This window comes from Helianthus annuus, chromosome 9 (genome assembly GCF_002127325.2).
Source record: "Helianthus annuus cultivar XRQ/B chromosome 9, HanXRQr2.0-SUNRISE, whole genome shotgun sequence".
NCBI classification, from domain to species: Eukaryota; Viridiplantae; Streptophyta; class Magnoliopsida; order Asterales; family Asteraceae; genus Helianthus; species Helianthus annuus.
In genome coordinates this window covers 171,183,789-171,327,967 of record NC_035441.2, presented here as the reverse complement: position 1 = coordinate 171,327,967, position 144,179 = coordinate 171,183,789, and the positions used below count along the sequence as shown (strand labels likewise).

Genomic DNA, 144,179 nt, shown 5'->3' with positions numbered 1-144,179 from the left:
ATATTTAGAAACAAATAAGTTTTATTTATGTTTTAATATTAAAAATACATACATATAAAGCCTAAAAAGCTAAATATTACAACATGTGACAAATAATTAGATCTTCTTTGCTGGCAATTCGAACAGACATATTTCTTATCAAAAGACCCATCTGTTTGAACAGATGTATCATTCATGTTTTTAGCCAAGTGATCAAAAGATGATGCAACCAGTAAAATAATTTCGCTATCGTTTAATAATGACATGTAAAGGTCAGAACCAAAACAGGTTGGGCCGACCCGTAACTACCACCCTATTGTTTAATAATGACACGTGTAGGTCAGAACCAAAACGGTCTGTGGCTCTATGAAATCTGAACCAAGTCAGGGGCAGATAAGTCGAACAGGTTAACGGGTCAGAACCATAATCAGTTGGGTTGACCAGTTACATTTTCACCTCCTTTTTTAATAAGAAAATGAGTAACCAGAGTAGTTTAAAAAGTACATGTGCAGCTGCTGCTTCCTCAGTTTCTCTCAACCTAACAAGAACTTCACCAGCTGCATGAACAACTTCAGCAGTATCCCTGAGTTGACTTTTCAAACTTCAATTCTCCTTCTTCAACAACTCTCTTTCCTTCTCTCTCTCAACTCGCAACACCGACAGCTCAGCAGCCAACGACTTCGAAAACCGCTTCTCGTGACCTTTCGCTCCGGCTTTAGCCGTAGCCTGTTTCACCTCCGCTATCCCTTCAAGAATCAACCGGTGTTTCTCCACCAGTTCATTATACTTCTCCTGCAAATCAGCATAATGTTCCACCATTTTCAAAATCCTCCAATGCCACATATCTGTAATAAAACATAAAAACCATACGCAGATTACCAAATGAGAAATTTAATACTCAAGTACAAAGAATTGCGATGAAATTCATACTCGTGACCACAATGCACAAACCGATTATTTTCTTTAACTGGTTCAGTTAACCTAACCGCTGGTTGTTTTCACATTTTTGCTAGTTGGATATTGCTTTAATCGGATATTACTTTAACTGGTTTGTTTATTCACTTCAACCTGTTCGGTTAATAATCGGTTATTTTCAAAAAAATATTCGCGATTAACCAGTCCATCAGTTAAAAACCAGTTAAAAATAACTGGTTAGTTCTAAAAGATCCCTAACCAATTACTAACCTACGGTTGAAAACATCCACTAATCAGTTACTCCTCGATCAACTATTAACCAGTTACGGTTTTAGTTAATAACCAGTTTTGCAACTTTCGAGTTTCGTCTAAGGGTTTGTTTTTTTCGCATAGGGATCCAAAAGGTTTGAAATCTTGCCATTTTCATCTGACTCATTAACCCCATCCATTTTCCCCGTTAAGTCAGGGGAATTTCCGTCTTTTTTGTTAACTTAAAGGGCAACTTTTTCAAGGGTATTCAGTCTTTTTACATAAATTGAAAAAGACCGTATTGCCCTTTAAATTATGAAAAAAGACGGAAATAGCCCTGACTTAACGGAGGAAAATGGATAGACGATAGAGTTAATAAGCCGGATGAAGATGGTAAGATTTCAAACCTTTTGGATCCAGATGCAAATAAAACATCCCTTTGGACAAAATTTGCAAAACTGGCTAAACCTCAGGGATGAAAATGGCATTTTACTCAAAATAAAACTAAAAAAAAAATAATGAAGTTGAGAAAATGAATCTTACCTCCAAAGTTAAATTCGTTACCACTTCGATATCTGAATTTAGCAGCTTCATTGACAATCTACAAGAACTAATGAGCTAAATGCCAGTCGTGGATACTGAATATATGATAAATTAGCACGGTGGAGCTACATACCTGATCAAAAGCAGGAAAAAAGTAATCTGCAAATTGAATTTCCGCTATAGCGTGATTCCCCTGTTACAAAAGTAACAACAATAAGCCATCACTACAACTATATTTAAAACATGGTATAATATCTTTAAACACTTACCATTGGTGCAAGACCAATAGCAAATCCAACAGAACCATGTAGTAAACCAACATAAAAAGTCAACTTTGTAGCTTAAAACAAGTCAAAATTGTCAAGAAACCTAAAACTTCATGTTAAGCTCTTCCTGCATCAAATTAAATGGTATGAAATCAATAAAAAAAACTAACTGAAACTCTAAACTGAAGATTATGTTATCATGTTAACTTCCTCCTGCATAAAATTTTAGTGAAATGAGTTCGATCCAAAAAGTAACAGAAACCCTAAACTAAAGAGTAAAACTAAAGAGTAAGTTATCATGGATTTATGTTAAGCTTTAATGGGGTGAGGTCTATCAAAAAGAAATAGAAACCCTAAGCTGAAGAGAATGTTATCATGTTCAGCTCTTCCTAGATCAAATTTAATGGAATAAAATAAATCACAAAGCAACTAAAACCCTAAAGTCCTAAACTAAAAAAGCATATTATCATGTTAAACTCTTCCTGCATGAAAAAAATATGGTATGGAATCAATGAAAAACTAACAGAAACCCTAAATTTATGTTAAGCTCTTCCAGCATAATAAAATCAACCAAAAAGTAACAGAAACTGTAACAGAAACCCTAAACCGAATCGATACCAAATTAACATAATATGTAAATTAGGTAATACCTCGTTATCGAGAGTGCAATCCATACCAACAGAAGTTCGAATATCCCACTCCTCATTGCTGTGATCTTCCGGTTTAGATAGTTGCGACTTCCGGTTCTCATCATCATCTTCTTCGTTGTCATCAAGCTCTTGAATATCAGACTCCAGGTCTCGATTGGAAGCGTGGGGTTCGGAAACAAGGCCTTGGAGAAAGGGGGAATATGGTTTAGGGTTGTGGAGACGGTGAATGAGTTCATCGGTGTCTTTTTGGAGATGGTTGTGAGGTTTGTGTTTTAGGGTTTCTCTGGGAAGAAGAAACGATAGGAACAGATCTTCTGGCGTATAATAAAAGTGTCTTGGGATGGGGATGAGTAAAGGGATTCAAAAATTGAATCCAGATCTGGCCGCCCAAAGTTTGTTTTGCCGCCCAGTGATTTTTTGTGCTTTAGATGCTTGCCGTGTGTTAAAGAAATTTTTTTCAACACCTTTACGTTTTAAAGGTTGTATAATGTGCTTAAAATGGTTGTACAATGGCAAATGACCATTCTTGCCCTTCCTATATGCTTATTAAAGTAGTATAGATAATAAAAGAAAAACAATATTAAAATTAAAATTAAAACAAAATCTATGGATAAAGAAATGATGAAAAAATAATTAAAAATGAGAGAGAGAAATAGAGAGAGAGAGAGAGTTAAGAGATGAGAAAATTAAAGGATTTTAATTAAAAATACTTGGCTGCCAATCTTACCCTTTTAATCTAAAAAATGATCAAGGGGTAAGATTAGTTCACCCTCAAGAAGTTGTTCACTCTTGAATCTAATCCTGAGCTCTAATATAATAACAATATTAATAATTATTATCATCCTTCATCTCCTCGTAGTTATCCTGTAAGATTTATACTTTTCACATTAACCGTTTGGGTTCTTCATATAAGTAATGTACCAAGTTTCATAAGTAATGTACCAAGTTTCACATTATCGACCATATGTATCTATCTAATGTAGGTTGGTTGAATTACCTCCAACCTTACTTTGAAAGATTTTAGGCATAAATTACATTTTAATATTAACCTTATAAAGAAATATTGCACATGTTTTGCTATTTTCTAAACAAATAACGTTTTTGTTTAGGGTTCAACTAAAAAATATGTATGTCATGATGCCTTTAGAATGCTCGTCCACTGAAAAAACAAATTATTGCTTAAAGCCTAAGTTTTCTTTTTGTAGTTTATTTGTTTTCTTATGTTGCGTTTTTAGATTAAACATAAGTAAACGTACTTTGTATATTAGCGAAAAAGAATGGTGTCAATCATCACAGACCATTTTTCACTCGGTGCTGTTTTTCGTTTACTCATTTTCAAGTTAAGAATTTCCAATATCAAGAGTACCCAAAGTACAAAAACTACAAATTAATTTGTCACGAGTTAAAGATTCTTATAAAGGAAGACACTTGCTTCATCTACTAGCGAGATATTAAAACAACTGTTGTTATACCTATTGGTACCTCCCATTAACATTCGTATGCACGATAAGAAGTCTCAAAATAATATTATTGGTACATAAATATTTATTATTTTGTGAGATCTTCTATCTATAGTATGAAATATATAGATAATAAATTATAAAATGTTGTTATCTCTATTGTAGATGTTAATCAGCAACCAATAAAGTACGTGTCTACTTTTAAAGTAACCCGTCTACTAGACGGGTATTAAACTAGTTGTAATGGTATAAAATAAGTATCCTTTTTTGTAACTTGTACTTTTTATGCTCTTATGCTGTGTTTTCTTTTGGTTCTTGTTTCACAATCATGGCTTGATGTATCAACCAATATTTTTCTTTTTACACTTGTTTTCATGCATAACAAATCCATGCTCCTCAATTTTGACCTCAACATTACATCACTATCACATATAATAACATATTAGATAAAAAAAAATTACTTACGCTTCTTACAAATCTTGTCTGAATGCTCCATAATTTTCCTAATGCTTCTTCAAAAAAGGTGATTATCTAAACTCAAAACCCTTTTTTTGTCTTGCAGTCTGAATATGCAAGAGAAGGCTTCGAGTCTGAATATGCAAGAGAAGGCTTCGACTCTCCTTTAAAGGTGAATGTCTAAACCAGTTACCAAATCGAAACTGAAAAAAAAACCCGAAACTGATACCCGAACCAGTTTGTAAAAAACCGATTCGGTTAGGAAGAATCGTGGAATTTAAATAGGTTAGAGGTTTGTGATTCAGGAACAGATTTATTTTTAACCAAAAACCGGCTTGAAACCAACCTTAGCCGGTTCCAATAGGTTGCGGTTTTCTGCCAAGCCCACTTGTAGCCCATATAATAAGGGCTGCGTGTTTGGTAATATACATTTGGAGCCCATCTAAACATATTTTGAGTTGATACCTAAATACTTGTTAGAACTTAAATGCAAAATTCTTTCCATTTTATTTTTTTATATGATTTTATTACCAAATAAATTAAAAAAAATAAACAAAATTCAATGAATTAGTAGATTTCTTAATTATTAAAAAAATAGAAATAAAAAAATAATCTTTACATGTATGACTCGGGTAAACGGACATGTATGTTTCAGGTAATGTGGTCGGATATCACTTAATACCATGCATGTCCCAAACCGCGATACTTTTTAAAATGAATCTCATATCAGTATCATTCTTGGATATCCGTCCCATTACCTGCCCATCACAAACGTTTTGAACTTGGAGTTTTGCAGTGGAATTCGAATCCATTTACTGTCCCCAACAAAGGATGCCAGCTACATGGCTCGTTTAAATAATAGACAATCAAATGGAAGATGCTAACGAATATTTGGTGGGCTAGAGCTCAAAACTATATGAGAGACTAGGCTCAATCTCTTCACCTAATTTAATATTGATCTTAAATTTGGTTTGTATAAAATTCGATCATCCAACTCGATTACAATTAACTTTGTTTATTTGATTTTTTTTTTTTTTGCCGGCAAAATGGAATGATATATTGAAAACAAAGAACCAAAAACCCTTAACAAGATGCTAAGGGCGATGTACAATGATCAAACAGACAACCCCCAATATTACAAACTAATCACAGACTTTGAACTTGCACCAATTCTCCCACGTTACACCCTAAAGATTAGACCTATTTTTAATCCAACTTTGTTTATTTGATAAATATATTACCATGATGATAACCCTCAAACTCAAAATATCAAAACACTACTGTAAAATCCACAACATAACTATACTGAGGTTCGTAGGGACAATTAGTATAGAGAACACTCAATTACTTTAGCATTAGTGTTGGAAAATAGATGTATAATGAAACAACATATAGGATTATTAATACTTTTAGACTATAATCAAATAACCCTTTGTTCATAATGTTAACAGTAAACACAATATTTCCATTTCGTTTAGTTTGAAAATTATTATAGAGCATATATACGTATGGTCACACTATGTGTGTATATACGATGGGAATATATACCTTGAGCAATATACATCACGAATGGAGAATCTTAAGTGTCCACTTTTGACATTTTGTTATTCTCTTTCAATTCAATAATGCTATCTATATCTATATCTATATATATTCAAAAGTTTAGTTATATGTTCTATTTTAAAACCAAAATTTATGGTTGTTTTAAATGCACCAATACTATATTATAAAGCATTTCCTCAATGACTTCTTAAAAATTAAGAGGTACAAGAAGAAATGCTTAGTATACAACATACAAATGCATATATTAATTACATTTTGGGGGTGAATTTGTCTTTCTAACACCATCATGAATTAAATACACTTTAATATTAAAAATAAAAATGAAATAATATTAAAAAAATAATTAAATGAGAATATAATCACAATTAATTATAATAATGAAATAATAAGTTCGGTACTTAAAAGAAATTGAAAACTTGAAATGCAATTAATAAAAGAAACCTACTGGAATAAACCACAAAAGCACTCCAAAGGTCCGATTTCAATCAATATGTAATAAATTTGATCGATTAAGGAATCTCCCATCATTACTATAAATTCACCATTTCACTCAACATCAACTCCTTTGTCTGCTATTGTGCGACTTAGAACCGAAAAGAAAGAGATAAGTTGATATGAAATTGATTTATCTTGGTGGAGAGACACTTCATACTTCAGCAAGGTACCCTCGCATGACTATAGTATCTGGAACCATTTACCAATGTATTGTTTAATTGTTCATAAATTTATAGTATTTTTCCTTTTTGCAGCTTCATGTATATGGAGGTGTAAAGGGGTGGGTACGAGAAAAGTTATCCATTTGGAGATAAGTCTTTATTTGGCCTATTGGTATTTCCTTTTTTAATTTCTAATTGAATATTTTTTAACATATGATGCTTTTGTGTGATTTAATTGATACTAGGAAATATTTGAGGATGTATTGTTTGACAGGATTTGGCAGCAAACTTTAAGGGCTCCGATGTTTTCAACACGCACAAGAGATTTAAATTGATTGCGTTTATCTATACAATCATATAAAACATTTCACAAGGGTTCCAACCAAATTTAAATAATTGCAACATTTTATGTTTATAGTACAACAACTCAATGAAGTTAGTAAAGGGACAAATTAGTCTTTCTACATGAGTATAAATTGATAAATACAATTAAATTGATAACTTTATAAATTAAGTATTGTTAAATACTTGATAAAGAATTAAATCATTTGACTTAATCAAACATCATCACCTTCCTCATATTTACATTGCTTTTCCGTTTCAACTTTTCCGTAACCGATGAGTTGATTGAATTTTATAATTAAACTAAATAATAAGGGTACATCAAAATATTGGGTTGTAAACGAATATGTGCTTTACTTATAAATTACTAACGGCATATGTGTGTGTATATATGGTGGATCCCAAATTTAAAATTAATATAACTCTTGAAATGAGAATTATAGGAAACGTTGATAACAAAAATAAAATAAGTAAATCAAGATAATTTGTGCTAAACATCATACAAATAAGGTTACAACCTTTTTGCAATTTTATCACATAGTTGATGAACATCATATGAAATAATAATAATAATAATAATAATAATAATAATAATAATAATAATAATAATAATCAAAATATAAACAAAGTTAATCAACGTTATTATGAATTTAATTATAACTATAAATGGTTTTAAAACTTTAAAGATGCTAATCAATTTGAAACGACAATTACTAAAAGGTAATGGTTTTAAAACTCAAAAGATGCTAACCAATTTGAAACGAAAATTACTAAAAGGTAATTTCATATGGTATTATCTATAATACCTAATAATTGCAACAATAATGATTAAATAATGAACTTAGTTAGAGATGGTTTAAAACTCAAAAAAATCTTCCTGCATCTTACCCCAAGTCTCATGGATTAAGGTTAAAATGATAACCATTGCATAATTAGGAACCACTTTTTAGCCCTTGGATCATATTTTGATGGTTGAGATTTTCTTGGCTTATGGTGTGGATTGAGAAGGGAATGTTGACCCGAAACACTTTCTTATCCCAACATTTTAATCTTTTATGTAGATGATTAGCGTAAAATACAATTACAAAAGGTATTTAACTTCTATAATCATCTAATTCTTAAATTAAATAATTGAAGATGCACGTTGGAAAAATTTTGACCCGTTTCCTATTTAATCTACCTCTTTTTTTAGTTGCAAGCGTTCATTTTGAGTATCCCGAGGCGTAAAATAATGGACGAGACACAAGAAACCATGAGAACATCCGCCTTCCCGAGTACCCACGTGAAGGTAGAACCGTAATAGTAAAACCCATAATGGCTGGGATTTTTTTTTTACTGTTTTTATGAAGAATTTTGTTTGTATGTTCATTCTGCATGAAAAATGGTCAAAGAACCTTTATATTGCATCCATGTGTTATGGTCGAACCGTATGCAGACTCATGCTGGTAACAGATGCTACATTTTACTGAAAACCCCCACTAACAACTATGTTTTTGTATTCATATGTAACGGGTCAAATCAAATAATTTAAGATAAAAGCGAATTGGTTATTAAAAGTTAGCTAAAGTGTAATTTAAAAGTGTTTAAAGTCCTACATTGTTTATTTGTAAAAGGTAGCTTATTAATGTATTCATATTTGTTACAATGGGTACAAATGTTTGTCGGTCAACCTGACCCGACCCGTTTCAACCAGTTCTAAAACAACACAACTGTGCTTTCCAATGACTGTTAAAGATTTTACGGGCTGTCAGAATTTGATGGGAAGAAGTGGAGCTGTCGCCAGAGGCTTTCTGACCACAATGCCCGTCGCCGAAAGCCACAAAAAGAAAAAGAAACTATCCACTTTAACTCAAGAAGTCAATCTTCATCATTTTATGGTATTCAAATTATTCAGGAGCCAATTTCTTATCATAACTTATTCTCAGTTCTTTTATAACTTATTATGCTTTTGTATTTGCAGATGGGCAACATCAAATACGTTTTGTGCCTAACAATGTTCCTGATCTGGTTCAAACCGAACCTGCTTTGAACTCTATTTGGGAAACCACACGCAATTCCCAGCACACAGCCGGTGTTTTTCATCAAGGTTTGTTTTCCTAATTACTCTACAAACAGTAGTTTTGATAAATTATCGTACAGTTAGTTAAAACCTTAAAACCGAGGAGTTTCAAGGCCACAAGGAATGGCTGGTACGAATTTTTTCCATTTTTAGTAATTTTTTTATTCGGGATTGGCTAAACGTACCCTGTAGACGATGTGACTAAAAAGGCCACAAGCTTTTACTTCGCCTTAGGCCACCAAAATGGTTGAGCTGGCCCTGACCACCGCGGTGGCGGCCACAGGCTTCACTATTCCCTTCAAGAAATCCCCCAGCCACTCCTAATCCATAGTTAAGTTCGGTCCAGTTATACCCGCACATAAATAAAAGGTTCTGTCTCACATGTCATTCTCACATATATAATGAGAGAAATGATAAGTTATAAGGAGCCGTGTATATCAATAAGTAAACAAATGCCAATCATTAAAGTATATTAGATAACTAAAAAAGCCGATGGCGTCTTAGGTTAGTGGTATCACGTGTTTTTATTCTTTTTAAAGTGGTACGGGTTCAAGTCTAACAAAAAAGGCAATAGTGCCCGTCTTATTGAGTCATTTTGATTTTAAATTTCAATGTTCATATGATTTCAATGGTTTGGTTTCATATAGTTACTGCTATTGAAATTTCCAATAATTAATGTTCATGGACTGATTATTCTCAGTGATCCATATGAGACTTTGGTCCCTACATATTTATACAACGTAATTTCTTTTTGTTTCTCTCACCGGCTTATTGGTTTTCTTATGCTTTATATGGGATTGGAATTCATGAGCTTTACATGAATGTTTTTTTAAAATCAATTATAAAAGTTGGTGTTTGCAGCTGTGTATTTTTCTGATAGATCTGAAGTCCAATGTCTGCATCGCTGGAAAAAAGTTCTTAATTCAGAACTTATTAAAGGTCCATAGACTCATGAGGTTTTCACCACATCCCCTCCTACTCTTTGACACGTTTGATCAAAACAGCTTTTATGGTCTCTTTTTATTATTATTATTATTATTATTATTATTATTATTATTATTATTATTATTATTATTATTATTATTATTATTATTTTCGCTGTAGGAGGATGAAAAAGTCCTTGAGCTGGTGAAAACATATGGATGGGCCCACAAAATGGTCTCCATTAACACAGTCTCTTCTCAGTCGTATTGGTAAGCAGTGTCGTGAAAGGTACACGATTTGTGTATAAATCTAAAATCTTGCGAGATGTGGATTAACTATTAAAGGGATTAATGGTTTGTCTAGCAAACTTCTTCAATTGGACAAAAACAAACATTCTACATTAGTAATGCAATATGAGCGATCTAAATGTGTGATTATCTAGGAGTTGGAGAGCTTAAAGAAGGTGTTATGATAGAGCGAGTTAAACGGTTCTCCTACTCTATTAGTTATTTTATATATGTATTAACAAATAAAAATAAAGGAACTTTCTATCAAAAGGTTCACCAACGGTTTGTTGGATGTTTGATTTGTACATAGATATACTCACTATTATTGTTTATAGATGTACTCACGGTTTGTTGGATGTTTGGTTTGTTTACAACGGCTTTGATGTTTTAGCGACACATGTTAGGATCAAGACCAATGCACGAAGATGGCCTTCACATGTCCGGACATGTAAAACAAGTCGTTCTTGCAAGAACTTAAAACATATACAAAAGCTGTTGTTCGATCCTTCTTTTTGTATGTGTGGATCTCTATTCAGACATCTGAATAACATGCACATGTGTTTTGGGATAGAAAAGAGTACAACTTTTGTAGTAGTTTTGATTATCAATATAAAAGAACTGGAAAATGGAACAATTATAGCATCAACTATATTAGTTTCTACATTTGAAAGGGGAAGTTTGACACGAAAAGTCGTAACTATTTTTCAAATTTAGGTTAGTGAAGAGTGTAGAATAAAACGATTGATGAACTAACACTAACAGAGAACGAGCAGAATGGTGTAAATTGTCGACTCCGACGTAATGCTCTGCTACAAATAAACATCGTCTACAAAGAAACTTTTAACAACCTGAACCCAGCGGGTCACCCGGAGTAAACGGTTCATAGGTTAAATTATATTCTTCCCCTGTACAGAAACTTTTAGGACAAGCTGGCGATAGATGTTTCAAGTCGGATCGTTATACTTACGCATGGAATACTCTGTTTACTAATATAATTAAATAACGCGCTGCTCAGGTTAGTAGTCATCTCGCAGGTTAGTTTGTCAAGCACTGTCAAACGTCTTATCACGAACAAACAATAGCTATTATGCATGCCGTGCATCGCACGGGCTTTTTCCCTAGTTCATTTAAAAAAATTAGTATGAATTAGGGACAGAGTTACCCGTATGTTTCCTTTTAACGGAGGGTAATTATGTCATATTTATTTTCTCTTTCTTGTAAATGATTTCCCTTTATTTTTTCACGTAACATGAGATGACTTTCATTAAAACTATGATGATGGGCCAATAGTTACGAGTTTAGGTTTGTGTTTTTTATCTAGTTTTTTACTACGATGGTGATGAGTTTTGTAAATTTTGTCCTTGTAACGAGTCATTATTTTTATTAATGTTTATCGGTGATCATCGATGTAAGCTAGAAGGGATTTGTGTGAACCATTGATTAAAAATAACCTCTCGCTTGCGGAGCGATGTTCATATGGTGATGTAGACATCCAATGTAAATGTGAATGTGTAAAAGAAGATTAATGGTGTATAATATTGAGTTTTGTGTGCTTGTTCTTGTGTTTATCGATGTTAGAGTTGTATAAATAAGTTCCAGATAGGGTAACAGAAGGGGGGTTCTCGTTGTATGCATTGGCAACAAGTTATGGTTGGAGGCGACAAGAGGACATATAACATGGGTACAGAATTAGTTTTTTTAGATGAGCTAACTCGTACACTCTTTAATCCAATTCGAATACATTTGTTCATAATGGACTAGATTTCTCAACTACGTGAGGAAGAACACCATTATGTGCACACCTAGCTATGTTTTGTTTGCTGATGTCTGAATTTATTGAAATAACCTGTTTGTTTAGGTTAATTAGTTATCTATGAGACTACTGTAATGATAAATAAAGCAACTTATATCAAATCCAAAACATTCCATAACCAGAATAATGATGACAGATTAAAACTAAAGATTAATCACCATAATATGTAGCTTCATATAAATTCAAACTCATCTTTTAGCAACCAATAAATATGGCAAAATATAAAACATAACCATCTGATGTGTATTTCCATTGTGTGAGATTTTAGCATGTTATATGTCTTTCTTATCGTTAATATCAGTTGGAAACAAATCACCTTGCCAAGTTTGTTTATGCAGTATCTAGGTGAAGATTGGATACTTATTTGATTAATATGGCATCATGGAACGAGTCAGGGATGTACGGGATGAAATTTGGAAGCGAAACGGAGAATTCAGACGTCCTGGGTTGTATAAGGGCCCGTAAACAATAGAGGGACCGTATTTTGGGTCTTATTTTACAACCCCAAAGTGGTTTTGAACGGTTTTTATTAGTTATTGGCCGAACAAACATGTTTTTCCAAGGGGGTTTCGACCATTCTTCACTATTGGAGTCTATGAGACATCAAGGGACAAAGAATACTCAGTGACAAAGTGTTCTAGCATCAAGATTGCTTCATTTGCTATCGAAATTGCAACATTTCATCATCAAGCATGATCATTTGTGGCTAAACCCCTTGTGATCACAACCAAGGGGATTGGGTTTGTATGCCATTTAGTTCAATTTGAGTTATCTATCTATGTTGGACATGAATTCATGGTATGTGTTAGACATCTATGACATTTACTAAGTTTTCATGTGTTTTGTTGGTTGTTTCTAAACATTTTTTTGCTAGGATTACTTCATGTATTTTAAGTTAATCAGTGTCTAATCGTTGAATGTTATACGATTGAAGGTTATGTTAACATGTTTGTATATGATGGTGATCATTTTGTGATAGTCTAATTACATCGTTTAATCGTTGTAAGCTTAGGTACATAAGTATAGGTCTTTTAACTGAGCCTCAGTTGACATATGATTAACAAGGTTATTTCTATATAATCTTCCAAAACTGGTTCACAAACTCAAATTACTAATTGTGCTAACAAATCTGATACTTGGTTGTGCTCATTGTTCAATTTATTGAATGTACAACTTTAGTTTAATCTGAATTTCTCAAATCAAACACAAATCCAATTTCAAGTTTTATTATGATTTGCAATCGATTAAGCTCTCACACCAAGAACTAGCTCTATCGTGGTTCAACACCCGATTTGCCACTTTTAATCTAGGGTATTTAGAAACACTAATATTTCTAACTTTGATCGGTACTTCGATACTGATCACCATGGTTAATTATTAGTCCCTAGGGTTTATGTCACTTTTGTTATAAAGGAAAATAATTATAAAAGGTTATTTATCTAGTTTTAATTGATCCGATTCAATTTGTTAGCCTGCATATATAAGGAAATGGGAAGTGGATCAAGAAGGGGCAAGAGTGGTTTTTGTTATATGGTTTATATTGTGTTGAAAAACATATTTACCCTCATTTAGTTGTACATCCACTTAGCATCAAATTTAATTGATCATGCTGATAAATTTTCATTGGTGTTATACATTTCAAAACAAGGTCATTACCATATTATTAATCTGTAAGTTGTATGTGCATAAGGTTGTTATACTTTATGTTGTATTTGTTTATTTTGCATTATGTTATTGTGCTATTTGGTTTAAGCTTTCTACATTATTGTTGGTGTCTTTTTCTAGACTTGTGTCCCTTCATTTTTTGGGTGTTATTTAAGGGTTTAAAAACCCTTTGTTTTCCCCAATGATTTTCTCTCTTCTCTCTCTTTGGTTGTGCCAGTTCCGTTGTTATATGTCGTTTCGGTAAGTAGTGTGCGAGTTTGTTCTTGATGTGTTGGTAACGTTGTTGTTGTTTGGCTTCAGCTGTGGGATTTTGTTTGTCATTGTATTGTTGATGGTGGTGGTGGTGCGCCGTCGAATTTCAGTGGTATTTGTACCGCCTGTGACGGTGGCGGTGATGTTCTGCCTAGACGTTTCTGGTGGCTAATGTTGTAAGTGTTGTATGCATAAGGGTGTTTTAATCTATGTTAGATTTGTTTATCTTGCATTAGGTTGTTGTGCTCTTCGTTTTAAGGTTTGTACTTTGTTGTTGGTGTCTATTTTTGACGCATGTTCCTTCACTTTCTTTGGTCCTGAAGTTGTTACATGTTATCCAATTTCTTTTTTTTATTGTGACGATCGATGATGGTTTTGACCTGATGTTTTATATTGTTGGGTTTTACGGCCTTTTATTAGACGTTGTCATATATGTTTTTTTTTGTGGGGGTCAATGATGGTTTTTACCCGAGGCTGTAAGATTGCTAGGTTTTATGGCCGATGGTGGTTTTGACCTCATCCTTTGGCTACTTTCTGTAACAAAACCGGTGTTTTTGTGATGGCTGATGATGGTTTTGACATGGGTTTCATTTGATGGTGGCCGATGGAGGTTCTAACTTGAGGTTGTTTGGGTTTTTTGTTTTGTGTATACCAGAGCCTTATTGGCTGTGATGGTTGATTGGCAGAGGAAGTGTGATGTTGTTTTTTGTTGATTACTGATGGTGGTTCTCACCTACGCCTATTGTTAGAAATTTGTGCCTTTCATATAACGGTGGCCGATGAAGGTTCTAACCCGAGGCTATTCGAGTCTCATTTATACATGAGCCTTATCGATTATGGTGGTTGATCTAGGGACAAAATGATGTAACAGTTACGTTAAATCGAGTTGTGTTTATCGGATTGATGATTATTAACTCTTGGTGTGTAACATTGTTTATGGCACACAACCATGAGTTACTCTAAGCCTATATAGAAGTAGTGTTGTTGTAGGTGTTTGGTTTCATATAAATGACATAAAGGTTGTGATGATTGTTAATTGTGGTGGATTTGTTTGTTTCATGCACGAATCGAGGCCTAATATTGTGCGTTAACTTTTGGATTCTCATAGCGTGACAATGGATGTCGCTTCTTTTGGCGATGTGTCGTAACTGAGGTGGCAACTCAGGTGGCTTTAGATAAGAAACCAGTTGCAACCATTATTCTCTGAGCCTCTAAATCAATAATGCAAGTGAACTTCATTATTTAAATTTGTGTATTGCTGATTTGTAAGTTTGTTGTACTTTTGGCTTGGTGGTTTTGTGGGTTTTTTGCATGACATGTATTTGTCTATTTGTCCAACTCGTGAGGTATGGTGTTCTGACGGTTTTAATTGATAATGAATTTTTTTGTTACTCTTAGCGTGGCAGCCTGCATGACTTGAATTAAGCAGTCGGTTGTAGTCATAACTCTGAGCCTCTTAAACGTTTTTTTACGTTTTTCAACTTTAGGTTTCCTTAAGGAAATTTATGTTTTTTATATAAATTTATGTGTCTAAAGTTTAATCTTGTTTTTACAACAAATTTATTTCAACATATCGTATTCATGTGAGGAACCGAATGTTTTCATGCGACTCCAACATATGTTGGAAGATATTCTCACCTCCGATCGTCCGTCGGGTGACTAAAAAAATTAATGGATTAACCAAGCGTGTGAGTAACATACGTAAAACACAATTAGAGTTACAAGTAGTGATCGACGCGCTATATGCGCGTTACGAATCACGCAAATATGTTAAAGACTAGATTAGACTTAAATATGTTATGTTTTAAAATTTTGGTTGTAAATTTTGTTATATACACAATCAACAGTGTTATTTAAAATGACTAATTATGAATTTTGGTGAACAATGATGCATGATCAGTCGCGTTAGTATTTACGTCCTGTTGATACACTACATACCCGGGGAACAACGCCAAAATACCAGTTACCTATAGTTTCAAAAGTTGCACGAAAACATCATATCAATCATATAACTTTGTCATAAAGTACATATGTTGTTCAATGCGATTTATAATATTTTCACAATACAGTTTCAATACACACCATCTAAAAAAGGTATTGAATGGCTTAAAATATTGAATCAGTAATTTAAATAGTTATCTGACACTTCATATATTTTTATATATTTAAGAGAGTTATTATTTAGGCTATTCATTATTGCATAAGACAACAATATCGAATTACATAAGAGCAACAATATATGTTTTATTTATTATTCAGGCTACTCATTTATTACATAAGAGTTAAGGCACTAACCTAGTTGGTTGATATTAATTTATACTTTTATATACACTTTTTTTAATGGTAACTTTCTTAAGGTATTTACATCCCCAAGTCGGGGACCCTAACCAAGTCTGTCTCAGACTTATGTTGTCTTAACCGGATCCGCGTTGGGAGAGGTCAGACTTGGCTAACGGCGTTCGCCCGGAAACCGTACCGCCTCCACACGAGACACCTCGCTGGAGTACCGGCTGGATTAAAACCGGGGCGGCTCAGGCTCGAACTTGCGCAACATTGGCTAACAAGCACTTACCATCATTGCCTGGTCCCCACACCTTTGCTATACCCGGGAGTCGAACCGGAGTCTCCAAGGAAACAAACCGGCCCAACTCCCAACTGAGCTGGGGTGGGGGATATACTTTTATATACACTTGATTAAACTTAAATACACCTTGATGTTATTAGATCAAACTAGTGGGAATGCCCGCACGTTGCCGCGGGTAGTTATGTTTTCTAGCGCACGTTGTATGACGGATTTAACGTAATTTACTTTTATTACCAATTTGCTAAGACAACTAATATATCACAAAGAGTGATTTACTTTTACTACATGTCAAGGTAGGTTGAGCCTATATATTTAACTAAAATTGACAAATCTTTGTAAATATGGATGTAAGAATTAGTATTTTTTAATTCCTTAGAAATGCACTATTTCCTTTTAGGCTACTTCCTTTCATATTACCCATTTGACGGATTATAAAAAAATAACCTTAGAATAAGTAAACCTACCTTTCTTCCATCTCTTTCTTCTTATTACAGCCAACTTTGTTTTCACTCATTTTGGTTACATTATCATATAGTTTTTCACTTAAAACTTGAGTATACACTCAATGTACTCAGAAAAAATAACCTTACATAGAATGACAGTAAAATAAAATTAATATCAACTCGTCATTATTCTAATAGTTGAGAGCCTTGGTGAAAGCTTTTATATACTTTGGTGGTATAAGAATACATTATCCTATAAATAAATAAATTAATATCGACTCGTCAATTAGTTAACATGCCAAAATTACCACATCTAACATGCTCATATGAATCAAAGCGTGGTTTACCTGAACTTTAACATAATGATCAAGGAGTTTATTTTGGCAATCCATTTCAAGCTGGATGCTACTGGTGAGTGAACAAGTGACAGGGCGGAGACCTTTTTAGTTTTCATTAATAGATCTGATAGAAGAGCTGCGTTCATCTTCCCCATACGATAACTTCAGGCGAGCTGATACATGATGAAACCGCCCACTTTTCAAATTCGATAAATGACATAAACTACATACAAATTTTTGCTAAATTTTGGCATGACCCATTCGTAAAGTAGACGATTTCCTGCTTTTTAACAAAATCATTCGAAATACATTCTACGACACTTTTCAAAAGATGCTAAAATTAAAACCATACACATTTCACCAAAACCTTATATCCAAATTACAAAATGAAGTTTAAACTTCAAACTACTACGATCATCCTAGATACTAGTTTAACATTATAATATGTCATACGAAATTTGGGGTGTTACAAGTCTACCCCCCTTAAGGAAGGTTTCGTCCCCGAAACCTGAATACGTACCAAATAATTCTGGGTAGTGCTTTCGCATTTCATCCTCCGCTTCCCACGTATGATCCGATCCTTTTCGATGTTGCCATTGAACCAACACTTGTCGAACGGATTTGTTGCGGAATTGCTTTACTTTAAAATCTTTTATAGCGACGGGCTTTTCAACATAATTTAACTTCTCATCCACTTCAATATCATCCAAAGGCACGTATGCCGACTCATCCGCAAGGCACTTTCGCAGTTGCGACACATGAAAAGTGTTATGAATTCCATCCAACGCGGGAGGTAATTCTAACTGGTACGCTACCTAACTTCCCGCGTTTATGAAAACGAATTATCCCTTTCCATGGAGAGACTTTTAGTAACACGTAATCACCCACTTGAAACTCAATTGGTCGTCTACGCCGATCCGCATAGGACTTTTGTCTGTCTTGCGCCGCCTTTATCCTTGATCTAACCATATCAATCTTTTCATTCGTCTCGGTTACTACATCTTTTGACGCGAGTTATCGTTGACCCACTTCCCCCCAACAAATCGGGGTTCTACATTTCCTCCCATAGAGCATTTCGTAGGGGGCCATTTTTATACTATTATGATAACTATTGTTATATGAAAATTCTACCAAGGGTAGATGATCATCCCAGTTTCCCCCAAAATCCATAACACACGCCCTTAGCATGTCAACTAGTGTTTGGATAGTTCTTTCTTATTGACCATCAGATTGTGGATGGTAGGCGGTGCTTATATGTAACTGGGTTCCCTATTCTTCGTGAAACTTTCTCCAATAATGAGATGTGAAATGGGTATCCCGGTCGGACACTATAGATACCGGAACCCCATGTCGAGATATAATCTCATTCATATAAACTTCTGCCATCTTTTCTGAATTATAGGTTTCCCGAATGGGTAAGAAATGTGCACTCTTGGTTAGTCGATCAACGACTACCCAGATAGCATCGTGTCCTTTCTTTGTCTTGGGAAGTTTAGTTCCCAAGTCCATTGTTATATGTTCCCACTTCCAGACCGGTATCTCCAAAGGTTGCAACTTTCCATGCGGTTTTTAGTGTTCGGCTTTTACTTGAGAACACGTCAAACATTTAGCAACATACTTGACAATGTCTCTTTTCATCCCCGGGCACCAACAATTCATCCTCAAGTATCGATACATCTTTGTAGCTCCCGGATGTACCGAGTATCGAGACTTGTGAGCCTCGTTCAAAAGTAATTCCTTCACATCACATTCCTGAGGTATACAAATTCGGTCATACCTCGTTTTCATACCATTCACATTTTCTTTCAAGTCGTGAATAAATCCTTTCGTTCTTTCCTTCTTTGAGTCATCGGCATTCAAGGATTTAATTTGAGCTTCCCGTATCTCTTCAAGGAGTTTAGAAGTAATTACCATTCTCATCGATTTTACCCGAAACGGAGGCGGGTACTCTTTTCGGCTTAGAGCACCCGCCACTACATTAGCCTTCTTGGGGTGATAGTGAATATCACAATCGTAATCCTTGATGAGTTCTAACCATCTTCGTTGCCTCATATTATGATTTTTAAGCTCGAAAAAGTATTTGACGCTTTTGTGATCCGAGTAAATTGTACATTTCACCCCATATAGGTAGTGTCTCCATTTCTTCAAGGCGAATACGACCGCCGCCAACTCTAGATCATGAGTTGGGTAATTGTTTTCATGCTGCTTGAGTTGTCTTGAAGCATAAGCAACGACTTTACCCCTTTGCATTAATACACATCCTAAACCTTGGCGGGAGGCGTCAGTATACACTACAAAATCATCCGTTCCATCTGGTAATGTCAACACCGGAGAATTTGAGAGCTTTTCCTTCAATGTCTGAAACGCTTTTTCTTGTTCTTCGCCCCATATAAACTTTTCACTCTTCTTTGTTAACTTCGTGATGGGCGAGGCTATCTTGGAGAAATCCTGGATAAATATTCTGTAATACCCAGCCAAACCCAGAAAACTTCTTATTTCACTTGGATTCTTCGGGGGTACCCAATTCATCATTGCATCTACTTTGGAGGGGTCCACATGGACACCATCCGCATCAATTACGTGGCCCAAAAATTGTACCTCTCTAAGCCAAAAGGGACACTTCGAGAACTTTGCATATAACTTTTCCTTGCGAAGCGTTTCCAATACATTACGTAAGTGTGAGGCATGCTCTGCTTCACTTCGGGAGTATACTAGTATATCATCAATGAAAACGATTACATACTTATCAAGCGTAGGCCGGCACACCCGATTCATTAGATCCATAAATGCAGCTGGTGCGTTCGTTAACCCAAAGGACATCACTAAAAACTCGTAATATCCGTACCGCGTTCGAAACGCCGTCTTCGGCACATCTTCTTCTCGTACACGCAGTTGGTGATAACCCGATCATAGATCGATCTTCGAAAACCAGCTAGCCCCTTGAAGCTGGTCAAATAGATCATCAATTCTAAGCAAAGGGTAACGATTCTTCACCGTTAACTTATTCAACTCCCAACAGTCGATGCACATTCGCATCGAACCATCTTTCTTCCTCACGAATAATACGGATGCTCCCCATGGCGAAACACTCGGTCGAATAAAACCTTTATCGAGCAACTCTTGGAGTTGCGTCATCAATTCTTTCATTTCGATCGGGGCCAACCGATAAGGGGCTTTAGCTACTGGCTTTGCACCCGGGCTAAGCTCTATTTTAAATTCAACTTCCCACTCAGGCGGAAGCCCCGGTAAATCTTCCGGAAACACATCCGGATATTCATTCACTACATTCACGTCTTCAAGCTTTGGAACACTTCGGTTGGTATCTATCACGTAAGATAGATATGCCCTACCCCCGTTTCTTACATGTTTGACGGCTTTGACTATAGAACAAAGTTCTGACTCGACGACCCTATCCCCTCGAATACTTACCCGTTTTCCCTCCGAAGTTACTACATGAATGACTTTCTTTTCGCATTGTATTTCAACATGATTTTGGGCTAGCCAATCCATTCCTACTACTACTTTAAACTCCCCCATACACATCGGAATAAGATCTATACTAAACTCCTCATCTTCAATTAAGATTTTACAGTTTCTACATACATCATGCAGTAAATAACTCTTACTATCGGCTACTTCCACTTCTAAGGGCATGGACATCTTTTCAAGCTTAAACGATGGATGACATAATAACTCATTTGAAACGAATGACCTACTAGCCCCGGAATCAAATAAAACATTAACAGGCATGGAATTTACTAAAAAATATACCTGAAACAACCTTCGGGTGAGTTTTTGCTTCTTCCGATGTTATCTGAAACATCCTTCCACTAGCCCTAGATGGCTCCTCTTTCTTTCCTTCTTTCCTTGATGCTTGTTGGAGTTTTGGACATTCCGCCTTAACATGCCCCGTCTGATATCAATTGTAACACGTCTTTGGATTATTGGGACACTTGTAGTATGGGTGTCCCTCTTGCCCACATTTGTAGCATCTTTTCTTTCTGAGTAAGCACTCACCCGAGTGGTGTTTCCCACATGTCTTGCAAGTCGGGATTCCACTACTTGTTTTCCCTTTCTTAGTCTGATCTTGAAATCTTGATTTCTTTGATGGGTTCGGGCTTGAAGACTTCTCCGCCACCCTTTTCTCTCCCCGTTCGACCTGCCTCTTTAGTTCAATTTCCCTATCTCTTGCCCAGTTAATTAATTCATCTAGCGTCTCACACTTGGAGGGATTTATGAACTCAAAATATTCAGCCTTTAACATATCATGATAACGTATAATCTTCTTCCTCTCAGTCCCTACTATCTCCCCACAAAACTTCAGCTTGTCGACGAACGTATTCGTTATCTCATCTATCATCTCATCCTTTTGTCAAAGACGTAAGAACTCTTCTTGAATCCGATCAATCGCTGATTCTGGGCAATGATATTTCAGAAATGGTTCCTTGAACTCCTGCCACGTTAACGTTTGTACTTTATCATCCCCTAATACCTTAGAATACGCATCCCACCAATCCTTTGCTCGAAGTTGGAGAAGATCCGTAGCAAACATTACTTGATCCTCCACTTCGCATCTACTTCTTACAAACACCGCCTCGGTACTTGAAATTCATCTTTGACAGGCTATTGGGTCAATTTCCCCTTTATATGGCAAGGGGTTACATGCCATAAATTTCTTATACGTGCATCTTCGAGTGCTTTTCTTCGTTCGTAGTTCATTGATCATTTCTTTCAATTCTTCAACCTTGGACATCACTAAGTTATCCACTACCCCCAATACTTGCCCTTCAGCCTCTTGAGCTAGTCGAGGAATACTAGCCTCAATTGCCTTCTTAACTTCTTCCACAATTCTTTCGTTTATCATATCTTGTTGTGCCGCTTCGGTATCATTCAAATTTACGTTGTCCGCCATCTACATAAAACATTCATTTCATTCATTAAATTTCTTTTTTATACTTTTCTTCATCACATTTGATCTCATGCTAGCATACTACATTCAATTTACAATACATACTTTATATGTTATCGTCATTGACGATCATGTCATATCGTGTAGATCATAATCCTTGATCGTAACGATTTTCATTCTTATCATTCACATATACTTTTTTTCATTATTCTTAACATGAAAATTACCTTAAACGTTGCTTACGAGGCCTTAGAAATCATTTAAAACAAGTCCCGTATTCAAAACAATCAAATTAAAAAAAATCGCCAGCAATTGAAGCCCTCGCGACCCGCGACAACTAGAAGGTTATCCTTCGCGGCCCGCGACCGCTGTCGCGTGACGCGACGGTGATTCTAGGTTGGTGTCGCGCAGCGCGACGCCCCCTTTTTCTCAGAATGTTCAGTTCTGTGTTGCTGCAATTGCCCAGCTCTAACTTTTTCTAAAATACTAACTTTAAAACCTCATATCTATAGTTCTACTAGTCCATTTTACTCGATTCTTTTTCCTACGTGTCCGTAATTTAAACACGATGCCGTTTAACATCATCATTTACCTTAAAACTCGGTTTATAAACAAAGAACCTATAAATTCCTTTTCATTTCAAACTACAAACATAATCAACTTTACTACTTACTTACTTGCATAGCGCTTCGGAACGAGCACACCTTCATACGAGCTTTCGGTTTGAGTTCAAGCATTTTTGCTCTAATACTTGAATCCCTCAAACCTCGGCTCTGATACCAATTAGAAACGCCCACTTTTCAAATTCGATAAATGACATAAACTTCATACAAATTTTTGCAAAATTTTGGCATGACCCATTCGTAAAGTAGACAATTTCCTACTTTTTAACAAAATCATTCGAAATACATTCTATGACACTTTTCAAAAGATGCTAAAATTAAAACCATACACATTTCACCAAAACATTCTATCCAAATTATCCAAAATAAAGTTTAAACTTCAAACTACTACGATCATCCTAGATACTAGTTTAACATTGTAATATGTCATACGAAATTTGGGGTGTTACACTTGATCTAGATTCATGGTGATTCTAGCAAGGCCTGTGTCATCTTGACTTAATTTGTTTAAAGATCTATGAACTTTTTGCTATGTGAACCCAGGTCCAACCTCATGGGCTCTCTTGATAGGCCGACTTAAAGCCGTTGCGCGTTGTTTATTTCCCACAATATGCATTTCATGATATACAAATGTACGAAGAGCTAACCTTAATCTCAGACCTAAAGTACTTGACTGAATCCAAATAAAAAGATAAGCACGACAATGATCTGGCTGTTCACACTCTTCTCCGAATTCTTCAACACCTTCACTTTGTAGAAACAACAAACCTACTTAAAACAAGCAATCTGAAGTTGTTTACATATTAGCATAATGATGATGTCATAAAAAGAAATTATGTGATCATAAGAAACTATTAAAGCTGGAAATACTACTATTTTTAATACCGTACTATTTTTTTTTGAAAAGCTTTTAATACCGTACTTATACCCAAATTCAACAGGGTAACTTTCATCTTCAAGGATGTCAAGAAATTGTTGTTTCACCTCCAATTAGTTGTCCACAGACAATGCAACTCTAACAACAAGTGATTCCGCTCTAGGAACCTGATATATTCAAAATTTAACAAGTAATAGGAACTCTAACCTTCTATATGTAAACTAAATAAACCAGAAGAGTTATGACAATTGACATCACTTCATCATAACTTTTATAATGGACCTTCTGTTACACCCCGACCGCGTTGAAACAACAAACCGCGACGGAAACGTCGGGGAGTGTCGTAACAGAATCATTGTTTTCACAACAGATGGATTGAAGTTTCGTTTTATTGAATTAAGTTTATTACATTGTATTGGAATCAGAAACAAAATATGAACAATTGTCTTTCTTTGTTATTAAGTCACTAAGGCCTCGTCCATCCTATGTGAGCAGGCATCATAATCATCATCCAACATCATTAAACTATGGTACCTGAAACATGTGTGAAAATACGTCAGCATAAAAATGCCGGCGAGTACATAGGTTTTGTGAGAGTATCGGATTTATGGCTTGTTTACATGTTGCAATAACTCGTTAGACTACAAAAGTTGATAGTTAAAAACCTTGTTTGAAAAGTGTTTGGTATTTGTAACAACTCTCACTAAAATCAATACTTAGTATGGTAACTTTCTATTAAGGAAACCCTAATTGAGAAACCCAAGTAATTCTACATAAACCCTAAAAATTTTCAGAACGATCGGAATCAGGATCAGGGCCCCTAAAACTCAGGGGGGTAAAACCTAGTTGACGATTATCCTTGGAATTCGTTGTCTAAGTAGAATTTATCGAAACTGTCGACTCAGCAAGGCTAGGCAGGTGACTAACCTACCCTACCCTACTTTGTCACCCCAGGCGATACGCGGCACAGGCCACGTATTCTTCCGCGACACGCGGGAGGTGCAAAAATCCAGTATAAATAGGGGGTTTGGGACTTGAAATTTGGCGTTAATTCGACGAGAAAATTCACTTCGTAGACGAAGTTATACATCGTTTACTACAAATCACACACCGCACGAATCGCTGCCGCAATCAGGGTAATAACTCGATCGCTATTACGATTCAACGTCCGATTGATTGAAACTATCCAACGATTGTTTGAGTGCTGCTCAAATTGAGCTTATACTTTGTTATTCGTCGTGATTTCAACTTGAATATTTGAGTGCTGTTCGAATTCGGACTATGCTCTGTTATTCGTTGTGAATCCGTTGAATTATTAAGTATTGCACTTTGTTAATCGTTGTGAGGGTTTGATCTCGTGAATTGACGTAACTGCTGTATTAGTTACTAACCCCAATTGTGTGTATTGTGAATTAAATTAGATTAATCAAGGCTAATCAGTAGGCTTATACATTGCTCGTTAAATCTGCAATGTGAGTCATTCTCTTTTTATCAACTGTTTTACAATACTCCAAATTATTTTCAAAAGTTATAATTACAGGGACTAAGTCGTGGATATCTTGAATCACTGACTATTGGGGTATTGTGCACATTACTAATTTTCTCCCAGTTAGGTTCATTGACCTACTAGGGATAATCATCACTATTTGGGTTCATTGACCTAATAGTGGTATGACCATCGTCACCATTGTGACATGTCACCATTGTGACATGGCGCCAGATAAACATAAGATATAAACCATTGTAATCGCTCTTATGCTGTAATTTATAACTAAGGTTCATTTCATAAAAATGAATGAACTCACTCAGTATTTCCCGCTGACAAAACCTTTTTCAAACATGTTTCAGGTGATCTGTTGTGATCCAAGAAAAGTGCCGTGAAGCACTTCAAGCTTAGAAAAGTGGCTCAATGTAAATAAATAAAGAAACATGTTTTTGTAAAATAAAGATTTCCCAGTGAAATCATCTTATTGTAAATTATTGGGTTTTATCCCTAGATTATATAAACAGGCAATTTTAAATATTGAAAGATTCTGTTTTAAAAAGATTCCGCTATCGCCTAAATTAAATACCACGGGATTTCTGTCCCGCGGCTCCTGAAACGGGTCAAACCGGGTCGGGGGCCGTGACAGAAAAAGGTGGTATCAGAGCCACTGATCGAGCCACTGATTTAAGCCAATTAAGTATTTAGGAAATACTTAATTTTTATTAATTGCTATTCTGTGATTATGTGTTCTATTATCTGATTAATTGTGTACAGTATGGGCAGATCTTTATATGCTAGCCAACGTAGCGATTAATGCAAATCCTTAAATAATTTGACCCAAGTTTTAGTACCTTTATTATCTACAGTCTAGAAGCCTTATTCAGTAAATAAATAAATTTACAAATAAAACCAAGTGTGTTTTAAATTTCCGTTGTTTTGATAGTTGCCCAGTATGAAATAATATTTATTTCTATAAAGATTTTGTTATAAATTTTAACTTAGTAATTATGTGTATTTTGCTAAACAGCATGAGTGACTTGTCTGACGCCCTTCAGAATTTAAATCTCTATCCAGTAAGAATAGAGGTTTCCAGAGATTTCAATAGGTATATACCAAACATAGAAGAACCTATAGAATTCAACGCTTTACCTCTCGAGAAACCCAAGCCTAAGAAAATGGAAATTGGGGAAAGTTCTAGGCAAATTGAAAGTTTACCATCTCAGGAAGAGCTAGATTTTATATTGGCAAGCCATAATACTATTAAGCCTGTTAATGAAAATATTTTTATTCACTCTCTTGAAACACAACTACCAATGAACTTAGAACCAATTATTCCAAATCCTTCAATCCACTTGCAACCTTTCGGAATAGACGAATGGTTGACTAATGAAATACAGTTACAAAACAATCCCTATAAGCTTTTTCCTCAGTTCAATCTAGAACCTTTACCAAATCCACCAATGAGTAACGAGAATATGGCTGAACTCCGCCACCTTGGCAAAGAACTAATGGATAATGGGGATAGAATCCAAGAGATTGGGGGACAGATCTCCTGGAAATACGATGAGAGGGAACGCCATTACTAGAATATCATCTAACAAAGGATAGGGGATTTATGGAACTGTGGTTGTGTAATAGTAATTGTCAAAATCAGTCTGTAAAATAACTACAAATAAAACTTTGTAAGATAAAAATATGTATTGATGCCTATTATAAAATATAAAAATAGGAATCGAGAAATCGATAGTTTTGGCTATATGTATATTGTGAAATTTGTATGATGATTTTGTGTATAGTTGTTATTTATTTGATACTAATAAAATTATATATATATATATATATATATATATATATACACATTAATTATCAGATGGAGAACGCGAATAATGAACCAGTTAATGAGGTTACTCAATCTGAGCAACAACCGAGGGATCAATATATGACTAGGCAGGATATAGAAAATATCGTCGCTCAAGGGATAGCCAACACTATTCCAACAATAATTGCTCAAGGGATAGCCAATGCTATTCCAGCAATTGTTGCTGCTGTTAAAAATCCAATAGAACCTCAACAAATCGTTCCTAGCAAACGTATTTCTGAAGATAACTTCAGTAATAGCGTAAACGGAGGCAATGATCATGTTAATCATGATAATGAACCAAGACAAGCTCCGCTCCCTAAGAAAATGAAAGTTGCAACGCCTGGTTGCACTTACAAAGAATTTCTTGCTTGTAAACCATCTGAGTTTGCAGGCAATGAAGGAGCAACTGCGGCACTGCGTTGGTTAGAGAAAACCGAGGCAGTAATTGCCATAAGTAAATGTGCTCAGGATGATCAGGTCATGTACGCGTCAAACCTTTTCAAAGAAGGGGCGCTAGAATGGTGGAATATGGTGTTACAAGCAAAAGGAAGAAGGATGGTCCGATAAGAATGTGTATTGATTATAGAGAATTGAATAAGGTTACAATTAAGAATCAATACCCATTACCTAGGATTGATGATCTTTTCGATCAACTTCAAGGAGCTAGATATTTTTCTAAGATATACCTACGTTCCGGATATCATCAATTAAAAGTACAAGAGAAAGACATACCTAAAACTGCTTTCAGAACTAGGTATGGTCATTACAAGTTTACAGTCATGCCCTTCGGATTAACAAATGCACTTGCAGCATTCATGGACAAGATGAATAGGATCTGTAAACCATATTTGGATAAATTTGTAATTATCTTCATCGACGATATACTTATTTATGCCAAAAGTCAGGAAAAACATTATCAGCACTTGCATGCACTCTTAACTTTGTTAAGAAAAGAGAAGCTTTTCGCCAAATTCTCGAAGTGTGAATTTTGGCTGCCAGAAGTACAATTTCTAGGTCATATGGTGAATCATGAAGGTATTCACATAGATCCTGATAAGATAGCAGCAATTACCAAATGGCAGGTTCCGCAATCCGCAATGGAAATTAGGAGTTTTGTAGGTTTAGCCAGATACTATAAATGGTTTATTAAGGATTTTTCCAAGATAGTTATATCATTAAATAAGCTAACATGTAAAACAGTTAAGTTTGAATGAGGAACTAAACAAAAAGAAGCCTTTAGGATCTTAAAGCATAAATTAACAAATGCCCCAATCCTAGCCTTACCAGAAGGAACAGAAGATTTTAAAGTATATGGTAATGCATCAAAGCTAGGATTTAGATGTGTGTTAATGCAACACAAAAAGGTAATTGCGTATGCATCATGACAATTGAAAAAAAAACACGAAGAAAACTATACCACTCAGGACTTAGAATTAGGAACCATAATTTTGCCCTTAAGATTTGGAGACATTATCTGTATGGTATTTTTGCATTCCAATCACTAAAATAAAATATTTTAATGATTACAAAATTTTTGGATGTCCGGATATATTCAGAACGTACGATATGCGCGTAAATGCAAACTTATGCACTTTTTAACGCTTTTAGTCCCTGTTGATCAATTAAGTTTATTTTCGCATACCAAACCCCTCAAAGCCTATAACTAAGATATGTAAAGGATATTTAAGGTATGTTTAACTTATGATCAAGTTCCGAAATGTTCCTTACTATACAAATCAGCATAGTTTCGCAGTTTGACGCAAATAGTCCCTTCGATTGAACAAACTTGTTTTCGACACACCAAACCCTCCAAAACTTATTTCTAAGTTATGTAAAGGTTATTTAAGTTATGTTAAGCCTATGTCACTATTCCGTAGTGTTTGTCGCGTCAAACTGATTACGTTTACGCATCGGTTCGCATATAACTTTCTAGAAAGTGATTTAAAGCTCGAAATTGAACAAGAATTGATATGTGCAAATGATACACATATTTATACAAATCCCAAGTATGAAACACAATATTTAATTGATTTTGTATTCGTATGATGGTCGTAGAGACACAAATGTCACACCTTCGCCCACTCTAGTCTCTCCTGCTTAATCTTCCAAACAGCCTGCTTTCTATGTGATCACTTAGTATAGTTCTAGGTAATTTTTTTTGCTCTAAGTACAACACTATGGGCTAATGATCGCATTAAGATTCATGATAATAAAAATTGAAATTGTTTTAGCTTTCATAAGTACAGGAATACCAAAAACTGAGAATTGATAATAAATCCACTGACCACATTTTAAGGAGAATGTATACCAAGAAAAAGAACAATAACTACTTGCCCTTTAGCTTAACCCATTTGATCCATTACATATAAAACATACCCCAACCGACCCATTTGGCGGTACACCCTCTGATGTATCATCCGAAGATAATGAAAAAAATGGATAGGTGAAAGGTGTCATACCTAGCTTAACAATTTGTTTGGTCATGATATACAACGAAGCCCAGAACAACAGCACCTGAAATGGATCCACTGGAGTAGCAGCGACGAAATTAACATAAGTTAACATAGCTAGATCTCCATAAACTCCTTCTTCAATGCCTAAATCATCAGCATACAGTGTTTCTACTAAATAAGTAAGGCACCTTGAGGCATTTACAATTAATCAAGCTATCAACAACATTGAGAGTGAATTAAGAGAAAAAAAATTCACCCAAATTCAAGGTTTAAACCCTAATTCAATTATAAGTTAACATCTAAATCAACAAAGCTAGTAAACTAAACTAAAATGAAACCTTACCTTTCCCAACAAAAGGCATAATGATGAATAAAAGTAACACAAATAAAGCTTAACTGATAACCAGAAACTCAAATCAAACCCTAAAAATCAATTAATAGAATACCTGTTTTGTCATCGTAGATCTGGCCTTTGATTGCCATAAGAAGAGGCTTTTGGGGATCGATTCCGTCGTAGGCTATCAAGTCCTCCTCGTAGATATCGTTGAGCTGGAGTGGTGGCGGGAGAGGTTGCACGTCGTCTTCGAAAGACCGGCTCCGGTGTTGTTGATGGTGATAGGATAATGCACCAAACAGAATGGAGACGATGTTGTAGACGGTGATACCAGCCACGGCTACGGTGAAGAAGGTGTTGAGAGAGAGACCAGTGTATGCGGTTATCGATTGTTATAGAGCCTTCAAGAACTCAAAAGCCATTGTTGACAGTGAGCAACATCCAATCACCTTCAGTCGGCCACCAAGGGTTTTGTACTCCACGCCTTCGCATTTTTCAACTTCTTCAGTCGTATATTAGAACCTATGTCGGTATTTAATGTTGTATTTAAGGTGGTCATTGATCATGGAGGTGAAGAGATGCATTTGAAACGGAAAATGAAAGGCGTCGGTTGAATTCTCCGGTGCTGATCTCCGTTACATTAAAGGAGGGATATATTCCATGGATGAAATCCCTAAAATGACCCTAAAGTGTCCTAAATCTTTGGACAGCAAGTTTACCCCCTCTAAAACAGCTTGTACTCTCTTGTACGTAATGCTATAAAATTTATACGTGTGTAAAAAAAAGGGTAGAAAACCCAGTTTCTTTAATATAGTAGTATAGATAAATATTGGTAACTATTAGACTATATGTAATGGGGCTTTATAAGGGTATGAAAGATTTTGATAATGCCCTTATACCATTCCTTATAGGGGCATGAAGAAAGAGAGGCATTTATAGAATAGTGCCCAATAAGGAGGAAAAAAAAAGAAACTAATAAATGAAAGGGCATTATGAAGCCTTAACCATTACATGAACCATTATGATGATGATGTGTCAAAAAATGCCCCTTAAGCGGCATTAACCATTACCGATGGTCTTAAGGAAGATGCTAAACATGATAAACAATAGTTTTCGATCTTTAAATTATAGGAGGGCAAGTAATTTCTGAATAGTCATAAACTATGATTAAACTATATCTAGTTTAAATATACATGATGAAACTTACCTTTTAGAATTAGTAAAAGATGGCATGTTTAGCAAAATCCTAATATTAACTTTTGTTTACTTATTATAGAAGATCATTCCTAATGCTAACTTTTGTTTACTTATTATAGATGATCATGCTAGATAATTAAATTACAAGTTTGACTAAACTGTACAATAAATAAGATTATAAATTATAGAAGAGTAAACTGTCATTTTGGTCTCTGAGGTTTGGCCAGTTTTGCCACTTTAGTTCAAATCACAAAGTTTTTGTATTTGGGTCCCTGTGGTTTCAATTTTGTTGCCATTTTGATCCAAAAATGAAATCTGACCAGATTTATCTTGTAAAATACTGCTATTTTAACCTTTTACTCAAAAGCAAAATGGTCATTTTTAACAAAATAGAAAAAATAGTTTAAGTAAAACAAATCACCACTCTCACTTCTTCTTCCCTAAATCACCAACATCACTACCACGTCTCTCTCTTCTCAAACAATCACCACCACCACTAAAGATCCACCACCACCACCACACCTCCACCACAAAACACCCACTACCACCACTACAAGCACCACACTTTTTCTCTCTCTCTCTGTGAAACCTCTGCCCAAGCCTCTGCCAGACACCATAAAAGTACAGAATCTTTTTCATCTTCCCTCAAATCCCAAACCCTAGTTCTCCTGCTCAGCCGCCAGACACCACGTGAAAGCAACTCGGTGCCACCACCGTCACCTTCGAAGATCGAATCTTCAACTCAAACACGTGTTAAACTACCACCTTCGTCACCACCACCACCGTCGCCCTCACCGCATCCACAATCACCATCACCGTCGCCACCCCCGACACCCTTACCTCCTCCACCTTCACCTCCTCCTGAATCGGATTTATTGTTCCTGTGAATCACCTCCTCCTGAATCGGATTTATCATTCTGATGATTGTGAAGTAGATCGGAACCTGAATCGGATTTATTGTTCTTGTGAAGCAGATCGGAACTTGTTTCCCTCTCTAAGTCGACTCTCACACACTCAACTGTGTGTACGATGAACATAGACGAAGAACACCAATGATTCGATGAAGATGAACTGGAAAAGATTAGAAACTGAAGCTGAGCTCTTGAATCTGATATGCCACTTGTTTATTAGATTATGCTTTTATATGGCCAAACCTCTGGGTCTTAATTTAATTATTTTAATTCATAACGTGTTATAATAAAAATAAACTGATCAGTTTGCCCCTGAGGAAAATGACAAAATAGTAGGATTTTATAAGACAAATTTGGTCAGATTTCACTTTTGGACCAAAATGGCAACAAAACTAAAACCACAGGGACCCAGATACAAAAAACTTTGAGATTTGAACTAAATTAGCAAAATTTGCCAAATCTCAGAGACCAAAATGGCAATTTACTCATTATAGAATTTGTAAGTCATCTTGTATTTGTGTATGGACCACTATGAACGTGGTACGTCTCTATGGATTTGTTCTAGAACCAAACGTGTAAATTTAGATGGTTGGATGCTAAAATGAGTTCACACGTATCAAAAACATCTATTCGATTTGTATTTTCATTTCTTATTCATAATATCCGTTCAACAACTATGACCAGATTTTTAACTTGAAGATATACAATTAAAATAAATATTAGCGAAGAAAATCTTTAAAGTGTACAGTACTTGAATCTATACTATATAATAAAAGAAACCATTTTTAGGACACTTGTCATCATATTAAGCCATGTATCTTATAGATAATTATTATTTACTTTAATCTTTTCTAATTAATTATAGATAACCCTCCTATTAAATATTATTTAGTTTAATTTTAATTTAATCACTTCTAGAAAAAAATCATAATTATTTATTAACAAAACATTCGATAACTTTTAAAATTTCGTTTATTAAATCCTTTGAAAAAACTTACAAACCACATCCACGTCCATTGATTAATACTAGCAAAAAACAGAAAAAATCTAAAATAACTTTTATGCTACTAACAAAAAACAGAAAAATTCTAAAATACCTTTTATGTTAATTTTATTATTAAATCAGAAAGATGCAAAATGACAAACATGAAATAAAACTTACAAAACAATCGTTTCGTTAAAAACAGCTTCTAATCACAAACAAATTCAACTATATTAGCATGATTTGCTCAATGACGTTAATCGGCTAATTCACTCCTAAACCGATAAAAAAACCCCAAATCGATCAATTGCATGACGTTGATCGGCTAATTCACTCCTAAACCGATAAAAACCCCCAAATATATCAATTGCATGACGTTAATCGGCTAATTCACTCCTAAACCCCGTGTATTACACTAAATATCTCATTTATTTATTATGGAGATTTTAATTATTGTATATTAGTTTATTTTAAGAAATTGTGTATATAGTTAGGTTCTATATTTGTTTTGTCATAATTATTGTATATTAGTTTATTTTAAGAAATTTTGTATATAGTTAGGTTCTATATTTGTTTTGTCATATTATTAAATTAAGTTAAATATATAACTTGATTTATCGTACTTAGGTCCTCAATTTGTTTGTCATATTATTATAACTAAATATATAACTTGATTGTTATTACTAACAACCTATAGTGTTCATTTATTTTTGAAACATTAGGGATTAAATTCAAAATTTTGATAAATCACAGAGATCATCCATATATTTTACTCAACATATTATTTTCATAATTTATTACTATTGAACTTTAAATATATATAAAACAAAATGTTGCAATACGTCGCTAAAATCAAGCTAAAAATCTAAAATAATTATGTGAATATTTTTTGGATTCAAATTATTTTCGGTAATGTGCGAATTATAATTGTAACTTTCTATTCCTCATTAAATATAATGTAATACGTAAATACAACAATAAGTATTATATAATATAATATATTTATTTTTGTATTATTCTCAACGACAATTTAATTACATGTTTATTTGATGAATTTTATAATAGTAACATACATTCTCTTTATATTAACTCATTTATGTCAATTTCGTATATAAATGTCTTCATCTTTGGTTTGCATTTACAAGAAATATTTATTATATAATTTAAATTGTTCAACCCGTGTAACACACGGGGAACTAACCTAGTTTAAGTATAGAAAAGAATTAATGAGAAATAGAAAAGGAAAAAAAAAGCATAAACAAGCGAGATATCTATTATTGAGACATATCTTTGAAAATATCAAACCTAACAACATGAAAATAAATAATACACAAATCAATGTAACAAACATCTGCCCTAATAATGGTTTAGACGAAACCAATATAATTTCTAAACCCAAGTTAGCCCAGACGAAAAACACCTAACTGTTTGGATCGTTTGCCTTTAAAAAAATTTCCTATTATTATCCAAATCAATGTTAGATCCACTCCAATCTCCTTCTTTAGGTGACTCAACTCCAACGACCTTCATTCCATTCGGTATTTGGTTTCTTTTTGGAAACTTCATAAACGCCAGCTTATGCATTTAAAATATATATGAACACACGCTCAACACACGCCAAACGAGTATTATAAACTACAATGAATTTTAGATTCGTTCGGTTAGGATTTTTGTTTTAAAACGCCAAAACACATTCGGATCATAGTAAGAAATTGATACGATCTTCCAAATTTACAATAAAAAACAAATCTAGGTAGTGATGAATTTGATGAAACTTCTAATGTAACTTCATTATATAAAACATATGTTATCAACTAGTTACGTCATTGCTATCATATACAACAAACTAATTACGTCATTGCTGTCATATACAACAATATAAGAGTTTGTCGTATTAAAAAAATAACAAAAACCTACTTTTCTCTAATTATATTTGTTTATCCTCAAATATTTATCGTTTTGAAAGCAATCAAAATAAGCAAAAAAGTTGACTTTGTTTTTGAGTAAATTGCCAAAATTGTCCCTGAAGTTTGGGTTTTTTTGTTATTTTCATCCAAACGTCTAATTGGGATTACTGAGTATGATGATGATGATGATCTAAACGTATAATTTGCTTTATTTTTTCAATCAAACATTTGGATGAAAATGACAAAAAATCACAAATTACATAGACGATTTTGGCAAAAAAAAAAGTCAGACGTTTGAATAAAAATGACAAAAAATCCAAAAAATAAAGAACTATATGATACAAAAATATTGATTTGGATTAAAATGACAAACATGCATAAACCACGGGACAATTTTGGCAATTTACTCGTTTATTTTTTAAACCAAAAAAGCACAAAGCATCGTATTTTGATGAAAAGATAATCTAGAATAATCCTTCGTTTCACATTTGCAGGTCATTTCCGTAATTATAAACACGCTTAGGGGCATTTACGTAATATCATCCACCGATGAAAGAGCATAGCCCTATAAATTGAGGGGTTGGGTGCAGGACAATCTTCATACTCAAGAAATTAAATTTGCAAGCTAAAAAATTCAAATTAGGGTTTTCTGAAAGATCAATTTGGGGGAAATGGCTGAAGAAGGAATTGTTGTCGGTTGCCACAACGCTGATCAATGGAAAGAGCATTTTGATAAGCACAAGGCTTCTCAGAAATTGGTATTCTTTTTTCTTGAATTCTAGGGTTTCCGATTTGAATTTTCAAAATTCGCATTCAATTTCGTAAAATTTTCGTTAATTCAATGTTGTTTATTGCTCGTACGGTTTTCCGACTGTTTAATTCGTTAATTTTACGGTTTGGAGGGCCCGATAGCTCAATTAGGGTTTGTTTTTTTTTTTTTGTTTTTGAAATTATACGTCGTATGATTGACAGGTTGTTGTGGATTTCACTGCTTCATGGTGCGGTCCTTGCCGTGTAATTGCACCGATCTTGGCTGATTATGCTAAAAAGTTTCCTCATGTCGCCTTCTTGAAGGTCGATGTCGATGAAGTTGAGGTAAATATTTGCATTTGAATGATGGTGATGATGATGTGCTTCTTTATTACTATTTAAAATTCGCTTTACATATGGAAAATGTTACTGTTCATTTCATCTTTATGAAAGCGGTTGATAATGATAAAGGTATTTAATTGAAACTAGAAAAACTATGTATTGATTTTTATGTAATTATAAGATTGAGGCCAGGAAAAGGGATGTAAAATAATAAAAAAAAAACTTTAGTTGTATGTTTCATAATTGTATGTATGGTAATATGGATCTTTGAACTTGGAGTTGATGAATTGATTGGTGTTTGTATGCAGAGTGTTGCTCAGGAGTATTCAGTGGAAGCGATGCCGACGTTCTTGTTCTTCAAGAACGGTGTGAAGGTGGACACAGTTGTTGGTGCTAAGAAGGATGAACTTCTTGCCTGCATTGTGAAGCATGCTGGAGAGGCTGCTGCAACTGTATCTGCTTAGATATGTTATGATGATGATGATGTATCAGCAACTTGTTTGAATCTTTTGTTAAGGAATATTGGCTGTGTAATCTTGGTTTTATGACTTTGTGGTTTTATCTATTATGCATAAATTAAAGTTGCTGTAGTTTGGTTGGTTGGTTTGTTTTCTGTTCATATTTTGATTTATTTGGCATTTGGATAGGATTAGTTTTACTATGCTATGAATAGGAATATTAGACCATCAAGTGGGTCACATAATATAAAGGAATTGACATAAAAAGATATCACTTATACTGTTTGATGTCTCTATTTGATGTCGCTATGTACAATTACTTAACTCGTTATATTGATGCTTCTTTAGTAAGTAAAAAGGAAGATAATTATGGAACAAAGTTTTCCAAAATATATTTTATACCCCAAAAGTATCTAATTCTTATCAAGCAACCAATAATTGTGCACTTTTGTTATGACATTCCATTAAGAGCATCTCCACACGTCGTGTCTCCATCCGACATGAGGAGAGAGTGGTGAGAGACAAAGGAAACAAAGAGATGAGTTGGTGGTGTTCGTTTTTGCCTTTTTGGTACCACTGAAGATGCTTTAATAGAGTTGAAACGTCGATATTTGGCTACATGTTTATCTAACACTTTTTTAACACGTTTTGGGTTGTTTCATGACGTTCTAAAATGAATGTATTTTAGATATTCAAAGATGATTGTAATAATGTATTGTAATTACATACATGTATATATAATAGCACAACCCTGTAACGAAAACAAACTAACGGCAGGGTCTCTTCTTTTATTCATTTAGTATCCAATTTTTTAAATGATACAATGTTGATAGCATAACGACGTTCAAATGTATTGTGAGGTTTACTTGAAGAAAGAGGCATTAGAGAGAAGAAGACCACATGCAGGCCTTTTACTAGATGTCCTTATTAGCTTTAATTTTGTGAATGCTTCCGGTATGCTTTCAACTTCATTCTCTATCAGAAAAACAATTATTAGCTTAATTTTGTGATTACTTCCAGTATGTTAACATTGATAAAAACATTATTGACGATACACGATGAAAAGGTGATACACGAGTGTAGTTTTACGTATGATGTAATTGTAGGAATACGATGCCTTCAAACCAACCCCCCCCCCCCCCCAACCAATCAATATTGTTTGCTTTGCTAGTTATGAGCTTACAACTTTTCTTTTTGTTAACCAGATGGGCCTTGGTTTAAAGGTCACCAATCACCACACCTTCCTTACGAGCCCCATCTTCCTCATGTCCATAACCAATATGAGATTTACCTAAAATGTTATTACAAACGCCCCTCCCCGCTTATGGACTAATCGTTCTCAACGAGGTTTGCCCCGCCATTCTGACTACACATGTGTGATTCATCTATAGTGTTTCAAGCACTCCATGAACTTATCGTCTTTAACGAGGTTTGCCCCACCATCTTGAACCCAAAGAAGTGGCTCTAATACCATTTGTAATATCCAACCCCTCATACCAACCAATATTGTACCTTCTTTTTTCTAACTAGGAGCTCACAATTTTGTCATTTGTTACTAGGGTGGAGACTTCCCACAAGGTTACCAATCATTTGATTATGCCACACAAGCACGGTTCAGTCTCAAGCTATTCTTTCATCCATTGCCAATGCCGATGGTGATATTTTGAGGCCGGACATTTTTATGAGCCAATAAGCTCTCATGTTCACGATTGAATATGTGAGATTTTCTACGGTGTTAAAGGTTTCATGTTATATAAATATAAATACATGAACAAAAGTGGATATGCGACAATATCGTAACGGGTATAATTAATGACATGGCTATACAAATTTATTACTCCAAAAACTGTTTCGTGTAATCATATACCAATCATATGCCTAACACATGACGAAGTTGATGTTACATAGTTCATGACAGGAAATGTAATTAAGGAAGATTAGGGAGCTGATACAATATTTGTATGTACCACATGACTATTTTTATGATATGAAACAAACGGAAACGTTTTATCCTTCTAATTTTATTACTTTACTAACATGTCAACAAAGGTAATTTCGGGTCACAGAATCATTTATATACTGTTTAATTATTTGTTTAGTATGTAGTTTCTATATAAACTCTTACTAAGCATGAAAATAAACAGTTTAAAAAATATTAAAATATTTGCCCTTCAAAAAAAAGAAACTAATAATAAGACTATGTTGTTTGGATGGACTTGGGTTGGATTTGGGAGCATTGCTCGACACGTAACAGGTGTGGGCTCCACCAGTCCACACTCAAAAAAAGTGGCTGTGGAAGGGGCGTGGCCAGGCTGGCGTTGGGGATTTTTTTTTTGTTTTTTATATTAATCATAGAATTTAGTAAAGTAATTTGAAAAACAAATTTTATTTATATTAAATAACTACAATAAAAAAATACATTACATTACCAAAAAAAATTCAATCATTTTCATCTTTATCTTCATCTTCATCTTCATTGGAGTCGAATCTAGGAAGTGTTGAAACATGTTCTACCAAATCAGCTCGAAGGTTTGAATTTATTTGTCTTAACTCGATTAGATATTGGTTTTACGTTCTCTTTTCGTCACTAAATTCTTCATTATTTAATTCGGACTCCTCGCCATAGTATTCAACGATTGCACGCCATTCGTCCTCTAAAATCATGTTGTGTAGAATGATGCACGCGTACATCACGTTTCTTATTTGATCTTTTTCATACACTCGACAAGGCATGCTCAAAATGTAACAACTCTCACCAAAATTATTATTTATTAAATCATTTTATCCAATAGGAAACCCTAATTGAGACCCCCCAAGTGATTCTGCGCAAACCCTAAAATTTTCAGAACAATCAGAATCAGGATCAGGGCCCCTAAAATTCAGGGGGGGATATTCCCTATTGACGATTATCTTCATATCTCGCTGTCTAAATCGAATTTCTTCGTTCCGTCGACTCAGCTAGGCTACAAACACACGTGGCAACCCTATGATGAGATGTGACCCGTCGCGCCACGCGACGCCCCCTATGGGACCCCTCGCGTCACGAGACACCCTCAAATTCTCAGTATAAATAGAGGAGTTTGGGACTTAGATTTCTGCGTTGGAACGACGATATAACTCAATTCATACGCTGAGATATCGTTCAAATACTACCAAACACACATATAAGCTCGAATTCTGCTACGATACAGGGTATTAACTCGATCGCTGCTAGGATTCGATGTCCGATCGATTGAAACTATCCGATGAATGTTTAAGTGCTGCTCAAACACGGGTTATACTTTGTCATTCGTCATGATTCCGACAGGATGTTTGAGTGTCGCCCGAACTCGGGCTATACTCTGTCATTCGTTGCGAATCCGCAGGATGTTTAAGTATCGCACTTTGTCATCCGTCGTGAGGATTTTAATCTCGTGAGCTTATCGTAAAAGTTGTATTCAGTTATTTACCTAGTTTCGTGTGCATTATTATTTAAATTAGGTTATTAGGCTTATCAGTAGGCTAAACTTTACCCCATACACTTACAATCAAAGTAGATGCTAATTCTCAGAAGAATTTGAATCAGGAAGCTTGTTAAATCAATACTGCATGCTTATAAAGTGAGTCATTCTCTTTTTATCAAACTCTTTTACAATACCTCAATTTATTTTCATAGGTTATAATTACAGAGGCTAAGTCGTGGTAATCTTAAATCAATGGCTAGTGGGGTATTGTGCACATTACTAATTTCTCACGGAGTTAGGCTAATAAGCCCTAACACAGGTTAGGCTAATAAGCCCTAACAGTGATATATCATCACTAATTGGGTGATAGGACCCAATAGTGGTATGTCCATCGTCACACAGTGTGACACGGCGCCATATAACAATAAGATAGAAACCATTGTAATCGCTCTTATGCTGTAATTTATAACTAATGGTCATTTTATAAAAACCTGAATGAACTCACTCGGTATTTCCTGCTGACAAAACCTTTTAAAAATGCATTTCAGGTAATTACAGTAGATTGAAATAAGAGTTGGATACGGCACCAAAAGGTTTACAGAAGTGGCTTGATTTATTTAAATTAAATTAAGAAAAGTTGTTTTATGTAATCGGGTTTATCCCATATGAAAAGCTACCTTTGTAAAACATGAGTTTTATCCCATCTATTTAATAAAATCCGGTATTTCTAAACTCTGATGTCACGGCCCCCGACCCGGTTTGACCCGTTTCAGGAGCCGCGGGACAGGAATCCCGTGGTATTTAATTTAGGCGACAGCGGAAGTCTTTTTAAAACAGGATCTCTATAATAATTTAAACTGCTCGTTTCATAATTTAGGAATAAATTCCCAAAATTTACAATACTGTGAGGGAAATCTTTATTTTCAAAACATGTTCATTTATTTGTTTACATTGAGCCACTTTTCTAAGCTGGGAGTGCTCCACGGCACTTTTCTTTGCTCATACCAGATCACCTGAAACATGTTTGAAAAATGTTTTGTCAGCGGGGAAATACTGAGTGAATCATTCAGTTTACTAAAAACGACACATTTGTTATAATCTACAGTATTAAGGGGAATTACAATGTTTCTGATATCAAACCAACTACCCACAGTACTTGTCACTCGACTACCCATTGGCTATCTCGTTGTCCAAATGGTGTCTGTGACTGTGGTCAGATCACCCCTTGGCTAACTCGTTGTCTAAGTGTGACGGGAACTAAGTAATGTATACAAAACCCCACATACCGGCTGTACTTTGGTGATTACATAGACTTAATCACTGTAACTATAACTTTGAAAATAACTTTGGAGTTTTGTAAAACGTTTGATAAAAAGAGAATGACTCACAAACTGTGAGAAAAGAGTTTATAAAAGAGGAATGACTCACATTGCAGATTTACGAGCAGAGTATAAGCTTTACTGATTAGCCTTTTAACCTAATTTAAATAACAATGCACACACAAACGGGATTAGTAACTAATTCAGCAGTTACGTCAATTCACGAGATTAAACACTCACAACTATTATCAAGTGCAATACTAAACAATTCAATGGATTCACAACGAATGACAGAGCATAGTCCGAATTCGAACAGCACTCAAACATTCAAGTCGAAATCACAATGAATAACAAAGTACAAGCTTAATTTGAGCAGCACTCGGACAATCGTTGGATAGTTATAATCGATCGGACGTCGAATCGTAATAGCGATCGAGTTATTACCCTGATTGCGGCAGCACCTCGTGATCGTGTGTGTGTGTGGTGAACTGAATTGCTTATAACTCGACGTACACACATAAGTTTTACGTCGTTTTAATACCAGAAACTAAGTGCCAATGTCGGCTATTTATAACCAAAATTTGGCCCTACTTACGGACCGTAAGCCTGATCCCTTACGGTCCGTAAGGGATACCTATAGGTCATAGACTTGCCATGCACGGGAGTAGCTTGCATGAATCAATGGAATTGGCCAATCAGACGTTTCCATCATTTTATTTAAGATAATTATCAACTAGGGTTTACCCCCTTCGAGTTTTAGGGGCCCTGATCCTGATTCCGATCATTCTGAAAATTTTAGGGCTAGTGCAGAATTACTCGGGTGTCTTAATTAGGGTTTTCTTATTGACTAATGATTGTCCTAACTACCGATTTTAGTGGCAGTTGTTACATCCTCCCCACCTTGAGAAAAATCTCGTCCTCGAGATTTACTGAAATAGAAGAGGATACTTTCGCTTCATCTCTGATTCCAGTTCCCAAGTATATTCTGGTTCTCTCTTGGATTCCCATTTGATTTTGACCAACACCAGTCGTTTATGTTTGAGAAACTTAATCTTCCGATCTTCTATTTGTAAAGGTTTCTCTACGAATTTCAGTTTTTCATTTACCTCTATATCTTGAAGAGGTACTACCAGGGATTCGTCTGATAGACATTTCTTGAGATTGGATACATGAAACACATCATGTACTCCAGCTAATTCTTCTGGTAGTTGTAAACGATAAGCTACCGATCCTATTCGTTGGATCACTGGGAATGGTCCAACATATCTGGGACTCAGTTTTCCTTTCTTACCGAATCGTACTACTCCTTTCCAAGGAGATACTTTCAAAAGTACTTTGTCTCCGACTTGGAATTCTAACGGCTTGCGGCGATTGTCTGCATAACTCTTCTGACGATCTCTAGCAGTCTTCAGTCTTTCCTTGATTTGTGATATCTTGTTAGTAGTTTCTTGCACAATCTCTGGACCCGATAATTGACTTTCTCCTATTTCTGCCCAACATACTGGAGTTCTGCACTTGCGTCCATACAGTGCTTCGAATGGAGCAGCTTCGATGCTCGAATGATAACTATTGTTATAGGAGAATTCAATTAATGGTAAATGGCTATCCCAATTACCACCAAAGTCAATTACACATGCTCGGAGCATGTCTTCCAGGGTTTGTATCGTCCTTTCACTTTGTCCGTCCGTTTGAGGATGATATGCGGTACTTAAATTAAGTCGAGTTCCCATTGCTTCTTGGAAACTTGTCCAGAAACGGGAAGTAAAACGACTATCTCTATCTGATACAATGGAGAGTGGGACTCCATGTAAGGATACTACTTCATCTACATACAACTTGGCTAACCTTTCCATGCTAAAGGTTTCCTTTATTGGTAGAAAATGAGCTGATTTGGTTAATCGATCCACAATTACCCAAATAGCATCATTACCTTTTCTGGTTTTGGGTAACTTAGTAACAAAATCCATTGTTATGAGTTCCCATTTCCATACAGGCATTTCTAACTGTTGTAGTAGTCCTGAAGGTTTCTGATGTTCGGCTTTAACTTGTGAACAGGTTAAACACTTAGATACGTATTCAGCTATATCCTTTTTCATTCCTATCCACCAAAAATTATTTCTTAAATCTTGGTACATCTTATTATTTCCTGGATGTACAGTATACCTAGATTTATGAGATTCTTCTAAAATCTTATTTCTTAATTCTCCTTGTCTAGGTACCCAAATTCGTTTCTTGTGGAATCTCCAAATTCCATCTTTTCCTTGTTCTAATTCCTTTAGATAACCTTTCATTCCTTCGGCATCGTCCTGGATTGCCGTTTCCTGAATCTCCTTTATTTGTTCCATTAAATCTAATTGTAGATTTAATCTAAGAGCACGGACTCGCTTTTGCTTTTCATGATATTTACGACTTAAGGCGTCTGCGACTACGTTCGCTTTTCCTTCGTGATACTGAATATCACAGTCGTAATCACTTAAGATTTCCATCCACCTTCTTTGCCTCATATTTAACTCTTTTTGCCCAAATATATATTTTAAACTCTTATGGTCCGTATAGATAGTAAACTTACTTCCATACAGATAATGTCTCCAAATCTTAAGGGCAAAAATTATGGCTCCTAACTCTAGATCATGAGTTGTATAATTTTCTTCGTGCTTTTTCAATTGCCTAGAGGCATACGCAATTACCTTTTTGCGTTGCATCAACACACATCCATATCCTAATTTTGAAGCATCACAGTATACTTCAAAATCCTCAGTTCCTTCGGGTAAAGCTAAAATTGGAGCATTTGTCAATTTGTGCTTTAGAATCCTAAAAGCTTCCTCTTGTCTAGATCCCCATTCAAACTTAGCGACTTTACAGGTTAGCTTAGTTAAAGGTACATCTATCCTAGAAAAATCTTTAATAAATCGTCTATAATATCCAGCTAATCCTAGAAAACTTCTAACTTCCATAGCTGTTCGTGGAGCTTTCCAATTCGTGATTGCTTCTATTTTAGCAGGATCTACGTGAATTCCTTCGTGATTCACCATATGACCTAAAAATTGCACTTCTTGTAGCCAGAATTCGCACTTCGAGAATTTGGCATAAAGCTTTTCTTTTCTTAACAAGGTTAAGAGTACATGCAAGTGCTCACAATGTTCCTCCTGACTTTTGGAATAAATGAGTATATCGTCAATGAACACGATTACAAATTTATCCAAATATGGTTTACAGATCCTATTCATCGTGTCCATAAATGCAGCTGGAGCATTTGTTAATCCAAAAGGCATGACTGTAAACTCATAATGACCATACCTAGTTCTGAAAGCAGTTTTAGGTATGTCCTCCTCTTATACTTTCAACTGATGATATCCAGATCTTAAGTCTATCTTAGAGAAATACCTAGCTCCTTGCAATTGATCAAAAAGATCATCAATCCTAGGTAATGGGTATCGGTTCTTAATTGTAATCTTATTTAATTCCCTATAATAGATACACATTCTCATTGATCCATCTTTCTTTTTCACAAACAACACTGGTGCACCCCAAGGGGATGAACTAGGTTGTATGAATCTTTTGCTTAGTAATTCATCTAATTGCTTTTTCAATTCTAGCATTTCAGTAGGTGCTAATCGATAAGGTGTCTTAGCTATTGGTGCAGTACCTGGAATTAAATGAATTCTAAACTCTACTTCCCTATCAGGTGGTAAACCAGGTAATTCTTCAGGAAAAACATCTGGATATTCTTAAACTATAGGGATGTCCTGGAGTTCCTTACTTTTAGTGTTAATGATTACAGAAATCATATACACCATTTCTTGTTTCCTTGAATAACTGGCCAATTTCATTACTGAAATGAATTTCAGTGGCTTCCGAGGTCTATCTCCTATAATTAGAATTACTTCTCCTATGGGAGTACGGATTTCTACAGAATTCTTATCACACAGGATTCGAGCATGGTTGGCTATCAACCAATCCATTCCTAATACCACATCGAATCCGACTAAATTCATAGGTAACAGGTTTGCAGAAAACTTATGACCTAATAATTCTATTTTTACTTCTTGCAAAACCTTGTCTATGATGACAGAATTTCCATCTGCCGTTTCAACAGAAAAGATCTGCCTAAGGGTATTTAGAGGTAAGTTAAGAGCTTGGCAGAATGCAGTATTAATGAAACTTTGGTTTGCACCAGAATCAAATAATACTTTTGCATAGACGTTATGTACTAAGAACGTACCCGCTATCACGTCTGGAATGAGTTCGGCTTCTTGAGTGGTCAGCTGGAATGCTCGCGCATTTTTCTTAGCAGTTCCATCGGCCGTTTTATTTTATTGTCTACTGGTTAGGCTAACTTAGGACATTCAGGTTTGATATGCCCTGTTTCTCCGCAGTTATAACAGATTCTTGTTTTCCTTCTGCAGTCTTCTTCCCGATGTCCTTTCGCCTTGCAGAAGTTGCAAAATATATTGCACTGTCCATAGTGTTTCTTTTTGCAATTTCTGCAGAAAGGAGGTGACGAGTATTGCTCGGTTCCTCTTTTCTTGAATTTATTGCTATTATTACCCACACGAAATCCTTGGGTAATCTTCTGAGCCAATTCCTTCTTGCGATCTTCTTCTCTGGTGCGGACTAGTTCATCGGTTAAAGTATTAGCTAATTCTACAGCATCGTCAATTGTGCGTGGTCTCGCAGCTTTAACGATGTTACGGATTTCTCCAATTAATCCCCAAATATAACGGGAAATAAGTACCGGTTCTGGCGAAGCCAGGGAAGGTACCACTCTCGCATATTCGAAGAATGTCGAAGTATATCCTCGACAGTCTACACCTATCATACGATGACTCAGGAACTTATTTGCCATTTGTTCCTTCTCGTATTCGGGACAGAATTTTCTTTCGACAAGACGCTTAAATTCTTCCCAATTTATTGCATAGGCCACTCTTCTTCCTTTTGCTTGTAGCACCGTGTTCCACCATTCTAACGCCCCTTCTTTGAACAAGTTTGATGCATACATCACTTGATCTTCTTCAGCACATTTACTTATTGCAATTACTGCCTCGGTTTTCTCTAACCAACGCAGTGTTGCAGTTGCCCCCTCATTGCCTGCAAATTCTACGGGTTTACAGGCAAGAAATTCTTTGTAAGTGCAACCAGGCGTTGCAGCTTTCATTCTTTTAGGGAGTGGAGCCTGTTGCGGATCATGATCGTCATGATTGCCGCCTCCGTTTATGCTGTTACTGCCTTTATCTTCCGGAATACGTTTACTAGGAATTAATTGTGGTTCGGCAGGTTTCTGAACAGCAGCCACAATTTCTGGAATAGCATTGGCTATCCCTTGAGCAATAAAGTATTCAATATCTTGTCTAGTTATATATTGATCTTCCTGATTTTGCTCAGACTGATTTATTTCATTAACTGGTTCATTATTAGCGTTTTCCATCTGCTAATTAGAAATTATTAGTGTCTAATTATTAATATCAAAATTACAGATACATACACAAAAACACATAGATCAGCATAATATGCAAACATAGTCAAAATTGTCGATACTTCGACTTCTGTTTTGTTTTATATATTATACCTGCTTCAATACACACTTTTTATCTTACAGTGTTTTATTGCCCATTTTACAGAATCAGTTTTACTATATTAGTTATAATACAAACAAACTTTTCCAACCCTTCCTATCTTTTGGTCCACTGGCAGTTTCAGTAACGACGTTCCCTCTCGTCGTACTTCCAAGAAATCTGCTCCCCTATTTCCCTGATCCTATTCCCGGTTCCTATCAGTTCTTCACCAAACTGACGTAGCTCAGCTAAATTTTCATAGCTCATTGGCGGATTAGGGACAGGTTCTGGATCAAACTGTGGGAGAAAACTATAGGGACTATTAACTATATTTTGGAATTGCCAGTCATTGGTCCACCATTCCTCCATTTGGCCTAATGGTCGGGTGTGAACTAGTGGGTCTGGAATGGCTGGTCCTAGGTTTATTGGGAATTGGGCTGTAGCAGGATAAGAGAAAAGATTATCGTTGATAGGCTCTAGAACATCACAATTATCCAGTAGGCGATCTATTTCGTCCTGGAATGTGGTTTCCTCAGACTGTTTAGAGCTTTCTCCGATCTCTATTCCCTTTTGCTTTAGGTCTATCCCTAGTTCGGCTGGCTTGGAACTTTCTCCGGTTTCTATTTCTTTTCCCTTGCTCACACTCACAGGATTTTCTATTTTAGGGAGTCTCCTAGGTTTCCTTCTGCGCACTTTTCGCCACCCTACATATCTTCTCTTCTTTTTAGGTTTGGCTTTTTCCAGCGGTGGAGCTTGGAATTCCAGAGGTTCTTCTATGTCAGCAATGTAACCAGTGAAGTTGTGGGAGACTTCAATCGGTACAGGATAGAGGTTAAGATTCTGAAATGCTTTCGACATCTCATTCATGCTGTACGGCATATATGCAAAATGCACAAAATGCTAAGTTAAAACTTTGGAACAAAGCTTAACAAATAAACATTTTTATTGCATACCAGTTTGTACAACATACAGCAAACAGAACACATTCAGATCTTATTTATTTATTTACTAGGAAGTAAATATTTCTAGGTTTAAAGTTTAAAGATTTGCATTTTCTGCTACAGTAGCGAGTAGATACAGATTTGCCCATTTTTCATCTAAGTTATTTTCCCTTGGAGGATTATTATTAATTTCCTGAATCTAAGGATTGAATTCCTTTTCTCCGGTGTAAGTGGGTTTTCATAATTTGCTTTACGGACAAAGATTCCCTCTTCTAAATTGGTGGGAGTTTTGGAGAAAGAGGTTCCCTGTTCTTTAGGTGTACTATCCAATTTGCGATAGATAGCATAAATCTTTTGTTTACCCATACTGTAGTTTTAACAATTAATCAGTTAATAAGCATATATTCACAGAATGCCAAATAAAACCTTTGATAAACTTAAATTAATTAGAACAATGAGCTTAATCAGTAAGCTTAAAACAATGGCTCTGATACCACCTTTTCCTGTCACGGCCCCCGACCCGGTTTGACCCGTTTCAGGAGCCGCGGGACAGGAATCCCGTGGTATTTAATTTAGGCGACAGCGGAAGTCTTTTTAAAACAGGATCTCTATAATAATTTAAACTGCTCGTTTCATAATTTAGGAATAAATTCCCAAAATTTACAATACTGTGATTTCTCAGGGAAATCTTTATTTTCAAAACATGTTCATTTATTTGTTTACATTGAGCCACTTTTCTAAGCTGGGAGTGCTCCACGGCACTTTTCTTTGCTCATACCAGATCACCTGAAACATGTTTGAAAAATGTTTTGTCAGCGGGGAAATACTGAGTGAATCATTCAGTTTACTAAAAACGACACATTTGTTATAATCTACAGTATTAAGGGGAATTACAATGTTTCTGATATCAAACCAACTACCCACAGTACTTGTCACTCGACTACCCATTGGCTATCTCGTTGTCCAAATGGTGTCTGTGACTGTGGTCAGATCACCCCTTGGCTAACTCGTTGTCTAAGTGTGACGGGAACTAAGTAATGTATACAAAACCCCACATACCGGCTGTACTTTGGTGATTACATAGACTTAATCACTGTAACTATAACTTTGAAAATAACTTTGGAGTTTTGTAAAACGTTTGATAAAAAGAGAATGACTCACAAACTGTGAGAAAAGAGTTTATAAAAGAGGAATGACTCACATTGCAGATTTACGAGCAGAGTATAAGCTTTACTGATTAGCCTTTTAACCTAATTTAAATAACAATGCACACACAAACGGGATTAGTAACTAATTCAGCAGTTACGTCAATTCACGAGATTAAACACTCACAACTATTATCAAGTGCAATACTTAACAATTCAATGGATTCACAACGAATGACAGAGCATAGTCCGAATTCGAACAGCACTCAAACATTCAAGTCGAAATCACAATGAATAACAAAGTACAAGCTCAATTTGAGCAGCACTCGGACAATCGTTGGATAGTTATAATCGATCGGACGTTGAATCGTAATAGCGATCGAGTTATTACCCTGATTGCGGCAGCACCTCGTGATCGTGTGTGTGTGTGGTGAACTGAATTGCTTATAACTCGACGTACACACAGAAGTTTTACGTCGTTTTAATACCAGAAACTAAGTGCCAATGTCGGCTATTTATAACCAAAATTTGGCCCTGCTTACGGACCGTAAGCCTGATCCCTTACGGTCCGTAAGGGATACCTATAGGTCATAGACTTGCCATGCACGGGAGTAGCTTGCATGAATCAATGGAATTGGCCAATCAGACGTTTCCATCATTTTATTTAAGATAATTATCAACTAGGGTTTACCCCCTTCGAGTTTTAGGGGCCCTGATCCTGATTCCGATCATTCTGAAAATTTTAGGGCTAGTGCAGAATTACTTGGGTGTCTTAATTAGGGTTTTCTTATTAACTAATTATTGTCCTTACTACCGATTTTAGTGGCAGTTGTTACATCTGATATTTTTCCTAACTCACGGTCTTGATGAAATTTCCGCTGCAATACTTTCTAAATAACCACCGGTACCACTTGGCTGCTCGCGGCTCCCGATTTCGTCCAGGGTGGGTCGGGGGCCGTGACACAAAATGCGCCACCTTTTCTGCAAAACACCAAATGCTCGCTCGATGTCTTTGTGTGCCGCCATTTGAAGTTTGTTAAACTTTATTCTTTTAGGATCTAGGGTTCCATCTCTTGAAAATGATTTCACATAACAGCATACTTAGGGTAAATTCCATGAACAAGATAGTACCCATACTTGTATTTAACCCCATTTACAAAAAAAAATTGTTCCTTTCGGTCCAATACCATTTATTCGATCATTGAAAATGGGCGAGTGGTGTATAATGTGTATATCGTTATATGAACCGGGCATACCAAAGAATGCATGCCAGATCCAAAGATCTTATGGTGCAACCGCTTCAAGCATCATAACCGGCATTCCATGATATCCACTTGTGTGAGAGTCTTGCCATGCAGTTAGACAAAGTTCCCACTCCCATTTAATACAATCTAAACTACCGATCATCCCGGGGAGACCATGATATTTAGCGTGATGTTCCAAAATTTGTTGCATATCACTAAACGCCGGTTTTCTCAAGTATCTTTTCATATATAGTTCAATGATATACGCACAAAAATTGTGAAGACTTTCCCTAGCTACTAGTGCTGACATCTTTAAATAGTCGTCCATTATGTCGGAACTATTGTCCTAAGCCAAGTGTCTTAGGGCGGCCGTAACCTTTTGCCATGTGGTAATTCCTAAATTACCACGTGCATCGGGTCTTTGTCGGAAAAAAAAACATAATTATCCTCTAAATACTTTGATATTCTTAAAAATAAATTTTTACTCATACGAAAACGACGCCTAAACATTCTTTCACCATACGTTGGTTCGGGTGAGAAATAATCGCTTGCCAGCAAATCGTTTGCGGTTTCGCGTTCACGAACAATATATTTCCTCCGTTTGGGTTGGGGTTGGGAAGTCCCTTCATTTGCATCTTCAACAATAGCTTTCACCACCATCGACACTGCTAATAATAATAATTCCGCCCCATCGTCCGATGAGGATGACAAAACAAATTTGTCATACGAATCGCTTGAACTTGAAAGAGCCATCTTATATATTTTTTTGGGAGTTTGATAGTGGTTTTTCAATTTTTGGATGCTAAAAATGAGTAAGAAATGAAAGGTAGAAAAAATTAGAAGAATTTGTTTTTTTTTTTTTTTTTTTGAGTTAAATGTCATTTTAGTCCCTGTGGTTTCGGCCATTTTGTCAGCTTAGTGCAAAGGTTTCATTTTTCGCCTATGGGTCCAAAAAGGTTTCATCGTTGCCATTTTAGTCCACTGGGTTAACTTCATCCATTTTTTCTGTTAAAGAGAAGGGCAATTCGGTCATTTTACATGACCGAATTGCCTTTCTAATTAACAAAATTACATATAAAATGACCGAATTGCTCTTCTCGTTAACAGAAAAATGGATAAAGTTAACCAAGTGAACTAAAATGGCAACGATGAAACCTTTTTGGACCCACATGTGAAAAATGAAACCTTTGGACTAAACTGTAAAAATGGCCCAAACCACAGGGACTAAAATGACATTTAACTCTTTTTTTTAAATAGCCGTTGGTCAACGGCTATGCCTAACGGCTAGCCATAACGGTCATCAAAGAATAACCAACCATGGCAGCCACGTCACCCTAGGCCTACGCCCCACGTCAAGCAACATTGCCACACCAAACAGGTAATGCTAACCAAAACGCTAACCTGAGATGGAGCAGCGGATGTTAAAGGTCCATGACGCCAAGCAGGTCACGCCCACCCCCCACCCACCCATAGTCTAAAGGGGTGTTTGGCCTAACTTTTTTATCTAAACTTATAGCTTTTTTAGCTTATTTTTACAAAATAAGCACTAATGGGTGTTTGGTTTAGCTTTTTAAGCATATGCTTATTAGCTTATATAAGCTAATTCCAAGAAGCTTATGGGAACATGGTTTTTTAGCTTATTTGAATAAGCTTATTTGAAGAAGATGGTTTTTTACTCATTACACACAATGATATTATACTCATTCCCATAATACAAAATAACTTAACAAACAACTAAAGATTGATTATTAATTATCAACTTGTAGAATATAAACTAATCCAAACACTTAAAAATAACTTATCAAATGAAAAAAAAAAAAAAAAAAAAAAAAAAAAAAAAAAAGCTACTTTAAAATATAAACATAAGCCAAGAAAATAAAAGCTAGGCCAAACACCCCCTAATTCAAAGAATAATTCGTTTTCTGGAAGCATTTGAGAATTAAGATATTGGGGGTAACAACTAGATTCTTCTCGAATAAAAGGGGCAAAATGGAACACAGTGTATTCCTTGACAACGACACGTGGCAAACAGTCCTTAGGTAACACCGTAAAATGCACGCAGTCTGGTCGCACCAGATCCACTCCGACCGTCCGATCAAGACCAACTTTTTGACTCCACACTCAATCACGAGTTCCACTTTTAACAAAAGAGATTTGTATTACGGCCCCTAATAAAGTCTAATTTTACATGATACACCCTAAAGTAATTTAGTATTGTAGTTTCACAAGAAAAACTTATGATTTAAAACCAAAGATTCAGTGTTTTTTGTAGTGTTCTTAAAACCAGACCAGATGGTCTAGCTGGTTTGAGTAGAAACCGGCATGGTCACTGGTTTGTTTTCATATCACTTGCTTTACAAAGAACTGGCCAATTTTGTCGTAAACCGAGTTGAGCAAAAAACTAGGTCAAACCATTTTGCTTTATTTGGAACGGATTAGTATATATGAGGATGTTTGCTTTATTTTATAGATATGATGGCCTTTGGAGTTCCTCTACTCGGCTCATGTGGGATAATTTCTAGGATTTGAACATAAATGTGGAAAATTAAAAAATAGTTGTTGGCACCATGAATTGAACTTACGACGGTTGAGAATGGAGGTCACCAGATTTTACAATCTATTCTAGCATCTCGTTAAATTGTTTTATGTCTATAAGATCTTAAGTACATAGTTTATTTATAAAAAAATATTTTGAAACACAAAAGTAAATATAAAAACTTGTACAAATACCCTAGTTTATCTGTTAAATATAAAGTAATACTATTTTAAACCTTACAAGAGTTGGTATTAAAAGTATTTTATGACGAATCAGATTATTAATGCTTTTAAACTTGTTTATATTCAATTATTATCTTTTTTCGTTACTTATTTTCTAAACTTTTATGGTGTTATCTATTTATCCGGTTCGACTAGTGAACCAGTAAGACCATCGGTTCAATGTCATGTCCGATTCTACAAACGCCGTGGAGGTCGAACACAATAAGTTTTAGGAGTAATCTTGTATGCCGGTCATAGTTGTGGGTTTATTTGATATATAGTTATAGTATCTGGGTAGAAAGTAAAAATTTCCCTTTTAGAAGCACTAAAGCCCTCTCGACACAGAAACACACACAGAAAAACACACACTCATCTCTCTCTCTCTCTCTCTCTAGAAGCCATGACTAGCCCCTCGGCTTCTTCTCGCAAGGTATACTACTTCTATCTCTACATCGTTTTCTCTTCTCTTCTCCTTCATATATTATACATATATCACTAATTGTATATATGCATCTACTTTTTCATATCCCTAATTTCGGTAATTTGAACAATTCGACGCAATTTGAGATTCAATTACCGATCCAACGGTTATTATTTGTGTTGATGATCACTCGTTTTTGCTCGAATTGCAGGTGCTAAGCAAGATCGCAACAAATCGTCTCCAGAAAGAGTTAATGGAATGGCAGGTGAATCCACCTGCTGGATTCAAACACAAAGTCACCGATAATCTTCAAAGGTGCGGTGTTAATGTTTGTTTTGGTTTAATTTTGTTTTGAATTAGGGTTTAATGGTTTGAATTTGTGTTATTTTTGGTTTGAAGATGGGTGATTGAAGTCAACGGTGCACCGGGGACCTTGTATGCTAATGAAACTTTTCAGTTGCAAGTTGATTTTCCTGAGCATTACCCTATGGAAGCCCCACAGGTGACATTTATGAATTATGATGATTTAACTTTTTGTGTAAATTGGATATGTGTTTACTGTTTTGACTGTAGTTAATTTTGGATTTTTACTGCTGCCTTTGGGTGTATGTGTGTTGAAGGTATTTCAAATGTGGTAGATTTTAAGTTTCACCTTTTTATAACTGGACTATCATAATCCTTGTGAGGTTGTCTATCATTAAATGTCATGATGTTCTTTAAAAACTCATTTCGCACAAGACACATGTGACGTTCGGCCCCTCATACCAAACGATATAGTCCACTTTGCAGTTTGCTCGCTAGGTCATGCTTAACCTCACCCGATCATGCTTACAGTAGAGCTCTCCGCTCATACACGACCAACACACCCAAAATTCGTAGATGGGATTTGAGGTCAGGTTTTTCTTTATCAGTCCATGTCCGCTGAGGATGTGGGATTGACATATGGTGTATTGGTGTTACAGTATAGATATGGAACTTTTTTAAGGATCACGGTTTATATAACTGATTAATCTTTTGCCTTTTTTGTCGGATGGTATTGGATCTCTATGCTCCATATATGTAGTATATTGTATTACAAGAAAGAGTATGTCAATGTTATATTTTGGTGTGTATCATATTATGTAAGTTGGTTTGACTATGTTATTAGGCTGTTTGATTTTTTGTGGAAGTTTAGGAGTTCTGTAAATTACTGCAGCGAGTTTCTCTTTTTCAGCTCAATGTAATTGCTAAGTGTCTTTTTTTCCTTATGGTTGTTGGTTGTTTACTATGTTGGTTTGGCAGGTTATCTTTGTTCCTCCCGCTCCACTTCATCCACACATTTATAGCAATGGTCATATTTGTTTAGGTATGTCTCATTACATCTTGCATATAGTTTTAAAACCTCTTGCATAGCAGTTAACATTTCACCAAATTGCTGTCGCTTTATGTGCTGTATGAGCTTAACTTCTAGCAGTTAATGTTAAACCAGTTTTATTCAAATATGCGAGCCTCATAGATCTAATAATGGAATCTATACACAATTGAGAGATTTCTTTTTATTGAAGATTTTCTTCTTTTGTTGCAGTTAATGGTTATAGGTTTTGAACATGTGGGTTGTAGAGTTTATTCAACTAAACAGTTTAATTAAAAGGTGTCAAAACGGTGGATGTTTTAGGGTCCATTATGTAGGCTCCGTCCTCATTTCTCATCGCGTCACGTCAATAGGACCTACCATATCATCTTCATTTCTTCTCACGTCTTGCAAACAGGACCCAGAAAATGTTAAAATGGCCTAAATGAATAGACCTTATGTAGTCTTGATTTTCTTAACGTAACATATATTATATTCTAAATGTAGTAATTAAATTGAGAAGCTTGTGTTTACTTGAAAAAAAAAACATTTTTGACGGGTGCCCAAGCTATGCCGTTTTGGGATGAAAGAAATAGAAAAACAGTTTATGATCCGTTTTGGTTTCACAAGATCAATTCTGTTATGAATAATAAACATTTGGGCTACTAGTCATCTACCATTAAAGTCAGATATATGAGTATATTTCTTGATTGATGGGTGTGTTTGGCTACTTGCACAGATATATTGTATGATTCATGGTCCCCTGCCATGACGGTGAGCTCTGTATGCATCAGCATTCTCTCCATGCTATCAAGCTCTACTTCTAAGGTTTGTTTTTTAATCTGTTATCATCACTCAAATTCAAATTCAACAAAGAAAATTTGGACTTTGAATTGAGGTAATTATTATTTAAAAAAGGAATGTAACATGTTTATTTGAAATGTATTGGTGTTACAGCAACGACCAGCAGACGATGAACGCTATGTGAAGAACTGTAGGAACGGGAGATCTCCAAAGGAGACGAGATGGTGGTTTCACGACGATAAAGTATAACATTAAAAAAAACGATACATAAATGAAATCCAGTGTTTGATGTGATTTCCTTTCATATCCTACTCTTCCACCTCTGAAGAAAAGAAAAAGGAATCATGAGATTAAGGTTTACATTATTATAAACTTGTTATTTTGACTCCAGGAAAACTGGTATGTCTGTGAGTCAAAAATGAATGAATGATCGTCCTATGTCGTATGTCTTATGTCTTATGATGTGATGGTGTTCTTGTAAAGTGGTCCCCACAAATGACAAAGTTTGACATTGTTATTATTAATCTACATAATCATATCATCTAATTCAATCCCCATGACCTAGTTTTAGGGTTCAGGTTAACAAGTGTTTTCTGTTGATTGCAAGGATTAAGGTCTGGTTGCATGAAATGTGTTAACTTCACCAACTAATAATTTTCAAGCATCATCATCATGTGTGTTGGTTGTCTTAGGAATTTAAAAGGAAATAAATTTGGGAAATTTCCTTCTTTTATAACTTCAGTATGGCATAAAATCATCTTCTTGTTATAGAATCAAAGTTTTAGTATCTAAAACTCCTTGTATCACTCGCTAGTCTTGTTTGTTATCGCCGTCATTGAATAATAGTCTACATGAGTTGTTTTATCGTATCTTGAGAGCGTGATAAAGTGGAGGGTAGAAAATTGCTTTCACATAGTTCAACAATTTCGTTAATTTTTACCACATTGGATGCAGTACTCTTCAGATGGCGGCAGCTGCTGCCGCCCCAGATGATATCCCCATCTGCGCACCGACACTAACAAATCAAGCAAGCAGGGGAAATGGATTTGTAACAGTGTTTATGTAATATAGCCATATCAGCAAACCTTCTTTCAGTGCAAGAAGCTTAGCAGTTTCAATGGCCTCTGCATTAATCACTAGTTATCTGAAGAGGGTTTGAAAAACATAAAACATTAATTAAGCAAATCTATTATCTTCTATACAAAAGAAACAAAAAATTGCAGCTTCATGCTCACCATTATAACTTCATTAAGAATGTTGACATCCAAAACAACAGGTACAATACAAGCACCAATTCCTTGAATCTTATGATCTCCTTCAGCATCCAGTCCTTGAATCTTATGATCTCCTTCAGCATCCAGTCCATTTAGAAAACCAATTCCTTCCACTCGGCTCAGTACCGCATATCTAACTCAATTTATTCCAAACCAAATTACCTCACCTGGCTAGAAAACTTTAATAATTCAAAATCAAGAACAAATTAAATCACCTTAAGAAACTTTCCCACACCAGTCATGGTGCCACCCATCCTTATCCCACCAACGAAAGCATCAACTTTCCCTTTAGACCCGTTCCATATCTCTGGTCCTGTTGCTTCATAATGGACCTAACAAACAAACAAGCATAGCCATTGCATATCGCTGAGACCCCTAACTGCATATAAAAACTAATAATAACTACTTGACACAGAGATAAAAAGACAGAGCCCACACAATCTAAAACATAAAATCATAATAGATCTACGAGGTTAAAACAATTTTGTTAATCGTTGAGGTTACTGAATGATCAATGATGATTAGAGGGAAGATGTCAAATATAGTAAATGGTATCTTCAGTCACATCTGTTTTCTTCATCAAATACATTTTATCAAAATTTCATTTAATCATTTTGTTTTATGTGAAAATGAAATTTGAAGCTAGGGCAATCAGCAAAGTTGATACAAGCATATTAGTTAATAAGACAGGCAACAAAATCCTAACTTAATTATCATTAATCTCATCATGCTACTTATGTTCCATAAAAGTAGTAATGTTTTTTACTTTAAAGGTCCAAAAACTAGTGCTTTCATACTTGAATTCATAACATCTCTTTATGTGTTGCATCTTTTAGTTAATGCCAGTATTCACTTTCCTTGTATTAATTTAAATCATAAATACTAGCAAATTTGACTACCAAATTGTTGAATTACGGTCCTCGTCCTTTTAGATTTTTCAATTCTTGGCTGGATAGGCCGGTCCTTGTAAATGTCGCCAATAACGCGAATGAGTCTTTCCTTTTTTGTGGGCCCTCCGGATATTTATCTGTCAAGTCTTCTACCTCCGTGTCCTAGGATTAAAAAAACAAACTAATTGTAGATGGTCTAATCTATTTATTTAACTTTTTTTTTTCTCTCAATTGCAAAGTGTGTCATCAAAGAACTATATTGCATTCATCGCTCATGCACGCATGCATGTTCGAATTAGGTTGCTTCGAACTCTTTAGGGTCCCCAGTTGTTCCACACTTATAAGGAAGTTTGTTGGGTCTTGTACATCTGTTTTACAATATTTTGCGCAACGAAAGAGTTGATGACATGTGAACAATCCTTAATCTTATCAAGGATTCCCATCAGGGTCGATTTGCAAGAATTTCATCCATCTAATTTAACTGTCACGATTATGCGGAACAAAAGTGTTATGTGAAATTCATTAACTAATTATCTTAGATTATCATCATGGCCATGTGTTTGTTCATATCATGTAGTCACATACACATAGGAGGGTAAAACCTCTAGACTCTAGTATTAAAGAAGAGGTGAGGGTTCATGTTAGTTAGAAACCAATTCTTGACCAATAATTAAATACTGTAAAACTGTTCAACAAAGTCAAGTACAATTTCTTTAAAATAAAACGAAAGATGTTCTTTCCCAGCCAAATAACACAGAGTCTCACAACCCCGCCTTGTGATCAACGACTCACTCGACTGGCAAGTTTTCTACTTCATTCCTCACAGAATCAAATAGCACCGTTGACAAATAACGCTCCCCAAAGCTTGGAAAAACAACCTGGTACAAACCAGTAAAACGATATGTTAATCAGATAGAGCATGAAAAATTGAAAACTGAATCTAATTAGCTACAACAATATCATGTTTTGATGAATCCTGAAACTGTAAGTTGAGGGAGACTAAGATCATCTTACAACAATGAGCTTTCCTTCGTATTCTGGTCGTTTTGCGATTTTAATGGCGGCAGCAGCAGCCGCTCCGGATGATATCCCCACCTGCACACGACCCATGTTACAGACAAATCGACAAATATGGGGAAAATGGATTTGTAACAATTTTTATGAAACATATATATGATCATACCAGCAATCCTTCTTTCAGTGCAAGAAGCTTAGCAGTTTCGATGGCTTCTTCACTGGTTATCTGAAGAGGTTTTGAAAAACATAAAACATTAAGCAAGTTTATTATCTTTTACACAAAATAAAAATAAATGCAGCTTCATGCTCACCATTATAACTTCATCAAGAATGCCGACGTCCAAAACATCAGGGATAACACCAGCACCAATTCCTTGAATCTTATGACATCCTTCATCATCCAATACAAATCATCGGGAATTCATACGAAATCAACACATATTCAAGACTATGGAAGTGTATTTAAGTTATATACCAGGGTCCCGTCCATTCAGAACAGCACTTTCACTCGGCTCAACACCGTATACCTTAATTCAGATTATGCCAAACGATAATCAAACTAAATTAGCTAACTAAAAACCTTTTTAAGAAAAAAAATTAGTATTTTTGATATCGAGAACAAAATCACCTTAATATTCGCGTTTTTCTCCTTAAGAAACTTCCCCACACCAGTCACGGTGCCACCCGTCCCTATCCCAGAAACAAAAGCATCAACTTTCCCTTCGGATCCGTTCCATATCTCTGGTCCAGTAGTTTCATAATGAATCTATAAGGTTACAACTATAAACATTAACACTTAATGATTCTCATATTCTTTTCAATGAAATAACATATAACAAAGACATACCTGTGGGTTAGCGGGATTTTCGAACTGTTTAAGGAAATAACTATTTGGCGTTTCTTCTAGTATTTCGTCAACTTTTTTGAAAATACCTTCAATGCCCTTGGACGCATCTGCTATACGCAATTCTGCCCCGAAAGATCGCATAACAATCCTTCTTTCCATGCTGTATGTCGATGGCATAACTATTATAAGTTTGTAACCTTTAATTGCTGCAATGAAGGCCAACCCGATTCCAGTATTGCCACTTGTAGCCTCAACAAGCACCGTCTTCACTAAAACGTTTTAGTTAACGATTTTGTAACAAAATTATATATTAAAAGCAAGTTATCTAACCTTCCCAGGAATGATAAGACCCTTATCTTCTGCATCTTTAATCATACTTAACGCAATCCTAGTTGTTCGATTTCAGAAAAAATAAATAAATAAATAAAAAGAAAGAACATACTAACAGTTGGAATTAACATTAAGCAAGAAAATATACCTGTCTTTTACACTGGAGCAGGGTTCCATAGTTTCTAACTTGGCAGCAATACGCGCCCCACAACCGTCTACAATCTTTTTAAGATAAACCATAGGTGTATTTCCTATCAACTGCACATCATGTGGGAAAAGGTATAAGAATATTTAAGAATCTTGAACTCATGGGAAATTAACATGTTCCAAATTCTTAAGGAATGGATTTACTTCGGTCGCGTCTTCTGCTATTCCAACGTTGGATCCCATGTTTCTTTGAGGTTACTGAATGATGATTAAAAGGAAGCTGTCAAATATAGTAAATAGGATCTTCAATCACATCTTTTTCATTAAATACATTTAACGGATTAGTTTTTTTTAGATTTTTTTAGGTTTTTTTTTTTTTGGGTGGGTGGGGGGGGGGGGGGGTTGGGTTTAATTTTAGGTTATTGGACACTTGTCACTCTATAAATCTTCTTGCACTTCTTACAATTAGGAGCATTTGTAGAATAAATTAACACTACATTTAACATATTAAAATTTCATTTGACTTATGTTAGATGAAACAAATGGAAAATCGAAGTTAGGACGAACGGGATAGGCCCACAAGGTGAAAACAAACATATTAAGGCCCTATAAATATGAAATTGACAAGACAACAGTATTGTCAAAATCCTAAATTAATCATCCTTTTAATCTCATCAATGCTATTTGTGTTCAATAAAAAGTAGTAATGTTTTTACTTTTTAAGGTCAAAAGACTAGTGCTTTCATACTTGAAATCAATGCAATTTAAAACAAATCCAATGCTAAAACATCTTAATCTGTTGCTTCTTTTTAGGTATAATGCCAGTATTCACTTCTCTCTAATAATTTAAATCATCAATACTAGCAATTTTAATCTGAAAATCAGTTTGTTTGACCACAATAGTCAAACTGTACATTTTTTTTCCATTTTCCTACAAAAGGAGTATGGTTTCCTCATGAAACAATTTTATGCTCATATGATGAGCTGCAGAAATCCATATAATATTCAACGTTCTAGTGTTCTTCTCATATTCATTTCAGTAGCAAAAAAAAAAAAAAAAAAAAAAAAAAAAAAAAAAAGAAAGTCAAACAGAAAAAGCAAAAAACCAGAAAGTCAAAATCAAGAATCCTGAATCCATAAAACACAAGGATATATTATTCATAACTTACAAAACACAGATGAAAGTGATAAAAGATGAAAACTTGAGCAACAAGTGTCCCCCAAAAATTCATTTTACAGAAAACTGGTTAGCTAAAATCAGAGAGTTATTTTTTTTTTTGAACGGCAAAAAAAAAAAAAAAAAAAAATCAGAGAAGGTTCAAATAGATAACAAACGAATTACAGTGGGAATGTAAGAATCAAAGTAAGTAAAAATAGTGGTACCTTCAAATTTTGTGAGAAATTAATAATCTTGGATAAAGAAGAAGGTTCAGTGGAAGGGGTGGACTTTGCATCGAATGATGTTTGTTAGCACCTTTCTTTTATATTTTGGATGTATTCAGTATAGGACAAATGGAAACGGTTGCCAAGACCGCCCCCGGTCCCCAGACCCGGCTCGAATAAAATACTTCCAACCGGCTGATCACCAACTACCCATTCTTTGAATGTAATTTTTTTATAACTAGGTTTGCGACCCGCCGTAATGCGGCGAGGATTTCTTAGTTATAACTAAGTCAATCTAGGACCCGCACGTTATGTTAAACCTGTCAAACGGGGAAAAACAAACGATGTAAAAACGTTCACCCACACACGCACATTGCGTCGTGTTAACTCGCAAAATTTAGAATGAAACATAAAAACGTTAAACCAAAGACGCACGTTGCGATGTTTTAAGTCACAAAATTTAGAACCAAGCATAAAACAAAAAATTTGCGGAAAATGAAAACTATAAAGGATCAAAGTTGAAAGTACAAAAAGTTATGAGAATAGATTACAAAAAATAAAAAGTTTTGGGTTGAAAGTAAAAAAAAACAAATAGTTTTGGGTTAAAAGTAATTTATGAAATACTTTTGGGTGAAAGTAAAAAAAAAATCAATTTTTTTTGGAAAACCCCCAAAGCCAACGTTACGACAACCATATGCATAACCATTTTTTCTTTGAAAACCCCCCAAAGCACACCGCGCGTTGCGGCGGGGCGTAAAACGGTGTGTCAAGTAGTACTAATGTCACACAACCGTCATCGACGACCAACATTGACTCCACCTATGATATGCGTGTTGCGACGAACCTGTCAACATGAAAAAATAGAGGTAAAAACATTGAACCACACATGCACGTTGCGTCATATTAACTCGAAAATTTTAGAACTATACGTAAAACGAAAATTTGCGAAAGATGAAAAGTATAAGTGACAAAAGTTGCGAAGTTAAATTGCAAATAATTAAAAGTTTTGGGTTAAAGTTAAAAAACAAATTATGTAGGGTTAAAATTGAAAAAGGTAAAAACCTTTTGGTTAAAAGTAAAAAATTCTAACTTTTTTTTGAAAAACTCATAAAACACAATTTACAAGTTGTTATGCACAAGAAAGTTGCAAAGTTATATATGGAATAATGATAAACTAGTCTTAAGCTACCCGTGTTGCGGATCAGTGGGCATAAAACGTGCTATCGACGTTAAGGAGATGGGGACGTAAAACCATGCTAAGTAGCATCGAACGAAGACCAAAACCAGGTAAAGCGTAAAAAAACACGAATTTCCAACACAAAGTGACTTACGTGACGTAAAACGTAGAAGGAGTCGAATTTATAATGATGCGTATTAGAAAGTAGAGGGGTTAAAACAAACTTAAAAGACCAAATGTGACCACCAAATGCGAATGAAAAAAAAAACCTTGAGGGGCCAAATGTAACTATCAAACATTGTGCTAAATAGCAACAAACGACAAACAAATATAAGAAAAACGTAAAACGAAAACTAACAAAAAAACTAAAATTATTTAACCTTTTTGACACAAATTATAAAAACTAAAGTTTTGTTACAAAATGAAAAATCATAATGCCATAAAAAGAAAAAAAAAGAAGACAAAAAGACAAAAAATATAATATTCCTCCGTATGTTATTAAAATTAAAATTGAGAGATTTAATAATAATAATAAGGTAACAAAATATTTTTTATATATAATATTAAAACTGAAATTAAGAGATTTAATAATAATAATAATAATAAGGATAACAAAATACTTTTAAATAAAAATAAAAATATAGTTGTAAAGTTGAAGGAGAAATTACCATGTGGCATTAATTGTAGTCTTTTATTAATATTTAGTTAGATTGATAAGTAGGGGTGAGCAGAAAACCGAAGTAACTGAATCGTAATCGAAATAATCGACAAAATCGAACTGAAAAAATCAACAGTTCGGTTTTCGGATTTTTAATAACCGAAAATTTCGGTTTGGTTTTCGGATAACCATTTTCAATAACTGAACCGAAACGAAAAAAACATAAATTTTTTATGTACTTTAAGTTGTTTAAGTGTTTATCTGATTCTATTAGAAATTATTAAGGGTAAATTACGATTTTCGTCCGTTTTTGTTTGTACCAGATTGCAATGGATGACCTTTAACTTTAATAATTACAATCATAGTCTTTTTTTTTTTTTATCTCATTACACCCTAGGTCCTTTAACACTAACTATGTTAAAATTTTCAATTAAGTCCAGTCACCTACTTATGAAATGATCAATCTGCCCTTATCCATTATAATTATAAATTTAAAATACAATATTATATATAATAGTAACTATCTCTCTTTCTCACCCATCTCTCTCCCAGCCGCCACCACAATCACCACCACCATGGTCACCGTCACCGTTTGTCACCACCTCTTAACTATCTTAACCAACAATCTAAACCAACCATTTTCCTTTTCTATTAAAAACAAAAAAAATACATAAGCAGTTATGATAAGTTCAAAATCTAATCTTTTATCCACTAAACCCTTTAAAACTAGATCTTCCTACTGAACATGAATCTTGATAAACTTTCTTCAAGTTGTTTTCCTAGGAGTGTGCCTATTGGCACACCAAGCCCTAGCAAAATTAGGGTTTATCTACGTTGCGTATAGGTCAATACGCAGCGTATAGGGTTAACCCTATGCGCTGCGTATTGACCTATACGCAGGGTAGATAAACCATAGATCTCAGTGCCTGATAACCAATCATTAACAAGGTGTCTCTACGCTGCGTATAGCTCAATACGCAGCGTAGATAAACCATAGATCTCAGTGCCTGATAACCAATCATTGAAATATGATACGTGGCTCCATGTTTTGAGCAGTTAGCTGCTCCACTAACTTGTATTCTACTTCAGTAAATCTTCGCACAAAAGCGTGGCCCAACAGACTCGTCGTAGGTTCGTGGTTATGGTTCGCGTTGTCCACTTTTAACTCCCACGTGTCTTCGTCACGTCCCAGATGGCGAGTAATGAAAATGGGCAACCGATTTTTTTGCTACCAGCTTTCCTAACTGTTGCTTTACTACGGTGCTCACCACTACGGTCGCACACAAGCCATACCATCCCAGTAGTACCGCCAATATTTTTTGATCAACGGGTAACAATTACATAACCATACTTCTTTCCCATTTCTTGTACCCAATTCTTCAAATCAGTTAGAGACATGAAACGCTAAAAAAAGTTACGTTAATAATAATAACAATAATAATAATAATAATAATAATAATAATAATAATAATAATAATAATAATATTTATGAAACTCATACTTCAGGGACTAATATGGTCATTATTGAAACTATTTTAACTGAATGGTTTAGCCAGGTTAACTTTCATATAAAGATTTCGTCTTTAAACACTAACTCAGTTAGCATACTTAACTGAACAGTACAGGGACCATTTGTGTCAATTTTCGAAACTTCAAGTTCAATAATTAAATTGAAATATAGTTTTTAACAATAATAATAATAATAATAATAATAATAATAATAACAATTATAATTATAGTATTTTAACAATAATAACAATAATAATAATAATAATAATAATAATAATAATAATAATAATAATAATTATAGTTATAATATTTTTAACAATAATAATAATAATTATAATTATAATATTTTTAACAACAATAATAATAATAATTATAATTACAATTATAATATTTTTGACAATAATAATAATTGTTATTTTAATGTGATACCTCATTTATTTGAAACAGATTGCCCGGGGTAGATGGTTCATAAAGTGATGTGTTACGGGGCTCATAACCATATCCACCATGTTCTTCGTATCCACCGTATCCACCTTCACCCCTAGATCTATCGTATCCACTGTATCCACCTTCACCCCGTATCCATTGTAACCACCTTCACCCCCATATCTATCGTATCCACTCTATCCACCTTTACCCCCGTATCCACTGTAACTCCCGTATCCACCTTCACCCCCGTATACCCCGTAATCCGGATACGATTGGTGCGTCGGGTAATATGGTTCATCAACAGGTGCATTCTCAGCACCGTATCCACTTTGTTGCACGTACGGAGATTCATACCCGTATCCGTAATCCGGATACACTTGATGCGCCGGGTAATTTGGTTCATCAACAGGTGGAGTGGGAGTCTTGTTCAAGTCTGGCAACTGTGTTTTTTGATCAACAGGGACTCCAGACACAACCTCCTCCTCCTCATTGGCATCATTTGCTCCCCATGTGTCGTTAGAATAGCGATTACCGAAATAATTCTCGTTCCAAAATGATGACATTTTAACAAGATGGAGCAAAAAACAGAACAAATTATTTTGGTTTGGGGTGTAAATTATTAGTGCAGAAGAAGATGAAAAAGAAAGCACAAGATGAATTCGAAGGAACCAGAGATGCATGGATAAATAGAGTTTCAAATTTACTTCAATAGGCAGCGTATAGCTCTCTACTCCCCGTATTACTTTATTCACGTGCCTGGACAACATCGTATCAGTGTCAAATCAGTCTGACATATGCTGCGTATTGACCAATACGCAACGTATACGGTTACCTCTATACGTTGTGTATTGATCAATACGCACCCTATGTCAGACTGATTTGACATGGTACTAGGTTTGACTGTCTGGTCGTGTACTTGCCCCTTACATACGCTGCGTATTGACCTATACGCAGCGTATTGAGGTAACCCTATACGCTGCATATTGACCAATACGCAGCGTATGTAAACCCTAAGTGTGCAGATAGCCTGCCAAGGTGTGCAAATAGTGAGGGCCTTTCCTAGTGATGCCGTTTGTACGACCAATTGTTGCATCCAACATCAAGTTTTTTCTGGATTATTGCTTTTGGAATATACCTTTTGGCTTTTTGCACAAGATTCTCCTATTTATTCCTCTGTTTTCTAGTGGTATCTATGACTATGAAATTGTGAACTGTGAAGTTTTTGGTGGATGACACGACGAATGAAAGGTTGACCGGCAGAATTGTTTCGGTATGGGGTGAGTTGTCATAGAAGAAAGGTTGACCGGCAGAATCGTTTTGGTGGTGGTTAATGATGGTAAGATGATGGTGTTTTAGGTTGGGGGATTGGGGAAAATGATGTTATATATATTGGTTTTATTTATTAAGAAACAATTTAAATAAAAGCATGAAATGACGATAATACCTTTAAAGGAATAGACTTAACTGAAAATTATAACTTGGTTAGTGCTAAAGGACCTAAGGTGTAATGAGTTTTCCGAAAAAAAAGACTATGACTGTAATTATTGAAGTTAAAGGTCATCTATTGCAATCCGGTACAAACATAAAGGACGAAAAGTGTAATTTACCCAGTTATTAATTTTATTCTTGAATATTAAGTAATTATAATAAAAACATTAACATGTTTATTTATAATTGAGATGATTTGTTTATTGCCTACAACAATTAACAAAATTTAATATAAAACTTAAATAATCTTCAAAATATTATAAAAAGTAAACTGCCATTTTGGTCCCTGTGGTTTGGTCACTTTTGCCACTTATTTAGTCCAAAACTCAAACTTTTTGCATCTGGGTCCCTGTGGTTTCAGTTTTATTGCCATTTTGGTCCAAAATGAAATCAGGTCATATTTGTCTTATAAAATCCTGCTATTTTGTCTTTTTCTGCAGGGGCAAAATGATCATTTCTTTTTTATAAATAAATACAATATTTATAAGACAAATATGACCTGATTTGCCCCTAAGAAAAATGACAAAATTGCAGGATTTTATAAGACAAATATGACCTGATTTCATTTTTGGATCAAAATAACAATAAAACTGAAACCACAGGGACCCAGATGAAAAAGGTTTGAGTTTTGGACTAAAGTAGCAAAAGTGACCAAACCTCAGGGACCAAAATGGCAGTTTACTCTATTATAAAAGAAAATGTCGTAATAAAAACTTTGAAAAAACATAAAAATAGATGAGAAGGTTAGGTTTATGTGAAAATTATTAGTTAAAAAGGTTAAGTATAATAACTTAAATATAAACATATAAGAAAGATTCTTAAATTTAAATTCTACTTTTTATTTTTGAATCTTACATAGTTTTGTTTCAAAAACCAAAATAACCGAAAACCGAACCGAACCGGTGTTGAAACCGAAGAAACCGAAACCGAAAAAACTGAAACCGAACGGTTTTCAAACACCGAAAACTAACATTTTGGTTTCGGTTTTGATTTTGCCCAAAAACCGTGCACACCCCTAATGATAAGAGCAAGAGGATTGGGCAAAAAGGTTACTTATAAATAGATGGCTATTGTATTTTGTGTGTTTTCATTGATTAATAATAATAAAAAGTTGAACAAGTTTGTTCAATCTCGTGTTTGTGTGTTCGATCAAGGGCCTGATTTTCTAACAATTGGTATCAGAGTTTGACGACTTTAAGAGTCATTTTCCAAGAAGGAGAGCAACCCTGCGAGGGGAATCGGCGACAAAAGTGAGTCGGTAAAGTAGGTAGTTTTTGGCTCGGAATTTTGTAGGTTTTTGGTGGATATGATCACAACCAGTTCATGAAGAGAAAGTGTGCAGAGATTTTAGATGGAGGAACCCAATTCTAATAGTGGGTCGGTGATTTTGGGTTGTTTATTAGTCCATAGGTTGGATTGTTTTTTTTTACAAACATGGGTAAAGGTAGGGATAGTGTACATTAATTCAAAAGTGTGAGAAGTGCTTTAAACCATTAGATCTTTGATCTAATGGTTGAGATCAATACGGACCAAATTATAAATTGTGTTTTAATTATTTGGACTGATTTGAAAATTGTTGGGGTAATAGTGTCTTTGTATATGTTTCAATTTAGGTAACCCCTCCTAAATTCTAGCGATTCAATTTTAAACTTATTTTAAAATTCGAACATTCTAAAAAATCCAGAAATATGTAACTGCTACAAGAAATATATAACACTATACATCCATCATACACTATATAACATCGTATAACACCGTGTAACACCATATAACACTATGTAACACTATACATCTATCATAGACATGCTATTAGACAAATATAACACTATAACACTATATACCACTATATAACTCTAAATAACACTACATAACACCATATAATACCATATAACATCATATAACACTATATAACACTATACATCGATCATATAACACTATATAACACCAAAAAACACTATATAACACCATATAACACTATGTAACACTATATAAAAATATATAACACTATACAGTTCTGAACAAGATAACACAAATTCGTAGATTAATTCTTAATTCGTATTCCTATAATTAAGGGTGGTGGTTATGGAAATTTATCAATTAATTAAATCAATAAGAAAATTACTTGTTTACCCTTTTGAATTAATTTAGATTGAGGACACATGTCATCACCACAATATTTCTCACCCTTCTCACACTTTTAGATTAGTGTACAAGATCCTCTACCCATGGGTTAAATTAGGAATATTGGATTTTAATAATCCTAACTATTCGTCAGTGGCCGCCAACAACAGTCCCAACTTTAAAAATAACCACTGGCAGTCGTCACTATTAACATATTGGCCACCAACAGACCCTGACTAACAGAACCCTAACGCCATTAGTTTCCGGTCGTCGGAAAAACGTTTTGGATGGGCATATATATATATATATATATATATATATATATATATATGCCTTGTGTTTTACAACGCTTTTGTGTATTTGGAAAACGAGGAACAAATTGGTCTTTAACCGCTCCAGTGCTCTTTGCCGAAGACCTTAACCGACATCAAGCCTCTTAGCTTTTTATGGATCTAAGGCCCGGTCGAAATAGGTGGGCCTAGAGTTGTATAAAATAGCTTGGTAATTGTCTGTGTTGGTATAGTGTGTTGTTTGGAGAAGTGTGTTTGGGTCTTTCTGATGTACATATTGGATTTATGGTGGGTATGCTAGCAGCCTGGCAGCTGCACCTTTTTTGTTTGAATAAAATGTGTTTTTCAGGAACCATTAATTGATGTATAGACATTATTGTCCAGTGGAAATGGATATGATCGGTTAGTTCTGCTGGTGGCACAATAATACGCCAGATGTCTGTCAGTGATCCAAATTTATGGTTAAAAAAAGGTAGATTTTTGAACTCTCTCTTTAGTCTTTAAAGATAACAACAATGAAAATAAAATGAATGTATCTTTGAGATGACCGATTTACCACGTCAATGTTTTTTAGTATTCATTTAAAATTTTCAGGCTACATATGAAACAAGTTTTAAGGAAACATCATTTTATGGTTGATAATATAGTCGATTGTTAAAACTAAAAATCATATTTATTCTAAGTCTTATTTCAAAAAGGGATGAGATGTGTTAAAGTAGATATTATCTACATATTAATAAGGTTAAACAGATGTATTATTAGAATCAACTAACTAATTAAAATATGTCACAAGTCAATAGAGTCGGGTCATAATAATAAATTTATACACGGGAGCGTGACAACTTTTTTAAATATTTTATTTTTTTATTAATAGTTATAGTTTATTGTTTATTTGACACAACAAAAAAAAAAAAAAAAACATTACAAAATACATTATTTAACATGCATCAATGAACTAATTATTGCGTCCCGTGTTACATGATATATTTATAAAACGCATATTAAAAGGCTTGTAGTCTAATTGTAGTATGGTGTTTGTGTTGGTGTTTTTTTTTTGTGGTAAGGGTTTTAGCCTAACCGAGAACAAATGGTGTAAATTTTAGAAGTAATGTAGTTTGTCCATAGTTATCTTTGTGAACGGTCTTTTAAGTTAAATGAAAATTGCCCCCAAACTTTTTTAGTGCCCCCAATCTCATTTAACAACAGCCTTTAAGTTAAAATAGACTAAAATTTTCTTCTTCAGATTCGGGCTGTGTGGGGTGCCTCTAGAAAATGGGTCATATGCAGTCGTCCCACCTGCGCACCTTCAACGATGCCTCTGAGTTTGCCGTTCAATTTTATTTATAACAGATATTATAACTTTTGATTAACTTTGTGTAATAAACTTCTTTAATTTAGCTAATACCATATAGTCTTGAGTTAAAAATATTTGTCGTTAAACCAAAGGTAAAACATTAATATTTCTACAAGTTTTATATAACTTCTACTCTTTTCCAAGTAATAACAAACTTATATTTCTGATAACTTTGATATAATAAACTTTATTTACAAGTTACAACAATAAAAATGTCTACATGACAATGAGGATAATAAAAAAATTCTCTTATCTAACATTTACATATACCTTTACTAGGCAAGTAACTAAGGTTTACCATCAGTTTTAAAAGTCTGTAAAACTTTTGACATGTTAAAACCATGGTTGTAAAAGTCCCGTCTAGGCTCCGAGTACTCCTCGAGTACTCGCTACAAAGTAGGCTGCTGAGGCACGAGTACTGTTCTCCCAGGCCAATTACTCCCCGAGTAATCTCCGCCTAAGCCGAGTACTTCCCGAGTACTCCCGAATCCGATTAGGGAGCGCCTAACGACTTTTGCAACCATGGTTAAAACCAATGTTTGTAAGAATCATTAGGCGTTAATTGGCCGGTAAGTACGGACAAACGATTAATTGGGATTAGTAGTGATTAATCGGATTGAGATTTTTATATGTAATCTTCAATTTTATATATACACACACATATTTTTATGTGTAATTTTTTAGGAAGATAAGTTTTAACCCCTCATCGACTCATTTTTTAAGTAGACAAGATTAATCACCAAAATTTAAAATGTTTGATTGGAACATGGCTAGAATTTGACCGGTAATTAGCCGGAATTTGTTTGAAAACGTCGATTTATGACCGATTAGGAATGCCTAGGGCGCTGTCGACCGTCTATCGATTAATTGACCGAGTAGAGGGAAATTACTCAGTAAACCTCCGACGACTAATCGAGACTTATACAACTATGGCTAAAACTCAATTGAGAAATTATTAATATAAAATAGAAAATTATATTTCTCTTTTTATACTAACATTTTAAATTATAATGATAAATTTAATTGATAATAGCATACACACCATGTAGGTTATTCTAAAAAGGAAATGACAAAATAAGAAGAAAATAAAAGTATTTAACATATACGGATCCAACTAAGCCTACACCTATATCATTAAATATTTATTTCTTAACAGTTACCTCTCTTTCAAAAGGAAGTTTGTACTTTACTTTTATTTATATAGTTAATTCTTTATATATTTTTCTTAGATAAATGATTTATAATAACTTGATTTTCGTTCATTATAGCCATTTTCTCTAACAGAAAAACACTATACTGATATCGTACCAGTATCGTATGGGTAAAACATATGGCGTGGTATTTAGTTTTAAATTTAGCTCAATTTTGATATTAGTACTATGTGGTATGGTACCGATTCAAGACTTTTAATGGTACCATACCATACCAATACTAACTGGCATTTGGTTTTTGTTTTACCTAAACTTCGATATCGATACTATACGGTACGGTACCAATTCGGTTCAATACTAGTACGATCTTATAACTGATCACCAACCTTTTTTTACTACTCAATATTTATCTCGTTAACACTTTAATATATTTTTAAACAACACCACTTAAGAGTATGCCATTTTAATAACATACATTTTTTCGATAAAAACCGATCTTGACCAGAAATATTCAGGACTGGTATTCGGATATGAAACCAAGTATAAGATATTGGATTAGATGATACTCGTTTGATTAGCCGAATATATTAATATATCATACTGTTTAAATATTATAATAAATAACATGTTTAAGTCGTTAGAAACTTGAAAGTTTAAATTATAAAATTATTAGAATTGTAGTTGAGGATTTTATATATCAAAACAGTCGTTGAGGTAAATGTAAAATCAAGTTTCGGGCGATGAGGTCTCAAAATGCACTTTCATTGTTAAGATCATAATGAGTATATTAATATTTCACGGGTTTCTGTTACTTACTTGATGGGGTTAAAAGTAACAAGTAGAGAGGGTATCCGATTAGTGTAAGACATGACTTTATAATCGATTATGTGATTGATATTAGTAATTTAGTATTTTAGTATTATTACCAAAATCTACTACATGACCGACCGATTACCAACCCCCATATCTAATCAACATTCAAACACACACTTTTTTATTCTAATGTAGTAACAACAACTACTAAAAAAACAAATCGGACGGTGTAGAAAGAATCATAAAGAAAAGTGGTGTTGGTTGCCGGCAATATGAAACGTAATACACGTTGGAGACGTGTATTGATCATTTGACTTCTTTCTTTACTAATTCCATTTTCTTCATCAACAATCACAACTTATTTATTATTATTATTATTATTATTATTATTATTATTATTATTATTATTATTTATATTAAAAATTCAGCAAGAAGAAGATGAAGGTGAGCTCTGTTTAGGTCTACCAACTGGTTGTTACCCTTCACAATCTCCATTTTTCAAGCAATCTCCTTCTTCTTCTTCCACTATTCTCTTTTACACCCAATTCAACCAAACCCCACTTCAATTTCACCTCCAGTTCTCACCCAAATCGTTAAAAATCTCAACTTTTGTCCACACGTGAGAGTCTTGGGCCTCATTGTTCAATTTTGGGTTTCAATTTTATCATTTCTTTGATTAGTTTAGTCAATTGGGTGGGTGTTTGCGCAACTATGTAAACTTTTTGATTAACTATTGTTATTATATATTATATATATGTGTATAATAATGTTTTTGTTTGCTTGTTATCCAATAATTGCGATGTTTAATCTTTGTTTAATTGTGGGTGTTGGTCATTGTTCAATAATAAAGAGGGTTGGGTATGTGGATTTGTTTTTTTGATTACTTTAATCCATTAGTTTATTGTGTGGAGTCTTTATTTTCTTCTTGTTCATATCCAAATTTTGTCTCCCTTTTAGGAAGATTTCCTTTCACCTGCTTTGTTTCTGTCTTTATTTTTCCTCTAGGTCATACCTTCATAGCACCTTCCTTCTTTCACATACACACACAGTGGACTTTGGATTCATACAATTCATCTGCCTTTTTATGCACAGTAAGTGTTTGATGATATGCCACTTTAGTAATTTTCAAGATCATTGTTAGTTTGTGTATGTTGATAAAGTTTACATAACTGATTGTAAAGCATGCCATGTGTTTCTAGTTATGTTGTTTAGATTAGTTAAAACCTAAATTAAGAAACTTTTTTTCCTTTTTTTTAAATGATTTGTCTATTTCTTGTTGAATTAGGTATCATATCTGCTTCTAACAGGATCACTAGCCGGCGGTTCTAAATCCGTTTGATTGTTATTGTTTTTTAGGAATTAAGATGGCTACTTATTATTCTACTTCAAGTAGTCATCAAAGAGACGTGTTTCCGAACTCCTATATTTCAAGCGATTCGTATCAAGAATCGGCTTGTCCTCCGGTTGATATGATGTATCAAAACCAATCATCTACCGACACCTCGTTCTTGGAGCTTTTATCCGGTAATATGCAACCAAACGCCCAAATTCTTCCACGAGTCGAGGATCGTAACGATTTGGATGATGAACATAACTTGAATTATCAAGAATTGTCGCTCAGTTTAGGAATGCAAATACCGACTTCTTCCATGGATTTGCCCGCTTTCCAATACGATTACTTGAATTCACATATTCCGAACTCGAGCGATCATGGTTCGCAACCCAACAAAGTAGAAAACACTCAGTACATATCGTTCAATCTTGTTGGTACTCCGAAAAATGGAGCTATGAACAATGGTCAATGCTCGATTTCAGATACGTATGATGGTTCATACGGGGTTATCGGGAGAATTATGGAATCCAAATATCTCAAACCGTCACAGGAATTACTCGAGGAAGTAGCTAATCTTCGTGAAGCGCTGACTCAGCTAAAGATGAATCGGCATAATAATAATAATCTACATAGGCTTCATGTTGATGAAAAAGATTCCAAATTTACCCCTCGTGAATCTACTACTAGCTCGTCCGGTGAACCTTCGGCTTCTGAGAAACAAGATCTACAGAACAAGATTGCGAAATTGTTTTCGTTGTTAGATGAGGTAAATGCGCATAAACTGTTATCGTATTTCTTAAATATTACATTACGAATTTACGACTATGAAATACTAATTAGGAAATATGATATATAGGTTGACAGAAAATACCGAGAATATTGCCAACAGTTGCAAATCGTTGAAGCAACGTTAGATGTGGTTTCTGGATGTGGGGCTGCAAGACCATACACAGCACTTGCACATCAAACAATTTCCCGCCATTTTCGGTGCTTAAGGGATGCAATTAACGGTCAAGTTCAGTTGACCCGTCAAAGTTTAGGAGAACAAGATGATTCATCCGACCGAGTTTTACCTCGTTTAAGAAACGTGGAAAAACAGCTCAGACAACAAAGAAATCTTCATCACTTTGGTGGGACCCGCCATTCATGGAGGCCACAAAGAGGGTTGCCCGAAGGCTCGGTTTCCATTCTTCGTGCTTGGCTTTTTGAACATTTTCTCAACCCGTATGTTCTTTTTGTTCTTAATTTCTTAACGCGTTTTTTTTTTTTTTTGATTTCTGACGTTATATTGTTGATTTTTTTTTTACAGTTACCCGAAAGATTCAGAGAAAATCATGCTAGCGAAGCAAACAGGTCTCACACGTGGTCAGGTAATTACGGTTTTCGGTCACTGAGTTTATTATTTGTGATGATCTTGAATTTTTATACACGTTTTTTGTTAGATTGCAAATTGGTTCATCAATGCAAGGGTGCGACTATGGAAACCGATGATTGAAGATATGTACAAAGAAGAATTCGGTGAGGCGGAAGGTAATGACGTATTGTCACAAGAACACGCATTTAAATCGTTAAACAACAACTCGTCGTCTTCTGAAGATAAAGAGAAAGAGAAAGACTTGGGTCCAATGGGTGGACATATGGGTCAATCTAGTGACTCGAATCCTGATTTTTTCAACCAGATGGAAGCTAGCAGGTTTGTGGAACCTCAGTTATTGTCTGATTTTGTGGTATAACTAAATAAAAGAAGCGATTTAGTGTTGGAAAACAATAGTTAAGAAGTGTACACGACACACACACCCATGCTGATCTTGGTTTAAATTTGTGAAGTAGTGTATGTATATAGGGATGTGAATATAGGTGGTGTTTTGTTTAGAACTTATTAGTATATATTTTCATTAAAGATATTATGATTATGACTTCATTGGATAAATAAAACTTGTTATTTGTTTTGAACAAGTGTTGTAAGAATCGCTAGTCGGCTAGTGGGGTACCGACTAGCGATTAATCAGGATTGATTAGGGATTAACCGGATTGGATTTTATATGTAATTTTCAGTTTTATATGTAATTTTTCTAAGTAGACATGTTAAAACACCTTCTTTGACCCATATTTTGAAGTAGATAGGATTAATTGCCAAAATTTATAGGTTTTGGCCAGAATCACTAGACGACCACCGACCAGGTTAGACCACTGTTGACCGCCTAGCGATTAATTGGCCGATTAGATGAAAATTACTCGGTGAACCAGAGACTAGCGTTTAATTGGCTGATTAGATGAAAAATACTCGGACAACCCGAGACTAACGATTAATTGGCAACTAATCGGAGGCTAGACAAGATTTTTAACAGGTGCCACATTAAAGTTCCAAATTGTTAAATTCTTTTTTTTTTAATGCAGAATTCATAGGCTATTAGGGGGGGGGGGGGGTCTATTGAAATTGTGTCCTTTTTGGTAATTTCATTTGGGTCATAGGTGAGTGATATAGGTAGAGATGGGTTGCTGCATGTGAGATTGCTAGTTTTAGCTGTTTCTTAGCATGATTGGTTATAGATATAAATCTTGTAGGCATTTATTCAGTTTGGAAGATTATGAAAATGCCTATGAGGGGTCTGAAATGGAGAAGTAAATGACATTTATGACCTCCACTTGTTTTGTGTACCCTTTTTCTTCTTTTAACACCATATGTCTTTCATCATCTTGGAAAGATATGTTCTTTATTTCCTTTACCAAGATCATCCTTTTTTCTTGAAATTTGAACTGCTTTTAAAGACTTCCCTTGACTTCATATTATGTTGCCAAAAATCATTTGACCAAAAAATTCTTCAAATTATTCCAAGTAGCCTTTATATCCCCATGGATGGAGGTAAGATTTGCCTACATCCGACCTATCCTGACCGTACAATTGTTGTTGTCTTGTATGATCGTGAGATTGTTTAGATCTTATGAGACTGAAAATCTCATTATTTTCTAACGTGTTGGTAATTCATACCAAAGATTTGAGTGCATGAACAATCCCTGAATGGTTTCAAATTTAATCATGTGTTCGTGTGTTGAAAATCTGGCTAACGTGCTTTGGATCACTACGGAATACTGGAATTGGCTCTCAAAATACAATGAAGCAATGTAGTAAGTGTCAACCCCGATGAACTAGCTAGTGTTAGATTATATAACTTCGTTTTTTTTTGTGGCAACATTTGAAGTATGTCCAGTGTCAAAACGACTAGATAAGTATCGTGTGAGATTTTATATGGTATATATAGGTCTCATATTGTTACACCGCGCGTGAGGATGTATTGCAATGCCTCATTTTGCGCCTCCACTTGTTCCTCAAGGCACCAATTACCCTTGAAACCTCACATAAATAATCTTTGAAAATTCCAAACAAAACAAAACATGATAACGATAATGTCATAACTATTAGTGATTCACTTAGAATTTTGAGTTATTAAAGCTCGAAATCTTACAATCCTATGATTCATACCATAATCCTATATGATCGATGGTTCCACATCGTTCATAAAGGATAGCCATCGGCGCAATAATGCAATATACATTCGTTCAGAGATCGGATTGAGGATGAAGAAGGATGCATGGTTAAGAAATGGAAAACAATTATTCAGTCGTTCCAAAATCATTTTAAGAAAATAAAGATATATTTTAGTGAGTATTTATTTTGTATAGAAAAAATAATCTAAAATAGCACCGAGTTATTTGATAAAAAGGTTTATGTTAAAGTTGTACGTAAAAAGCGCTATTTTAGATAAAAAAAAATAGCCCAATTTTTTGGTTTGAGGCTACCAAAGTTTTTGCAGGACACCTCAATTTTAAAGATGAATCTAATTTTAAAAAAAAACATAATATCAGAGTTGATACATGATTGACTAATTTATAAAAAAATGTAGCGGGCTTGTTATAGTCCATTGGATCACCGGGCTCTTTTATATTTGACTAATTTATAAAAAAAATTAGTGGACTTGTTAGTTGTTATAGTCCATTGGATCACCGGGCTCTTTTATATTTGACTAATTTATAAAAATTTTTAGTGGGCTTGTTAGTTGTTAGACTTAGAGCACACGGGGTGGTCTGTTATACCACCCCCATTACGCGTGAAACCAAAACGGAACACCGCCGCCGCAATGACTTTAACGCGTTATTTTTGTAACGCGTGGAATGTATAACGTGTTGAAATTGGACGATTTTTGAACGTTGGGTATTTATCCATTGAATAACGGTAACTTAAAAAGAAAAACCTTTAAACCTTTATATATATCTCCATTTAAACCATTTTCTACACACAACAATAACATAAATCCATTTCACACAATTTTTATATCTTTCTCAAATGGAATTCCCTACGGATTCGACGTTTCCGATGTCTAGCGATAGTGATACCGAGTCGTCTTCCGACAACGAGACGCTAAAATATTTTGTGTAGGTGTATAACGAGCTTGATGCCGAGTCGTCCCGCCCAAAGAAGAAGATGGTCGACCGTGATCGTATACGTGCCAACGAAGTTTTGATGAACGATTATTTTGTGGAAAATCCGCTCTACAATGCCGAAACTTTTAGAGATCGGTTTCGTTTACCCAAAGAATTATTTTTAAAGATTGTTGGAGACACCAAAGCAAGCGAGGAATGGTTTCAAGAAGGTTACGATGCGAGGGGCAAACCAAGTTTCACGCCGATACAAAAATGCACGTCCGTCATTCGCCAACTAGCGACAGGTAACCCTCCCGATCAATATGATGAATACCTAGCTATGTCGGAAAGAACTTCATGTGAATGTTTGCAATTTTTTTGCAACGCGGTCATTAAGTTGTATGCTAACGAGTTTTTACGTAAACCGACGAGCCACGACATCTCACGTATTTACGCCGCACACGAGGCTAGATGGCATTTTCCCGGGATGCTCGGTAGCATCGATTGTACACATATCGAGTGGAAAAATTGTCCAAGAGAGTTGCGAGGGGCGTATGTTAGGGAGACATCAAAAGACCAACCATCATACTAGAAGCGGTGGCGTCGAATGATTTATGGATTTGGCATTCGTATTTCGGTGTTCCAGGTTCAAACAACGACATCAATGTGTTGCACACGTCGCCGTTGTTCCAAAGCGTAACGGATGGTATCGCACCTTCCTCTCCTTTCTATGTTAACGGTCGACATTACAGACGAGGCTTTTTTCTTATGGATGGTATATACCCGTCTTGGTCTGTTTTTGTGAAAGCTCCCTCATTTCTTGTCGAGCCTAAAGAAATCGCGTTCAAAAAATTGCAAGAATCAGCAAGAAAAGATGTTGAAAGGGCATTTGGTGTTTTAAAGGGTAGATGGGGTATACTACACCGACCGGTTCGTGCGACGAACAAGAAATCAATACATAGCATAGTGTATGCATGTATCATATTGCACAATATGCTGATCAAAGAAGACGGACGTGCAATATCCCCGGATTGGGTGCCGGATCCTCCTACACAAGTTAAAGTTCCACAAAATATCCATCTAGAATTGCGTAATGAAGAAACTCATTTTCGGTTGAGATACGATTTAATCGAACTAGTAGGTTCTCTAGGTTTGGAGTTTCATGATTCGGACGAGGAGTAGGTTTTTTTTTTTTTTTTTTTTTTTTTTAAATTATATGTTTCTAGTATGTTAAATTGAAGTAGTATGTTTTAAATTTAATGAAATTTTTAATTTTAGTGTTTTATTGTTAATTTCTAATTTAAAATAATATTCAATTTTTTTATTTATTTTATATTTAAAAAAAGAAAATTAAATAAAAAACCTACCACCCAATCAAAAAAACACACCTCAGCACCATCATCTCCACAACGCCGGTCAAATCTTTGTCGCCTCCTCCCCCACGCCATCAACAACGCCGGACTAGGGGTGGTGTAGTGGCATGGTTAAGGCCTCCACACCACCACCACGCATGGTCTTAGCCTCATAACCATTTACTGTATTATTTTTTTTTTTGAAAGACAAAGAAGATATATTAAAATAAAAGCAATTAGCCAGGAATGCTAGATAAAGAGAGAAACACGAACAAAACGAAAACAGTAAAACTACGAAGTTATATGCTCCGGAAATTAAAAGACTATCAATCAGTCTAATCCAAAACTTGAAAATTAGACTTGTATTTTACCCATAAATAGCCAAGTGCCTTCATCTTTTCACACAAGTTTGCTATCGAAATTCTACTTAAAAAGACAACCTCATTCCTCACTGGGTGAGCCTCTTGGTGGCGGCTCGAGGGGGGGGGGGGGGGAGGTGCCTCGGTCCCTTTCGATTTTTCGCTTCTAGTGTTAATTTAACCGAAAATTTTTAAAATTTATTTCCGATAGTGTAAAATATTGGATTTTTAAAAGTTTAGTCCATACTCATTTAAATTTTTTGAAAGTCTAACCCCACTCGTTATTCGTTCAAACTCTGCCAGAAACATTCTCACGAACATGCTAAAAAAATATTGCCGGAGCCATACGTTTCTTTATCTAATTATTTATTGGTAAGGTTTTTCTAGACCCCACCTAATGGCCCACGCCAGCTTCACTCCTAATCAGTAAATCCTACCCCATGTATGAAAAAACAAATATTTTCTCATACGAATTTAATAGGATCATATAACAATACTCTGTATTTAATATGTATTTTCTTCTAAGCATTTAGAGCTTTCCATATTTGACCCAAGCTGTCTTATACCTTACTTTACATTAAGAACACGCGTAATGTATATTATATTATAAGAGCGTTAAAGACAACGCCTCAAACTCAGAGTCTTTTTGGATGTTATAGGGCACGAAGATAGAAAGACGTTTCTAGTATAACGTTAAATAAGGAAAAAAATCGAAAAGTAATGATCGAAAGGCGTTATTGATGTGACAGAAAATACCCCTTAGAGCACATTAACCATTACCAATGGTCTTATCTAGAATGAAAGTGTGAAGATTTTTTCTTTTTTCTTTTTTTTTTTTTTTTTGCGATTTTCATGTAAACCTAAGGAAACCTTGTAAAAAGTATCATAATAATACAAAAAGATAAAAGATAAACTGCTAAGAATATATAACTTTAATTTACAATTTCTTTGGTAATAAATAAACTTTTAAAAATCTCTATTAAAAAATAAACAATCTATTAGCGTCTATGATCAACCCGACCCCATCTAGGTTAGGGATCTTAATCATGTTGGGTTGGTGGGTTGATAAGTTTTGTGTTAAATTTTTCAATATCAATGTGATCCATATATTTATTTGTGTTGTGTTGAATCCACTTAAAATCATGTTATATTGACTTGACTGCTTTGATTAAGCTATTGGGCTTAATAGACTCTTTGAGGAGGAGGAGTGTACAGTGGATACTCCTCCTATTGGGCCTACACATGTTAATTCCACTGGGCAGCCCAAACTAGAAGACGATGGCAATTAATTGTCACCAGATCCGTTTAACCTCAGAGAACTGCTCCAACAAGTTAAAGATAAGGCAAATCCAATAGACCTAAACAATCCTCCTTCCCAACCTACGACGACCTCAAACCATTCATCTCCTTCGGTGACTCGAGCTGGTAACACCAAGAAAACTAAATTCAAGTTCCCTTCCATGAAGATGAAAGATACACTGTGGGCTAATAGAAATGGTGAAAGCTCAAAATACAAGAGCAGATCGACAGACACAAATCCGGCAGCTGATAACCCTTCGTCATCTTCGGGTACAGGCTCGAGGCAAGGTAGTAGAGAGGTGGATCTTGAAGTGAATCTTAATAAGGAAGTCGGTGAATGTCTGGGCTTTATTTTAGATGGCAAGGAAGACGGATTAAGGGAGCAGGTTATGGTGGAACATGGGTCAATTATTCAGGAATGAATTATCTATCAACGAATATTAGAGGGGCTGGAGATCCATTGAAAGCACAACATATAAAGGAACTAAGGAGGCTGAACAACATCCACTTTATCGCAATTCAAGAGACACAGTACATGGAGTCAGCTAAGTTACAGGTAAATTCTTTTTGGGGCAATTCGATTTTTGAATCTGATGCAGTTGACGCCACAGGGAGGTTTGGCGGTCTTTTGAATATTTGGGATCCCTTATTCTTTGTGAAGAATTTTTCGATTTCAAACATATTTTATCTAGCCACGATTGGGGAACTAAAGAATGGGGGAGGGGGGGGGGGTGATCTCAATATAATCAGTATCTATGCTCCACAGGATAATAATCTAAAAAAGGCTGTGGGTGGAATTATCCAATCTCATGAATCTTCATGATGGCTCATGGATCCTCATGGGTGATTTTAATTGTGTCCGTGAACCCAGAGAAAGAAAAAACTCACGATTCAACCCTCAGGCTGCTGAATCTTTCAACCAGTTCATTTGCTCAGTTGACTTATCCGAATTTGCAATGCTTGGTTGTTCTTTCACCCATAGATCAGACGATGGGAAGAGGTTCAGCAAAATAGACAGAATTCTGGTTTGACATTCGTTTATGTCTAAATGGCCGACGGCAAAACTGACGGGGCTACAAAGGTACAGGTCCGATCATCGTCCTTTACTGCTAAAATGTTCTGATGTTAAATTCGGTACCCCTCCGTTCCGATTTTTTAATTCCTGGTTGAACGAAGCATGTCTTCAGAATATTGTAGTAAATGCATACAAGAGTATTCAGCAGCCTCTTCCACCAGACAAACTGGTAATGCAACGGCTGAAAGCGGTTAAAATAGCGATTAAACCCTGGGCTAAAAAGTTAAAAATACGTGACAGCCAAACCATACAGTTGCTAACAAAGAAGATTGAATCATTCGATCTTAAAGCTGAATCAGATTCACTCTCGGAGGAGGAGTCTTTGGAAAGAGAAAGTTATGTTAAAACGTTGGCTGAATTGGAAGAAAGTAACCTAGAAGATCTCCGGCAGCGGGCGAAAGCTAAATGGTTAATGGAAGGAGATGAAAACTCGTCTTTTTTCCATGGGGTAATTAAAAGTCATCAGAAAAACAATAGAATCAACGGTTTATGTTTCAACAACATTTTGGTCTCGGAGCCTGATTCCCTAAAGGTGGAAATAAAAAATTATTTTGAACAATTATTCAAGGAGGAAAATCATAATAGGCCGAGTTTCATTAACAATGGTTTTAAAGTCCTTTCCCCGGAGCATTCGGCCATGTTAGTTAAACGATTCTCCAAAGAGGAGATAAAAGAAGCAGTTTGGGACTGTGGTGGTGACAAGGCCCCGGGCCCGGATGGTTTTTCCTTTAGTTTCATTAAACATTTCTGGAACATACTGGAAGACGACTTTGTCAAGCTCTTTGATTTTTTCTATGTACATGGGAAGTTAAATAGAGGGTGCAATTCTAGTTTTATCACGTTGATACCCAAATCCGCTAATCCTCAACTAATCAGTGAATTCCGGCCCATTAACCTTATCGGTTGCATCTCGAAGCTAATCTCTAAACTGCTGGCTAAGAGACTCAAGAAAGTGATTGGATTTTTGGTGAGCGACACTCAAACGGCTTATATTGAAGGACGAAGCATATTGGAGGGTCCTTTGATAATAAATGAATTAATATCTTGGGGAAAGAAAACAAAGAAAAAGATGATGTTGTTTAAAGTCGATTTCGAAAAGGCTTTCGACTCAATCAGCTGGAAATTCTTAGATTCGACGCTTTCACAAATGGGTTTTCCAGCTCTGTGGCGGAAATGGATCAGCGGTATCCTGTCTTCTTCTAGATCCTCCATACTTGTCAATGGTGCACCCTCTCATGAGTTTAATATTGAACGTGGTGTTCGTCAAGGCGACCGTCTTTCTCCATTATTATTCATTCTAGCGATGGAAGCACTCCATGTAGCTACGGTCACAGCAAATGCACAGGGCATCTTTAAAGGCTGTAAGCTGCCTAACGGTGGGCCCACCATCTCACATTTATTATACGCTGCTGATGTCTTGTTTGTAGGAGAATGGACGGATTCGAATTTTCAGAACGTTTCTAGACTTCTAAGATGTTTTAATCTATCTTCGGGTCTAAAAGTGAATTTCAACAAAAGTAATCTATTCGGGGTGGGTGTTCCTACGGAAAGCGTATCAGAAAAGGCTTCTATTCTTCAATGCAAAACGGGCGTGTTTCCTTTCACTTATCTCGGTCTCCCCATGGGTGCTAACATGGGTCTGGTTAAGAACTGGAAACCAATAATTGATAGATTTGAAGCAAAACTCACATCTTGGAAAGCTCGTACACTTTCTTTCGGCGGCAGGTTGACACTGATAGAAGCGGTTTTAGGTAATCTTCCAACCTATTTCCTTTCACTCTTCTGTGCACAGATACTTGTATTAAAACAACTGGAAAGGATTCGTCGCAAGTTCTTGTGGGGTGGTTGTACAGAAAAAAACAAAGTTAATTGGGTTCCTTGGTTCAAAGTGGTTGCTCCAAAAGAACAAGGAGGCTTGGGTATCGGTAGCCTAGCCGCTACAAATAAAGCCTTAATGATTAAATTGGTATTTCGTTTTAAAAATGAGCCATCTTCATTATAGGCTCGTTTAATTACAACGATTCACGGTGGTGGAAGGTGTCATTCCTACATACCGTTGAAAAGCTCTATAGGTGGGGTTTGGAAGTCCATCGTTAACTTGGGTCGCATATCTCAAAATCAGCCGTTCAACGTCCAAGAAAGGATGGTTCTGAAGCTGGGTAACGGTAGAAAATCATTGTTTTGGTTGGATGTTTGGGCTGGAGACAGACCACTTCGAGAATTATTCCCTAACTTATACGATTTGGAAAGTGAAAAAAGATGTTATGTATCGGACAGGTATACCATTGATCAAGGTTCGATTGTGTGGTTTTGGGGTAGAAGTAACTCTCTTTTAAATGCAAATCAAACTGGAGACTGGGCCGATTGTACTTCACTTTTGCGTAAAGTTGATATTCAGACAAGTCCGGACGTATGGCTTTGGAAGTCAGGTTCTGAAGCTGCCGATTATATGGTCAGTATAGTTAGAGCTGAACTAGATCATATTGACACCATTAACGAAACGAAGGTATTCAAATGGCTTCATTGGATCCCAATAAAAGTAAATTGTTTCTTATGGCGGGTGGTACTAGATAGAATAGCTGCGAGAGAAGCACTTCTTATTCGTCGCATTTCCTTGCCTTCCACTCAATGTATTTTCTGCAATAACACGGTGGAATCAGCGGACCATCTTCTGGTGTCTTGTGAAACGGCTCAACAGGTATGGGTCGTAATCTTTCAATGGCTGAATATACCCCTTCGAGCTATATTTTGAGTGTGGTTCAGTTATTGGAAATCATCAACTCATATAAAGGTCAAAAGAATAAGAAAAGGGCGATTTACGCAGTCGTGGCGGCTACATGCTGGAGTTTATGGATAACGAGGAATGAAATAATTTTCAAACAAAAAGTGTTCTCGTTGACGAAGCTGATCGGGGATATCAAAGCGATTTCGTTCACATGGATAAGGAATCGAGTTGAATTAGCGGAACTTAACTGGGAGAAATGGAGGAGTTTTAGTTTATAATTCGTGTCGATGTAATTTGTAACTTGTTTTCCTGTTTTTGTTTGTTATCTCTCTTTTGTTTGTTTGTATGTTGCTTGAGCGCCTCGCTTAAGTTTTTATAAAAATTTCGCCCTTTCTCAAAAAAAAAAAAAAAAAAAAGTAACAGTTTAAATAATCATTACGTACTCCGACTTAACTGAAGCCCTTTTGGAACTGATGCATTTTACACTACTACAAAAGAGAGCTTTAGACGGGGTGATATGGGTTTTAAGACGGTGTTTTCAACACCGTCTTAAACTACACTGGTTTAAAGTGATGTCTTATTAGACGGTGTTCAATTTGAACACCGGCTTAAACTTGCTGAACACCGTCTTTTAATATCAACACAAAATATTTTTTAACACCGTCTTATAAACATTTGCTAAAAAAAACATTTACAATAAAAAAAGTTTTCCAGAAATACATCAAGCTTATATACACCAATGGAACATTTTCAAATCAAACCAAAACAATACACATTCAATTCCGAAATAAACCTGTAGACATCCAATTCGGAAATAAACCCGTCAAATTACAATCGTTGAATGCATAACAAACTACGTTAAATTGTATAAAAAAAACTACATAAGCTAATCTAACGAAATACCTAACTCTCTAAAAAACTTCGGAAATAAACCCGTCAAATTACAATCATCTGTAGCCTCTCTCTTTTGTCGTGCCACATCTAAATGAAATACCTCAAAATCAGCTGGAAGCCGTGGATATTGTTCATGATACCTAAGTGCCGATATCACAGCCCTAACCTGTGAACCAAAAGAAAACAAAAAAGACCTTATATAAAATGGCCATGCCTAAAGGTGCATCACAGGAATACTTTCAAGTGAACGAAAAACAACTAAGACATAACTACTATTAAAATAGTCAATTAACTTATTAAAATAGTCAATTAACTTACTTCTGGATATAACGCAAAAGCATTACTGCACCAACCACACCAACAGGCTGCAGATTACAATAATCATTAGTCAAGAACTTGATAGTGAGGATAAAGAAACCAGGTTGTTGATACTGCTGTCAGGATCAAACCATTGGGCTGGCCTGGTTCAGTGACTTTTCTAGTCGTTATTCGAACTGTCTCCTCAACTGAATCAGAAAGGGTTGTCCATGATTGCCGACATGAGCCAGTTATGTGAAGGCAAAACATCCGTACCATCCTATGAGCCACATTCATCAAATTTGTTCTTGCTTCTGGTGTTGGTATTGCTATAAACATACATTTATATAAGTATCATGTCATGTTATTAAATGAAGAAATATATGTTTATTGGTACCTCCAATGTCAGATATATTTCAGGCCATAAGACTTGCAAGCCTCTCGCATTGGCGTTGTAAAACAGCTAGCCATCGTCGAGCTCCAAATGCCATTCCACTGCTAACATAATCAGTAAAGATCCCATGGACCAGCTCATTCTCAGCCTCAGCATGCTCAACCCAAGTAACCTGATTCAATAAAATGGTTCATAATTATATAACAAGATCCATATTTAACATTTATTATATGTTCAACACACCAACCTACTTATTTTAGCACCTCTAACTAAGAACATATAAATACTCACTAGCTGCATGGAAGCATTCGGCGTTCCATTAACACCAGAAATGATGACTTGAAGCGTTTTCGCACGCGAGATGATTGAGGGAAACAACTCCATCCATTTATCCTATAAATCCCCAAAAAAATGATAGATTAAAAACCAACAAAATATCTATTTCCAAACAAGAAAAAAAAAACTTAAATCTAACATGAACAAACTAGTGACATACTGCATCAAGAAAAGCATCAACCAGAGTGATACTATTAATAATCACAACTGAGAGCCCGTCATGTCAGCTTGCTAGACCCGCCCCATGCACGGCTTCAAACTCCCGCCCCTTGGGCCACACCCCAACCCAAGCCCACCCTGGGTGGTGGCTTGGGCGTTTTCAGCCAACCCACGCGTCAACCCAAGCCCCATACCCCATAGTCTAATATCTAATCAACTTTTTTATATGTTTTTAAGCGATTGGTATACTTGGAGACTTAAAAAGTACTTTAGTAATAATGTTTTAGACCAATAAAGAATTCGATAAGGTCAAAGGCAGCAGATATGGGTGCAACAGTTTGTGGAATGCTAATAATCTACTTCTAAATCCAAACATGTCAAAGTCAGCCCTAAGAATATACATCATTTCCTACAGCATATCCAACATATCCACAGAGCATTTCCTACAGCTCTATCTATTATCAGCTATTATTTAATATTGCATAACCAGTTCCACAACCAAACACCCCTAAAAATATACATCATTATAGAAAAATTATCAGCAAACCTGGGTTTGAGTGTATCATCTGAACGATGATGTGGATAGCTAGAACTGTTCGTCAATCCCTCAGCGTCTGGCTTCAATTCCGAAGTGGAAGTGGAATCACTTACAAACAACAATACATATACATACAAACCGCGTCGAAGTGGAATCGAAAAAACTAACCAGTCTCGAAGGTGGAATCGAAGGAGAATGCTTCCGTCGTCGAGCAAATCTAAGGGAAAGGGGCTGCGCGTGGTGGTGCGGCTGTAGGGTTTTGGTCGTCGCACGTTGAAGAGGAAGGGAAATTGCTGTAGCCTAACTCATCAGTATGTAAGTTAGGGTTACAAATGGGTTTATGTTTTTTTTTTTTTTTTGTTGTTGTTGTATAAGACAGGGTTTAATGATAACACCGTCTAAAAGGTTCTTGCATTTGTATAAGACGCGGTTTGATTATAAGACGGGGTTGTTCTGAATTTTGTTGAATATTTTAATCAAATATATTATACTTATTGATATTAAGACGGTGTTATTGCTTGAACCCCGTCTAAAGCAAAATTGAACACCGTCTAATGGTTGGTTTTGTAGTAGTGTTAGTTGTTTTTCTTTCTTTATCTCTCATTCAAAATTTACAATATGTATTAGATAAGGTGAACGGAAAGGATACGAGTATATAGTTAAAATTAATCGTGAAGAGTTGGTGAAAGAATTTAAAATGAAAATTTCACTTCTTCATAGTTGGAAGAAAAATTATCAATCAAAATACTTACCATTAAAATTTAATACTTTTCATCTCTAAGATATAAATATAAACTTTTTTGAATGGGTAAACAGATTAACCAAATTATTTAGTGAGTCGTGTTCAGCTTAATATGTTTTAAACGGGTTGATGTGATTTTTTAAACGGACACTAGCCGACCCAATGTTTATTTCGTGTCATGTTCGAGTCAAGAATTGCCATAGCTACCCTCAGTGGCGGAACCAGCCTATTAAATCAGGGGTATCCTAAAAACTTTTTTTTACCGTGCAATCATACAACATGAAAAAAAAGACAATAAATAAATAAAGTAAAACAAATATCTAATAGGTTTTGTCATCTTCTTTTTTTTCATAGCTTAAATCGTTTCATCACGTCGTCCACTTTTACTTTTTGAAAAAAAAATCCTTTTCGACTGCACAAACCATGACATTGTTCAAAAATTTCGGGCCCATTCGATTGCATAAAACAGGCTCATTGCCGCCACCATAATCAACATATAGATGGGACTGTTTTATTATTATTTTGGGTCTTGGGCTAATGGGCTAGCTTAGTAGGCTATTAGCAATTATGTTTAGGCTTGTAAAAAGAATTAGATTTACACTCTTATACTATCATATTTTTATGGTTAGGGGTATTCTCATATTTTTTTAGGGTATTTTTTGTATAAAAACGAAAAAAATAACACTGTGAATACGGGGTTAAGCCGTAGCCAGTGCTACGGCTAATTATATTGTGGTTCCGCCTCTGGCTACCCTTTCTCTCGCCCTTTTTAACCAATTTTAGATACTTCACATTTGACTTGTGTGATAAAGTGTTATTCCCTTTTTACTTGTTACCGAACCTAATGTGATCAATTCTATAACAAAAGTATTACACTAATTATGAAGATCCATCTTTTATCGTGGAGTAGGTAAAACTGAAAGCACAACCACTCGTTAAAAAGTATAACAACGTTATGTACGTTTTCAAATATTTTTGGTTAATAACCTTAACGTTTTCTTTTCGTCCTATTCATTCACTTTTCTTGGTTACTTGGTATACGTACCACACTCTTACCAGTTTTGTTCAACCATTTTCTTCTGAGCTTTAAGCTCTCGTAAGATCTAGTATCGCGTATGGGCCCAAAATCTAGTCACCAATTCATCAAAAACACCTACTCATTGGACATTTCTAAGAGGGTAACATGCAAGTATGTATCTTGAAATGGTCATAGTAACCTACTAGTGGTACTGGTAATTAGCGAGGTTCAGTGAGAATGGTGTGGTAGGTTTTTGATCTTGAGCTCACTCATTATAAGTATCAGTGATTTGCTCTTCATCATGCAATCCTTTTTTTTTCACAAAGTAAACCCTACTAGGTTCATCAATGGGTTCCCTTCTCTACGCTATTTTCATGCTAATGGTTGTGCTCTTGTCCAACAGTATATGTATTGCTTTTCCGGGATTCAACTTTGGACGGATAGGTGGCGGAGGAGGAGATGGGCCTTTTGGTGGCGGCCAAGGGTATCCTGGTCTTTTCCCCGAATTCTATAGTTTCTCATGCCCTCAAGCTAATGGCATTGTCATGTCTGTACTTGAGAGTGTCATTGCTGAAGAGCCAAGAATGGCAGCTTCTCTATTAAGGCTTCATTTTCATGACTGCTTTGTTCAGGTTGTTGGTTAAGTTTATTAACTTTTAGAGTTATTATTATTTTATTTATCGTTTATCTTTAAGTTCGTTTGTTAGTCATAATTATATCTCTAGTTTGAATGTTAGGATAGTTATATTCACGTTTTATCATTGTCATTAGTTGATTAGCTTTATTAGGAGATTTGGTTTTCAGTTATTTAATACACTAGAAAATGTTATTCACCACAGTTCGTTTGATGGGGCGCCCAACCCCCCGAACTTTTCGCTCAGTAGTGTCTGATATGTAGTTTTCGTATAGAATTTTTTAGGTATATATGTTTTCGACCCCCCTGTCGGAAATCTCAAGCTTCGCCACTGATTGCGTAAATACAGTACCTTTTTTAATGATACATTATGTGACATTGATATTGTGAAACTGATAAGTTATGCTTGTTTTGTCTCAGGGATGTGATGCATCTGTCCTGTTGGATGACAGTGAAGTATTTGCAAGCGAAAAGAACTCCGGGCCTAACAGTAATTCGATTAGAGGTTTTGAAGTGATCGACGAGATCAAGTCTAAGCTAGAAGAAGCATGTCCGGAGACCGTTTCTTGTGCAGACATCCTTGCCCTTGCTGCTCGAGGTTCCACTGTTCTAGTATGCACTCAAACGTCATATCTTTCTATTCTAGCTAGTTGTTTTAATTATAAATGGCAAAGTAACGAGTATTTGCTTGTAAATTCATCGTAGAGTGGTGGACCGAACTGGGAACTGCCCTTAGGAAGGAGGGATGCAACACAAGCAAGTCTGGGCGACTCAAACAACAACCTTCCGCCACCAAACTCTACCATTCAAAACCTTATAACACTTTTCCGGCAACAAGGCCTTGATGAAGTTGACCTGGTCTCTCTTTCTGGTTAGGCAAAAACTGACAATCACTACAACATATATGTAAATCTAACAAATTTAAATAATGAATTTTGTCTCATTAATATTATGTGTGTAGATATTATATCAAACAATAAAAAAGATGTTAGTGATGTGAGAGTTATCTTCATTTCAGGAGCTCATACCATAGGAATGGCAAGATGTACTTCATTTAAGCAAAGGCTATACAATCAAGATGGCAACAATCAACCAGATTCAACTTTAGAGGTGACCTACTACAATGACTTAAAAACAGTGTGCCCAGAAAATGGTGGGGACAACAACATTTCTCCTCTAGATTTTGCATCTCCAGCAAGATTCGATAACACATATTTCAAGCTCATTATCTTGGGAAAAGGACTTCTGACTTCTGATCAAGTGCTTCTGTCTGGAAATGTTGAAGAAACCATGTTTCTGGTGAAAGCATTCGCCGAGAATGACGCGCTTTTCTTTGACCAGTTTGCTAGATCAATGGTGAAAATGGGAAACATTAATCCCCTCACTGGTTATAACGGCGAAGTGAGGAAGAACTGTCGAATAGCTAATTAAGTATAACTAGATAATTATATATATGCTTATTATTATTATTATTATTATTATTATTATTATTATTATTATTATTATTATTATTATTTCTCGAGTTTATGTATGTAAGCTCTCTATTTGCTTGTAGTGCTCGAATTCCCCTAGTTCCTAATGAAGGGAAATTTGGAAAACTTCTTCTAATTAAATTGCTAAATTCATATGGCCTCTTTAAAACGGGTCTAAAAACTTCAATACATTAATGGGCTTGATTTAACAGGTTTTGAATGTGGATTTTGTAATCAATTTGTATTTCACCACTTTTGCAATCTTGTAGAACCAAAAAGCACTCACTAACTGAAGTCCCATGCCCACTGCCTTCACACCATCAATATTAACGTCGACTTTCAGTTTTAGAGCATACACATGGTCTAAGATAGAGACACTTTTCAGGAGGTGTATAGTACAACTCATTGAATCATCAATCTTAGAATTCTTCACAAAATGTGTGAAATGATACCTTGATGAGAATAGGATTCTTGGCAGACATTGTAACATAACAGAGATATGGTCCAACACACATTCTTGCAAGTGTGAAAATCACCGCAAATGAAACCTGTAAGTTCATAAAATAGTTGTAACCAAGTTAATGAAATATAACATAATTGTAACGGTGCAAAAGGAGCGAAAATTCTTTAAAGTTGCCATCAATTAAGAGTTGAGAAACTAAAAGGAACTAACATCAGCTGCTAAATTGAGAAGAGTGTTTTTATAACCAAGTTCTTTGAGAAGCTCTCTTAAATGGAGAAATGGACTCGATATCTCGGTGATCAACAATGTAGCCACAATTTCTGATCCACACTACAATTGATTCATGGAAACTTAATAAAAAAGTGGAATTCAAATTGGATTTAATAAAAGAAATCAAAAGTGTACCATTTCATAAGCAAGACCTGCTCCAATTCCAACAATGCTAACTAAATGATGAGCCAAATTATCGATACCTATATTATTGTCGAGCCAACAACATACTAAATCATAGATGAAATAAGCAAGACTGAGTTCTAAAATTCTCATCTGTTTGAACAAAAAAAAAAACAATACTATAAGTTGAAGATTTGGACAAAATTAAAGGAAGTAAATTAACAAGATTTGAAAATTTTATAGATCGAAGTCGAACCTGAAGAGGGGAAGAGTTTGAAGCCAAGGGACATACGGGGCATCTCCAATCTTGAACAGATTTTTTTTTTTTAAACGGCAAATTTGGATCACTGACTGACCACTATCCATCTCCACTAGGCAATAATGCCTATACACCAATTCAGGAGGAAACCCAATAAATTTGGGAAAAACCCCCCTTTATGGGTATCGAACCCATAACCTAATGGTCATAAGCCTTATCCCACCACCAAGATACCACTAGGCTATAATGCCATGGGTATCTTGAACAAATATAGAACACAAGATGACTGCAAAAACAGCATGAATTGTGGAAACCATACGTTTACACAAATTAAATGACCATTTTGGGAACATCTTTCTTGTTAACAAGAAGGCACTTGTCCACAAGATCACTCCACCCACAACGACCAGATAAAAATTGCCATAGTCTTCCATAACTAACTAGTCGGCTGTGGCTAAGTTTGCCTCAAGCTTGCACAGTTGCATTCAATGACTCTCTGTAGTATTTCATCTCTCAAGGTAGTGGATAATGTAAGCAATTAATGTTATAGGTCCTCTAGTCGGCAACTTCTAGGAAAAAATAAATAAATAATTAAACTATGTATATTTTTTCTTTTCCGTGGATAACCGTTTAAACTACTTTTATATGATTAAAATTCAGCAACCTCCGAAAAATTACAAAAGGTGGGGTTGTCAGAAAAAACGTTTTGAAAACTTTTTTATAACATTCAACAAAGTCCGGCCACCCAGGAGCGGAACCATAGTATTATGAGCCGTATAGCACGGGCTACGGCTCAACCCCATATTTGTAGTGTTTTTTTTTCCGGTTTTATATAAAGGATACACCTAAAAAAATACGAGGATACCTTTAACCAAACAATAGGATACTTGGTATTACTAAAATCCCATTTTTTTATAAGTTCAAACATTTTCAACCCAAAAACTTGTAGAATAATTATGCCCGAATGATAAAATAAGTCCAAATCAAAAATAATAAAATTGAAAGGAGTCCCTGAATATAATTAATAAAGGAGTAAATTACAAAAATCGTCCTTTATGTATGTCACTTATTGTAAACTATGTCCTTTGTCTTCAATAATTACAGAAAACGTACTCGATGTTTGCAAACCCTTGCAAATTATGTCCTTAGCCCTAACTTAGTTAATTTTGTGGTTAAATCTGACCAAATGGACCTCACATGAGGGTATTTTGGTCATTTTACTCTCATGTGGGGTCCATTTGGTCATATTTAACCACAAAATTAACTGAGTTAGGGCTAAAGTACATAACTTGGAAGGGTTTGCAAACATCGAGTACATTTTCTGTAATTATTGAAGACAAATGACACAGTTTGCAATAAGTGACGTACATAAAGGACGATTTTTGTAATTTACTCTATAATAAAGTTAACCCAAGACGCAGAACGATTCTGCGATATTATAGTTGAATAAGTGATCTTGCTCGTCTTATGGTAGAAACGGGAACACACAGTTCTTGTCCTTTGGTTTATCGAGTAGTGAAGCTAGCTTTGGTTGTACCGGGCGCAACCGCAACCGTTGAAGTATATTTTTTTTTCTAAATTTAAGCATGTCAAGATGGATTTACGCAATCGAATGGGCCCGTAATATCTGAACAATGCTATGGTTTGTACAGTCGAAAATTAAACTTTTGATAAAGTAAAAGACGACGATGTAATGGAACGATTTCAAGCTATAAAAAAAGAGGACACATCTATTAGGTATTTGTTTTACTTTATTTATTATTGTTTTTTATAATTGCCTGGTTTTTTTTTGGGATACACTTAAATTAATGGGCCAGCTCTGCCACTGCACCCCGGTACTCTCACAGGCAAAAGACCACCCACACTTGTGATCTCAGACAACGCTGGTGACCCGGCCCGTCATCAATTCCTGGAGAAACCCAATGCCGAAGGCCCACTGTGGTAAAACCATGACTTGCGCATGATAGTTTGTCATGAACGAGACTCCAACCGGCAACCTCCCCTAAATAAAAAGTCATCCGGATACCGCTAGGGTAGTGCCTCGTTGGTAACGTTTTGAAAATTTAACTAGACAGCTAAAAATATATAAATTATAATAATGTTTTAGTTACTTATAATTTATTAACCTAATATTGTTATTGTTTAATAAACTAAATTTTTAAGTATATAGTTATATCAAATTATAACCCTTAAAGCACCTCCAACGGGCTCAAACGGATGGATGGCTGCGAGCACTTTGGTAGTCGGGTCATGGGTGGCAAACATGAAATTCAATCCCCCATTGGAGTTCCTCACCAAAAGGGTGTTTGTTTGTGAGTGTCCAAAAATCCAAACTCAATCGATGGAATGGTGGTGGGCCCATCTCACACACAACCAATATTACACACAGAATTTTAATTATAGTTAGGATTAGAGAGAAAATGAGTGTATTTAGGCTGGAGGGGTATAGTTGGAGCTCATTAGAGGGTTTATTGCGTCACGTCAATCATAGGGTTTTATTGTCTAGCATGGTATGGGATATGGAGCACCTTATTCTTGTACTCCATCAATAGTGCCCCCTTTATTAAATGTTTCACACACACTCACACAACTCGCGAATGCTCGTTATTGCAATGGCTGACAATCAATAGCGTCCATGGTATGGTGTGGGGGGCACTATTGATAGAAAATTTGCTAAGGTGGAGGGCAATCAAAGCCCATACCGTGTAGCCTTAAAGGATAGATGGAAATGTGGCACATTTATGAACATTTGCAACCAAATGCATTGGAGATGCTCTTATAAAATAAAGAGTAAACTTCCGTTTTACTCCCTATGGTTTGGTCACTTTAACGGTTTTGCCCCAAACCTTTCAAAATAGCCATTTTACTCCCTGATCTATGAAGGCCTTCATGATTTTGCTCCCCGCCCCTAAACGCCATCCATTTTAACTGTTAAACCCTGTCACGTGCAAAACCTGAGGGCAGTTATGTCTTTTCCCTAACAACCCATTTCCCCATTCCATCTTTTCTTCATTGCTTTCAAAACCTGACGTGATGTCGTAGTCACAATCAAATTTAATCCAATTACAACTAATTAGCTAGCGGTAAGTGGGTATCGAACACAGGGAGTTTGTGGAATATGTGCTATCTCGATGTATGTCTAACTTCACTAAAGTAAACTAAATTGAAAGAAAAATAAATTTCAAGAGTTGATTTGAGTGAATTGGTTTAAGAACTAAATTTAACTAAGGTGCTGTTTGTTTTTTGTCAAAAGCACTTCAGAACCTCTTATGTCTGCCTCACGCAGACCACGCACAGACGTTTAAGTCTGCAGTGTGTTTGTTTTCTTGAAGTGTTTTCATTAAAAAAGGTCTTTAAGACCTCTTCCCCAAACAGATGTGGACTATTGTCTTCAAAGGTCTTCTATCCTCTTCCTTCCTCTCTCTGCCCTTTCAAAACAAAACCCTAGCATCCATCCAGCCAACACCTCAATTGATCTCCACCTCCACACACGGCTGCCATCTTCCTGTCGAATCCAGCACGCCACCGTCGAAGCCACCACATCGATCTCCATCTCCACCTCTGTTCACCTAGCTGTGCTCGGTTCCCCACATCTCCTCCGCCACCCCACATCTCCGTCGTATCTCTTCCTCCGGCGACCCCCCTTCGGTGATAATTGGGTGAAATAATGCTTATACCGAATTGGGTTTTTTGATTTACAGCAGATTTTCTTAATTGGGTATGGAATTGAAGGTTGTGATCGTTAATGGTTAACAAGAACTCGTCATCTTTCAGTGGCTTTTGATAATTTAATTGAAGATTGTGAATTAAAGCATAAAAATTTCATCTTTTTCTGCAAAGGAGGTAGTCTTTTTAGCTTTCTTATTAATTTCCATGATTTTTTAGTAGTATGTGTAGAGATTATTTTGATTCCAAAATTAGTACTTTTCTGGTCAATTGTTGGTATACTTCATATGATCCAATTCAGCACCTTAGTATTTGTTGCTGTTTTGATCTTTTGGGATTGGTTAATGGGTTTGATCTCATTATTTTCTGTTGCAAGTTTGATCTTTTTGTGTTGATGTCTATGACATCACTAGCGAGGTACTTTATCTATCTGCTTAGTTTAGAAAGTGATTGGTGTAACGGTTCATGTGGCCTTTTTGATGAAAATTATGTTTGAGTTTGTGATTAATTTGGGTTAATAAGTTCATCAATTTGATTATTCCTTTTTATACCTAGATCTTAGTAGTTGTTCATGTGGCTGCAGAAGTATCAAGTATATTGACTCTTAGAGCACCCGTAATCGTTTAGATTTGGGCGTTTTTAAGCCCAAGCACGCCCGAAACACGCCCGAGCTCGGCCCCCAGGGGCGTTTTTAACAGAATTAATGATAGTAATATTTTGGTTTAATTATCATCCAACATTAACATGTGCATGATCTATGCTTATTATTTTGATCAACCAGGTGCACGTTAACGTCTGCAACATGCCAAAATCCTCAGCCGATGAGAAGATCTTAAGTTATAACGACGTCGTGCTAAGGCAATCCGATTTAGGGATTCTAAACGGTCCATATTATCTTAACGATCGCATAATCGAATTTTACTTAACGACGTCGTGCTAAGGCAATCCGATTAAGGCAATCGTTTACACCCCTAACTATGGTGTCGTAATGTAAGAAAGGTTGTTGGCTGCTCATGCCTTGTTGTGAAGGTATTTTTGAATGAAAATTTTGTAAAAACGATGGTTTAGTTTAGTTTGCATTTTCTTAAATCTGAGTTTTGTTGAACATTTTGCAGGAATATGGAGAGGAAAGTGAAGGTCTACACATTGTCCAGGAGTATGTCAAGTCTCACTAGTATGTAACAAGTGATCAAAGTATTTCATGTGTTATTGTTTATCAACTCTTTTTACATCGATGAACATTTCTTGTAGCAATTTTTGGATCATTAAAACGGGTTCTCTCTTTATATTTTATTTTGTCAAGTATTCTGTCATCATCTCTTTTTGACCATATATATGGAACAAATTGTGCCGTATGCATTACCTAGAACATCTGTTGATAGGTGTGAAGTGAGTGTGTAGAAACAAATGATTAAAAAAAAATGTTATTGTCTTTTTATGAATATTATTTCAGTATTGTATTACTATTATTTATGTTTGGATGTTAAAAAAACTCTTTTAAGTTAAAGAAAATCAATTTATTTATATTTCAGTTTATTTCAGCAGCTTGCAGAAGTTAAAAAACAAACAGTCTTCTTCTTGCAGACTGCAGAGGTTTGGTCCACCTCTTCAGCTGCAGATGTTTGCAGATGTGGTCCGCTGATGTGACAAAAGTAGTTCAACTAATTAAACTAAAATTACCCTAAATTACGACTCAAGTAATAAAAATCTAGACTCCTAAACCAGACTAAACTACTCACCAGCAAGTGTACCGGTCGACTCTAGCACTAAAAAGTAAGTCCGGATGTCGAACCCACAAGGACTCTACGAATTACGTTAACGACTCAGTTAAGACTAAATACTGACACGACTAACAAATATTGTGTTTGGGGGGGGGGGGGTTTGCTAAAATCCTAAAATTGCTATTAAATTAAAATTAACTAAAGCACGCACGAAGAACTAAGGTTTTGACTCAGATGAGATTAAAGACTACCTAGACATGAATCCGGTTTGACAATGAATGGACTTCTAACGGTTTTATTGTTGTATGGAGCCGGGATCGTTAAATACTAAACCTTAAGGTATTTCAATGCTAAGACTTCCCGACCCTTCTCAGGAAGAAACCTAGGAAACCCTACAAGGCTGTTATGATTACCGACTGTTAGATTTCCTCTCAGTCCTCTAACGATTCTAAAAAGTGCCCTAATATGACTATCTACCTCTCAGCGCGATAATCTAAGGCAGTTCTAGGTTCTGACTTGGCTTACTAGACACAACTGCAATTAGGGAACTAACCTCGACTTCTCTCAAAATCTAATTTAGCTATATATTGCACTGCGACCTAATAACTAACTCGAGCCTCTCAGCGACAAGCTAAGCAGAATACTTACTTCTAATTATATTTTAGTTACTGTTTCTAAGGCTATCGGCCGATTTACCCAAAGATTACCCGAACCCGCAAGGATGCAAATAATCAACACAGACCTATGTTGTGATAAAGACCGTCACTAAGATCTATGTGAAACAGCAAGTAATCCACAATCAAAGGTAAATACGCATGTGCACCAAGTCAAAAATTCTAGAACACGTTACTTTAAAAATCAATCCATAATCAAACAAATGAAAACCATTAAAAGATCCAAAACAATAATCAAACCATCATCTAGTCTAGGCAGTTACGAAGATCTAGCCAAGAAACATCATGTCTAACGAAAACAAATCAGTTTCAAAACAAGAATTCATGGTTAAAGTGACAAAACGTGAAAATAGTGAAAAACGGGAGATAAGACCCGAGTTATCTTCTTTCCTACGCTCCGTGCTTCGATCCTATGATTCTTGTACGCTCGAACGCCTCGAAAACCTTCAAAATCTGCTGAGAAAATCGCCTTAGGGTTCTTGATTCGTGTGTTCTTGTTGTTGATGATAAAATATTCAATTTATATGAAACCCTAGTCGACCAGCATATCAGGCGTGTCAGTTACACCAGTCGCGTAGCGCGACTGGTAAAGGTCATGTGCTCGCGCTACGCGAGTGCTCTCCAGTCAACGAAAAGTCAATTTTAGCAGTGGTGTAGCGCGACTGTCAAAGGGTTCTCTCTCGCGCTACGCGAGTGGGACTTTTTCACAGAATGTTGCTTCCAAAATCTTGTCCCATTCTCCAAAAACCTTGCAATTTATTCTAACACTTTTATGTATTGATCCATGACTTGACATTTGACATTTCAGCTCGGTTTTGCTCCAATTCCAGCATTTTTGTGTATCACGACCTGGAAAACGCAATAAAGATCAATAGCACGCAATTCTAACCTAAACTAAACTAAAAATAACGATAAAATATACAAACTATACACGATAAAAGTATGTATTTTGCAATACATCAAATATCCCCACACTTACTCTTTTTTCGTCCCCGAAAAAGAATTATGCAACGGAATCATAAACAAACAAACACTCGGGCAGAAAATCATAGGTATACTTTAATTAAAACCAAGACTTGCGTTAGCAGCGATTGCAGATATGTTGATCCACTTTAAACCCGAATTTGATCCTAAACCCTTATCATGTACATTTAGTTCAAGTGCGGTCAGTCTACCTAGGGTCTCACACTAGAATCTACAGTCCACCTACTCCCAACTCAAGCTTATAGGGCTAAACGAACGATCATTTGACCAATTCCTAACCGTTTTATACCAAGATAAAGAGAGTTTGACATCAAATCTAATTTTTTTCTTTTTCTCTTTTTTTTTCTTTTTCTAGCTTACTTCAATTTTTTTTTTTCAAGTTCATTTTCGTGAGACTAGACGATGCTTTCCCTAACCCAGCGGTATTCCGACTGTAGAGTCGCTATCCCCAATCACAGATTACATAGGTTTCGGTACTTTTATTCGGCAAGTCGATTTCACACATCCCAGAGGCATTCCGGCTGTAGAGTCGCTATCCCCAACCACAGATTACATAGGCCTGTGTTACTTTCATTTAGTTTCTAGCTCACTTTTATTTATTTTTTTCAGCGAGATATGACAAAAAACTCTAACCATCTTAGCTTATAACGGCACCCCTTATACTATTTTTGCCAGTTTTAGTTTCCCATATTTCCCAGGCGAGAACCCACTAGCAAACCGACAATTAAGGTATATTAACTCAAAGGGATTTAAAACCAAAACCCGGGCCTACCCACATATCCCTAACTAGACGCAAGCTTGATTTATTATGATCTCATATTATTATTATTCAAACCCGAGCAATCATTTGTTTTTTCTATCATTTTCCGTTAAAAATGCAAACTTCTTTTTATTTCGAAAGACATTTTCTGATTTTTCAATTTTTTTAATATTTTTTCAATTTTTTAAATTTTTTTGGATTTTTATAATTAAGACTCGATTATTTACATGTATTCCTATCCCCACACTTAGAGATTGCATTGTCCCTAATGCAAGAACGAGAATACGACTCAAACTAACTAACTACTAAATAAATAACGAACTAACGAAATAAAAATAAATACAACAACAAAAGGGAAACGACTTAGCTGATATGTGAGACTGTCAAAGTGCCAGTCATTTCCACATAAGCCCTCCAATTCGAAACGCGCTCAGCAAACAATTCAACCTCGTACACGCGAACGAAAGCGGCTAACATAATCACCTATCAAACAACGAACAACCTACCAACATGCCATCATATATATATATATCTATCAAAATAACAGCATAAGTTGTTCTTCAAACCAACCCATCCTACCCAACCAGTTTAACGTATATCAATATCAAGTACAGACCAAACAAACTAGGATGAAAACAGCAATAAAGAAAAATAAACATCAAAAGATATCATCAGCTGCTGCTCATCCTCCTGTACTCCATCCACAGTCTCTAGCCACTGTCTGTCTCGTGGCTACTCGCCTCATAAACCTGATAAGTAGAAACAGAACCTGCCGGTGCACCACGTTCCCTGTGTAGTAGCTCAATCATGCGCTCCAGTCTATCAAATCTCTGCTCCACATAGCCAGAGAATGACTCTAAAGTAAGGGGAACTGGTAATGGAACTCTCCTCTCAGCCTGCTGTGCCGGCTGTACCGGTGACTGTGGCGGCTGCTGAACACCCGACGGTCCTGCCTCCTGCTGAGGCTCAACTACCTCTACCGGTCCTCTCTGTCGTGGCTGAACAGGTGGGCCCTCTCTAATCGGCTCCCAGCCGTACGGTGCCTTCCATGATGCTATTCCTGCCTTCTGCAGGTCCTCTAACCCAAAGATCGCAGTAGTCGGCCCCCTATGTAAGAACTCAGGTCGATATACATCTAAAACCCCCAAATGTGATGCAATCCTAGTAATGTAGGGGCCCATATCCAACCTAGCTCTATTTCCACCTCTCCTACCTCGACTAATCGAGTCTACCAACACGGTGGCTAAGTTAAACTCTCGCCTCTGCACCCTACACATCAACACAAACAACTCAATCCAGTTGGCCTTATTCTCCCCTGATTTCCTACCTACCAACGTAGTCGCCAACAACCTCAGCACATACCTATATATCGGATTCCTAACCGTAGTAATCAGATTTGTCTGGCCAAACTTCGTATCCGATATCGACTCCCAGAACGCCTTCAACTCTCTTTTCCCCACACTAAACCTCCTATTCTCCACATACGCACCCCTCAGACAGGTCGAGAACTCGGGCCTCCTAACCTCATCCTCAGTATATAAGCCCGAAATAACCGCGAACCGAGGTACGTTCATCTCGTACACCTTCCTACCAGAACTGAATGATAACGCATTTCCCTGCTCAAACTTACCTTCCTTATGATACCACGTACTGTGGAACTCTAGCACAAGCTCTACGTACTGTGGCTCAATGCAGTTCATCGCAGCTATTAACCTCTCTCCTAACAAATCTCTAACCTCCTGCTCAGCTCCTATCTCACCCAACCATTCCCAGTGTATTATCCTATGCTGAAGCAAACCCATTTTCTTAAACTTATTGAACTTGTCCCATTCGTACGTATCCTCTTCGAACTTGAGGATCGGATGGTCATCTCTGTGCATCTTACAATCCGGGATGAAGCTATACTTATCATATGTGATTTTTCGTAGATTCGGATCATCGGGTGCTATCTGAATGATTGGTGTTTCGACAACTACCGGATCCTGTCCCGGTGCAGTCTGGCCCGCGGCCCTTTTCCTGGCGCGACCTGCTCTCGCACTGCTCGCCATATCTGCAAAACAATTAACATTCAAGACAAACCAAGCAGATCATCAGTAATAACAAACTATTTTTGGATTTTTTTTTTTTTTTTTTTTTTTAATCAAACACTGGCCGTATAGCATTTCGTTCGCGGCCATTATCCGATACAAGTGACTTTTACGCATATCGGTCGAAAACCAAATCAACTATGCCCGAATGGAGATTGAGTACGAGCAAAGTGATCCGATTGTCACGCGATGTACATTGCGCAAATTGACACTGGACAAGACTCTAAAACGACTCGACAAACTAAAGACAACACTAGACGACTCACAAGACGCAAACTTGACGCAAAAGACGCAACATTTACCCCCTTCCGGCACCTTGCTCGCCCTCGAGCAATCCCAAGTGCCGAAAATTAGACAATCCCAAAGTGTGGAAGCAATAGATGCGGCGCGCGTATGTTTGATAAAAAATTTTGAAATTTTGTGACAAGACGCGCGTCACATCCCCACACTTGAGTTGCATTCGATCCCATAAATGTTAGCGCACAAGAGCTTGATCAATTAGAACACGAACAATACCACCCCCACCTCACAACGCTCAAATCAATCAACTTGGCAATCCAACCCGTTTCACCCGCACCCGTGCCTTATTTGACAAGCCCATACAAAGCACTAACACAATAGATATTACCCGACTTACTAATAACTGCAGACCTGACATGAACAACGACTAAGCTAATGAACATAAACAACGACTCGACAATACGGACTCGACTCGAATAACGAGAAATTAAACCGAAACGCATACCTGATATGAAGCTTAATCAGAAAAGAAAAGAGGTACTGAACAGCTGTGTGATGTCGATGTAAGATGGTGACGGGAAGGTCGGAGGTGTAGGTGGTGGTCGGCTGTTGATAGGAGGGATGATAGGGTTGGGGTTTAATGGTGGTAAAGGGAAAATGGGTGGCGGCCGGCGGTATAAACTGAGGACGGAGGTGGATGGCTGGTCGGGTATGGCGGTTAAGGGGGGTGGTCGGAATCCGAGTGGGGAAGATGGGTGTGGAGATGGTGAGTCGGTGATTGATCGGAGTAGGGGGGTGATAGGTCGGTGTGGTGTAGGTTGATAGATGACCGGAGTTTAGAAGGGATGGGTGGCCGGAGATGTGGGAGGTGTTGACGAGGGTTTTGGGAATCGCCGGAGGTGGGTTTTGAGAGAGGGGTGAGAAAGGGATAAGGTTTGGGTAATTAGAATTTAGGGTTTGTATTTGATAATTTTTTTTTTTGATTTAACAACCCCCTCGCGTAGCGCGAGAGGTCAAGCTGTAGGTTTGGCGCTACGCCAGCGGTAGGTTCAAGTGAAAAGGTTCAAAAGGCTGAAGGTTCAAACGGTCCAAAGTTGCGAGTGAACCCCGAAGGGCTCGCGTAGCGCGAGTGACAGACATGTACCCGTCGCGCTACGCGACTGGGTATTTTGGACAGAATGTTCGTGAAAATTTTGATTTCATGCCTTAGAAAAATTTTGAGGTTTTTCCAACCCATTCCCAAATCATCCCAAAATTTTTTCTAAGTATGGGACTTACCTGAGACCTCGTTTTGTTCAGATTTCCAGCTCCTCAAGGCACGTTTCCTGCAAAATTTCTCAAACACACACGAGACACAAAAACAAAAACTACGAAAAACACAAGAAATACGCAATTGACAAACGGTACAAACTCTACAACCGAAACCTTACGCAATTACTGTTCGGTGAAGGTGGGTGGGTCCTCTAGAGGAATTTCTTCCTCTTCGGTAGCATCAATTGGACCTCCCAAGTAATGTTTCAAACGGTGGCCATTCACCTTCCAAACTCCCTTATCGACTTCATCATAAAGCTCAACCGTGCCGTACGGAAACACTTGTTTCACCACGTACGGTCCATTCCACCTCGATTTCAATTTACCTGCTATCAATTTCAAACGGGAATTGAACAAAAGTACCTTGTCACCTACCTTAAACTCCTTCAAACCTCGCAACCTTCGATCATGCAATGCCTTTGATTTTTCCTTGATACTCCAAGATCTTTCATATGCGGCATCCCTCAAAGCTTCCAATTCGTGAATTTGGAAGAACCTCCTCCTTGCGGCTTCGGTAAGGTCAAGGTTTACGGTTTTCAATGCCCACAACGCCCTATGTTCTAATTCAACCGGAAGATGGCAAGCTTTGCCATATACGATCATAAAGGGTGTGGTGCCTAACGGTGTCTTATAGGCGGTACGGAATGCCCACAACGCGTCGTCGAGCTTTTCCGACCAATCCTTTCTACTTTTCCCTACCGTTTTCTCTAGGATTCTCTTCACCCCTCGGTTAGCGTTCTCTACTTGGCCACTAGTTTGCGGGTGATATGCGGTGGAAAGACGATGAGTGACACCGTAACGCGCAAGTGCCTTTTCCATGGCGGAATTGCAAAAATGCGTGCCACGGTCACTTATTATAGCTTTAGGTATCCCGAAACGTGTAAACAACTTCTTAAGAAATCTCACCACCACTCGGGCATCATTGGTGGGCAAAGCTTGAGCTTCAACCCACTTGGAAACGTAGTCAATGGCCACGAGGATGTACCTATTCCCGCTAGAAGACGGGAAAGGTCCCATGAAATCAATGCCCCAAACGTCAAAGACTTCCAATACTTGGATTGGATTTTGAGGCATTTCATCCTTGGATGAGATGTTGCCGGTACGTTGGCAACGATCACAAGTCCTAACAAACTCTACGGCATCCTTAACTACCGTCGGCCAATAAAACCCACTATCGAAAACTTTTTGTGCCGTCACATGTGCTCCGTGATGACCCCCAGTTAAACCTTCATGCACATGCCTAAGGATGTCTAAACCCTCCTCCTTAGCGACACACCTCCTAAGCACTCTATCTCCTCCTATCCTAAAGAGGTAAGGATCATCCCAAATGTACTTCCTAGCCTCCCTAAGAAGCTTTTTCTTTTGTTGGAACGACATCCCCCTCACAAGATCTCCGGTTGCCAAATAATTTGCCAAATCCGAAAACCATGGCAAACCCTCTACCTCGGCACTCACAAAATCTATGGTTTCGTGGGGAAAGGTATCTCCTATGGTATCCTCACGAACTTCCTCTCTCTTAGGGTCCTCTAACCGTGACAAGTGGTCGGCGGCCACATTTTCCGCTCCCTTTTTATCCTTAATTTCTATATCGAACTCGGAGAGCAAAAGAATCCATCTAATAAGACGCGGCTTTGCGTCTTTCTTTTGAAACAGAAATCGCAAAGCGGAATGGTCGGTGAACACGGTGGTTTTAGAAAGCACGAGATATGAGCGAAACTTGTCAAACGCAAACACTACAGCTAAAAGTTCCTTTTCCGTCGTGGTATAGTTCTCTTGAGCATCGTTCAGAGTTTTGCTCGCGTAGTAAATCGGATGAAAGTGTTTATCGACTCTTTGACCTAGGACCGCACCTACGGCATAATCACTTGCGTCACACATGAGCTCAAAGGGTAAGCTCCAATCGGGCGACACAAGTATTGGGGCACTAACGAGTTTCTCTTTCAAGAAGTCAAACGCCTTGATGCACTCCTTGTCGAAGACAAAAGGTACATCCTTCTCTAAAAGCCTAGTCATCGGGCGTGTGATTTTGGAAAAATCCTTTATGAAACGCCTATAAAAGCCCGCATGACCTAGGAAACTCCTAACGGACTTAACACTAGTAGGTGGAGGCAATCTACTTATGGTATCTATCTTGGCCCTATCCACCTCTATTCCCTCTCTCGACACCTTGTGTCCTAGCACTATTCCCTCCGTCACCATAAAGTGACACTTCTCCCAATTCAACATAAGGTTCGTCTCTATACATCTCTTAAGCATCCTATCTAGGTTGGAAAGGCATTGGTCGAAAGTGGTGCCATAAACCGAGAAGTCATCCATGAAAACTTCCATGGAGGTCTCAAGCATGTCTTGGAATATGGCTACCATGCACCTTTGGAAAGTTGCCGGAGCGTTGCATAACCCGAAAGGCATGCGGCGATACGCATAAGTGCCGTAAGGGCATGTGAATGTCGTTTTATCTTGATCCTCCGGGGCGATGGGGATCTGAAAATAACCCGAAAATCCATCGAGAAAACAATAGAATTGTTGACCCGCTAGACGCTCCAACATTTGGTCAATGAATGGTAAGGGGAAGTGATCTTTCCGGGTGGCGTCGTTTAATTTTCGATAATCTATGCATACACGCCAACCGGTAACGGTACGGGATGGGATTAACTCGTTCTTTTCATTCATGATCACCGTCATCCCACCTTTTTTTGGGACGACTTGGGTCGGGCTAACCCATGGTGAATCGGAAATGGGGTAAATTACCCCGGCATCTAACAACTTAAGAACCTCTTTCTTAACCACCTCTTGCATGTTCGGATTAAGTCGCCTTTGAGGTTGCACCACCGGCTTATAGTCATCTTCCATGAGTATTCGGTGGGTGCAATAGGCGGGACTTATGCCCTTGATATCCGAAAGGCGCCATGCAATAGCTTCCCTATTCACTCTCAACACCTCTAAGAGTCTACCCTTCTCTCCCTCCTCTAACTTAGACGAAATAATGACGGGAAACTCGGACCCCTCACCTAGGAAAGCATACTCTAAGTGGGACGGGAGGACTTTAAGTTCTAAAGGGGCGGGCTTCTCTACGGGTGTACTCTCACTTTCACTCTTTATTTCACTCAATTCTAGCACTTCGGGAACCCACTCGTCCTCGTCTACCTCTTTACTCTCACTAACACTCTCCTCTACCTTCTCAACTACCTCCTCTATCCTACTCTCGACTAGGTCGGCTCCACTAATGTAGTCAAAGCAATGGTCAACACAAGATAAGAAAGACTCTATGAAATAGACCGAATGACAAGGACTACTAAGATCGTCGGAACTACTAGGGTGTTCCATGGAGCGTGCTATCTCGAAAGCCACCCTTTCCTCGCCGACTTGAAGTGTGATTTTCCCGTCGAAGACATCGATGATGGCCTTGGCGGTACACAAGAATGGGCGTCCTAGAATGATGGGAACCTTTTCGTCGGCTTCCATGTCAAGAACTACGAAGTCTACCGGGAAGACAAACTTATCCACTTTGACTAGAAGGTTTTCTATGATACCTCGTGGATACTTGATGGACCTATCGGCTAGCGACAAAGACATGCGTGTAGGTGACAACTCTCCTAGCCCTAACCTCTCATACATAGAATATGGCATCAAGTTAATACTCGCTCCTAGGTCGGCTAGGGCCCTACACTCGGTATCACTCCCAAACAAACACGGGATGGTAAAAAGGCCCGGATCCGTCAATTTCTCCGGAACCTTGTTCAACACTACGGCTGAACATCCTCCACTAAGGGGGATGTTGGAAACCTCTCCTAACCTATCCTTACGCTTCAGAAGGTCCTTAAGGAATTTTGCATACTTGGGCATGGATTGGAGGGCTTCTATGAAAGGAAGGTTTATCCTAAGCTGCTTGAAGATTTCTAAAAATTTTCCGTACTCTTTGGAATAGGTTTGATTTCTAAGGCGGGACGGAAAAGGAGCACGGGAAATATCAACAGTCGGTGAAGGAACAACTTGAACGGGTTTCTTTCCTACACTCTTCTCACTCGAGGGCGCTCCGGTGTGTGCGGTACTTGCTGGGATTAACCTAGGTTGCACTTTACCGGGCGCCTCCATCTCAATCTCTTCATCTACAGGCTCTTCCTCTTCTATCTCTACGGTCTCGGGTCTCACTACCTCTCCTAAGGTCCTACCACTACGGGTTGAAATTGCCTTCAAAGAACCAGATGGGTTGGGCTTTGTGTTGCCCGAAAAGTGACCGGGAGGTCGTTCTTGCAACTGGCGTGCAATATCCCCAACTTGTCTTTGAAGGTCTAGGAAACTAGAATGATTGTTCTTTAGTAGAGTGGCGTGGTCCTCTAAGGTACGTTGGGTAGCTTGGTCCTTAACCAATAATTGGGAAAGAAGGTCCTCTATCCTAGACAAACTACCCCCTGACCCCTCACTCTTGGGTTGAACCTCTTGGTTTGACCCCTCACCCCTAAACTGACCACCTGAACCTGAACTAGCAAATTGACCTGTTTGACCCGACCCCCCACTAGAATAAAAGCCTGGCCCCCTACTTTGGTATTGACCTGACGGAAAACCAGGGGGGTTACCTGAGGAGCGATAATTATTAGCACGCCAATTAGAGTTACTATTGTTGAACGGGTTAGTTGGACCCCTATTTTGACCTGCTAAATACTCGACCTGCTCTAGTGTGATGGTTGGGCAATCAATGGTGTCATGTCCCCCTCTACAAACCTCGCATCTATCTACCTTCTTCTTAATTTCTAGCAACTCTTTGGTGATATAGTCAAGCTGAGATATTACCTTTGAGTCTGAAACGACTTGATTCACTCCTCGAGAGGATGAGGAGGTAACCACAGGATTGGAATTCCTGCCGGTAGCACTATGATCTATATCAGCATGAGCGAAGCTCTCAAAGAGGTCGTTGCAGTCAGCCACAGTTTTCTTTCCCATTAGGTGGCCTCCTGCGGATGTGTCGAATCGGGCCTTGCACTCAGGGGTAAGACCATTATAAAATTTTTCTACTAAGGCCCAATCCGACAGTCCATGTTGGGAACAACGCGAGAGCAATGTTTGAAACCTCTCCCATGCTAAGTGATAAGGTTCGTCAGGCTCCATTCTGAAGGAATGGATCTGATCTCGAAGGCGGGAGGCCTTCGCAGGTGGGAAATACTTAGCAAGGAAGGCATCTCTAAGTCCAGCCCAAGTGGTGTAAGTACCTGCCGGCTGCGAATCAAGCCAGGTGGCTGCGCGGCCAGCAAGCGAAAAGGGGAAGACTTGGAGATAGCGGGCATCAAGATTCACACCTTCGATACCGAAGGTGCTACACAGACGGGTGAGACGGTTGATATGTGCTGGCGCGTCTTCATCATCACGACCGTGAAACTGACAAGAGTTGTTAATGGCAGTCATGATGTATGAAGGAATTTGCCAAGACTTATCATTGGTGATTTCAGGGAGGGTGATGGGTGAGTTTGCGGTAAAACCCGCGGTGGAACGCTGGTGGACAGTTTGGTTTTCGGCCATTTGGTGAACTGGTGGTGGACTAGGGTGACGGGAGGGTGGTGGGGAATTGTGGGGTGATGACTTAGGGGTAAAGTCGAAGTTCGGTGGTTTAGATGGAAGTGTAGAGTCAGAAAGGGCTGAAGATGAAGTTGGGGGTTTTCGAACCTGAGGGATTGGTGTGGAGACGGAAGACTTGTCAATTGGTGGCTTCACTGGTCCCTGCGAACGTGTGTGGGGCATGAACTGCAAAACCAAGAATAAAACAAGTAAGTCAACTCCAATAAAAGACTCAAAGAAATACGAAAAAGACACTAAAAGTACTTGGACTCCTACGACTCACAAACACACAAAAAGCACGTAACGAAATCAGTTGAAATCCAAACAAAGCAGTTAACGCAATTGCCAAGAAGTCCCCGGCAACGGCGCCAAAAACTTGATGTGACAAAAGTAGTTCAACTAATTAAACTAAAATTACCCTAAATTACGACTCAAGTAATAAAAATCTAGACTCCTAAACCAGACTAAACTACTCACCAGCAAGTGTACCGGTCGACTCTAGCACAGAAAAGTAAGTCCGGATGTCGAACCCACAAGGACTCTACGAATTACGTTAACGACTCAGTTAAGACTAAATACTGACACGACTAACAAATATTGTGTTTGGGGGGGGGGGGGTTTTGCTAAAATCCTAAAATTGCTATTAAATTAAAATTAACTAAAGCACGCACGAAGAACTAAGGTTTTGACTCAGATGAGATTAAAGACTACCTAGACATGAATCCGGTTTGACAATGAATGGACTTCTAACGGTTTTATTGTTGTATGGAGCCGGGATCGTTAAATACTAAACCTTAAGGTATTTCAATGCTAAGACTTCCCGACCCTTCTCAGGAAGAAACCTAGGAAACCCTACAAGGCTGTTATGATTACCGACTGTTAGATTTCCTCTCAGTCCTCTAACGATTCTAAAAAGTGCCCTAATATGACTATCTACCTCTCAGCGCGATAATCTAAGGCAGTTCTAGGTTCTGACTTGGCTTACTAGACACAACTGCAATTAGGGAACTAACCTCGACTTCTCTCAAAATCTAATTTAGCTATATATTGCACTGCGACCTAATAACTAACTCGAGCCTCTCAGCGACAAGCTAAGCAGAATACTTACTTCTAATTATATTTTAGTTACTGTTTCTAAGGCTATCGGCCGATTTACCCAAAGATTACCCGAACCCGCAAGGATGCAAATAATCAACACAGACCTATGTTGTGATAAAGACCGTCACTAAGATCTATGTGAAACAGCAAGTAATCCACAATCAAAGGTAAATACGCATGTGCACCAAGTCAAAAATTCTAGAACACGTTACTTTAAAAATCAATCCATAATCAAACAAATGAAAACCATTAAAAGATCCAAAACAATAATCAAACCATCATCTAGTCTAGGCAGTTACGAAGATCTAGCCAAGAAACATCATGTCTAACGAAAACAAATCAGTTTCAAAACAAGAATTCATGGTTAAAGTGACAAAACGTGAAAATAGTGAAAAACGGGAGATAAGACCCGAGTTATCTTCTTTCCTACGCTCCGTGCTTCGATCCTATGATTCTTGTACGCTCGAACGCCTCGAAAACCTTCAAAATCTGCTGAGAAAATCGCCTTAGGGTTCTTGATTCGTGTGTTCTTGTTGTTGATGATAAAATATTCAATTTATATGAAACCCTAGTCGACCAGCATATCAGGCGTGTCAGTTACACCAGTCGCGTAGCGCGACTGGTAAAGGTCATGTGCTCGCGCTACGCGAGTGCTCTCCAGTCAACGAAAAGTCAATTTTAGCAGTGGTGTAGCGCGACTGTCAAAGGGTTCTCTCTCGCGCTACGCGAGTGGGACTTTTTCACAGAATGTTGCTTCCAAAATCTTGTCCCATTCTCCAAAAACCTTGCAATTTATTCTAACACTTTTATGTATTGATCCATGACTTGACATTTGACATTTCAGCTCGGTTTTGCTCCAATTCCAGCATTTTTGTGTATCACGACCTGGAAAACGCAATAAAGATCAATAGCACGCAATTCTAACCTAAACTAAACTAAAAATAACGATAAAATATACAAACTATACACGATAAAAGTATGTATTTTGCAATACATCATCCGCAGACTGCAGATGTTTTATCTCTGAAAAAACAAACAGCACCTAAATAAATTGCAAAAGAGAAGTTTTGGTTGTAAGCAAATTAGAGACAAGTAATCATCTTTAGTTTCTGGTTTGCTTTAACATTTATGCTAACATTCCACTAGAAAGAACTACATAGACATAGTTCATGTGTGATCAATTGCAGTGATGAAAGGGAACTAAGTACTCAGATTCCTAGAACGTGAGGTTGTTACCCGATGACCAATTAACCCTTACCCAATCCTAATTCTACCCATGATATCTCGATTGCCAACGACACCAAGAACGTATGGTTTCAAACTAGATTAACATAAGAATCAACAATTTACAAACAATCAAGCACACACCATAACAAATAAATCATAAAGAAAAAGTTTGTTATTCTAGAAATAAGGAATTCAAGCACAAAGTCTTACATAACCTTCAACCAAAGATGATCACCATAAGTTTAGCCACTCATGACTTGGACAATCATCATCACATACATATCAATGTTCATAGGAATTAAAAACACTAACAAGATGTTTAGAAATTGTTTCAAGCTCTCAAGAACACCCAAAATTCGTCTCCAAAGTGTCTGTAACCGAATGGGAATGATTGGACTTGAAAGGGCATCATAAATCCGCATTAAAAGGTGGAAGTTACACATTTACGTAGGTCAGCGCCGCCGTAGCTTACGGTGGCTTGGAATGGCTTACGGTGGCTTTAAACTGTCATACGGTGACAAAAAGTGCCAGTGAGCGCCGTAAGCTACGCCAACGGCCGTAGCTTACGGCAGGCTTCAGCCTGAAAACTTGTTTTCAGCATAACTTTTTCGTTTCAACTCCGTTTTCTTCACCGTTTTCGCCTACGTTCTCGTAATTTCGTCCTCTATCATGCTATCCTCTTAATTCTTCAATTCCAAAAATTGATTTTTTAATTTATTCTCCGTGTTCCTTCCGTTTTAAGTTCCATTTGCACCTGCACGTCCAAACAACTAGTAGTTACCAAGTTCAAACAATTAAACGTGTAAAGCATGGGATTTTAATATTTTTAAGACACTTAAGGGTTGTCCTACGGACCACCCGTCAAAACCCTAACTTCCATGGCATCTTTTATCGTCCTCTTCATGCCCTGCAATCTGAATTCTGAAACCAACATCTTCAAAAATAGTACAAGTCATCAATGCATAGATCTATGAAACAAACAATATCCAGTTCGATTTAAGTAGAAACTAAAACCATATTCTTAATCCAAACCACAATCAGTTCCAGTTCCAGTTCCAATCACTATATACAATTAAGTTTTCAATTCCAATTCAAACAGAAACCAAAACATAATTCATCAACAAAAAAAATCAGCAATTACTCTAATACTAACTAACAATGAAGCCCTAACACAGATCCACTTTTCACCTTAATCACCACACCATAATTCACTCCACTCTCAACTCTATGAGTAAATATCTTCAAAACCCTAACCCTACCTACCAGCTTCATCCCCATCTCAATCTCCATCGTCTCTCCACTCATCCCAAATTCCGGTCCAACACCATTCCCCACCGTCTCCGCCGCCGTGACCAGCCGGTCAAACCTGTCACTATCTCCACCGCATCCCGCCGGTGAACGTGTTCTCCGGCGTACGTCACAATCAGCATCTTCGAATCGTCCACCGCTAACTCCACACACTTCCTCGCCGGACATCCTTTTCCGGTACTACACTTGTAGTAAACTCTACACATTTCACACAAATTCAAATCTATATAGGCATATATTTTTGATTTATCGACGGTTGTCGAGTATAAATCAGTAATATAATGTGTGTAATTCAAGTATTTTTGATGATTGAGTACCTAGGGTTTGGTGAATGGTAGCATGAGGCGGTTCTGGTTTGGGGCTGGTGGTGGTACACTGGTACCTAGGGTTGAGAAAAAGAGACATGAAGAAAAGATGAATTGATGTAGAGAGAGAAGATAGTGTGTAGAGAGAAGATAAATATGATATAATATATAAATATCTTTATAACTGAATTACTAAAATGCCCTTACTTTTATTTTTAAAATTACCAAAATGTCCTTCTAGTTAACAGACATTATGGATGGAGTTAGAGGCGGGGAGCAAAATCATGAAGGCCTTCATAGATCAGGGAGTAAAATGGCTATTTTGAAAGGTTTGGGCAAAACCGTTAAAGTGACCAAACCACAGGGAGCAAAACGGAAGTTTACTCTAAGATAAAAGTTCACATATAACTCCTCAATTCTCTCCGTAGATTGTTGTAACTTTTCCAAATTATACAGTGATTACATATAACTACTCCATTGGGTGTAGAGTGAAACTCATATTTGTTATCTCCCAAAAGTAGAAAATCATGAAATATACTTAAAAAGTACATATCTTGAACAATATTCATGAATTAGAGCTAGCTGGTTTTAGACGTGGATCTCTTAATCAATTTGTATTTCACCATTTTTGCAATCTTGTAGAACCAGAAAGCACTCACTAACTGAAGTCCCAAGGCCATTGCCTGCACACAATCGATATATATTAACAATATGGTTCAATTTAGAGGATCCAAAAAAGTTCCAAATTAACTTTAGTTTTCCACAAGGTCTAGTTAGGAGACTCTTTTCGATCATAGGGCATAAAATACAAATCATTTATGCAAATTCTTGACAAAATGATACCTTGATGAGAATAGGATTTCTGGCAGATAGTGTAACATAACAAAGATATGGTCCAAAGCACATCCTTGCAAGTGTGAAGATCACCGCGAATGAAACCTGTAAGTTGTAACCAAAATGAACAACATTTTATAATGATGACAAAGGTCAAAAGTTTCTATCCTACAAGAAAGTTTATTTAATAGGACAATTAAAGGTTTCAAAATTATGATTATGAGTAGAGAAAATAAAAGGAACTAACATCAGCTGCTAAATTGAGATCAGTGTCCTTATAACCAAGCTCTTTGAGAAGCTCTCTTAAATGGAGAAATGGACTCGATATCTCTGTGATCCACAAACTTGCCACCATTTCTGATCCACACTACACGTGATATAAGAAAAATAGATATAAATATTGTAGATTTATAAGAAAAAAAAATAATAAATAAAAAGTACCTTTTCATAAGCAAGGCCTGCTCCAATTCCAACGATGCTAATAATATGATGAACCGAATTATCAATCTTTATATTCTTATCAAACAAACAACATACTAAGTCATAGATTAAATAAGCTAGTGTGACTCCTAAAGCCCTCATCTGTTGATAAAATTCAAGAAAATATTACCATAACTTTGGACTTTGACAAAATTAATGAAAATATTCCAACGTGATTTTCTTCGAACCTGAAGAGGGGAAGAATTTGAAGCCAAGGGACAAACCGGGCAACTCCAGTCTTGAACGGATTTAGAAGACAAGAAAACCGCAAACAAAGCATGAATCGTGGAAACAATACGGTTACAGAAATCGAATGATCTTTTTGGGAATATCTTTCTAGTTAACAAGAATACAATTGTCCATGAGATCACTCCAGACACAACCAGATAAGCCTTGTCATAATTTTCCATGACTAGCTGTTCCAACCAGATCCGTAGACTTAATCAAACAACAAAAGCAACAATATGAATTTAGTAATTTGTATTCACATTAATTTTGAAACAAAAGCAGCAGAAGCAATAAATGTGGAAGTTTAGGTTGTTGTAGCATTCAAGGGTTGGGGGCTGATGGGAGAGGCATTTAAGCTTTAATAATTTTACAATGAAGACGATTAGGCATTATTGTAAACAAGGTCTAGAAGGCCAACTACTCCCCTAGTAATCGCTACAAGGTGCGTTATTGAGGCCCAAGTACTATATCCGCCTAGGCTATTTACTTCCCGAGTACTCTAAACTCCAACTATGGAACGCCTAGCGACTTTTGTATTTTACCAACGTAAGTCTCCTGTTCTTAATTACTCCTGTTAATAAAAATTACTCCTGTTAATATGTGTTATTTTTATTTAATTAATTTCTATAGAATGTCCGGAAAAAAACCGTACTATTATGCACGAAATGAAAGTGTGATTAACAACTTAATTTTAAATGATTCGTTTTTATTTTCAATTTTCAATTTTTTGCTTTCAGTTTAACGTCGTACGGACATGTTCTCATACATTTGATCTGATATAAAGCAAAATTTTCATAGATTGGAAAGGGTTTGCACATGCATGTGATGTGTGGGCTGGCTACGTTGAACATGTTCCTCTCACATGCATTTGAATATTTGATACTAATCAATCATATATGTATGGACAATGTATAGTCAATAGTATATAGGATAGGTACGCTACAAAATACTAAATTATCGCGAAAACAAAAAGAACAAATTTAAATGGTTTAATTTTCTATCAATGGTTCATATTTATAAAAACTTTTACTTTTTACATATGAATATGGATGTTTTGTACATAAAAAACCATTATAAACTATTTCATTTTAAACATTTACCTAAACATGTGTAGATCATGTATAGGAAATATAGATTTACACATGTGTATGTTCTAGAAATAAACATTTTTTTCAATTTTTTTTTTCCCACGACCCCAAGTGCATAACATCTTAACTAAATTTGAATCCATTTCGACTTAAAATCTTTAATAAATATGTTACAATGTTAAAGATAAAATGCTTGATTTTTTAGTACAAAGTTTACCCTAAAGGAACTTGGCCCGTTGCGGATTGAAGTGATATAACGACATAAGCATGGTATTTCAATTTCAACATCAATTCATTTTAAACCTGTTTTACCGGATAAGAAAGTTTATTTCAAGAGCGTTACATTGTTCTTTTTGATCGGTAATTTTTTTTATATAAAACAACTAGCAGGCAATTAGTCGGGACGAACAACGGTGAAGCTTGAAAATTTTCACCGGGGGGTCGGAAGTCACCGGACTTAAATTTTTTTTTCTATCACTTTGTTTCGAGGTGATATGTTCGGGTTGGACATCGGTGATTCGATTCGGGTCGGGTCAGGTCAAACATTAATATCAAATAAAACGTTCTCAAACACTAAAAAGTAAACATTGTTTAACAAACAACTGAACAAAGACACCAAAACATTAAAAAGGAGAAGAAGGTGGGTATCCTGTTCAGCTGGATGAAGAATTATAGTTCTGCCCGTCTTCTTAGAAGATTTTTGTATTCTTCAATTAAGATTTCAACATAAATCACATATATTGCAGCCCTAAATTAAATCGAAAGATTAAAAACACATACCTTATGAAGATTGAAGAAGAATCAATCGAAGTCAAACAAGCAACGCAGCAAGCACCAGGCACCAGCAGCAGCGATTTTTTCCCCTTCTATTTGCAGTTCTCCTGCATCTGGTCGTAATCCCCACTTAGCGAATCTAGGTTTTTTTAAATAAGGTGGACTTTCTATTTGGGCTATAGTTATTCGGGCAATTGAGCTATAAACAATACATTCTTCCAAACATGTTTACAAATACAATATTTGGGCCCAAATATAATTATTTGGGCTATATAAATATCTTATTTAGGCTATATAAGTAATTTTTTCTTATATAATCGGGGATTGAAAACGTATATACCTAAAAAATTCTATACGAAATGTACATACATAACACTACTGAGCGAAAAGTTCGGGAGATTGGACGCCCCCGGCCCCTTGAAAGCTGCGCCCCTCGGGACGAAACATAACACCTACAAGAACGAAAACAAAACTACAAACAATCCGGAATCCTACCAATTAACGGCACATAGAAAGGAACTAGATAAACGAAAACCTATGAAACGGATCGAAAAACAAAATTCGAACGTAACATCTACAGGTGATTATTTGAGATATGTAAATCGAAACACCACTTGTACGCTTCAATGACACAACCCAGACCACTAGCGTTTTTCTATCTTGAATTTTTTGATAATAACATTTGTGGCAATACTTTTTAGGATTAAAGTTGGAATAAGCCAACATATTATCATTTTTTGAATGATTTACATTTATATACAAAGCTGACGTTAATTTCTTTTGATTTATCGATTATATTTATGCTACAAAAAATCCAAGTTCAGAAACAAAATCATTACCAAAAATTTATAGGAGTTAATCCATATGATAATAAAAATTAACTTTACAAAATAGCCAATTGCAAGGATTTTAAGTTACTACACCTTTTTCTTATCATTGACATTATGTCCAACAAAATAATACCAACATAACTATATAATGTTACAGTTAAAAAGAGAGAGAGATTTAATAACAAGTTCAACATAATATAATACCAACATAACTTTACAAAGTAGCCCATTTGGAGGATTCGTTGGCCGTTCAAAAAAAAAAAAAAAAAAAAAAATAATACCAACATAACTTTATAACATTACATGACAACAAAAAGAAAAGACATAATAAACATATATATTGAAATCAGTGGATACCAGCCTTGATTTTAAGATACAAACATCCCACTTTTTATTTCAACACCCAAATCAACCACAGCCACCAATAAAAGAAAAACCAAACCCAATAATTATTAAAACACCACTACTAGTACTGTAACATCTCAGCAGCGGCAGCCCAAGGATTGTTCATCAAATCATGATGATAATCAAACTCAAATACCCCACCACCACTCATGCAATGATGATTACTTGTACTAGTACTATTGTAGCTCATGAGATTAATAATCTCATTAAGGTAATCCAACCTCTGACTCAGCTCACTCATCTGAGCCCTAAGAACAGAGTTCTCTGCTTCCACTTTAACATACTGTGGCGTTGTCATGTTAATCGTGGCGAGAATCTGCGCGTTATCTTTCTTCATCTGGTTGATCTGGTCCGTTAGATCATCCAGATGCTTCTGTTTCCTCATCCTCGATTTCCGTGCCGACTCGCGGTTTGATTGCATCCGCTTCCTCTTCTTTAGATCCATCAGATCCTCTTCGGATCCGATCTGAGACGAGTTTCCACTTGAAGAAGCCATAATAAAGTTAATCAAGAAAATAAACTTGTGTAATTGAATTTAGATCTGAGATCTAAGAGGTTTTAACTGAATTGAGTGTAGAATAAGGTATAGATATATGAAGCTAACGGAGTGAAGAAGTGTTAGTTCATGAAAAGACGTAGAACCAGTAGAGGAAGACGACGGATAAGGATTGAACGAGATGAGTCCGGCGACGGAGTGAGGAGTTGATGGTAAAACCGGACCGGAGAATTTCACTGAGAACAGGAGACATTAATTAGTCTCTAACATCTATGGATCAGATTTCGAGTATGAATTGGAATTGGAATCGGGAGAGCTAATTGTAATTAACAATAGCAATAGCAATGAATGATTGAATGATGGATTGATTGATGAATGAAGGAATGATGAGTTTTGTTTATAGAAAAGAGAAAGGGTGAAAAGGAAGAGGTTTATGAGTGAAGGAAGAGGGCGATTAAATAGATGAAAATGAGATTAAAATAATGGAAAAGGTGGGGGAAAAGGGGTTGGGGACGTAGGGTGGTGAGAAGTTTCCACAACAAAACAAAGTGACAACTGGTGGTGGTGTAAGTTTATGAAATCATTGGAATCAATACACTTGATACATCTCCATCTCATGTTTAATTAGGGGAGAAAAACGTGTTGGTTTGGATGGTTTAACTTAATACAACTCGTATATTTATTTGTGTGAAAGATATTAATTCTAGTTTGAAAACACTTGAAGTTGTGTAAGTGAACAATGTGTGTGTAAATCTTACATAATTCAAACGGGTTAACGATTTGTACAATGTGTGTGTAAATCTTACATAATTCAAACGGGTTAACGATTTGTAGGTAAGTTGACTTTAAAGTGTATACAGATTAAACACGTCGAAACAAGTTAACACGTGTAATAAATGAGTTAAAAGGATAAGAGTCTTTTTGGTATGAGGTAATTGAATGGACGATAGAATGGGCAAATGAATGATATTGATTCTGTGGTTTTCATATGACAATGGAATGAATCATTACCCTGTGTTATTTGGCAGGCAGGAAAAGACGAAGGAATAAAATTGATAGTGGATGGTGGATGGTGGGTGGGTGGCGGTGGTGATCGGTGATGGCGGCGGTGGTGGGTAGCAACGACAGTGGATTGCATGGTCGATGGTGGTGGCGCGTGGAGGCAGTGGCAATGGCAATGGTGGTCGGTGGTGGCGACGGCAGTGGTGGTCTACGAGCTATTAAAGATATTAACGTTTATCTCAGTTTTAATACTTTGATTCTTTCTATTTTTTTACTTATTCCTTTCTTTTTATTTTGCATGTTATCGTTATGCTCGTATTGGGCTGGAGGTCTGTGTGTTCTTATGGGCTTATAGCTGTTGGGCTGGAGTTTTAGAGTTGACCGTTGCTGATTGGCCTGCTTATATATCTGGTGGTCTGCTAGGGCAAGAGGGTGTCTCGATCATTCCTTTCACGCTACACATCAGTTTCTTATCTTTCTTTTCTGATCTCCCACGTACTTCGAGAGATCTACAGGTTCTTGATTTTGAGATCATCTCGTTGATGATATTATTGTGTTCTGGAACACTGGTGTAGTTTCGCCCTTGTTTTTGTTCGTGCTTGGCTCTTGGTTTGAGTTTGTGACTATTATTTGTTTTTTATACTCTATTTCTTATATTGATTTTTTTGTGTGTTACGGTTGAATCTGTGATTTTGGTTGCTTCTCGTTACTTGTGTCTGCTTGTTTGTTGCTTTGTTTTGACAGTTAGGTTTTATTGTTCAGTATGGGTGATAATACTGAATCTTCTGCTACTTTGATAAGCAAGTTGGATGCTAGTGGCCCTTTGTACCTGCATGCTAGTGATTCAAGTGGTCTTACTATTGTTAATATCAAACTAAAAGGAACTGAGAATTATATAGTTTGGTCAAATGCTATGAAACTTGCTCTAATGGCTAGAAATAAATTAGGATTCGTTGATGGTACTTGTCTAAAGTCAAAAACTGATGATGTTCTAGGTAAACAATGGGATAGATGTAATTCCATTGTGTTGACATGGATCCTAAATTCTATTTCTGATGAATTGTATGTTGGTCAAGTTTACTCACAACTTGCTTCTGAAGTATGGAATGATTTGAAAGAAACGTATGATAAAGTTGATGGCTCTGTGGTATTTGGTTTGTATCAAAAGATTAATTCTGTGAATCAAAATGGATCTAGTGTTTCGGATTATTATCATAGGATTAACACCATGTGGAAACAATTTGATGCCATGCTTCAGTTACCTTCCTGTACATGCAATGCTGCTACTAAGTATAATGAATTCAGTCACTTAATAAAACTTATGCAATTTCTAATGGGTTTGATGATGTTTATCAACCTGTTAGGACCAACTTGTTAACCAGAGATCCTTTGCCTACCGTTAAAACTGCCTTTTCAATCATTTCAAGAGAAGAGTCACATAGGGAGTCTAATAGTGTTTCAAAAACTCCTAATGTTGGTTTTGTCTCTAAGGCAAATCAGTTTAATGAAAATAAAAAGAAGTTTAATAAAGGACCAAATCCTAATCTAAAGTGTACTCATTGTAACAAAGTTGGTCATACGGTTGATAAATGTTTTGAGCTACATGGGTATCGTCCAAATTATAGATCTAAGAACAATAATCAATGGTCCAAATCTGGAGTGTTAAACAATTCTGTGAATGATAAGTCTGTGAATTCTTCATCTACTAATAATTCTTTGAACTCTCTTACTTCTGAACAATTTTCTAAACTGTTAGGGTTGCTTAATGAGAAAAAGATAGAAGATACTTCAAAGAAAAATGTAGGAGGTATTAGTTATAACGTTTTCTCTCCTCTAGGCTGGCATAAGAAAATGTACTGTTTTAATAGTAAAATCTGGTCTGATAACAATATGAGTTGGATAATTGATTCTGGTGCAAATCAACATATGATTATGTCTAGTGACAACATGTTTAATTTGGTTGATGTGTCTGAGTACAATATTTCTGTTAAACATCCAAATGGAACTGATGCAAAGGTCACCAAAATAGGTTTCTATAAATTGTCTAATTCAGTTATTCTCAAAGATGTCTTTGTTGTTCCTGAGTATTATGTCAATTTAATTTTTGTGCACAAGTTGGCTAAGGATAATAATCTTAAAGTTGTTTTTGATGAAAATACTTGTTATATTCAGGATTCTTGCTTAAAGAAAACCCTGGTGACTGGTAAACAAACTGATGAGTTGTATTTCTGTGGTAATTCTTTCAATTCTGTTATTGTTTGCTTTAATCAAGCTGAAACAGTAAAACTCTGGCACTCTAGACTTGGACATCCTTCTGATCAAGTTTTAAGTGTTCTAAATCTCAAATCTAGTAGTAATACTGATCCTTGTGATGTTTGTCATAAAGCCAAACAACATAGAGTCCCTTTTCCTTTAAGTGAACACAAATCAAAAAAGGTTGGTGATTTAATTCATCTAGATGTTTGGGGGCCTTATAAGGTGTCTAGTATAGAAGGGTATAAATACTTTCTTACTGTTATTGATGATTATTCTAGGTCTGTGTGGATTTATTTAATGAAGTCCAAGTTTGAAGTATTTAAAAATGTTCAAAGTTTTTATAATTTGGTTAAAACTCAGTTTGAGGTTAAAATTAAAGTTCTTAGAACTGATAATGGAACTGAGTTTATTAATTCACAAATGTCAAATTTTGTTAAAACTCATGGAATAATACATCAAACATCTTGTACTTACACCCCTCAACAAAATGGAATTGTTGAAAGGAAACATAGGCATTTATTGAATATTGCAAGAGCATTACTGTTTCAGTCAGGTATTCCTTTAAAATTTTGGTCTGAATGCATTCTTACTGCTTCATATTTAATTAACAGGACACCCTCCTCTATGTTAAATGGTAAATCTCCTTATGAATTACTCTTTGGGTTCAAACCTTCTCTTAATCACTTGAAAATCTTTGGTTGTCTATGCTTCTTTACTATTTTAACCAATAATGATAAAATTGAAGAAAGAGCTGAAAAGTGTGTTTTCATGGGTTATTCTAATTACAAAAAGGGCTATAAAGTTTGGAGTCTAGATCAAAGAAAATTTATTTTTTCAAGAGAAGTTAGCTTTTATGAAAATGCTTTTCCTTATAAGACTAACTTGGCTTTACAAAATGATCTTGATAATAATGAGTCACTAAATCATTCAAATTTTTTCGATAACTTTGATTTTTCAAGTGAAATAAATCCCGATGATGAAAAGGAGGTACATAATGATTCAACTACTGTGACTCAGCAACACAGTAGTCCTGTTGAATCATTTTCTTTTGACACTCAGCAGCCATCAACATCTAGTGGCATGGCTAGTGATCAACAACTGAATGTTTCTGAAACAAGTTCTGTGAGGGCTGAGTCGAGTAGTAATGATGAATCAAACCTTTCTGAGGGTACTCATGTTGCAACTAGGAAGTCTACTAGATCTGTTTTTGTTCCTAAACACTTTGATGATTACGCTGTTGAAGGTAGAGTTAAGTTTGGATGTGATAGGGTTGTCAACTATGCCAATTTGCCATCTGAAAGTGTTTGTTTTGCTTCTAATGTGAACAAAATTGTTGAGCCTAGTTCGTATGCTGAAGCTGTTAAGGACATTAACTGGATAAATGCTATGAATGAAGAGATTAGTGCTCTTCATAAGAATAATACCTGGACCATTGTTGATCTTCCAAAAGGAAGAAGATCGATAGGTTGTAAATGGGTATATAGAGTCAAATATAGGTCCACGGGTGAAATTGAAAGGTATAAGGCGAGACTTGTGGCCAAAGGTTTCAATCAAAGAGAAGGAATCGACTTTGATGAAACCTTCTCGCCGGTAGTTAAAATGGTTACCATAAGATGTGTTATCAGTATGTTCATTCAGTTTAACTGGCCGTTATTTCAGTTAGATATCAATAATGTCTTTTTATATGGAAATTTGAAAGAAGAAGTGTTTATGGACTTACCTGATGGACTGAAAACTAATGATAACATTAATAAAGTGTGATAACTTAACAAGTCTTTATACGGCTTGAAACAAGCACCTCGGATGTGGAATGAGAGGCTTGTTAATGTACTGCTAAATACTGGTTTTCTTCAATCTAAATGTGAATACTCTATGTTTATAAAGAATAATGATGGTGTGTTTATTGTTCTCCTTGTTTATGTAGACGATATAATTGTAACTAGAAACAATGAAAAGGAAATTAACAATGTTAAAACACTCTTAAAATCATAGTTTTTAATCAAATACTTGGGTCTGTTAAAATTCTTTTTAGGAATTGAAGTTATAAGAACTGATGAAGGTATTGTTTTGTCTCAAAGGAAGTATTGTATGGATCTCCTAAATGAATTTGGCTTGAGTGGTTGTAAGCCTGTGAGTTGTCCTATTGAGCCAAACTATTCTGTCTCAAACTTGTGCAAAAAGGAAGCTTCAAACTTTGTTGATATAGGCAAATATCAGAAACTTGTTGGGAAGTTGATTTATCTATCCCATACAAGACCTCATATAGCCTACACAGTTCATTATCTTTCTCAATATATGCATAAGCCCACTACTGCTCATTCTCAAATTGCCTTTAAGTTATTAAGGTATTTGAAGAATTGTCACGGCCCCCGACCCGGTTTGACCCGTTTCAGGAGCCGCGGGACAGGAATCCCGTGGTATTTAATTTAGGCGACAGCGGAAGTCTTTTTAAAACAGGATCTTTTAATAATTTAAACTGCTCGTTTCATAACTTAGGGATAAATTCCCAAAATTTACAATACTGTGATTTCTCAAGGAAATCTTTATTTTCAAAACATGTTCATTTATTTATTTACATTGAGCCACTTTTCTAAGCTGGGAGTGCTCCATGGCACTTTTCTTTGCTCATACCAGATCACCTGAAACATGTTTGAAAAAGGTTTTGTCAGCGGGGAAATACTGAGTGAATCATTCAGTTTACTGAAAACGACACATTTGTTATAATCTACAGTATTAAGGGGAATTACAATGTTTCTGATATCAAACCAACTACCCACAGTATTTGTCACTCGACCATCCATTGGCTAGCCCATTTGTCCAATGGTGTCTGTGACTGTGGTCAGATCACCCCTTGGCCACCCGTTTGTCCAAGTGTGACGGGAAATAAGTAATGTATACAAAACCCCACATACCGGCTGTAATTTGGTGATTACATAGACTTAATCCCTGTAATTATAACTTTGGAAAATAACTTGGAGTTTTGTAAAACAGTTGACTCACAAATTGTGAGAAAAGAGTTTATAAAAGAGGAATGACTCACAAACTGTGAGAAAAGAGTTTATAAAATGGGAATGACTCACATTGCAGATTTACGAGCAGAGTATAAGCTTTACTGATTAGCCTTTTTAACCTAATTTAAATAACAATGCACACACAAACGGGATTAGTAACTAATTCAGCAGTTACGTCAATTCACGAGATTAAACCCTCACAACTATTATCAAGCGCGATACTTAACAATTCAAAGGATTCACAATGAATGACAGAGCATAGTCCGAATTCGAACAGCACTCAAACATTCAAGTTGAAATCACAATGAATAACAAAGTACAAGCTCAATTTGAGCAGCACTTGGACAATCGTTGGATAGTTATAATCGATCGGACGTTGAATCGTAATAGCGATCGAGTTATTACCCTGATTGCGGCAGCACCTCGTGATCGTGTGTGTGTTTATTGTGATATAACAGTGATATCTCGACGTACACAGAAGCTATTTACGTCGTTTTAACTTCTACAGGTGAGTGCCAATGTCGGCTATTTATAGCAAGTTTTGAGGCTCCCTTACGGACCGTAAGCCCGAACCTTTACGGTCCGTAAGCTAAGCAGTCTAATTATAGGCTGCCTAGGCTCGGGACTAGCCTTGGTGAATCATAAAATTGACCAATCAGACAACTCTACGTTTTATTTTTGATAATTATTAAACTAGGGTTTACCCCCCTTGAGTTTTAGGGGCCCTGATCCTGATTCCGATTGTTCTGAAAATTTTAGGGCTAGTGTAGAATTATTTGGGTGTCTCAATTAGGGTTTTCTTGACTAATTATCATCCTAATTATTGATTTTAGTGGCAGTTGTTACATCCTCCCCACCTTGAGAAAAATCTCGTCCTCGAGATTTACTGAAATAGATGAGGGTACTTTCGCTTCATCTCTGATTCCAGTTCCCAAGTATATTCTGGTCCTCTCTTGGATTCCCATTTGACTTTTACTAGCACTAATCGTTTGTGTTTGAGAAACTTGATTTTCCGATCTATTTGTAGGGGTTTCTCTATGAATTTCAGCTTTTCATTTGCCTCTATATCTTGAAGAGGTACTACCAGGGATTCGTCTGATAGACATTTCTTGAGATTGGATACATGAAACACATCATGTACTCCAGCTAACTCTTCTGGTAGTTGTAACCGATAAGCTACTGGTCCTATTCGTTGGATCACTGGGAATGGTCCAACATATCTGGGACTCAGTTTTCCTTTCTTACCAAATCGTACTACTCCTTTCCAAGGAGAAACTTTCAAAAGTACTTTGTCTCCTACTTGGAATTCTAACGGCTTGCGGCGATTGTTTGCATAGCTCTTCTGACGATCTCTAGCAGTCTTCAGTCTTTCCTTGATTTGCGATATCTTGTCAGTAGTTTCTTGCACAATCTCTGGACCCGATAATTGACTTTCTCCTATTTCTGCCCAACATACGGGAGTTCTGCACTTGCGTCCATACAGTGCTTCGAATGGAGCAGCTTCGATGCTTGAATGATAACTATTGTTATAGGAGAATTCAATTAATGGTAAATGGCTATCCCAATTACCACCAAAGTCAATTACACATGCTCGGAGCATGTCTTCCAGGGTTTGTATCGTCCTTTCACTTTGTCCGTCCGTTTGAGGATGATATGCGGTACTTAAATTAAGTCGAGTTCCCATTGCTTCTTGGAAACTTGTCCAGAAACGGGAAGTAAAACGACTATCTCTATCCGATACAATGGAGAGTGGGACTCCATGTAAGGATACTACTTTATCTACATACAACTTGGCTAACCTTTCCATGCTAAAGGTTTCCTTCATTGGTAGAAAATGAGCTGATTTGGTTAATCGATCCACAATTACCCAAATAGCATCATTGCCTTTTCTGGTTTTGGGTAACTTAGTAACAAAATCCATTGTTATGAGTTCCCATTTCCATACAGGCATTTCTAACTGTTGTAGTAGTCCTGAAGGTTTCTGATGTTCGGCTTTAACTTGTGAACAGGTTAGACACTTAGATACGTATTTGGCTATATCCTTTTTCATTCCTATCCACCAAAAATTATTTCTTAAATCTTGGTACATCTTATTATTTCCTGGATGTACAGTATACCTAGATTTATGAGATTCTTCTAAAATCTTATTTCTTAATTCTCCTTGCTTAGGTACCCAAATTCGTTTCTTGTGGAATCTCCAAATTCCATCTTTTCCTTGTTCTAATTCCTTTAGGTAACCTTTCATTCCTTCGGCATCGTCCTTGATTGCCGTTTCTTGAATTTTCTTTATTTGTTCCATTAAATCTAATTGTAGATTTAACCTAAGAGCACGGACTCGCTTTTGCTTTTCATGATAGTTACGACTTAAGGCGTCTGCGACTACGTTTGCCTTTCCTTCGTGATACTGAATATCACAGTCGTAATCACTCAAGATTTCCATCCACCTTCTTTGCCTCATATTTAACTCTTTTTGCCCAAATATATACCTTAAACTCTTATGGTCCGTATAGATAGTAAACTTACTTCCATACAGATAATGTCTCCAAATTTTAAGTGCAAAAATTATAGCTCCTAATTCTAGGTCATGAGTCGTATAATTTTCTTCGTGCTTTTTCAATTGCCTAGAGGCATACGCAATTACCTTTTTGCGTTGCATCAACACACATCCATATCCTAATTTTGAAGCATCACAGTATACTTCAAAATCCTTAGTTCCTTCGGGTAAAGCTAAAATTGGAGCATTCGTTAATTTGTGCTTTAGAATCCTAAAAGCTTCCTCTTGTCTAGATCCCCATTCAAACTTAACGGCTTTACAGGTTAGCTTAGTTAAAGGTACAGCTATCCTAGAGAAATCTTTAATAAATCGTCTATAATATCCAGCTAATCCTAGAAAACTTCTAACTTCTATAGCCGTTCGTGGATCTTTCCAATTCGTGATTGCTTCTATTTTAGCAGGATCTACGTGAATTCCTTCGTGATTCACCATATGACCTAAAAATTGCACTTCTTGTAGCCAGAATTCGCAATTCGAGAATTTGGCATAAAGCTTTTCCTTTCTTAACAATGTTAAGAGTGCATGCAAGTGCTCATAATGTTCCTCCTGACTTTTGGAATAAATAAGTATATCGTCAATGAAAACGATCACAAATTTATCCAAGTAGGGTTTACAGATCCTATTCATCATGTCCATAAATGCAGCTGGAGCATTTGTTAATCCAAAGGGCATGACTGTAAACTCATAATGACCATACCTAGTTCTGAAAGCAGTTTTAGGTATGTCCTCCTCTTGCACTTTCAATTGGTGATATCCAGATCTTAAATCTATCTTAGAGAAATACCTAGCTCCTTGCAACTGATCAAAAAGATCATCAATCCTAGGTAATGGGTATCGGTTCTTAATTGTAACTTTATTCAATTCCCTATAATCGATACACATTCTCATTGATCCATATTTCTTTTTCACAAACAACACAAACAACACTGGTGCACCCCAAGGGGATGAACTCGGTTGTATGAATCCTTTGCTTTGTAATTCATCTAATTGCTTTTTCAATTCTAGCATTTCAGTAGGTGCTAATCGATAAGGTGTCTTAGCTATTGGTGCAGTACCTGGAATTAAATGAATTCTAAACTCTACTTCCCTATCAGGTGGTAAACCAGGTAATTCTTCTGGAAAAACATCTGGGTATTCTGAAACTATAGGGATGTCCTGAAGTTCCTTACTTTTAGTGTTAATGATTACAGAAATCATATACACCATTTCTTGTTTCCTTGAATAACTAGCCAATTTCATTACTGAAATGAATTTTAGTGGCTTTCGAGGTCTATCTCCTGTAATTAGAATTACTTCTCCTATGGGGGTACGGATTTCTACGGAATTCTTATCACACAGGATTCGAGCATGGTTGGCTATTAACCAATCCATTCCTAATACCATATCGAATCCGGCTAAATTCATAGGTAACAGGTTTGCAGAAAACTTATGACCTAACAATTCTATCTTTACTTCTTGCAAAACCTTGTCTATGTTGACAGAATTTCCATCTGCCGTTTCAACAGTAAAGATCTGCCTAAGGGTATTTAGAGGTAAGTTAAGAGCTTGACAGAATGCAGTATTAATGAAACTTTGGTTTGCACCAGAATCAAATAATACTTTTGCATAGACGTTATGCACTAAGAACGTACCCGCTATTACGTCTGGAATGAGTTCGGCTTCTTGAGTGGTCAGCTGGAATGCGCGAGCATTTTTCTTAGTAGTTCCTTCGGTCGTTTTAGCTCTACTATCTGCTGGTTTAGCTAACTTAGGACATTCAGATTGGAAGTGTCCTGTTTCTCTACAGTTATAACAGATTCTTGTTTTCCTTCTGCAGTCTTCTTCCCGATGTCCTTTCGCCTTGCAGAAGTTGCAAAATATATTGCACTGTCCATAGTGTTTCTTTTTGCAATTTCTGCAGAAAGGAGGTGACAAGGATTGCCCTGTTCTCCTCTTTTTGAATTTATTGTTACTATTACCCATGCGAAATCCTTGGGTAATCTTCTGAGCCAATTCTTTCTTGCGATCTTCTTCTCTGGTGCGGACTAGTTCATCGGTTAAGGTATTAGCTAATTCCACAACATCGTCAATCGTGCGTGGTCTCGCAGCTTTAACGATGTTACGGATTTCTCCAATTAATCCCCAAATATAACGGGAAATGAGTACCGGTTCTGGCGAAGCCAGGGAAGGTACCACTCTCGCATATTCGAAGAATGTCAAAGTATATCCTCAACAGTCTACACCTAGCATACGATGACTCAGGAACTTATTTGCCATTTGTTCCTTCTCATATTCGGGACAGAATTTTCTTTCGACAAGACTCTTAAATTCTTCGCAATTCATCGCATAGGCCACCCTTCTTCCTTTTGCTTGTAGCACCGTGTTCCACCATTCTAACGCCCCTTCTTTGAACAAGTTTGATGCATACATCACTTGATCTTCTTCAGCACATTTACTTATTGCAATTACTGCCTCGGTTTTCTCTAACCAACGCAGTGTTGCAGTTGCCCCCTCATTACCTGCAAATTTTGCGGGTTTACAGGCAAGAAATTCTTTGTAAGTGCAACCAGGTGTTGCAGCTTTCATTCTCTTAGGGAGTGGGGCCTGTTGCGGATCATGATCGTCATGACTGCCGCCTCCATTTATGCTGTTACTGCCGTTATCTTCCGGAATACGTTTACTAGGAATTAATTGTGGTTCGGCAGGTTTCTGAACAGCAGCCACGATTTCTGGAATAGCATTGGCTATCCATTGAGCAATAAAGTGCTCAATGTCTTGTCTAGTTATATATTGATCTTCCTGATTTTGCTCAGACTGATTTACTTCATTAATTGGTTCACTATTAGCGTTTTCCATCTGCTAATTAGTATTAATAGAAATTATTAGTGTCTAATTATTGATAACAAAATCACAGATAAACACATAGATCAGTATAACATGCAAACATAGTCAAAATTGTCGATGCCTCGATTTCTGTTTTGTTTTATATATTATACCTGCTTCAATACACACTTTTTATCTTACAGTGTTTTATTGCCCATTTTACAGAATCAGTTTTACTATATTAGTTATAATACAAACTTTTCCAAACCCCTCCTATCTTTTAGTTTGCTGGCAGTTTCAGTAACGACGCTCCCTCTCGTCGTACTTCCAAGAAATCTGCTCCCCTATTTCTCGGATCCTATTCCCGGTGCCTATCAGTTCTTCACCAAACTGACGTAGTTCAGGTAAATTTTCATAGCTCATTGGCGGATTAGGGATAGGTTCTGGATCAAACTGTGGGAGAAAACTATAGGGACTATTAACTATATTTTGGAATTGCCAGTCATTGGTCCACCATTCTTCCATTTGGCCTAATGGTCGGGTGTGAACTAGTGGGTCTGGAATAGCTGGTCCTAGGTTTATTGGGAATTGGGCTGTAGCAGGATAAGAAAAGAGATTATCGTTAATAGGCTCTAGAATATCACAATTATCCAGTAGGCGGTCTATTTCGTCCTGGAATGTGAATTCCTCAGACTGTTTAGAGCTTTCTCCGATCTCTATTCCTTTTTGCTTTAGGTCTATCCCTATTTCTGCTGGCTTGGAACTTTCTCCGGTTTCTATTTCTTTTCCCTTGCTCACACTCACAGGGTTTTCTATTTTAGGGATTCTCCTAGGTTTCCTTCGGCGCACCTTTCGCCACCCTACATATCTTCTCTTCTTTTTAGGTTTTGCTTTTTCCAGCGGTGGAGCTTGGAATTCCAGAGGTTCCTCTATGTCAACAATGTAACCAGTGAAGTTGTGGGAGACTTCAATTGGCACAGGATAGAGGTTGAGGTTCTGAAATGCTTCCGACATCTCATTCATGCTGTACGGCATATATGCAAAATGCACAAAATGTTAAGTTAAAACTTTGGAACAAAGCTTAACAAATAAACATTTTTATTACACACCAATTTGTACAACATAACAGTAAACAGAACATACTCAGATCTATTTATTTATTTACTAGGAAGTACTTATTTCTAGATTTAGAGTTTAAAGATTTGCATTTTCTGCTATAGTAGCGAGCAGATACAGATTTGCCCATTTTTCATCTAAGTTATTTTCCCCTGGTGGATTACTGCTAATTTCCTGAATTTCTGGGTTAAACCTCACTCTCTTGGTTCGGGGTTTCTTTTTCTCTTGACCTTTTCTAAGGATTGAATTCCTTTTCTCTGGTGTAAGTGGGTTTTCATAATTTGCCTTACGGACAAAGATTCCTTCCTCTACATTGACGGAAGTTTTGGAAGAAGAGGTTCCCTGTTCTTTGGGTGTACTATCTAATTTGCGGTAGATAGCAGAAATCTTTTGTTTACCCATACTGTAATTTTAACAATTAATCAGTTAATACACGTATATTCACAGAATGACAAATAAATATTTTCCTATTTGTAATATGTTTAAATCAATTAGAACAATGAGCTTAATCAGTAAGCTTAAAACAGTGGCTCTGATACCACCTTTTCCTGTCACGGCCCCCGACCCGGTTTGACCCGTTTCAGGAGCCGTGGGACAGGAATCCCGTGGTATTTAATTTAGGCGACAGCGGAAGTCTTTTTAAAACAGGATCTTTTAATAACTTAAACTGCTCGTTTCATAACTTAGGGATAAATTTCCAAAATTTACAATACTGTGATTTCTCAGGGAAATCTTTATTTTCAAAACATGTTCATTTATTTATTTACATTGAGCCACTTTTCTAAGCTGGGAGTGCTCCATGGCACTTTTCTTTGCTCATACCAGATCACCTGAAACATGTTTGAAAAAGGTTTTGTCAGCGGGGAAATACTGAGTGAATCATTCAGTTTACTGAAAACGACACATTTGTTATAATCTACAGTATTAAGGGGAATTACAATGTTTCTGATATCAAACCAACTACCCACAGTATTTGTCACTCGACCATCCACTGGCTAGCCCATTTGTCCAATGGTGTCTGTGACTGTGGTCAGATCACCCCTTGGCCACCCGTTTGTCCAAGTGTGACGGGAAATAAGTAATGTATACAAAACCCCACATACCGGCTGTAATTTGGTGATTACATAGACTTAATCCCTGTAATTATAACTTTGGAAAATAACTTGGAGTTTTGTAAAACAGTTGACTCACAAAATTGTGAGAAAAGAGTTTATAAAAGAGGAATGACTCAAAAACTGTGAGAAAAGAGTTTATAAAATGGGAATGACTCACATTGCAGATTTACGAGCAGAGTATAAGCTTTACTGATTAGCCTTTTTAACCTAATTTAAATAACAATGCACACACAAACGGGATTAGTAACTAATTCAGCAGTTACGTCAATTCATGAGATTAAACCCTCACAACTATTATCAAGCGCGATACTTAACAATTCAAAGGATTCACAACGAATGACAGAGCATAGTCTGAATTCGAACAGCACTCAAACATTCAAGTTGAAATCACAATGAATAACAAAGTACAAGCTCAATTTGAGCAGCACTTGGACAATCGTTGGATAGTTATAATCGATCGAACGTTGAATCGTAATAGCGATCGAGTTATTACCCTGATTGCGGCAGCACCTCGTGATCGTGTGTGTGTTTATTGTGATATAACAGTGATATCTCGACGTACACAGAAGCTATTTACGTCGTTTTAACTTCTACAGGTGAGTGCCAATGTCGGCTATTTATAGCAAGTTTTGAGGCTCCCTTACGGACTGTAAGCCCGAACCTTTACGGTCCGTAAGCTAAGCAGTCTAATTATAGGTTGCCTAGGCTCGGGACTAGCCTTGGTGAATCATAAAATTGACCAATCAGATAACTCTACGTTTTATTTTTGATAATTATTAAACTAGGGTTTACCCCCCTTGAGTTTTAGGGGCCCTGATCCTGATTCCGATTGTTCTGAAAATTTTAGGGCTAGTGCAGAATTATTTGGGTGTCTCAATTAGGGTTTTCTTATTGACTAATTATCATCCTAATTATTGATTTTAGTGGCAGTTGTTACAAGAATGCTCCTGGTGCTGATCTTATGTTTAAACAGAGTGAAAAATTTGAATTATCTGCATATGCAGATTCGGACTGGGCAAAGTGTGTTGACAGTAGAAAATCTGTCACTGGTTTTGGCATTTTTTTGGGAAATTCTTTAATCTCTTGGAAAAGTAAAAAACAGAGTGTGGTATCTAGATCATCTGCTGAAGCAGAATATAGATCTATGTGTGCTGCACTTTGTGAAATTATGTGGCTGATCAATGTGTTAAAAGAATTACAAGTTAAAGCTAATCTACCTGTTATTTTGAAATGTGATAGTAGTGTTGCGTTATATATCGCGGCAAATCCTGTTTTTCATGACAAAACCAAACACTTTGAGATCGATCTGTTCTTCCTTAGAGAAAAAATAGCTTCTGGATTGGTTAAAACTGTTGGTGTTAGCTCTGGTGATCAATTGACTGATATGTTCACGAAAGGATTACTTCCAGCGGATCATAACAAAATGTGTAAGTCTTTAGGTTTATTAAATCCTTTTGGTATTAAAACTGAGGGGGGTGTTAAAGATATTAACGTTTATCTCAGTTTTAATACTTTGATTCTTTCTATTTTTTACTTATTCCTTTCCTTTTATTTTGCATGTTATCGTTATGCTCGTATTGGGCTAGAGGTCTGTGTGTTCTTATGGGCTTATAGCTGTTGGGCTGGAGTTTTAGAGTTGACCGTTGCTGATTGGCCTTCTTATATATCTGGTGGTCTGCTAGGGCAAGAGGGTATCTCGATCATTCCTTTCACGCTACACAACAGTTTCTTATCTTTCTTTTCTGATCTCCCACGTACTTCGAGAGATCTACAGGTTCTTGATTTTGAGATCACCTCGTTGATGATATTATTGTGTTCTGTTCAGTCAATTGTCTGTTCTTACTGAATCTTTTGTACCAAATTGATTGATTATTGGTCAAAGTATTATAAAGTTCCTGTTAAATCTTGAGTTTCTGACACGAGCACCACATGCCCAAGTTTTTCTTCTTTCTATACCTATAGATGGGTTAGGCCAGTATATGTCGCCGGTGGAGTACCGCACTATCCTTAAGTGACGCCTCTTGGTTCCTCTATTTCTAGTTGATGAGATATGTTTTGTTTGTCATAAGGTGTGTTTGGACTCTTTTGGGGAGCATGTAGTTCATTGTATAGAACTCCCGGGGTTTAAGTACCGACATGATTTGGTTAGGGAAGTCCTTTTTGACATATTCAGGCGCGCGAAGATTTCTGCTAAGAAAGAGGCACCCGTGAATTTCTTAACTGACCCATTGGAAGAAAGATCTACTTATAGACCAATCGACATTTGGGTCTTCAGATGGATAGGAGGAAAACACATGTGTATGAATCTAACAGAGGTTTCCCCTCTTGTGGGCTTAGGGGCAGTGCTTTCACGGTGGGTCAGGCTGCTTCGGGCAAAGTGACCAAACACGAGAAAGCATGCCTTGGCAACCAGCATGTGTTTATCCCATTTGCTTTTGATACTTTTGGTTTCCTTGCATCAGAGGCTGTGGACCTACTTATTCGGGTTCAAAGGGTCATGCATAGTAATGTTATCACCCCATGATCTATGGATGTAGTTTTTAAAAGACTTAGTTTCTACATTAAAGACACCGCCCCTCCTAAATCCCAGAAAATTCTAGCGAATGCCTTATATGGCGAAATTGTCAAGAGGTTTGAAGAGAAGTTTGTTTTATCCCCTCGACAAAGAGCTGTGTTTGAATGTCTACGTGCCCCACATGCTCAGGATTTTCTGTCTGTCGCACCTATTGAAGGCTTGGGGCAACACATGTCGGCTGTGGAATACCGTGCTATCCTTAGATACCGACTGATGATTCTTTTGTTTCCAGTTGACGAGCCATGTCCGGTATGTCGCAAAGCGTGTTTGGATTCTTTCGGCGAGCACGCGATCCACTGTAAAGAGCTACCAGGGTTTAAATATCGGCATGATTGGGTGAGAGATGTGTTATGTGATGTTCTTAAGCGGGCCGGGATCTCTGCCAAAAAGGAGGCTCCAGTAAATTTCCTGACTGACCCCTTAGAGGGGAGGTCCACTTTACGCCCGGCGGACATCCTTGTGTTTGGATGGGAAGGGGGGAAACACGCTTGTGCAGATCTAACTGGAGTCTCCCCCCTTGTCGGGTTCAAGGACAAGGGCTTTGTCGTAGGGCAAGCGATGCTCAAGGCAGAGGCGAGCAAAGTGGCAAAACATGAGAAAGCCTGCCTGGAGAATCAACATGTGTTTGTCCCATTTGCGTTTGATACTTTTGGTGGTCTCGCTCCTGACGCTGTGCGACTTTTGAATCGGGTTCAAAAAGTCGTTAATAGTAATTCTTCGTCGCCAAAGGTTTCAAACTTTGTATTTAGTAGAATTCGTTTTTCTATTCAAAAGGGGGTGGCGGCGCAACTTGTTGCCCGACTACCTGCCATTGCTTTGTAATTGCCCTTTTTCGTGTGGAATAATATGATTAGTTGTTAATTTCTTTTTTTTTTAACTATCATTATAAGTGGTGGATCGGAATTAAAGAAAAAAATAAGTCTTGCATTTTAAATTTGTATTGAAGTCGTGCATTTTTGATTTACTATGTTCTACCTTTATACTCAAAGAAAAAAATAAGTCTTGCATTTTAAATTTGTATTGAAGTCTTGCATTTTCGATTTACTATGTTCTACCTTTATACTCAAAAGTCAAATATGTGCGGTAGGGTGGAGTTAAAGCCTATCAAGTATTAAAATTTTTATTATTATGTTCTACCTTTACACTTAAAATATGTATATGTGTGGTAGGATGGAGTTGCAGCCTTTCATGTATAACATTACAAAGTAATAAAAGAGTAAATTGCATTTGGTTAGGTAACATTCTTGATTTAAGTTTTTATATATTTTTTCCAACGACTATTTGTTGATGATTTATTTTGTCACTTTAATTTATTGGACTAACACTGTTTGTCAATGTTGTTAAACGTATGATGTATTTCAGTCTTTTGAGCGCATGACATATATATATATATATATATATATATATATATATATATATATATAGGGGGCTGCTAGAATGAAAACCACCCCGAGTTGTAAGAACCGCGAGAACTACACCCCACGGAGCGCCGTTCGCCATGATTTTTTTTACAAGTAGATGTGTGTATTATAAACACAGCCGTAAAAAATCAAGGCGAACGGCGCTCCGTGGGGTGTAGTTTTTTACACCACAAGTTTGGTGTTTTTTAATTTTTTTTCTTTTTTCTTTTTTTTTTCACCAAACTTGTGGTGTAAAAAACTACACCCCACAGAGCGCCGTTCGCCATGATTTTTTACGGCTGTGTTTATAATATACACATCTACTTGTAAAAAAAAATCATGGCGAACGGCGCTCCGTGGGGTGTAGTTCTCGCGGTTCTTACAACTCGAGGTGGTTTTCATTCTAGCGGCTCCCTATATATATATATATATATATATATATATATATATATATATATATATATATTGAAAGTATAAAATACAATATTGCTTAACGTACGAGTGTATATTGTGAAATTACGCACGTTGTAAAATTCAAAACCCTAATCACGCATGTTGAAAAACCATAATCACACATGTTATACTTATGTAATGAAACATGTTATAATTATGCAACGAAGCATGTTATGGTTTTCAACATGCATGATAATGTCTTTGCAACATGCGTGATTATGGTTTTTAACATGCGTGATTAGAGTTTTGAGTTTTACATGGTGCGTAATTTCACAGCGTACGCTCGTACGTTAAGGAATATTGTGCGTTAACCGGCCTATACACACACACATACACACACACACACACAAACACACATATATATATAGGGTGAGGTTCGGCTACAAAGTCCATGTTTCCTACAAAGTGCACAAAGTCATAAAACACCACAATTTCAGCCATAAAACACACTCAAAACCCACAAATAACATAGTGAAGATCACTAAAACACAATATCCAAACCCTAACAGTCCTTAAAAACTTCAAACACATCATCGTACAACTATGAATATAAAACACAACATGATAATCAACATAAAACACACTAATGTTAGTCATTCGATAATCAAAGTCTTATCATCCAAAACACAACACAAAACCCACAAATATGGTGTTTTAGTTATTTTCATGTAGCACCCTAAAAACGGTAACCAAACCACGTTAATATTAATGATTGGTAAAATACCGTTAGTGGTGGAAGTTTACCTGGTAAATATTAGGATTTAAATAAATAAATCTAATATTAATTAAAAGGGGGATAAATACTTTGAAAAACAAAGTATATAAAAAGACTCGAGTTAACGGGACTTAAAATAAAACGGGTTAGGTAACACCCCAAAAATATATAGGTTATATATATATATATATTAAATAGCGGGTATAAATGAGATGGAAATAACTAGGAATAAATATCCTAGTTTGTTACAAGTCTTGTAGTACTATAGAAGTTGATTAAAAACACCTAAAATAAAACTTAACAATAGTTGGGGGGGCCAAAGGTGTTAAAAATTGAAACTAGTTTTATTAAAACAATAACTAAAATCCAAAACACACACTTGGTGTGTGTGTCTGGATCGAAGAAAACAAAGGGGCGACCAAAGCTCCCTTCACAAACCCTAGTTCTTGCTTTTTCATCAAATTGAAAGGGTAAATCGGCTCCAAATCGAAATCCAAACTCAGAATAGTGATCACTTTCGTGAAAGGATCATAAGGTATGCCTAATTTTGCTATTTAGTTTCACCTTGAGTTTTAGGTGAAAACATGAAATCCAAATTTAGCTTGCATAATCAAAGTTTGGATGAAATTAGGAATGATTTTATGTCTAGGAGTAAACTCTAGTCATTTACTTGTTGAATTGATGTTCATAATTGTGAATTCATGATCACCCGATTATGTGCTAAATGGGTTTTGTAGAAACATGATGAACCCTAGAATCATAATGGTTAAATTGTGTTAATAGAACTCCCTAAAGTTAGATTTGGGATTTAAGTGTTGATTAGACGCAAAAAAATTGGAAAAAGGTGTTAAACTTGGTAGAAATAACTAGCTATGAACTAGTTTGTAAATGTGTAAAAACAATTATGCCCACTAGGAGTTTGTTAAAATGCCTAAGTAAAATCGCGCGTCTACTCGGTTGTAAGTAGAACTTGATTTGACTAGGTATCCGTAGGAATGCCTAATAACATGATAAAAGGAGTTTCATTTATAGATGAAAACCCGTAGATGTTGTTCAATGAATAAAGTGTATGATAATGTGCCTAAGTGAGTCTTGTGAACTTGTTAGTGCATTTATATATGTCAATTGGTGATTTGACTTTTAAAAAAGTCAAATCGACCTATGATAGAGTTCAATAAGAAAAGTAGTAAAAAGATTCATAAGGTGTGAAGGTCATGATCTTTAATGACTAATCTAACCATCTTGTGGAAATTATATGATAGTTTGACGTCTGACAAGCTATGTGGAAGCTTGGAAAGGAAGCGGGTCAAACGGATCAAATAAGCGGAGAATAGCAAAAATGGATGCAAGGTAAGTAAATCTTACAAATCTTAGAATAGAATTACAACATAAAGTATGTTTGGTAATTTTCATAGATTTTTCTAAAGTTGTTCGACAAGGTTTTCGCGGATGTTTTGTCAATAAATTAGTTGTTGACAGCAATAGTTCCGCTACTTGTAGAAATTATTTCGAGGTCTTAACCATCGAGTTTTGACACAATATTTGACCAGAAGTTGGTTTACAACATAAAGGATGTTTAGTAATTTTTATAGATTTTTATAAAGTTATTTGACGAGGTTTTCGCGGATGTTTTGTCAATAAATTAGTTGTTGACAGCAACAGTTCCGCTAGTTGCAAAAATTATTTCGAGGTCTTAACCATCGAGTTTTGGCACGATATTTGACCAGAAGTTGGCTTACAACATAAAGGATATTTAGTAATTTTTATAGATTTTTATAAAGTTGTATGACGAGGTTTTCGCGGATGTTTTGTCAATAAATTAGTTGTTGACAACAACAGTTCCGCTACTTGCAGAAATTATTTCAAGGTCTTAACCATCGAGTTTTGACACGATATTTGACCAGAAGTTGGTTTACAACATAAAGGATGTTTAGTGATTTTTATAGATTTTTGTAAAGTTGTTTGACGAGGTTTTCACGGATGTTTTGTCAATAAATTAGTCGTTGACAGCAACAGTTCCGCTACTAGCAGAAATTATTTCGAGGTCCTAACCATCGATTTTTGACACGATATTTGACCAGAAGTTGGTTTACAACATAAAGAATGTTTAGTATTTTTTATATATTTTTTTAAAGTTGTATGACGAGGTTTTCGCGGATGTTTTGTCAATAAATTAGTTGTTGACAACAACAGTTCCGTTACTTGCAGAAATTATTTCGATGTCTTAACTATCGAGTTTGACATGATATTTGGCCAGAATTTGTTTAACAACATAAATAATGTTTGGTAAGTTTTATACATTTTAGACATAAGCCTTTTGGGGGTCAAGTGCCTATAAACGGGTCTTTCCCGTAAAACAACCAACCGAAGTGTAGAATCCGGGAAAATTGGTCAAATATACTAAATCCACCACGAGTATAGTTGTGGTGAAATGTAAGTAGATAATTCAAATTTGGGAAAATGATGGGTCAAAAGAATGAGCGAAATTTAAACTTAAAAGTTTAAATTCTCTAAACGGGTAAAAACGAATTACGCGCATAACTTGGGTATTGGTTGCGTAATTCACAAAAGTTACAAATCTAAAATAAAGATTTTGAGTTAAATACTTTGGTGTATGATTTATGATTAACTAGAAACAAGTGTGTGATTTTATAGTCAAACGGGTTGAATAATGATATAAAGGATTTATAAGCCAATAGCTTATAATTCAAATTTTATGCAAACCGAGGTGATAAACGGGTCCGTAATTTAATTACGGACGCGTGGGAAAGAGAATCACGTAATACGAACTTGTAGATAAAAAGTTAGGGCAATTTGAAGTTTGTTATTTTTTGTAAAAAAATTGAGCTGGGCAAATATGCAGGTCCAGAGAATGGACCCGCTGGAAAACAGACTCCCCCGCGGCACGCGAGGGGATGAGTGAATGTTGGCGCAACATGCGGGGCCTGTCGCGGCCCGCGAACGAATTAAAGAAATCTCTCGCGTGGCGCGAGAGACTTAGATCTGAATTTTTATTTTTGATTTCGTTTATTTGATATTGGAACTTGTTTATTCTTGTTTCTATGATTATCAAAACTAACTTTTAAGTTGGTTTTGACATTAGGTGAATGTCGTTACCATCCGGATGCCGATCAAGCAACGAAGTGAACCGAACACATACATAATGAAGCTTCCGCGATATCTTTCTTTTGTTAAGTTTAAAAATGAAAGTTGTAAACACTTGATACTATATTTTGAATACTCTAATTTTGTATGAACGTTAACTTGTCAAAGTTTTTGAAAGGTCGCATTTTTACATAACATGCCTATTTAATATTATAATTGTATTAAAATGAAACGGGTCTTACATTTCACTATGTTATTTGTGGGTTTTGAGTGTGTTTTATGGTTGACATTATGGGGTTTTATGACTTTTTACACTTTGTAGGGAAAATGGACTTTGTAGCCAACTCTCACCCTATATATATATATATATATATATATATATATATATATATATATATATATATATATATATAAATTACGACTTTCCCCTCTCCCGACAATAATCAATTTAGTCAATTCATCATCTTCGAGTTGAAGATGCCGACGGTGGATGAAGCCGTATCCATTCATCATTTTCAAATTGTCTCCGTGAAAATCTCCATACGACTAACACCGAAGAGAGGGTAGCCAACATACCCATTGATAACGAATGGCGAATGTATGGTGGAAATCAGTGGAGAGGATGAATACTCTCATTGGCCACCTCATTTCCTATCCCGACTTAATTCCATTTTCTATATCTTCTTTTCAGAAGATATCATAGATTCTAACTTTGCTTGGTGCAATTTGAGCAAAAATAGACGACATGCTCAATTTCTCCACTCCCGGCGAAGCCAATCCTTTCTTATCCCTCTCATTCGCAATGCAAGTCGAAATTAGTCCTTCCATCGGTTAAGCATAACATTCATCTAAAATTGATCCATTTGAAGTCAACATATCTGAAATCGTTCTAATCAAGACATGCGAACTTACACCAAGTTTGGGAGGGTATGGTGGGGCCTCACATATTTTGTTTCCAAAACCATTATTGAACAATGTGTTTACAACATGAAAAAACATGAAAACTCGATTGATGAAATAAGATTTGGGGAGAACTTTGAGTTTTACGGTATACACGTATTTGTAAAGGAATCAGTAGGTTGATTCATGGAGAACTTTGGCCAAGATTTATCGTCATGAGTTTGGGTTTTATGGTTTTACTGATTTAGACTCGGAGGTTTTAGTTTGGTCAAAATTTATCGTCATAAATTTGGTTTGTACAAATAATTAAAAAGGAATTAGTATGTTGATTAATGGAGATAGACTAGTTTGCAAGTGTGCGGCGGCATCGAAGAGGGTCACCTGAGATGGTGACAACATGACGAGAATGGAGGGGGTGACCAAAGAGGGTGGCTAGAAATGGAGTGGAGAGGATGACAATTGGACGTTATAGTGTTTTCTAAACTTAACCCTAAAAATAAACAGAGATCCATTCTAAAGACCATAAGTGTTATGTGTGAACGAACGTTTGAAATTAAAGGTGTAATTTTCGAAAAAAGTTGGGACTAAATGTAATATGGATGTAATATACAGACCACACAAAGATAATAATAATTTTCAAGTATTTTTTACTGAAAAATAAGGGCCCCTTAAAATAATAATTATCAATGATCGATATTTAAATAAATATGATGTTAACTTCAATGGAAGTTCATCAACTTATTGTGTGGTATTACTAAACGACACAAAATAATAATTGTACTTAGAAAAATCATTTCACACAAACAAAAGATATCACATTAAGTATAGAATTTAATAAAGACATTATATTTTGTCTTGTCTTTATTTTTTTTGAACGTCCAACATAAGAATCGCCGGGTACTCCGTACGCGGCACCCATTGGCCGAAAGGTAGCCCGCGGCAGCCCAACCTGCACGCACGGAGCCCCTAGCCCACCATGCCACCAGTTCCGGGGAAAACCCGACCCTGCACCCGCCCGAGGGCACGACAATGCAAAGCCGGTAAAACCCGGGTGGATCAGGAATCGAACTTGAGACCTTTCGGTCAAAAGTCTTCCCACATTTCCATAACCACTGAGCAATAAGCCCAGGGTTTGTCTTGTCTTTATTAAGGTGCATTAAAGGGACAACGAATGTGGGCTTCACAAAAAGAGAGTTTTTTTTTTTTTTTTTAAAATAAATGTTACAGCATAAATTCGTAGAAGATAATCTATATTTATTTGTAAAGTTTTCCTGTAACGAATGTGGGCTTCACAAAAAGAGAGTTTTTTTAATTCTTTTAATAAGTAAAAAGGTAAAAGAATAAACAAAAGAGTAAATTACAAGTTTTGTCCTTTATGTTTAAATCAAATTTCAGGCGCTGTACTTTTGGCCAAAAGTTTACAGACGGTGTCCTTTACCTTTCAAAATCTTGCACGTTTTGTCCTTTAGGTCAAACCTGGTTAGAAATCTTAGTTAAAAAATGTCATGTGCAATACACATAAGGGTAAAATGGTAATTCTCTCTCAACTCTTTTAATTCCTCATTTATAACCACACCAACCCCTCATAAACCCAAATTCATCTCTTCAATTCAGACCTCATGGACAATAATTCTTCATCTTCCCTCCTATAACACTGTAAATATCATCCATTACATGTACAAAATCTCATTTCTACACAGCATTCATTGCAAAGAACCCCATCGTAGATTCCGTTGAATTTATGCAATCTCACACAATATCTCTGTTGGTTCAGTTCTGTTTATACATAAAGGAAAACATATAAATCATACCTGTCACAGCAGATAGTGCAGAGGAGAATCCAGTAATGGAGTTCGACATGCCTGTCATCTTGATCTGGTTCCTCCTTAGGGTGCTGACTGATGATGGGGACTTAGAAACCGAAAAGGGTATCGGTTATGGAGAGGAGGTTTCGTGATGATGTTATGGCTAATGGGGTGTGTGAATTGTGTAACTGAGTAACCCCTAAACCTCCACATAACTCTCCTTATATAAGCACCCAGGAGGAAACCTAATTAGTTACTAAGGGTAATATGGTCCATCAACAATTACCAACTAATTAAATAATAGGTTCTAATATATTTTGATCTCTATAATGTAAATGATTATGATGGCTATAGATTAAATATTAATACGTAATATATTTAATCTTACATTCTCCCACTTAGCCGAGTAATCATTTACTATGAGTATTAGATAAGCCTGATCAGGAGTTAACACTCATTTTAGCCTTAAACAAGTACTATAGCAGAAAAATACAGCCGTTGAATCATTATGCGACTCAGGACCCCCATTAATCATACTATAGCCTTAATTTAAAACCTAATCATCATGATCAAAATACGCGTAAGCCCTTTGTTTGATTTGTAACTTTTATTTGTCTATATGCCATTATACCGGTTGAACATATTCTAACAGACATACAAAATCAAACTTGAGGAAAAATTAACTAATACTTAGTCATTCATAGTACGATATGCAATTGTGCACGACTATTAATTAATACCCGTCTATGAGCTCTCTTAATAAGACTTATGGGTAATA

At 36.4% G+C, this 144,179-nt stretch overlaps 10 protein-coding genes and 3 long non-coding RNA genes across 26 annotated transcripts; 5 read left to right on the top strand and 8 right to left on the bottom strand.

Moving 5' to 3' along the window:
• The first annotated feature begins 35,530 nt into the window (after positions 1-35,530).
• Positions 35,531-36,682, top strand: LOC110879586 (thioredoxin H-type 1). The gene is made up of 3 exons (XM_022128065.2): positions 35,531-35,742; positions 35,957-36,079; positions 36,385-36,682. The coding sequence occupies exons 1-3, from the start codon at positions 35,656-35,658 to the stop codon at positions 36,538-36,540; spliced, it is 366 nt and encodes a 121-aa protein (XP_021983757.1). The 5' UTR covers positions 35,531-35,655; the 3' UTR covers positions 36,541-36,682.
• A 13,536-nt stretch (positions 36,683-50,218) lies between these two features.
• On the bottom strand, positions 50,219-50,931 carry LOC110876758. Its single transcript, XM_022124915.1, has 2 exons — positions 50,702-50,931; positions 50,219-50,417 (listed from the first exon to the last, which is right to left on the bottom strand). Exons 1-2 carry the CDS (start codon positions 50,929-50,931, stop codon positions 50,219-50,221), a joined length of 429 nt encoding a protein of 142 aa, XP_021980607.1.
• Positions 50,932-53,254: 2,323 nt separating this feature from the next.
• LOC110879588 (probable ubiquitin-conjugating enzyme E2 16) lies at positions 53,255-56,045 on the top strand. The gene is made up of 6 exons (XM_022128068.2): positions 53,255-53,365; positions 53,568-53,671; positions 53,756-53,858; positions 54,638-54,701; positions 55,426-55,514; positions 55,644-56,045. The coding sequence occupies exons 1-6, from the start codon at positions 53,336-53,338 to the stop codon at positions 55,737-55,739; spliced, it is 486 nt and encodes a 161-aa protein (XP_021983760.1). The 5' UTR covers positions 53,255-53,335; the 3' UTR covers positions 55,740-56,045.
• A 468-nt stretch (positions 56,046-56,513) lies between these two features.
• On the bottom strand, positions 56,514-58,097 carry LOC110876759 (cysteine synthase). Its single transcript, XM_022124917.1, has 5 exons — positions 58,032-58,097; positions 56,980-57,096; positions 56,879-56,897; positions 56,721-56,838; positions 56,514-56,622 (listed from the first exon to the last, which is right to left on the bottom strand). Exons 1-5 carry the CDS (start codon positions 58,095-58,097, stop codon positions 56,514-56,516), a joined length of 429 nt encoding a protein of 142 aa, XP_021980609.1.
• A 198-nt stretch (positions 58,098-58,295) lies between these two features.
• On the bottom strand, positions 58,296-61,582 carry LOC110879587 (cysteine synthase). 2 transcript variants are annotated; one of them, XM_022128066.2, is made up of 11 exons: positions 61,379-61,582; positions 60,200-60,253; positions 59,997-60,106; positions 59,849-59,906; positions 59,519-59,782; positions 59,300-59,437; positions 59,147-59,198; positions 58,983-59,062; positions 58,838-58,897; positions 58,669-58,749; positions 58,296-58,532 (listed from the first exon to the last, which is right to left on the bottom strand). In XM_022128066.2, the coding sequence occupies exons 2-11, from the start codon at positions 60,236-60,238 to the stop codon at positions 58,443-58,445; spliced, it is 972 nt and encodes a 323-aa protein (XP_021983758.1). In that variant the 5' UTR covers positions 60,239-60,253; positions 61,379-61,582; the 3' UTR covers positions 58,296-58,442. The 2 variants fall into 2 exon arrangements, with proteins under 2 accessions (XP_021983758.1, XP_021983759.1); XM_022128067.2 differs by having other exon boundaries at positions 60,200-60,275; positions 61,379-61,517.
• Positions 61,583-72,672: 11,090 nt separating this feature from the next.
• LOC110879589 (BEL1-like homeodomain protein 3) lies at positions 72,673-75,654 on the top strand. 9 transcript variants are annotated; one of them, XM_022128070.2, is made up of 6 exons: positions 72,775-72,987; positions 73,374-73,459; positions 73,725-74,467; positions 74,558-74,925; positions 75,011-75,071; positions 75,144-75,654. In XM_022128070.2, the coding sequence occupies exons 2-6, from the start codon at positions 73,453-73,455 to the stop codon at positions 75,432-75,434; spliced, it is 1,470 nt and encodes a 489-aa protein (XP_021983762.1). In that variant the 5' UTR covers positions 72,775-72,987; positions 73,374-73,452; the 3' UTR covers positions 75,435-75,654. The 9 variants fall into 9 exon arrangements, with proteins under 9 accessions (XP_021983763.1, XP_021983762.1, XP_035833761.1 ...); XM_035977868.1 differs by having other exon boundaries at positions 73,654-74,467; XM_035977867.1 differs by having other exon boundaries at positions 72,775-73,061; positions 73,654-74,467.
• A 10,031-nt stretch (positions 75,655-85,685) lies between these two features.
• Positions 85,686-87,889, bottom strand: LOC110879590. 5 transcript variants are annotated; one of them, XR_004867810.1, is made up of 7 exons: positions 87,717-87,888; positions 87,558-87,628; positions 86,807-86,908; positions 86,519-86,687; positions 86,274-86,450; positions 86,143-86,189; positions 85,686-85,990 (listed from the first exon to the last, which is right to left on the bottom strand). It is a non-coding gene; the product is annotated as an uncharacterized LOC110879590 (long non-coding RNA). The 5 variants fall into 5 exon arrangements; XR_002558788.2 differs by having other exon boundaries at positions 86,143-86,450; positions 87,717-87,889; XR_002558789.2 differs by having other exon boundaries at positions 86,143-86,450; positions 87,558-87,624; positions 87,717-87,889.
• Positions 87,890-89,604: 1,715 nt separating this feature from the next.
• Positions 89,605-91,540, top strand: LOC110879591 (peroxidase 9). The gene is made up of 4 exons (XM_022128073.2): positions 89,605-89,940; positions 90,363-90,554; positions 90,648-90,813; positions 90,961-91,540. Exons 1-4 carry the CDS (start codon positions 89,656-89,658, stop codon positions 91,371-91,373), a joined length of 1,056 nt encoding a protein of 351 aa, XP_021983765.1. The 5' UTR covers positions 89,605-89,655; the 3' UTR covers positions 91,374-91,540.
• A 7-nt stretch (positions 91,541-91,547) lies between these two features.
• Positions 91,548-93,071, bottom strand: LOC110879592 (TLC domain-containing protein 5). Its single transcript, XM_022128074.2, has 6 exons — positions 92,800-93,071; positions 92,527-92,587; positions 92,283-92,423; positions 92,088-92,207; positions 91,867-91,962; positions 91,548-91,724 (listed from the first exon to the last, which is right to left on the bottom strand). The coding sequence occupies exons 1-6, from the start codon at positions 92,961-92,963 to the stop codon at positions 91,620-91,622; spliced, it is 687 nt and encodes a 228-aa protein (XP_021983766.1). The 5' UTR covers positions 92,964-93,071; the 3' UTR covers positions 91,548-91,619.
• Positions 93,072-112,838: 19,767 nt separating this feature from the next.
• LOC110874950 lies at positions 112,839-113,610 on the bottom strand. The gene is made up of 2 exons (XR_002556378.2): positions 113,470-113,610; positions 112,839-113,350 (listed from the first exon to the last, which is right to left on the bottom strand). It is a non-coding gene; the product is annotated as an uncharacterized LOC110874950 (long non-coding RNA).
• A 233-nt stretch (positions 113,611-113,843) lies between these two features.
• Positions 113,844-115,315, bottom strand: LOC110879593 (TLC domain-containing protein 5). The gene is made up of 5 exons (XM_022128075.2): positions 114,960-115,315; positions 114,733-114,873; positions 114,539-114,658; positions 114,301-114,396; positions 113,844-114,140 (listed from the first exon to the last, which is right to left on the bottom strand). Exons 1-5 carry the CDS (start codon positions 115,179-115,181, stop codon positions 114,036-114,038), a joined length of 684 nt encoding a protein of 227 aa, XP_021983767.1. The 5' UTR covers positions 115,182-115,315; the 3' UTR covers positions 113,844-114,035.
• A 2,548-nt stretch (positions 115,316-117,863) lies between these two features.
• LOC110879594 (bZIP transcription factor 11) lies at positions 117,864-119,128 on the bottom strand. The gene has a single exon (XM_022128076.2). It carries the CDS (start codon positions 118,590-118,592, stop codon positions 118,158-118,160), a length of 435 nt encoding a protein of 144 aa, XP_021983768.1. The 5' UTR covers positions 118,593-119,128; the 3' UTR covers positions 117,864-118,157.
• Positions 119,129-137,990: 18,862 nt separating this feature from the next.
• Positions 137,991-140,816, top strand: LOC110874951. Its single transcript, XR_002556379.1, has 3 exons — positions 137,991-138,126; positions 138,854-138,941; positions 140,695-140,816. It is a non-coding gene; the product is annotated as an uncharacterized LOC110874951 (long non-coding RNA).
• Positions 140,817-144,179: the final 3,363 nt, after the last annotated feature.

Excerpts from the sequence above, each read along its gene's own strand:
- LOC110876759 (XM_022124917.1), bottom strand. The coding sequence starts at position 58,097 with ATGGGAATCCTTGATAAGATTAAGGATTGTTCACATGTCATCAACTCT. Across the intron at positions 57,097-58,031 it reads CTTTCGTTGCGCAAAATATT|GTCCATTATGAAGCAACAGG; the intron begins GTAAAACAGATG and ends TTTGTTTGTTAG. Across the intron at positions 56,623-56,720 it reads AATGAAGTTATAATGGTGAG|TAATGCAGAGGCCATTGAAA; the intron begins CATGAAGCTGCA and ends ATAACTAGTGAT.
- LOC110879593 (XM_022128075.2), bottom strand. The coding sequence starts at position 115,181 with ATGGAAAATTATGACAAGGCTTATCTGGTTGTGTCTGGAGTGATCTCA. Across the intron at positions 114,397-114,538 it reads ATCTCAATTTAGCAGCTGAT|GTTTCATTCGCGGTGATCTT; the intron begins GTTAGTTCCTTT and ends TACAACTTACAG. Across the intron at positions 114,141-114,300 it reads GAAATCCTATTCTCATCAAG|GCAATGGCCTTGGGACTTCA; the intron begins GTATCATTTTGT and ends GATTGTGTGCAG.
- LOC110879587 (XM_022128066.2), bottom strand. The coding sequence starts at position 60,238 with ATGGGATCCAACGTTGGAATAGCAGAAGACGCGACCGAA. Across the intron at positions 59,907-59,996 it reads TGCTCCAGTGTAAAAGACAG|GATTGCGTTAAGTATGATTA; the intron begins GTATATTTTCTT and ends TCGAACAACTAG. Across the intron at positions 58,750-58,837 it reads CACTGAAAGAAGGATTGCTG|GTGGGGATATCATCCGGAGC; the intron begins GTATGATCATAT and ends GGTCGTGTGCAG.
- LOC110876758 (XM_022124915.1), bottom strand. The coding sequence starts at position 50,931 with ATGGCTCTTTCAAGTTCAAGCGATTCGTATGACAAATTTGTTTTGTCA. Across the intron at positions 50,418-50,701 it reads TATTTCTCACCCGAACCAAC|ATACTTGAGAAAACCGGCGT; the intron begins GTATGGTGAAAG and ends ATATATGAAAAG.
- LOC110879591 (XM_022128073.2), top strand. The coding sequence starts at position 89,656 with ATGGGTTCCCTTCTCTACGCTATTTTCATGCTAATGGTTGTGCTCTTG. Across the intron at positions 89,941-90,362 it reads TTCATGACTGCTTTGTTCAG|GGATGTGATGCATCTGTCCT; the intron begins GTTGTTGGTTAA and ends GTTTTGTCTCAG. Across the intron at positions 90,555-90,647 it reads CTCGAGGTTCCACTGTTCTA|AGTGGTGGACCGAACTGGGA; the intron begins GTATGCACTCAA and ends AATTCATCGTAG.
- LOC110879586 (XM_022128065.2), top strand. The coding sequence starts at position 35,656 with ATGGCTGAAGAAGGAATTGTTGTCGGTTGCCACAACGCTGATCAATGG. Across the intron at positions 35,743-35,956 it reads ACAAGGCTTCTCAGAAATTG|GTTGTTGTGGATTTCACTGC; the intron begins GTATTCTTTTTT and ends TATGATTGACAG. Across the intron at positions 36,080-36,384 it reads TCGATGTCGATGAAGTTGAG|AGTGTTGCTCAGGAGTATTC; the intron begins GTAAATATTTGC and ends GTTTGTATGCAG.
- LOC110879588 (XM_022128068.2), top strand. The coding sequence starts at position 53,336 with ATGACTAGCCCCTCGGCTTCTTCTCGCAAG. Across the intron at positions 53,366-53,567 it reads CCTCGGCTTCTTCTCGCAAG|GTGCTAAGCAAGATCGCAAC; the intron begins GTATACTACTTC and ends CTCGAATTGCAG. Across the intron at positions 53,859-54,637 it reads ACCCTATGGAAGCCCCACAG|GTTATCTTTGTTCCTCCCGC; the intron begins GTGACATTTATG and ends TTGGTTTGGCAG.
- LOC110879592 (XM_022128074.2), bottom strand. The coding sequence starts at position 92,963 with ATGGAAGACTATGGCAATTTTTATCTGGTCGTTGTGGGTGGAGTGATC. Across the intron at positions 91,963-92,087 it reads TTCTCAATTTAGCAGCTGAT|GTTTCATTTGCGGTGATTTT; the intron begins GTTAGTTCCTTT and ends ATGAACTTACAG. Across the intron at positions 91,725-91,866 it reads AGAATCCTATTCTCATCAAG|GCAGTGGGCATGGGACTTCA; the intron begins GTATCATTTCAC and ends GATGGTGTGAAG.
- LOC110879589 (XM_022128070.2), top strand. Across the intron at positions 74,468-74,557 it reads TGTTTTCGTTGTTAGATGAG|GTTGACAGAAAATACCGAGA; the intron begins GTAAATGCGCAT and ends TATGATATATAG. Across the intron at positions 74,926-75,010 it reads TTTGAACATTTTCTCAACCC|TTACCCGAAAGATTCAGAGA; the intron begins GTATGTTCTTTT and ends TTTTTTTTACAG.
- LOC110879594 (XM_022128076.2), bottom strand. The coding sequence starts at position 118,592 with ATGGCTTCTTCAAGTGGAAACTCGTCTCAGATCGGATCCGAAGAGGAT.